This window comes from Schistocerca gregaria, chromosome 2 (genome assembly GCF_023897955.1).
Source record: "Schistocerca gregaria isolate iqSchGreg1 chromosome 2, iqSchGreg1.2, whole genome shotgun sequence".
In the NCBI taxonomy this organism is placed as follows: Eukaryota; Metazoa; Arthropoda; class Insecta; order Orthoptera; family Acrididae; genus Schistocerca; species Schistocerca gregaria.
This window is the reverse complement of record NC_064921.1, coordinates 509,219,312-509,356,794: the sequence shown is the minus strand read 5'-3', so window position 1 is coordinate 509,356,794 and position 137,483 is coordinate 509,219,312. Positions and strand designations below refer to the sequence as shown.

The following is a 137,483-nucleotide window of genomic DNA, read 5'->3' as shown; positions in this document are numbered from 1 at the left end:
TGCTATTAACAGGCGTGCACGCATTCAGTATTTATTGAAAATAATAATTTTTTATACCTTTGAAATATTAAAGCGACCCTCAGACCATCAATAATATTGTCGGTATTGCCAGTAGGGAACACAATTCTACATGTTGTATATGCCTTACACTATTACATTCTAGGGGCGAGCTATATTTACCGGAAAACAGAAGTAACACAAGTTAAACCGTCACGATCTCTTTAGCAGAGCGTTTATTCAGATTATCAGTTTTGGCAAACTATATTGCCATAATCTGATTGAATGCTCTGTTAAAGTGATGGTGGTATTTTGAAATTTGTTACTTCAATTTTTCTCATTTTATGAGGCTAATATGTCGGAACACCCAAAAAAAGCGTGTGCAGCAATTATTTTAGTTATATTTGGTAAACAAGAGAAAACAACGAAAATGGGACAATAGTCCGAGAAGGGTTGAAAAAGAAGCTACTTATCGTATATTAATTTACTGAATAAAATCTTAAGCCCAGAAACAAAAGATGCCAAACTAAATTCACATGAGTCCTTCATCTTATGACAAATTATTAATGTTGATATGATGTAAAACAGAAAAGCAAAATTCGTCATTGGGAGAGGCAATCGCAGTCGACGAGATTTCATGTAGCTGAGATTTCTGGCAACTGGTAGGTCATTCGACTGTTTGAAATTTATTGTTGTAATATCATCAAACACAATTAACAAAAATGTTATTTTAACCTGTGAAGTAATTACATCTGTACTGCAATTATATATTCAAGAAATTAATGTAAATAATGTGATGAGACTGATATGCATTTTGTAGCCAATGCATATACAGCACATGGCGAGGCATACTATGTTTCCAAATTAAAGAAGAAAACAATGGCATAGAGAGTCCTCGATTGATCATTGTAAAGCGATAAATATGGTTACTGCATAATCCTTTTAAGAGTGTTTCCTGTTAAATGACTACAACAAACATCGAATCTGAGAGATGTTATGCTCAAAGACGAACTGATAACATAAAGAGAACACTTTATAGCACTGTGTGGCTGGTTCATGAAGCTCTGCCAACACTTGAACGGCGAATAATGTCAAACTGTCAATGCTCGACCCTCACGCTCAGCACGCATTGAGACTGTTTTTGGGATCATCAATATTGCTCGTCAATATTTCTGGTATTGACAAAACGTCAATACGGGCCCTCAGGCCGTCAATATAATGACGGGTTGATAATATTTTTGAATATATAAGGCCCCCTTTTCTTAAGAGTAATGTGAAGCATTGTTGGCAGCAGCCGTTCTGGGGAGTGACGGGAAACCGAGATACTCTCTCGACAGCTGATTTTAAATGGTTAAATGCTAATATAACCACAACCTCGTGATATGCAATGTGTCCGAGGAGACGGCAGTCAGCAACTTGTGTCAGAACTGTTCATCACGCTTGCTATGTTCACAGCGATTAAAGCTAACCTCTCTGAGCAATTCAGGAGAAACATGAGTGCCAAAAGCCAATTGTAATTTCTCGCTTTCATAGGTTACTTGGAATTATCCTGACACTGGCTTCAGGAGCTGACAGGTTACACGTTATAGGCCACACAGGGATGGCACACAGAAATAGTGTACACTGTTTAAAAGTAAGGAAACTTTTTTGTGTACATTCCTCCACTGACTGCTAGCTCCAGGCAGCTGCACTGTTCAAAAGAGGGTGGATACCACTCATGTCAGAGTCACACTGGTACTTTCCGAAGTGGATGAGCAGCAGAAAAAAATAAAAAGTTCCGCAACACTGTCTTCTAGAAGATCTTCATTATTCCACACTTCGTCGGTTACTCGATTCGTGAGCATCACAACAGCACTCCAGTCCATTTCGCTGACATTTTCGAGTCCCTTAACAGTCAGTTTCTCAACTTCACCCACAATAATTTTTATTTTCCCGAGCAAAATATACTTTCACTTCCGCCCAAATAAATTCAATAGCATTAAAGCATCTGTGATAATGTGGTGATCTTATGACTCTATGTCCTTATTTGTAAGCTACGATAACATAGGTTGGCACCTATGGCTAATGAAGCGACATGAGTTGTAATAATTCTATTTTTTTTCTTCACTGAATCATCCGCAGCTAACTCTGGGTTGTCGCGACCAGTGAATGTTGTCTTCCTTTCGAAAGCACAGGGTTAGTGTCTTGCGGTATCCTTTAAAACTGAATGATATGAGGCACTGTCGATAATAACTACTGACGGATTTTCCAAACTTGGTAACAACGTATTTTCAAACCAATTTAAAAATGTTTCATGATTCATTTCGTCATGGTAATCTGATGTCTTCCAGGATCTGAAAAGCAGTTGACAGTCGGGAATAAAGCCGTGGTAGGTACCAGCATGCAAAAGAATAATTCTAGCACCTTTTCCAGTGGGGAGTGCCATATATTTCCTTTCATTTCTCTACAACCTTTCATAACAATATGACCTGCGTTCACTATGTTTCATCGATCCAAGCAATGTCCTCGAAAATAATATCTTTCATTTCACTCAAATATCTGCATCGCTACGTGGCTGTGTCCTGAAATATTTATGTATTTAAAGCTGAGACTCTGCAGAGCTAGTCACAGTGGCGATCTGCTGCTTTCAAAAAGTTCGGCATCATGTAGTGTTGTACGAAGCTTATCTAATATGGGTTAGTGATAATAACTGTATGTGTGACGCCGGATCGCGTCTTGTGCGAAAGCATGCAGATTTGTTAGGCGTTTCTTGATGCTTCTTTTCCTGACCGGCGTATGAACACAAGATGGCCCTGCTTCGCTTCTTTCATCCTCGTATTTCTTCTTGATACGAAGTACGATCGGTTCACTGACCTCAACAGCGGTTGCTGTTCGCACGACTACTTTGGAAACTGGTAAGAGAGGGCCCCCATTTTCTGCCCCTCTCTCAAAATATTCCACCACATTGAACATGAGTTGTTGAGATTGTCCTTTAAACGTAATTCGTTGCTTTTCTATTGTGTTTGCATCTCAGATCCAGGTCGGCCCCTTTGTTTCGGATTTCATCAGACCTGATAAGCCACACGAAAAATACATGCACAACGATGGTAGCGGAACATGCACGCTTGATACACAGCACTAACCAAACAATGAAAGTCAGCCGAGCATTTGTTGTGGCAGTTTGGCAATGGTGAATGGTATGGGCGTGACGTTGAGTGCTCCCATTGGAGGGAATAAACTCCAGCCAATGATGGGTCAACTATTAAGTAATTTAAAATGGACTATAGTTAGCTGGTTACATGTTCCATATAACATCTGACTGATTTTTTTTTAAATGATGTAGATGAGTCAATTTGCAGGATATGTAGTCTAGGAAAAATTATTTAAAGTTAAATATGAAACTTGCTTTGCTACCTGTCAGACATTTTATGTTATTGGGAAAATGATCAAAAATGTTTGTTGCTGAGTATTTAACTCCTTTCTGAGCGAGTGCCAGCGTTATTAATGGGTAAGAAAGGCCATTTTTCCATCTAGTATTGTAGGTATGGGCACAGCAGTTCATCTGAAACTGTGATGGATTATTTATGACGAATTTAATTAGCAAATATATGTATTGAGGTGATTCAGTTACAATATCTAGCTCCTCGAAGAGACACCTACGTGATGTCTGTGGGTGAACACTACATATTATTTTTACTGTTTTCTATTTTGTGCAATCAGTACTTTCTTTTTAAGTGATGAATTACTCCAGAAAAATATTCTATAACACGTTATTGACTGTAAATGTGCAAAATATGTTGGGAGGTTGACTCGTTTGTTTCCAGGATCAGCAATTACATGAGCAGCAGAAGTAGCTGAACTTAATTGTATGAGGACTTCAGTAATATGTTTCTTTTTGGAGCATCCTACCCTGTTGACTGACTCCTGCTCATGTGCTACATCAATTGTTAGTATCACTCTGTCTGTTGACAGAAATGAATATATTGTGTTTTTTCAAAATTTAGGGAGAGTCCATTTTCTGAGAACAATTCTATAATTCCTTGGAAAATATCATTTGCCGTCTCTTCTGTTGCTTTCACTCTAAAGGAATTTGTTTCAACACTAGTATCATCTGCAAAAAGTACCAAACCTGCTTTTCGAATGTTAAATAGAAGGTCATCCAAATATACACTGTCCACTCACAATAATCTGACCCCTTTCAAAAGTCTTTTGCAGTGCAGATCACTGTGAACCATGCAGGAAGAGATCGATGAGATGCTATAAAGCACCAACAGTGTTGTGGAGCCATCCCAACTTTAGTGCCATGGTCAGCTCTGCTAGGTTTCTCGTTTGAGGCTCCCTGGCGCAAACAGCCCAGTTGAGGTGGTTCCACAGATTCTAGATTATATTTAAATCTGGGGAGTTTGGTGGTCAGGGGGTTAGGGTAAACACATCCTGATGCTCTTCGAACCATGGACATACACTGTGAGCTGTGTGATACATTGCATTGTCCTGTTGCTAGATATCATCATTCCAAGGAAAAACAAACTGCATGTAGGGCCGGACATGGTCGCCAAGGATAGATGCACACTTGCATTTATCCACTGTGTATCCTAGAACGACCTAGGGAGTGCCTTCTGACCTGGACGATTGTTGCAGGATGTTTGCTTTCAGATGTTACACACTGTACACGACAATGGCCATCTGTTCAACAGCTTGATTCATCTGAAAAGGCGCCCTGCACTACTGAGTGGACGACCAGTTGCGATACCAGCGTGCAAATTCAAGCCTATATCGTCAATGAATAGCAGACTGCACAGGTGTGCGAACTAGGTGTCTGCTGCAGTCGGTGTCACACTTGTTGGTAGCCCGTTGGTTCATCTGATGGTCAGCTGCACGCCTATTGGTCTGTACACATCTCCACATCTATCGTTCATCCCTGTCATGTATGGCTCATGGTGAACGAATTTTGCATCAGTATCGTTTTTGGATAGCGTCCTGTTGCCATGCAAGGTTTACTTTGACCATGATGCCACATAAACAGTTTACAAACTTAGCTGTTTCGGAAATGCTTCTGCCTGTAGCCTGAAAGCTAATGATCATCTGCTTTTGGATATCAGATAAGTCACTCCATTTTCACATTACAACAATGACAGCATTATTATTAAATACCGTCCACTGCTTGAGCTGCCTCTGGCCATCTGTGAGTGGTTACTTCATGTTGACATCGAACACAGGTGGTGGTCAAGTTAATGTGACTGGACTGTGTATAAGTGTGGACCCGTAATTGAATCTCTGGGAGCCCCTTCGTGATTCCTCCCTAATCACAAAAATTTTCTATGCATCCAACATTGTTTGAATTATTCATCACAGTCTTTTGCTTTCTGTTTAAGTATAATTCAGATCAGCTGTGCATAAAGCCATCAATATCATAAAACTAGAGTTTTTCTGCAAGTGTAACATGATATACATAATCATAGATCTTGGAAACATCACAGAAAGCACCAGCTGACGATAATTTATTATTTAAGACTTGTGCTATATCATGAGTGAATGTATAAACAGCTTTTTCAGTCGAGCAACCCTTGTGGAGTTCAAACTGTGATATGCTAAGTAAACTGTTTCCATGTAGTGTAAGACTACTTTTGAGTACACTATTACTATTCCCAGTAAGGGAATCGGGCAATAATTGTTTGAGCCTGCCTTGACACCTTGTTATGAAGAGGTTTAACAGCTGCATATTTTAATCTATGTGGAAAAATTTCCTGTGCCAGTGATGAATTACATATACCACTAAGGACATTGCTCATTAAGTTGGAACAACATTTCAGAATTCTCTTTGAAATTCTATGTACATCACATGAGCTGTTGTTTTTTAGACTTTTCATAATTATTTTAATTTCAGTGAAGGATGCTGGTGGTACTTCTACCAGGTGAAGAAATAAATGTGGCTCAGAGAACAGAGATACAGGGAAAGAAGGAACACAGCAGAGGAAAGGAAATACAGTACTAGCCTGACTGTAGCAGATGTTGAAAGTCGTCACCATTCATCTCTTGGCAATTTTTGCCCTGGTCCTCAAGTTGCTGAAAGCGGATTGAAGGTCGACTGCTGGGATTGCTGCAGTTTTGTTTGAAATGTTCTGCTGTAGTTCCTGAAGAGGCAAAGAACTGCACACTGAAAGATCAGGTGACCTGTGTGTCCAGCTAGTGCCATTACCAGCTTGACCTCTGTTACCAACTCTCTCAGGCATGAATATTGTTTAAATGTGCTCCAAGGTTCACTCAGCTGTCTGGACAGTAACTCCATCCTTTTGAAAGTAAGTATAGGTCTTTTTATCCTGTGTTAATGCTGCCTCAACTTCATGTCCAATAGTCCACTCATGTGGGCCACCCTATAATTGCTTAGATTTTTGTGGAATAATATTTTGCATATATTCCCTTACTTCTTCAACTGAACTGTATACTTCTATTGTTGGTTCTACATTTAGAACCTGATCGTTGAAAGTACTTGGAGCTTGTGAATTATCAGTCACAAAACTGTCATTTGGTTTTATTGTTATTGCATCTTGTTTACTTTTGGCTGTCCTGTCCCTTGTTTGAAAATATCCAGTATAGCTTTAATCTTAACATCCACATTATTTATTTCTGTCATGATGTGCATACTTCTTGACATCTTAATGACTTTTCTTAAAATACTACAGTATTTTTTGTAGAATGCAAGTAATGTCGGATCTTGACTTACTCTGGCCTTTATAAAAATGTTGCTCTTCATCTTATGTAATTTTAATTACCTCAGTTATCCATGGCTTACTAATTCTTATATTGAATCTTCTGAGCAATTTTTAGGAAAGCAACTTTAGAATAGTGACACAAAATTACTATGGATCAAACTGAATGTGACATTAGCATTTCTTTCTATGTATACCTCATCTGAAATCACTCCTTTTAACTTACTCTTAAAAGCATTGTAATCTGGTCTCACTATAAACTTACTGTTTTGTATGAACCTGCCTCTGGGTAGTAAGGTGCCATTTTATTTATTTCCATTAACTGGGCATTATTAGCAGACAGTCAATTAGCAACTAGTGGTCCCCATGCTGGTGGTCACTACTCCTACCCTCCTGAGCTGGCACTGGTCCACCATGGAAGCAGCTCCAGTATCGAACAACTTCATGGTGGGCTTCAAAGTGCAGTCCTCATCAGCACCCCATACTGTGGCCAAGCAATACAGCCCAAGTGGTGGTGAAGCTGTGCTAATGACATAACTGATTTTAGTACAAACGGCTTTCGTATACAGAGCATGGTTCAGCGGCCCCTACTTCTGTCGTCCTACACAACCCATAACGTCATATGTGACTTTCATAAAGCACACACGAGATTTTTCATGTTGTCTCCCTTGCTATGCTCAAACTATCGGTCCTACAGAGGAAAATGGACAGGATCTTTTTGTAGCAAATATAATGTAGCTGAATTTTGTACTGGGATATGTCTCTGTCAGAGGCCACAGTTTTCGAGTTATTCAAGAAAACCTTACAAAAGTGACCTTCAAACGCACCTCCAACCCTCACGCATCCCTTACTTGCAGGATTTCTAGTAAGTTGTTCGTGACATTCATTCCTACCATTTTACAAAAATTTCAGACTCCACTGATTGTTCTTGGTCTCTATTGGTGCTAACTTTATGTCGAAAGTAATTATGTTGACAATTCGATCCAAACTTAACCCTTACAAGCACAGTAGTTTCTTAGTCAGAAGGCATGACAAATACACCATTGTCATTATTTATTTTATGCTACTAACATTCACAAAATTTACAGGAACGTCAATTTTACAATTTTTAAGTGCTGGACTAAGCCAGTGGCGCTATAAGGTCAGGTAATGAAGACCACAAGAGGTCGAATGTGGAAAATAATTCGTGCACTCGTATATTTTTGTACAGTGGATGTGCCATGAACAACATACTAGAAATTCTGACTGGTGGCAGCCTGAGTGTGTGAGTGGTGGTGCATTTGAAAGTCGCTTTTCTACTTTTTTCTCTGGCAAATCGAAAATTACTACCTCTAACCGAAACGTATCCTAACACAAAATTTTAATACATTAGATTCCCTAGAAAAAGTTCCTATTCGTTTTTTTATGTAGGACTAGTAGTTTGCACTTAGCGAGCGAGAGAAAATGTAAACCTTGCAAATGGTTTACGACGGCCAGATATAACATTGTATGTTGCATAACACGACAGCAGTAGGGGCCGCTGAATTATCCTGTATACTTTTGCACACTGCATTTGTTTGACCTGAGCTATGCTTGTAACCTCGCCTTCACTTATCGATCTTATTGACAGTGAAAAATTAAACCGCGTGTACCTAATGGAAATTTGGGAAAAGCAATCGTCACCAAAGTTAATCTGTCGGTAAAGAGGGAGGAAAGAGTTACATCTAAATGAAAGGAAAAATGCAAATGAAATTGGTGGAAATTAATTTTGAAAAGGGGTAAGTTAATAAAGAAAGTAAGTGTGCTGTCTTTACATAAACGATTAATTGGCATTAATTAGATATTTGGGATTTGGGGAAAATTACTGTCTCCAGTCCTATGGACAACTACTGTTATAACTGAAAACGAAAGATTAATACACATATACTTAGCAATAAAAACGTGGCAACTGAAGGTTGACATGTGTTGTGTGAAAACTGAATGTTTGTCAGAAGTAATGAATTTCGCTACACTGTGACTTTATTTAGCCAAAGCATTAATAAAACCGGAAAACTGAAAGTTAATTTAGTGACTGAAATTAATAGTGAACTTTGTTTCTGAAGCACTACGAAATTCAATAAAATAAGGTTAGTCTTGGGCTACCTCAACAATAATTTCAAAAGCTACTTGAATCTACACAATTTAGAAATAAGAGATTAAACTTTGAACTTGAATTAAATGATTCTGGACAATTAACAATAGTAAAATTTAGTACATACCAAGCTGAGCTGCAGTCACAGGTAAGCTAAAATATGGTAACAAAACTCGCACTCTTAATTTGTGCTTGTGTAATCTAAATATTGTAGCCAGCTATGAATACTTTAACTGAACTTTGAAATTAAAGCAGTGAGATGGAATGATATTATTTTAATGCTGGCGTATGAATTTCAATGATACTCGGGTTCATTCCAGAAAAGGAAGGGATCCTGCTTGGTAATGCAATTGGGACAATGAGTAACAAAGGTTCATGCTAAGTTGGTGTATTTTGTGATGCAACAGTTTGAAAAACTGAGGTCTGCCATACAGTTCTAAAACTTTACGTGCTTTTAGTCTTCCTTGTTGGTTGATTGAAGGTTTGCAGTCGTCGATCGGAGACGTGGCGACAGTCACTCACTGTTGGCCGTCGCTGTTGCAGAAGCTGGATGTTGGCGCGGCTTCTTCTCGACGCGCCTTCTTCTCACATCCACATAGAGGTAGACTGTAAATTGTGCACTATGTTTGAGGTGCTGGAAATATGTAGGGCCCTGTCTGGTATACGTTGATGATATATATGTTCTAGAATTAACAATAATTGGACATTCTGCACAGTCATCTATCTACATTCGCAATGATACTCGCAAAGTAGAGAATGGGCAGTTTAGCGATGGTACTGAGATTGGGGAACATGCTGTTTCATCATTGATCAGTGTTGAAATTACTGTTCACAATATCAACTATAATGCTTATTATTACAGTACATCGACGGTGTCTTTTCCATCCCATCCGTCCACTGGTACGCTGTTTGTTACCACTGACATCATTGACTGACATCATTTGTTTGAGATGGAGAAAGAGTTTTGGTGGAGGGGCAACATGTTCTGGGGAAGGCTAGCACCAAAACAGTGATCATGTACATGACTGCAATATGAGGAAGCAGTCAAAGTAGAATGCAGAGCCGTCAGCTATTCCATAACTCTGACAGATGAGTTTAAATGTAGAGGTCGTCAGTCACCTTCGGACTGTAGTCTGGAAATGGTCCACAACGCCGCCAAACTCTTCCAGTTTCCTTATGTTGTAACTGTCTTTTGTTTAAAATCACCCAGTGTGCAGCATGTTATGGTAGCAGCGAAAACAACATTGTGCAAAGTCTAGTTTTCTGTGATAGGCAATCGATCGGACCGTGTTAATGTCAGTTTATAACCTGACACAGACCCTGAAGTCGTGGCGGAAAAACAAAATGTAAGGCAGTGTACAAAGCATGTTACAGTGGCATAATATTCTGGAAAATAATGTCAAAATACATGTGTTTTTGTAATACCAGAGTCTGGAGATGGGTGTAGAAAACAAGCAAGCAATCAGGTCAGGACCAGAAACAGTAACGTCTTTGTGATGAGGAGGAACAAGCCCGACTTTGTACAACTGTTTGCAGAGTGACTTCGGTCCGCTGATGCCGCTCTGGTCATGTGTCGGAGGCAGATGACTTGTGACCGTTGGTTGCGATAGATAATAGCCCAACCTTGCGGGAAAGTATCTAGTGCTGCGAGGAGTATTCCTACACGTGCTTACATTTTCTGTCTTTGCGGTATATGTACGTTTGTCTGGCGGTTGATACCTATATGAATGACAAAAAAGGGGCGATTTTGTATGGCGCAGGATATGAATTGTATATTTACTACATCGACAAGGTACACAGTGACAAATTGTTAGGTTGGAGATCGGTTACACGCTCTAACATTCAAGCTTCCGTCCTCAGTGGAAGAGCAGTGTAATTGAGCAAGATTCTTTCCATATTTGACCATCTGTAGGCCACATTTGTAGTGTTTAACTGTCAGTGCAATAAAGTGATCTGTACAAAATAGTTTTGCCGCTGAAAGTCTCGTCTGCAGAAAGAATAAAAACGGACAGTGCTTCTACACTGGCGGCATCAGTAATTTGGTAGGTAAATTCAGTAATAGCCAATCATAATGCTCCATTCATTCACAAGACATCCTTTGTGCTGGGATATAGAAGCCTCTACATAGTAGTGAGAGCTCTGGGTTTTGGAGATGTTTGTTGAAAGCAGGACTTAACGATTTCCAGGAAAGGTAACACGTGATGGACGGGGTGTCACGTTAGGACGATCAGGAGGAACGCATTCTGCGTTATTCTGCGCTATTTTCGTAAACAGGTTCTGGTAGGACATGAATTTCCATATGGACAAGCTGAGACATCACGAAAGCTCCTACAAAAGCCACAGTTAAATATTTCTGCAGCACTTTACCAATTCCGTGAAGGGACTGAAAATTAATGAATGAGCTGTCCCATTAGGGTCGCAAAGGAGAAAGCAGTCGGTGTTATTCTGGACTACTTTTGTGAATAGGTCCACTTAGGACCAGAACTTCCATCCAGACAACCTGAGACATCACGAAAGCTCCTACAAAAGTGATCGTTAACTATTTCTGCAGCAATTTACTATATCTGAGATGTAGACTTGTTTCTTATTATATAGGCATGTGACATCAGTATAACATTGTGAACCTTTTATCTGCACCTGCACAGGTGAGCCACTGCGCAAACATCTCGCACTTGACAGTTAAGAGGCATCTCACATGTTCCGTTACGATCGCTAGGAACAATTCACCCTGTGCTATTCTGGGAAGCATTGGAACAGATTTCTATAGCCCAACCTGTGACATTAGGATAACATTGAGAACCTTTTAGCTGTGCCTGGGCGGGTGAGCCGCTATGCAAACACCTCTCTCGGCTCTGGACTGGCAGGTATGCCTCAACCACAGTGGTTAGGTGAACTCATGCGCAACCAGAGGGTGACGTGGCTCTTATTTACGTAGAATTCTGTCTGTATACCCGAAAATAGACGCGACTTTCACCTGCTGGCTGCGGGCTGCAAAGCGTCTGTGCAGTGTCGGCGGCGTCGGCATGTGCGCGCATTGTAACTGTTCACCGATAAATCTCACCCGACCATAGTTCGAAAGCGTTTTTCACGTCACTGAATATTTGTGCACAGCATTATTTTTGGCTGTTTAAGCGTTGTGAGAGTGTTTACACAGCCTTTTACATGCACTATTTTCACAATTTACGAGTTGTTTGCGTGTCTGTTGCATTATTTTGCGAGCAGGTCTGTAGACTGTGCTATGCATTATTTCAGAAATTTACGAGTAGTTTGCAGATCTTTATGCTGTGTACTGCATTATTTCGGTAATTTACGAGAAGTTTGCAGGACTGTAGACTATTTACTGTAATTCCAAGCACGTCAGAGCGAGCGTTTTTTATCAGTGTAATAACTCAACTATATGAAATCCATCGCTAAATAAATTGTTCCAAAATAAATAAAGTACATTCCTGCCGCTCTCCAGCAGCCCAGCACAGACAGTCCTTTCCCCATCAATTCCAAGGAAGAGGTGGCAGTCGGATGACTTTGGTTAGTGGAGGTAGCCCAAGTGTCCTATCTCCCCGCCATATTCTTAGGTTAGTGGAGGAAGCCCAAGTGACATTTTTTCTGCCAATATTTGAACTTCCTGCCGTATTCTGTGGGATGAAGAGAGGGGAGGGGTTTAGGTTAGTGGAGGCAGCCCAATTGACCTAAACTCCTGGAAATGGAAAAAAGAACACATTGACACCGGTGTGTCAGACCCACCATACTTGCTCCGGACACTGCGAGAGGGCTGTACAAGCAATGATCACACGCACGGCACAGCGGACACACCAGGAACCGCGGTGTTGGCCGTCGAATGGCGCTAGCTGCGCAGCATTTGTGCACCGCCGCCGTCAGTGTCAGCCAGTTTGCCGTGGCATACGGAGCTCCATCGCAGTCTTTAACACTGGTAGCATGCCGCGACAGCGTGGACGTGAACCGTATGTGCAGTTGATGGACTTTGAGCGAGGGCGTATAGTGGGCATGCGGGAGGCCGGGTGGACATACCGCCGAATTGCTCAACACGTGGGGCGTGAGGTCTCCACGGTACATCGATGTTGTCGCCAGTGGTCGGCTGAAGGTGCACGTGCCCGTCGACCTGGGACCGGACCGCAGCGACGCACGGATGCACGCCAAGACCGTAGGATCCTACGCAGTGCTGTAGGGGACCGCACCGCCACTTCCCAGCAAATTAGGGACACTGTTGCTCCTGGGGTATCGGCGAGGACCATTCGCAACCGTCTCCATGAAGCTGGGCTACGGTCCCGCACACCGTTAGGCCCTCTTCCGCTCACGCCCCAACATCGTGCAGCCCGCCTCCAGTGGTGTCGCGACGGGAGTGAATGGAGGGACGAATGGAGACGTGTCGTCTTCAGCGATGAGAGTCGCTTCTGCCTTGGTGCCAATGATGGTCGTATGCGTGTTTGGCGTCGTGCAGGTGAGCGCCACAATCAGGACTGCATACGACCGAGGCACACAGGGCCAACACCCGGCATCATGGTGTGGGGAGCGATCTCCTACACTGGCCGTACACCTCTGGTGATCGTCGAGGGGACACTGAATAGTGCACGGTACATCCAAACCGTCATCGAACCCATCGTTCTACCATTCCTAGACCGGCAAGGGAACTTGCTGTTCCAACAGGACAATGCACGTCCGCGTGTATCCCGTGCCACCCAACGTGCTCTAGAAGGTGTAAGTCAACTACCCTGGCCAGCAAGATCTCCGGATCTGTCCCCCATTGAGCATGTTTGGGACTGGATGAAGCGTCGTCTCACGCGGTCTGCACGTCCAGCACGGACGCTGGTCCAACTGAGGCGCCAGGTGGAAATGGCATGGCAAGCCGTTCCACAGGACTACATCCAGCATCTCTACGATCGTCTCCATGGGAGAATAGCAGCCTGCATTGCTGCGAAAGGTGGATATACACTGTACTAGTGCCGACATTGTGCATGCTCTGTTGCCTGTGTGTATGTGCCTGTGGTTCTGTCAGTGTGACCATGTGATGTATCTGACCCCAGGAATGTGTCAATAAAGTTTCCCCTTCCTGGGACAATGAATTCACGGTGTTCTTATTTCTATTTCCAGGAGTGTATTTTCTCGCCAAAATTTGAACTTCCCACCATGATGTCATTGCGATGATGCCATATCTACCACCACCATCATGGATCCGCCATCTTGAATCAATCTGACAACAATGCAGAGTGGGGTGACACGAACTTCGTCCCACTAGTGATATAGCCATCAGTGATACATAATTTTTTGCTCTATTTTCTGTCATTTCTTTTCAGTTCTTAGACTAAGTATTCACATCGTCGATGGGGTAGCATAGCTGGGTTTGGAAATAATGTTAAATCGTAACTATATTTTATTTCCTCTTTGCTGATGGATAAATATATTTCCTTATTATTACTTGAATATGGAGCGACTTTTGTTTATTTTATCTGCAATTGTAATATTAACTGTGGTGTGAAGAGCATGTATGTAAATCATAGTCGTGAAAGCACAGAGAGCGACATCGAAAGCACAGTTGAGCAGCTATATACAAGGAGGCAGTGTTTGGAGCAGTGCGGCTATCAGAGCAACGCTGACCAAACAAACCACTGCTGCTCCGTGCATGTTGAGAAAATGGCACCAGCATAAGTCTTTATAGCAGTTGTTTTTCCTGCATTCTGTTGGGAATCAGTTAAACAAGTATCATCACAACTGTTACGTGATGAGTTGGTAGCAGTATTAGAAACTACATTTCCCTAATCTCTTATTTCTTTCATTTAAGTAGTATAGCTGACAGCACATGAAAATATCCTTTATTATTCGATACAACGTTTTCAGAATCTTCTCATTTGGACAACTTCATTTCAAGCTCTGTTAAAGTTCTGTCTGAATGATAAGCGCCTTGTATAGAACACTCTGTTTCTACTGTATCTTGCTCATCGAAACACAAGGATCCTTCTAGGTCAATGACAGTGTTGTGGCGAACATTCTCATTTGACAAAATCATCAGCAGATACTGGAGAAATTTGTATTGACTTCCAAAATGTGTTCCAATTAGCGCACATTATTCCAAAATCACGTTCAATTAATCTTTGTGGTCTTCCCCTGGATATGAAACTACCGACTGTAAGAGCTAACGAAAAGCATCAACAGTGGATATGCCTCACCTCCAATGACACAAGAGGCAGCACACCTGATGGAGAGTCTGGAATTATATTAAACTCCCTTTCTTGCATCAGGTGAAATGCAGTAGAGGAATGGAATCTACCACCTTCTTCTCTTCCCTTCCCATACCACGTAACATAGACTATAATGAATTAACTACGAGGATCTGCAACTGCCTCTTGGATGACTAAATGAAAATATTCTGTAGTTATAAACATTGTAGCATAATTTTCTGAGTGTTTTAAACGAATGGGTTTCCTGTTAACTACCTCGATTGTATTTGGAAAGATCTGTACGTTGTATAAATCATTTATAGTATTTAGAAAATACTCTTCAGAAGACACTCGTCTTGTGACTGGAGGCAATCCCATCACACTTTAACATTTGACTCAACAGTTCCTACAATGGCTCTGAATCCAATTGTGAATGTCAGAGGCATGTATCGAAAACTTCTTGTGGTTTCCAGGGACCTGTAGCGATTCTCATTACACCAGCTATCAGTGACCCTTAAAAAATTACATTATTCCACTGAAAAAATGTAGTTAATTGTATAACACACAACATAGTCAACTCTTTACTTGTTATCATTTGCCAACATCTTGTTTCAATATTGCAGATTGTTTTTGAGATACAAGATTGTTATTAATATTTCATTCTCGTTACATCGTCTGGGTAAGTCAGCGGAAAGGAGTGCGCTATATACGGTCCATTTTCTCGAGAATGGAGTGGGTTGTAGATTCCATCTCCAGTTTAAAGAATTGTTCAATATGTTAGCTATATGTGGTATGTAGCAACATATGACATAAAGTGATACCAAATGCAAATTCGTAGCGACCTCTGTTGTTAATTGTAAAATATTCTTTACTCTTGCAGTAGATTGTTTAATTTTGAAATATCACAATAACTAAGGCCATTAACGAAGTCATAAACAGTTCATCATTAAGCTGATGAATAAAGCTATGACACACACGAGAATTTTTTTTTTCACGGATTATTTTCTTTAAAATCGTTTGAGAAAGATTGAAGATCGCTGAGCTTGGCGTCCACGCAGACACACATGATCCTGCCCGCTGCCGCGATGCTCTCTGCCCCCTGTTGATATTTTTTTAAATATCTGAATCCGATATGTTGTTGTTGTTGTGGTCTTCAGTCCTGACACTGGTTTGATGTAGCTCTCCATGCTACTCTATCCTGTGCAAGCTTTTTCATCTCCAGGTACCTACTGCAGCCTACATCCTTCTGAATCTGTTTAGTGTATTCATCTCTTGTTCTCCCTCTACGATTTTTACCCTCCACGCTGTATGTTATCAAATAGTCGCAATATTAAATATTTGCTTTGGAAACCTTTGAAACTTGTGGTAAGTTCCTATGGGACCAAACTACTGAGGCTATCGGTCCCTAAGCTTACATACTGCTTAATCTAACTTTAACATAGACTAAGGACAACACACACACCCATGCCCAAGGGAGGACTCGAATCAAGGCCGGGGAAGCCGCTCGTACCGTAACGATGCGGCTACTTAGCGCAATATTGGTGATCCCTTGATTCCTCAGAACATGTCCTACCAACCGATCCCTTCTTATAGTCAAGTTGTGCCACAAGCTCCTCTTCTCTCCAATTCTATTCAATACCTCCTCATTAGTTATGTGATCTACCCATATAATCTTCAGCATTCTTCTGTAGCACCACATTTCGAAAGCTTCTATTCTCTTCTTGTCTAAACTATTTATCGTCCATGTTTCACTTCCATACATGGCTACACTCCATACATATACTTTCAGAAACGACTTCGTGACACTTAAATCTATACACGATGTTAACAAATTTCTCTTCTTCAGAAACACTTTCCTTGCCATTGCCAGTCTACATTTTATATCCTCTCTACTTCGATCATCATCAGTTAGTTTGCTCCCTAAATAGCAAAACTCCTTTACTACTTTAAGTGTCTCATTTCCTAATCTAATTCCCTCAGCATCACCCGACTTAATTCGACTACATTTCATTATCCTCGTTTTGCTTTTGTTGATGTGCATCTTATACCCTCCTTTCAAGACACTGTCCATTCCGTTCAACTGCTCTTACAAGTCCTTTGCTGTCTCTGACAGAATTACAGTGTCATCGGCGAACCTCGAAGTTTTTATTTCTTCTCCATGGATTTTAATACTTACTCTGAATTTTTCTTTCATTTCCTTTACTGCTTGCACAATATACAGATTGAATAGCATCAGAGAGAGGATACAACCCTGTCTCACCCCCTTCCCAACCACTGCTTCCCTTTCATGTCCCTCGACTCTTATAACTGCCATCTGATTTCTGTACAAATTGTAAATAGCCTTTCGCTCCCTGAATTTTACCCCTGCCACCTTCAGAATTTGAAAGAGAGTATTCCAGTCAACATTGTCAAAAGCTTTCTCTAGGTATACAGGGATTAGTGATCATGATGTTGTCATTACGACTATGGTTACGAAAGTTAAAAAGTGGGTCAAGAAGGCTAGGAGAGTATTCTTACTAGAAAGAGCAGATAACCAGATGTTAGCATTCCACTTAGTAAATGAATCGACTTCATTTACTTCCGGTACGATGGACGTGGAAGAATTATGGGCAAATTTAAAACACATTGTAATTCACGCATTGGAAAAGTATGTGCCGAAAAAGTGGGTTACGGGCGGAAAAGACCCACCATGGTTTAACAGCGCAATTCGGAGAATGCTCAGGAAGCAAAGACAGTTGCACTCGCGGTAAAAGAAAGATCGGGAGAATCAGGACAGGCAAAAGTTAGTAGAGATCCGTGTTGCTGTAAAAAGAGCGACGCGCGAAGCATTCTACCACAACCACCGTCATTCCTTAGCAAAAGATTTTGCTGATAATCCAAGGAAATTCTGGTCTTACGTAAAATCGGTAAGCAGGTCGAAGGCTTCCATCCAGTCACTCACTGATCAGTCTGGCCTGCCAACGGAAGATCGCAAAACGAAAGCTGAAATTTTAATTTAGCATTTGAGAAATCTGTCACACAGGAAGGTCGTACAAACATACCGCCGTTTGAGTCTCGTACAGATTCCCATATGGAGGATATAGTGATAGAAATCCCTGGGGATATGAAGCAGCTGAATGGGTTGAAAATAAATAAATCGCCATGTCCTGATGGAATTCCAATTCAGTTTTACAGAGAGTACTCTACTACATTGGCTCCTTACTTAGCTTGCATTCATCGCGAATCTCTTGACCAATGTAAAGTCCCGAGCTACTGGAACAAAGCGTAGGTGACGCCTGTATATAAGAAGGGTAGAAGGACAGATCCTCAAAATTACAGACCAATATCCTTAACATCGGTTTGTTGCATGATTCTGGAACATATTCTTAGTTCGAATATAATGAATTTCCTTGAGACAGAGGAGTTGCTGTCCGTGCATCAGCACGGCTTTAGAAAGCATCGCTCCTGCGAAACGCAACTCGCCCTTTTTTCACATGACATCTTGCGAACCATGGATGAGGAGTATCAGACGGATGCCATATTCCTTGACTTCTGGAAAGCGTTTGACTCGGTGCCCCACTGCAGACTCCTAACTAAGGTACGAGCATATGTGATTGGTTCCCAAATATGTGAGTGGCTCGAAGACTTCTTAAGCAATAGAACCCAGTACGTTGTCCTCGATGGTGAGTGTTCATTGGAGGTGAGGGTATCATCTGGAGTGCCCCAAGGATGTGTGGTGGGTCCGCTATTGTTTTCTGTCTACATAAATGATCTTTTGGATAGGGTGGATAGGAATGTGCAGTTGTTTCTTGATGATGGTGTGGTGTACGAGAAGGTGTCGTCGTTGAGTGATTCTAGGAGGATACAAGATGACTTGGACAGGATTTGTGATTGGTGTAAAGAATGGCTGCTAACTGTAACTATAGATAAATGTAAATAAATGCAGATGTATAAAAAAAAGAATCCCGTAATGTTTGAATACTCCATTAGTAGTGTAGCGCTTGACACAGTCACGTCGATTAAATATTTGGGCTTAACATTGCAGAGCGATATGAAGTGGGACAAGCATGTAATAGCAGTTGTGGCGAAGGCGGATAGTCGTCTTTGGTTTACTGGTAGAATTTTGGGAAGATGTGGTTCATCTGTAAAGGAGACCGCTTATAAAACACTAATACGACCTGTTCTTGAGCACTGCTCGAGCGTTTGGGATCCCTATGAGGTCGGATTGAGGGAGGACATAGAAGCAATTCAGAGGCGGGCTGCTAGATTTGTTACTGGTAGGTTTGATCATCACGCGAGTGTAATGGAAATGCTTCAGGAACTCGGGTGGGAGTCTCTAGAGGAAAGGAGGCGTTCTTTTAGTGAATCGCTACTGAGAAAATTTAGAGAACCAGTATTTGAGGCTGAATGCAGTACAATTTTACTGCCGCCAATTTATATTTCGCGGAAAGACCACAGAGATAGGATAAGAGAGATTAGGGCTCGTACAGGGGCATATAGGCAGTCATTTTTCCCTCGTTCTGTTTGGGAGTGGAACAGGGAGAGAAGATGCTAGTTGTGGTACGAGGTACCCTCGGCCACGCACCGTATGTTGGATTGCGGAGTATGGATGTAGATGTAGACACCCAGGGAGACATAAGAGAAAGAGCATTGGAGAACTTTTTAATTATTACTCAAAGTACATGTGTTGTGTGGTTGCCCAGATGCCATCACCCATCGAATGTAAACAGTGTGTCCCCAGTCGAAATAGGAGATGCAGTCAGCACCCGGCGGTGTCTGAGTTTAAGCCGCCCACGATCGATTCTACTTCTGACCTCCGCGGATGGGAGAGCGCCTCGCAGATTGCGCAGGTTTTCTTTCTTTTTGCTTTTCCTTTTTCTCTTCTTTTTCTTAACCCAGAATTTATATATTTTTTTCTCTGTCGCCGATGTGTTCCACATAATTTCAGGATAATAGTGAATATTACAAAAACACAATGCAAATAAATAAACAAAAAAGTCCCTCCATTATCATTTTTTCTTGTCTCGTTCAATTTGAAATACCTATATCTCCTAATTATAAAACTCGTCATCATTTTTATGAAAAATGCACGTCTTCTTGTTTCTAATTACATATTGGACACGAAATTCCTGTTTCCATTTCAAATACAAATTCTTGATTATCGATGTTTTATGAAAGACTGTTCATAAAAGTTGTTTAAATTAAGAAAACATAACAATTTCACTTTTAAGGCAAAAATGAAAACCCAAATCCTCTTTATTTATACTATGTCCATCGTTTTATAACACAGAGGTAGATAAGCATCGTAGAAACAAGAAAAACAATCATTTTCACAGCATAGAGCACATCATACAAACGCTGCATTTTTACATTTGCTACTGTACCATTACAAATGGTTCAAATGGCTCTGAGCACTATGGGACCACTGAGGTCATCAGTCCCCTAGAACTTCGAACTACTTAAACCTAACTAACCTAAGGACGTCACACACATCCATCCCCGAGGCAGGATTCCAACCTGCGACCGTAGCGGTCGCGCGGTTCCAGACAGAAGCGCCTAGAACCGCTCGGTCACATCGGCCGGCGTGTACCATTACAATATGAAACGAACAGAACTGACGTGGAGCCAAGGAGTGGGACTTGGCCCGAGAAGTAACAAGACTGTTAAGCTGACAGACGTACTGGAGCTAACGCACGCTTTTTCACACGTCACTGCCGAACGCTGGCGGGTCATAGAACGGCTCTCATAAAAGAAGAGAAAATGCTGCGCCTGGTTCGTTTCGCGGATTCTGTTGTGGATAGGCTTGTTATCAACGTAGCAGGTGACAATTCGCAGCAGGTGACAATTCCAGAACTGAAATGTATTTCTCGGATCCGGATGAGGAAGGGGCTAAGAGATTACCAGATGACTGACATTAAGTAGTGCCTTCAGTGACTTCAATATTTGAGTACACGGTGAAATCCTTCAGTACTCTCCTACGTTACACACAGCCCATGCAGAAAAAATGCATTGTGGTTAAGTCAGGATTTTCCATCATTCTTGTTTTTAATTACAATAGTATGTTAGCTAAAAACGATAACGTGTTGCGGTTTTCGTCTAGTCGTCTAAGAAGAGTATTGTGGGAGATTTGCAGCGTATTATTTCATTCTGCTTAAAAATTAAGTGACATTCGAAGCAGAATGCTCCTCTGCTCGTCTATTTTTACGTATGAACTGCAGCTGGCCACGTCATTGTAGGCTAGCTGTACCAACTGACCGGCCAGTGCTGTCCAACTTAAATGTGCCGGTAAAGCTGTTGTCCCTTATTATCCCTAAGTCGCACAAAACGTACCCTTACTATCGTACTTGGCAGTACACGAGACAGCTTGGCTGCAGTCTCACGTGATATGGAAATTCAATAAGGTTCCAGCAAACGCGGAAGAATACGTAATGCAATGTTTACATCCGGTTTATTCTTATGATGAACGGATTCTAGTGGTTCAAATGGTTCAAATGAATCTGAGCGGTATGGGACTTAACTTCTGAGGTCATCAGCCCCCTAGAACTTAGAACTAATTTAACCTAACTAACCTAAGGACATCACACACATCCATGCCCGAGGCAGGATTCCAACCCGCGACCGCAGCGGTCGCGCGGTTCCAGACTGTAGCGCCTAGAACCGCTCGGCCACTCCGGCCGGCGATTGTAGTGGCTAAAGTTACCTATAAAGTACGTGGGAAAACTAAATGTTGTCATTATTCCTTAAACCACATTTAGCGGTTGAAATTTACATATGAATAATGTATGCTGCAGTAACACTAAGTGCAGTATCACTATACGCCTTTATCAGATTTTCAATGATAGTCCTCTGTTTGCTCCCATTCATAGTCTATTAGGTCCAATATTACGACTTACAGACATAAACATAACGATAGCTGACGCCCTGACAGCTACAGAATCAAGTCTGCGCCTAACAGGTAATCAGAAATCGCGCTGCAGAGAAGAGGTCGACAATGGTCTACTGTTGGATGAAACTGTGGGAAACTGTACCCTAAAATCTTTGTTAGACTCTTCGTTTCATAACCACACATATACAATATGGATAATAGCCCATTTTGAGAGATCTCTGCGTAAAGCTCCAGACAGGCCAAAATAATTATGACCACTGAGCACTGCGTTTTTGGATGCCGCCTGGTGACGTTACGGGTACGTGACGCGGTAACAAAAGTATGTAAGCGGAGCAGACACGGACGGGGGATCATCCTAGCGAAGATATGGGCTGCAAATGGGGAAATCCATTAACATAAGCGACTTTGACAAAGGTCAGATTATAATTATGCAGAGCCTGTGAACGAGTATCACGAAACGGCGAAGCTGGTCGAATGCTCACATGCTACTGTCGGTAGCATTTAAGAAAAGAGGTAGAACGGCAATGAAACTATCATTAGGCGCTAAATGATTGGCCGTCCACCACTCGACACAGAACGTGGGGTTCGGAGAATTGTCTGCTCTGTAAAGTAGGATAGACGGTGATCTACTGCATCTCTGCCTAAAGAGCACAATGCTGGTGCATGCACAAGTGTTTTGGAGCACGCCTTTCATCGTACATAAATTACCGAACTATCAGTTTAATAAGTCACGGCTGCAGAATACTAACACGAATCCTTTACAGACGAATGGAAAAACTGGTAGAAGCTGACCTCGGGGAAGATTAGTTTGAATTCCGTATAAATGTTGGAACACGTGAGGCAATACTGAGCCTACGACTTATCTTAGAAGAAAGATTAAGGAAAGGCATACCTACGTTTCTAGCATTTGTAGACTTAGAGAAAGCTTTTGACAATGTTGACTGGAATACTCTCTATCAAATTCTGAAGGTGGCAGGGGTAAAATACAGGCAGCGAAAGGCTATTTACAATTTGTACAGAAAGCAGATGGCAGTTATAAGAGTCGAGGGACATGGAAGGGAAGCAGTGGTTGGGGAGTGAGACAGGGTTGTAGCCTCTCCCCGATGCTATTCAATCTGTATATTGATCAAGCCGTTAAAGAAACACAAGAAAAGTTCGGAGTAGGCATTAAAATCCATGGAGAAGAAATAGAAACTTCGAGGTTCGCCGATGACATTGTAAGTCTGTCAGAGATAGCAAAGGACGTGTAAGAGCAGTTGAACGCCATGGATAGCGTCTTGAAAAGAGGGTATAAGATGAACATCAACAAAAACAAAACGAGGATAATGGAATGTAGTCGAATTAAGTCGGGTGATGTTGAGGGAATTAGATTAGGAAATGAGACACTTAAAGTAGTAACAGAGTTTTGCTATTTGGGGAGCAAAATAACTGATAATGGTCAAAGTAGAGAGGATATAAAATGTAGACTGGCAATGGCAAGGAAAGCGTTTCTGAAGAAGAGAAATTTGTTAACATCGAATATAGATTTATGTATCAGGAAGTCGTTTCTGAAAGTATTTGTTTGGAGTGTAGCCATGTATGGAAGTGAAACATGGACGATAAATAGTCTGGACAAGAAGAGAAATGTGGTGCTACAGAAGAATGCTGAAGATTATATGGGTAGATCACATAACTAATGAGGAGATATTGAATAGAACTGGGGAGAAGATGAGTTTGTGACCCAACTTGACTAAAAGAAGGGATCGGTTGGTAGGACATGTTCTGAGGCATCAAGGAATCACCAATTTAGTACGGGAGGGCAGCGTGGAGGGTAAAAATCGTAGAGAGAGACCAAGAGATGAATACACTAAGCAGATTCAGAAGGATGCAGGTTGCAGTAGGTACTGGGAGATGAAGAAGCTTGCACAGGATAGAGTAGCGTGGAGAGCTGCATCAAACCAGTCTCAGGACTGAAGACCACAACAACAACATCAGTTGAATACGGAGCTCCGCAGCAGGCCACCCCTCCGTGTTCACATCTCGAACCAACGACCTCGTCAGTTACGATTGAAGTGGGCACAGGACCATCGGCATTCGACCGTCGATCAATGGAAACGTGTCAGCTCTTCGGGTGAATCACATGTTTGCTTCTCTAGGCTGATGCTCGTCTCTACAAACGCCGTCATCGAGGCCAACAGCGGCTTGAAACGTGCCGCGGGCAACGGGCCAGACTGGTGAGAGCAGTACCTTGCTGTGGGAGGCATTATCTTCTGCTTGCATGAGACCTGTCGTAGTAATCGAAGACACGATGACAACTGCGAACCACCTGCATCCCATCATGTCTTCCCTGACGGCGATGTCATTCGCCATCAGTATGATCATCCGTGTCTCTGAGCCAGAATCGTGCTACAGTGGTTTGAGGAGCATTATAGTGAACTCACGTTGATATATCGGTGACGAAATTCGCCCGATGTAAATTCTGTGAAACCCACCTGGGTCGCTATCGGGCGCCATCACCGCGTACTCAGATCAGTGGCCTCATGACTTAAATGCGTAGACATCTAATGCCACATACCTTCACAAATCTACAGCCAAATTATCGGATCCCTGATACGCAGAATCAGTGATGTATTTCGTCCCAAAAACGGACAAACAAGCTGCTGAGCAGGTGGTCATAATGTTTTGGCTCATCAGTGTATGTACCACTGCAAATACAGAAGAATAACAATAAAATGTCATAAATTCGTAGTAAAAATCGTTGTATGTATGCATTATACCGTGCACGACCATTTCGTTTAGAATATTTTTAGTCATTCCCACGGTCTATGTCCTTCTTCCACCATGATGTTCACAGCCCTTCATGATTGATGCCTTCCAGCTTTATAACTGTCTGTGGTACAGGGCCCAAATCCTCCTACAGTGATTTGAAGGTGCACATAGTTCGCAGTCTAACATATACAGTTACGGAACTCCTGCTCGATTTTTGTTGCACATTATGTTATATGCTAACAGCATGCCATTGGACTTAAGCTGCAGCAGTTGTGTACAGATGGTGGTGATTAGTGGTGGTTAGTGTTTAACGTCCCGTCGACAACGAGGTCATTAGAGTCAGAGCGCAAGCTCAGATTAGGGACGGAAATCGGCCGTGATCTTTCAAAGGTACCATCCCGGCATTTGCCTGAAACGATTTAGGGAAATCACGGAAAACCTAAATCAGGATGGCTGGAGACGGGATTGAACCGTCTTCCTCCCGAATGCGAGTCCAGTGTGCTAACCACTGCGCCACCTCGCTCGGTTGTGTACAGATGAAAAAGCTTGAGAGGGATAGACTGCCGTGAAAAGTATCAAACGCCTAAAAGAATCTTTTATAACGACGAAATATGACGCATAATTCACTGATTTCGGCCCAAAATTCGCTGTATTCGGCCCAAAATTTTGCTGATTTTGGCAAAAAATTTACTGATTTCGATACGAGATTGGCTGATTTCGACCCAAAATTTACTGATTTCGTCACAAAATTAAGTGATTTTTACACAAAACTGGAAAAGTAAGTTGCAGTCCCTATTAACGTTAGAACCTGTCAAGTGAAGAAGTGACACGGGTGTTTAAATTCTGTCACATGTGCTATACTTGGAAGTAGCTTAGAGTGATATCACATCGTTATTTATGTGAGGAACTACTTAAAAATGCAACGCTACCCCAAGCACAAGATGGCTTTCTGCTCATAAGAAGGAGGAATGAAGTTTAGTGTACCATCTACATCGAGATCGTTAGTGCTTCCATTGATGACAATACAAATCAGTAAATCGGTAGTTACGTTGTTTTAGAAACGACACTGACATTCTTCAGAAATTGTTTAGAAATCCTTTGGAAACGTTGGATGTCCATCTCTGATAACGAACTTGCTATACATCTTCTGTGGCGCTGCTGAATGGTCATACAGTGCTGTCAATTATCTTCGTACAAAAACCTGCGACACTTGTTACCGTTTATCTAGTTTTCGGCAAGGTAAGGCTTTCGGCAATCAGAAACCTTACTCTACCTCTTTTACAACTACAGGGTGTACATAAAGACCGGGAACACTTTCAATCATTTATTGCACAAGAACCAAGCTATCAGCTATCGTACGTATGTCATTTTGAAGAGAAACCTTCAAAGTTTTTTTTCTCATATATACCGCCACAGCGTTGTTTGCTAATTTGCCGATAATCAGCGCTAGTCGCAAACAGTGCGAGTTCAGGTGTGGAGCGAGTTTTCTGTGTGTTGGAGTTCGACAAAAACAAGTGTGCTACAGCTATACAACAAATGTTTAGAACCAAGTACGGTAAGAAGCCACCAACAAGGAAGCCCATTTACCACTGACACAACAAATTCGTTCTGATGGGTTGCTTGTGCCTGGCAAAGAGAAGCGGACGCCCCAGTGTTAGTGAAGTGAATGTGGCGCGTGTACGAGAGACATTCATAAGGAGTCAAAGGATTTTCCTACTTGGCCATGTTACAGCAATGGCTGATGCCTCAAATGCAATTGGACTCTCCATTCATTTTTCAGCAAGATGAGGCTCCACCCCATTTTCATCGCGAAGTTCGTGGGTACCTGAACACGGAGGTGCCGCATCGATGGATCGGCTGTGCTACTGAAGGGGACAGGTGTTTCATGAAATGGCCTCCCTGGTCAACAGATCTCACTCTGAGTAACTTTTCTCTGTGGGTACACATTAAAGTTCTGGTGTATGTCCGCCTCTACGACGTGATGTAGCACAGCTCCAGGAGAGAATACGGGAAGCAACTGCCACAGTTGACGATGGCATGGCCGCGCGACAGTAGTAGTGCGGTCTAGGGCGGTGCAGTCATGGACTGTGCAGCTGGTCCCGGCGGAGGTTCGAGTCCTCCCTCGGGCGTGAGTGTGTGTGTTTGTCCTTAGGATAATTTAGGTTAAGTAGTGTGTAAGCTTAGGGACTGATGACCTTAGCAGTTAAGTCCCATAAGATTTCACACACATTTGAACGTTTTTGACGATGTCATGCTGGGACGAGTATGGCGGGAATTCGATACCGTATTGATGTCTGCCAGGTCACTCATGGTTCAAATATCGAATGGTTATAAAAAAAAAACTTGCAGGTTTTCTCTTCAAAATACAATATTTGTGACATCTGTACAATGTTTAGTTCTTGTGCAATAAATAATTGAAAGTGTTCCCGGAATTTATGTGCACCCTGCATTTGCAACACTTGCAGGTACAAGGCATTCACATTATTTGTGTCCGGCTACACTCTGCGACTATGTGGAGCAATTGAGTTATTTGGATGCAACATGTTCCAAACTGCTGGAAAACCTTTTTCTTTACTGTTGCACGGAGCTTCAAAACACACAAGTCCTATTGATGGCCCACCTCAGATGGCAGTACCATTCTCGAGACTTTGAGAGTTTCAAAAGGTGCATTCCAACTGCTCATTTAAACACCAAGGACCTGGTCTTTGACATCATAAAGCATTGGCAAGTTATAGGAGCTTGCCCCGTGCGGCCCCCTACGGGAGTGTAGGATAGATGAGCGGAGGTATGGTGGTGGAGTCCTGTTGAGCGCCAGGACGCTAGTAAGACATTCAATTAATAGACATTTGTTTCCGAGTGTTTTACAATCAATTAGTCTTCACACATTGCTGCATAGCAGTGGCTGTGCTGAACCCGCATTGCATGAAGCCACAGGGTAGCACGTTAGTGCCCAGTGAGGAATCTGCAGGCGCAGGCCCTGGCATTTCTGAGGTCAGTGTCATGGTTCCATTGTAGGAGGGTCTGTGGACTGACACGTTGCTACAACCCGAAATGGCTGTGGACATCTGTTGAGGTCTCAGCCCTCTCGTTGAGGCAAGCTGTGCTTAGGCTAAGCCCAGCGATTTGCATACCATTGTTATCGGTTGTTGAGATGATATGTAGGTGGAATACCTATCATCGGCACGAGGGACAGCTTCAAAGACAGTCCTAGCACAAAGCCAGAAATGTGGTACTTGTACTGCCCAGGAGTGGTGGCATAGGTGGCCTGCTCCTAAGCTGAACAGCTTGTCTATGAGTACATCGGTTCTTCAACCACAGAAGATTGGCCTGGCCCTCATATTCAGTCAGTCAGCTCCATTGTTACCAGCAGGAATGCAGCTCACAGAGTTAAAGTTCCCTCTACAGCTAGATGCCTGCAGAATCAGAGCATTGAACTCCTAATTGGTGGTGGCAGTACACAGTATGCTATGTTCACCAGGGCATCCTGAAACTAATAGATCTGACCTTCCTTTGGAATCAGTGATGCAGATGGAGTGGCCTAACTCTGAGAGTGAGTGAAAGGAGTGTTTTATAGCAGTCAATGACTTGATTCCCCCCCACCATTCTCGTGACCAAATGTGCTCTCGTTTCCTGGGCCTGTCAGCACTCTCGGCTCAACTGTGTTGAAATTCAGAGCTTCAAAACGTTTCTTTTTGCAAAGTTTGCGTTCTTGCGTCATACCTAGGTGAAGTTACTATACATAACCCCTTTACAGAAGAGTATTGTGTCTGTTCTGCTCTGTTGTCTAAGTGTGGAGCAGGTGCTACTGATATTTTCACTCACTCACTATGAGGTAATAAACTCCCTGTATGTTTATATTTCGATTCTTTGGAGTGCTTACATTGATTGTGCTACCGCATCCTCGGCACAAGTGTTCAACAAAATTGTTCCATGTGTCCTCACAAAATTTTATTCCTACACTCAATTACTGTTCTGCTGTGCAACAAAACTCCGCCATAGCCGCTCCCAATTCCGGTTGAGAAAGAACGAGGGGGAGGAGTAACACCTCGTTAAGAAACCTTGGTTCACCTGGCCTGGGTGATAGTACCTCTTGAGGGCCCCTTGCCAGGGATATGGTGAAGACCTCAACGGCAGCGAAGGCGGAGAAGATGGACTTCAGTACGGCGGAGCTGGCGGAAGAGGCACCTTATCTCTTTGGGTACAAAAAGAGTATAAGTAGCGACTGAACCCCAGAGGGGCGGCTACAGAGAGCGTCTGACTCATGGTGAGCGGGTGACTTTAGGCTGGGAATCCTACTGCCTATGTGGAAAGTAACGGGAAACTACCACATTACATTCCCAAGCAGTACATGGTATGTCTCACAATGTGAAAGATTCCGGAGTTAAAACTTCCCCTCATTCGGATCTCCAGGAGGAAGAACACTTTGAGAGTAGACATATTTGAAAGGAAGAAAGGGACAGTGAATGGAGGAAAGATACGGATTGGAAAATGGAATGTGAGGACACTACTACAAGCAGGAAAGCTAGAGAATGCAAAACAGGAGATGAAAAGGAACAGATTAGATAGCCTCGGTTTGTGTGAAATGAGATGGAGAGAGAATGGGGAGATAAAACGTGGAGATTATAAGCTCTTTTACTCAGGGGCTATCAAGAGTGGTGCAAAAGGAGTAGGAATATTGATAGGGCGAGAGTTGAAAAATAAGGTAATTAAGGTACAATATATTGATGGAAGACTGATGATCATATGACTGAAGGGTAGTTCAAAAGATTTGGTATTAATACAGGTATATATGCCAACTAGCCAGCATAGAGATGAGGAAGTGGAAAAATATTATGAGAAAATGCAAGAACTCATCGAGAAAGAAAATAGAAATGACTGCATTAGCATCATGGGGGACTGGAATGCACTGGTGGGTGAAGGAAGAGATGAAGATGCAGTAGGAAAATTTGGATTAAGAATACGAAATGAGAGAGGTGAACGATTGATTAGTTTCTGTGAAGAAAATTCATTAGCAGTGGGTAACACATTATTTGAAAACCACAAAAGGAGATGTTACACATGGATATCAAATTTGAATACGGACAGATATCAGTTGGACTACATCCTGATACAAAAAAAGGTTTAGGAACTATTTGAAGAATGCTAAAGCTTATCCAGGAGCGGATATAAATTGAGACCACAACCTAGTGATGCGAGAAATACAAGTGAAGTTGAAAAAAGTTTGGAGAGATAAAGCAAAGGAAAGACTAAACATAGAAAGACTCAAAGAGGTAGGAAAGGCATCAGATTTGGAGAACAGATTTATGGAAAAACGGCAAAGAGGTAGTGTTGATGAAAGTGTTAATGACAAATGGATAAAAATGAGGGAAGGACTCATGGAATCTGCCAAAAAAAAGTACTAGGAATTAGAGTATCCCAAAGCACCAGGAAAGAATGGATAACAGAGAACATGTTGAGAAAGATGGAAGAGCAGAGAAAATGGAAAAGTGTAGAAACTGAAGAAGGCAAAAAGAGGTACAGGATACAGAATAATGCATTAAGAACAGAAACTGGAGAAGCAAGAGAAAAATGGATGAAACGGAAATGCGACGAAATAGAGAAAATGAAGAGAGAGGGAAAATATGAAATGATGTACAGAGTGGCTAGTGAGATAGTTTTTGAACGTAAAAGAAAGAGGAATAACATGGAAATAGAAAGAGCGGATGGTACTCTAGCAGAAGAACAACAGGAGATTTTGAACATATTGCAAGAATATATTGAATTTTTGTATAAGGGGGATGAAATGCAAAGCGAAATTAAGGTTGAAGAGGAGCAATATGTGCCGAAAGATGGAAAGGGATTTACCATCTTGGAAGCAGAAGTAGAAAAGGCGCTGAAGGAGATGAAGAATAGGAAGAATAGGAATTGATGTTTTGCCAACAGAACTGTTGAAGAGTCTGGGAAACAAGGCAAGAAAAGAAATAATCTACGTCTGTAACGAGATATATGACAAAGAGGAGTGGCCTGAGGACATCGTTGCAACAGTTATGATACCAATAGAGAAACACAGAAACACTAAAAAATGTGAAGATCACCAGACCATCAGTCTAATTTCTCATGCCGCTAAAGTCTTGCTGAGAGTGTTGAGTAGAAGGTTATATGGCAAGCTGGATAGAGGGATTTCAGAGGAGCAGTTCGGATTTAGAAGAGGAAAAGGAACAAGAGATGCTATTGGCCTGTTAAGAACCGTAGGGGAAAGATATATGGAAAAGGGTAGAGAAATGCTTGCTGTTTTTATAGATTTAGAAAAGGCTTTGGACAGAGTTCAGTGGAACAAGCTGGTGGATATTTTGAAGAGGAAAGGAGTAGATTGGATAGTGAGACGACTGATACAGAATCTATATTTACACCAGAAAGTAAGGATAAGGATTGGAAATGAAATGTGAGAAGGAAGCAGCATTGGGCGAGGTGTTAGACAAGGTTGTTCCCTTTCCCCACTGTTGTTTAACGTATACCTTGAAGAGATGACTGCGAAAAGCTTAGATGGGAAAAGAGGAATATGTATTAGTGGAAAGAGAATAGAATGTATAAGATTTGCTGATGACATGGTATTAGTGGCAGAAAGTGAGTGCGCAGTAAGTAACATGCTGAAAGATCTGAATGAAGCTTGTGTGGAATATAAGATGCAAATAAACACAGCAAAAACAAAGAGTATGGTCATCAGTACAAGACGCAGACTGTCCAATATTAAAATAGGAAAATCTACCATTAACCAAGTAAGTGAATTTAAATATCTTGGGAGCACAATAACTGAAGACTTGAGTTGTTACCAGGAGGTGAAAACTCGAACTGCCAAAGGGAAGGAGGCATGCAACATAAAGAGGAGACTCTTATGTGGCAAATTAGATAAAGGGCTAAGGAAAAGGCTTGGCAAATGTTTTGTCTGGAGTGTGGCACTATATGGGGCAGAAACATGGCCGCTGAGACGAAAGGATGAAAAAAGGTCAGAAGCATTTGCGATGTGGATGTGGAGGAGAATGGAGAGAATAAGCTGTATGGAAAGAGTGAGTAATGAAAGAGTATTGGAAAGGGTTGGTGAGAGAAGATGTCTGTTGAAGGTTGTAAGAGAAAGGAAAAAAACTGGTTGGGTCATTCATTGAGAAGGGAGTGCTTGCTAGTAAATGCTTTGGAAGGATTGGTTTGTGGGAGAAGACTAGGAGGAAGAAAGAGATACAAGATGATAGACGACATAAAGGGAAGAGGAAATTATGCTGACCTGAAGAGGGTGGCAGAAGACCGGACAGCCTGGAGAACTACCATATGAAAACCTGCCTTTTGCAAGAACACTGATGATGTGCAACAAAATACTATGCATTGCAGGACGAACTGTGCATTTTCTGATAAATTCGTCGTTAATTAATGTCATCAGTTATGGCTTAAGAGGGATCGAACTGCACCATTCTTGTATTGTGTGTATCCGTCAACTGTAACAGGAAACGTTGTCATCAGAATATATTTCACTCAAGAAAGGCGACATATGCCCTGTCTGTTCAAAAACCACACATTTCAGTCCCTTTCTTTAGGATATGCTTATCAGAGTCAGAAGATATCTCCATTTTACTGAACTTCCAGACATTTTTTCACCCATACTGCTTCATATTCAGCACTTTGTAATCATGCACATAGTTGTTCGATTTCGTCACTTAGTGTTCACATCGTCATGTCCGAACTGATGAAGAAAATGTCTTGTCAAATAACCATACGTTTTGCGTAATGGGCGTGCCATGTAAGATCGCTCGTGATTGCTGGGTGTTGTGTGTTGTCCTTAGGTTAGTTAGGTTTAAGTAGTTCTAAGTTCTAGGGAACTGATGACCATAGATGTTAAGTCCCATACTGCTCAGAGCCATTTTTTTTTCTAAGATCGCTAAAAACATTCCAAAACGGCGTCCCTGGCAATCGCTTGCAACTCCGAAAACCTTCTGCAGTTACAGGAACATACTTCGCAGCCCTATTATTCACCAAGAAAGTGCATATTCTCAACAAATGATATATCTGTCTCTTCACTTGCGCTACTATCCATGGTATCCACCGGGAACTGTGCTCGGATATGACTGCTGAAAAAATTTCTATCACTCCAAAGCCAATCTAAAGAAAACAGTTAAAAAAAGTGTGCAGTAACTACCTCTGTCATGATACAGCAGTATTGCTGTGCAGTTGGTGCAGTAGATAGCACTGTCGAGGTCGACTGTTCGGTTCTCGGTCATGGGATATTTGTTTTTATTTGCTAAAAGTAGTCTGCGTGAAACGGTATCTGGCTGCTTAATCGTCGTACAGCGATTACAGTGGGTCTGCTACAAAACATTTTCAGTTACGAATTACGAATATGGAAATGGAAATACAATCGTTTTCATTGGTCAGCTTTTAAAGAAACCTTTTGCACATCTTGGACACGAATTGTTTCCCACCGCTGCATCTACTAGATTCCAAACTTGTTTTGTGTGTATCCTCCCCAAATGATCCCATCGATTAATACCAACTACAATTCTTGCCAGTTCAGGTCCATTACGATCAATTACGCCTTACGTCATCAGTAGGGCTAGTAACGAGTTTCAAAAATAATTTCGATGGGACCATTGGGGGAGGATACACAGAAAACAAGTCTGGAATCTAGTAGCTGCAGTGATGTGAAACAATTCGAGACCACGGCATTCAAAAAGTTCCTTTAAAAGCTGACCAATGGGAACGACTGTATTTCCATTTCTGTGTTCATAGTACGTAACTGCAAATGTTCTCTAGAAGAGCCCCTGTAATCGCTGTATGAGGATTAAGTCGCCAGATACCGTACCATGCAGACTTTTAACAAACAAAAACATATAAACCACAAACGAGAATCGAACCCACGACCTGATGCATGCTAACCCAAAAGATTAGCCACTGCACCAACTACACAGCAGTACTGCCGTCTCCTGACAGAGGTGGTTATTGTACACGTTATTACAGTGTTGCCAGATTGCTGATCTTTGACGTCCATTTGCTGCCCGAAATATGCGCAGGACGAAATTTTTTGAGAAACATTTTTGTATTGCCAGTATGTGAGGAATCGCGCTGCGAAGTCCGTGTATGCGAATTTTTTCTTCATCCTGTAGATTTTCACCTAACATGTATTTGACTATGGATTTACCTTTAAGAAATCGGTGAAAATTTGTGTAAAGAGCTCGAAAAATTCTTTTTTGAGTGTCTCACTAAAAAGTTGAATGTATGTACATTCTGTAGCTGGCTTGGTGCTGCATATTGTTACAGTTAGTCAGAGGAGTATGAAGCGGCGTAGCTTTAGCGTTGTTTCATGCTGGAATGGTAATAATGTTGCTATAAATAATGTTGCTAGAAATACATCATCGCGGGGTTAGATTCCTCTGACGCATGGTCTGAGTCACGCACCATGTGACGTCAACTGGTCTCTCTTTCACAGGCAGGCTCCGGTGGCTGCCACAGTGCAGAAGATCTAGTCTCTATGGATTTAGGAATGAGCAACATGCAATCGGCGAAACATGAGGTAGCCTTGGGGGGGGGGGGGGGGAGGGAGGGGCGCTCATCATTGTTTAAACAAATAAATAAATGTTCTTATCCTATTACACACAAAGTGACAATTGTTTAATCCAAAAGTGGGCTGGTACGTTAAACTTTGGGCAACTGGGAGTAGTGGAGCTAGGAGGTTTCTAGGACATATAATTTATTCAAACTGGCTGTGTCCCCTCCCACCTCCCCCTCATCCATCCCCATATAACGTCACACCCTTTCCACCCCACCCCCCTAAATGGCAGAAAATTTTAGTGGGAAAATTAGGGCAATTGGGCTACTTGCACTAAACCAACTCTCCCACCCCTCCCTCCACTCCTTTGGTGTCACCCACTTCCACCATCACCACGGCCCTGGAAGTGGTAGGAAATGGTCAGTCTCTGTCCAGCTGCTGAAGAGGAAGATTAGGTTAGTGTACTTTATTTATTTCTGGATGGAAACCGTCATTCTGTGCTGGAGAGGAAGGCAGGGTATTTAATTAATTTCTTTATTTATAGCTCAACCGGGGTTCCTTCAGTAACCTCACTTGGAAATGTGTGTGTGTGTTCACCTCAAGGTGCAGAGACCGACTGAGCTGGTTTGCACTACACCCACCAAAGGCTGCTGTTCGCCTCCCCCACTCTTACCTCCACTCCCATGACATCACCCACCCCCTCTATCACCCCTTCCCTTAAAATGGTACAGTCTCTGTCCAGCTGCCCAAGAGGAAGGTTAGGTTAGTGTAATTTATTTATGATTGTTTTTTGAGAGATACTGGCTGCTGGACTGTCTTCCACACTGCACCACCCTCCGCCCCCACTTTTCACTACCCGCCACCCATGCTTCTACAACTTCTGCCCCCACTTGTTTCCAATTGCTTGTATATATGTCCACTAGCAGTTTGATGACTGCTGTCCTAGTTCCTACAATACAGCCACCAGAGTGAGTTCAAACTGTTGTACAACTACCCCAACACTCCTCCACTACCTGCCCCAACTTTCTACCATCCCCACCCTCATTTTTTGCTGTTTGTGTGTGTGACTTAGGCTGCAATGTCACTTGAAATTGTTCTAGAACCACCACACTGGGGAAAAAAGCTCAGCTGTTAGTGCAAGTGTTACTACCTGTCCTAATTACATTACATTGCTATAGATTGGTGGGAAACGCTTTGTGTGCTCGCTTGAGAATCGCTTCCAAAATCTTCACACTCAGTTCATTGATTTGCAGTACTGTATCTCACCCCCTGCACTAAAACATCGTTCAAGGCACTTAGTATGAAGGGATGGAACATCAAACTATCACAGAAGTACAGGAAGAGTTGCCTCCTGCAAATCTACATATGAATAACTACTGGTGGTGAGACATATTCATAATTTCACATGTACCAACACACTCATACATTGTTCAAAGCACATGGTATGAAAGGTAGGGCCAGCAATTAACTGGCCCTCATAGTTTCAGCAGCAGAAGCACGAAATTTTCCCTGGCTTGTCAACATGTCACTGAGGAAAGAAACCCTAAAAGCTCTACCAGAAAAACTTACATAAAGTTAGCAGCCATTGTTTCAGCAGCAGAAGCAACAGAGATTTGTCCCGGCTTGTCTACGAGGGTTGACTGAACACTAGTGCCTCCACCATCGTAACTCTTCAACAGTTGGCAGCATTGGTATGTGGCAGGTACTGGCTTGTTCCGTAGCCTCTTCTCTACAGCTCCAGTCGGTGGGAAGCATTAGCACTGAACGGCTGTGTTGTTACTGTGTAAATTGTGGAACGCTGCGCAAACAGTCGATCAATGTGATTTAAGCAATGTGCAGTCTTTGAATTCTTGACAGCATAGGGTGTCATCACAAGGGAGATTCATCAGAGAATGAAAGCAGTTTTTGGTGATTGTATTGATGTGAGTACTTTGAATCATTGGACGAGTAAGTTTACAGATGTTGAGATGGGAACATCTGACCTGAATGACAAACAAAGAGTTGGACGTCCTGTGACAGCAACCATGGAGTTTCACAAGCAGAATGTTGACAGATTGATTCAGGACGATCGTCGTATCACTCAGAGAGAAATTGCAAGCACAATAGGCATTTTGCAAGATCATATGGGTCACATTATTGCTCTGCTTGGCCATCGGAATATCTGTGCACGATGGGTAACCCCACAGCAATGCTTCAGAGACTGAATCTCACCACCATACGGCATCCCCCATACAGCCCAGATTTAGCATCGTCTGATTTCCATCTGTTCCCAGTAATGAAAGACGATCTGTGGGGACATCATTATGCTTCTGATGAAGACATTGAGAGAACTGTGAGACTGTGGTTGCAGAAATGGTGTGTCGACTTCTTCCGTGACAGCTTAAGAAAACTTGTTCATCGTTGGCAGAAATGTATCCAATTGGCTGGTGATTATGTGGAAAAGTGAATATTGGTAATTAAAGATCACATTCTAAGGATTATTTCTGCGTTTGATTTATTAAAATATTCCCATCCAAACCCAATTAACTATGGTAGAGGCATAACTTTTCATTCAACCCTCGTACATGACATTGAGAAAACAAATCCTAACAGACCAACTAGAAGAACAATAATTGAAAGAATCATCAATTTAAAAATACATATAATCCAACAATTAAACACCACTCGGAAACAAACAGCCTTGATCCTTCAAATACACACATTCGCACATCATGGTAAATGCTTCACTGCTCTCAGAAAAAAACATCGAAATTAGCTCGAAAAACCATCAGTCACCCTTCCCCACTTGAAAAAAACGAGCCATAATGCCACACACATCGTAAAATGAACGAAAAAGCGTTATAGTACCGTCACACAGCTATCGGAAATAATTCCCTCATCATCATAACCATGTGTTCTCATCGGCATGTGTTAGCAGACTGAGAGTGCCAGAACCACCCCTACCTCCCTTCTCCTACCCGTCCATCCTCCATTTCTCCCACCCCTTAGACCTCTCAGAAATAGAAGTGGATTTTATAGTCTGTTCCAGAATCTATTGTCAGTTGTACATAAAGAGTTCCATCAGCTTCAGATGGAATGCTTTGTTCTGTGAATGTATTTTTCAGTCCATGGAACATGAATGAAATTCCAGAGAACTGTCCAGAACGCTTTTCTGACGTCCACTGGTTGAGAGAAGAGACTTCCACTGTCACCCACTGCCGACTGCTTTAGCTGTAAGCTGGCACCAAGGCCGGCCACGGTTGGGGACAGAATCTCTGGCGAAGCACATAGCTTGGGCAGTTAGCGCCATCATTGCAGACAAAAACTACACATACACAATAGGCCATGACTCCAGTGGGTTGCAAAACAAAGTGAGATAAATGACGACCAAGTGTTGCTTGACTACAAGTGCAGCTGCCACCGCCTAACAGAGACACGTGCTCCACGCCGCCAGCAGTCGCCCCTAAAGATTCTCGCCATTTTGAGACAAAAATTTCAGTGTAACAGTTGTATTAAGTATCAACACACCTCTTATAAGCGAGGATCTATTAAAACACAATTACGACGATAATAAAACATTATTGTCTTCACGAAAATAGGCGCAGTCCGTTTTCTTTTAGTTTTATGAGCAAAATCGGTATAGTTTGAGAGCGTTCTTTGTGTACAAGGGCAGTACACTCATTTCATTACATTATCAATACAGAACGGCATCTATACAATCATTTTTACGTTTGACTGCAGGATACATTCCATATCTCTCTCTTTCTCTCTATCTACATATCTATATCTCTCTATCTCCCTGCTTCTTGTTATTTTGTTACATCCAAAAACGTGAAAAATACTACAACACTGCTGCCAATTACAGATGAACAAACTGCAGAGGATGAAGCTCTATAGCGATACATCTGACATATATATTAACTTACCTCACATCTCCTATAGATGTCCACCCTACGTAAAATCGAAAAAACTTCCACTACTTTGCTGTGAAAACTACTAACCACTGTAGAATGTCCTCGTTATTTCAGAAACCTCATCAGGGTGAAGAAAAAGTGAAAACTTTAAACTCCAAACAAAAAAAAGACATAAATTTTAACGAAACCTCTATATTAACCGATTTCTTCCAGTTTGATGGACAAAATTACATAGTTTGAGAGCGTTCCTGGCGTTAAAATCGTTGTATGTAAATAAACTGTCATGCACGTGGGTATTACAAACATTTCAGATACTTGAAATAACGTTAATAGCCGCCCGCGGTGGCCGTGCGGTTCTAGGCGCTTCAGTCTGGAACCGCGAGACTGCTACGGTCGCAAGTTCGAATCCTGCCTCGGGCATGGATGTGTGTGATGTTCTTAGGTTAGTTAGGTTTAAGTAGTTCTAAGTTCTAGGGGACTGATGACCTCAGATATGAAGTCCCATAATGCTCTGAGCCATTTGAAACATTTTTTAACGTTAATGATACACCCTTTCACACTATCTGCTTATATGTCAGAAAAAACACATCGGCAACAACAAGCTATAATTCAAGAGGATATCGATTGTACACAATGGCTGTCCCATTTTACCAGTGCAACGTAAGAAACAAGTCGTCAGAGTACGCCTTGTAATAGAACCTTCTAACGTCACCTGTTAAAGAACCCTAGAAGATTTTACCGTTTGCGTGCTGACACTGGACATATTTTCTCCTAACTTGCCTCTACTGACCTGTATGTAAAGTTTTTGTCACCTGTACATGAAGAAGAAGGCTGTACGCAGCAGACCACCATTTGCAAGAGCAGCAGAGTCTTGAATGGTAATTTTGTAAGCAAATTGCTCATCACAGAAGGTGATGATCAACATCACTCTGGATATAATCCGTGGCCGATCCACATTTGAACACTAACTCCGGCTTACCCTAGGTCACGGGAGACATCTGTGACACACGCGTAGACACAGACGTACAGAAAATAGAGAAAATGCATTAGATTTGTAGAATTTGTGTTTGGAAATGACTGGCTGCATTTAAGTACAGTGCTACACTATACTGTTCAACTAATGTGCTGTTCTATCTCGTACATATGTATAGTACTCACAAAGGACTATCTCCCGCCACCCAACAGAAGTCTAGGACACAAAATAGTTGAATTGGGATGATCATGTGCCGTCATTATGGATCTTTAAGACTGTAAAAGGATGTGTGATAAGTGCAGCAGGACACCTTGATTTGTTGTTGTCACTGGAGAATGTAGACAATCTTGTTGCGAATATAGGTAATATAACTTGTATCGAAGATGTTATGCTCTTTAACAGGAGGAATTTAAATGTGCTTACACCCCCTACACAATTGTTATGCAAAGATATTTCCTCTTTGCAGGGCTCTAGCACTGTCGAAAATAACATACAAGTGGTTGAAATCGTGACTTCGCGATTGGTAATATGCATGCAGAACCTCTATGTGTATGTGTGTAAACCTGGCAGCAGGCGACTGTTCTGATTCGAATGTATAAATTCCTACCTGTTTGTGTATAAATGACGCTACTGGGGAGACACGCTCTGTTGGTAGGGAGAAGGGAAGATCTTATGGGCCCAGTTGCTGTTCCACCCTTTCATACTTAGTACCTTGGACGATGTGTGAGTTCAGGGGGTGTGATACAGTACAGCAAATGAATGAATTGAGGGCGAAAATCTTGGAAGTGCTCAGGTGAGAACACAGTGCCTTTCCCACCAATCTACAGCACTGTAGTTACATAATTAGGACATGTATAAATACTTGCACCAGCAACTGAAATTTTTTGTCAGTGGGGCGGCTGTAAATCAGTTTCAAGTGATATTGCTGCCTAAGTCAGACGCAATGGCCAAAAAGTGAGAACAGGTATGGTAGAAAGTTGGGGCAAGGGGTTGTGGATTGTGGGGGTGGTTGTAGAACAGTTAGAACTCACTCTGGTGGCTGATTGTGAACTAGGACAGTCAGTCTTTGATCTTCGAGTGAACATATACTCGTACACATGCAATCGGAAAAAGGTGGTGGTGGGGAGTGACAGAAAGTGAGGATGGGGGCAGGCCGCAGTGGCGTGTGGAGGAGAGTCCAGCTGTAAAAAAATTACACCAATCTAAGTTTCGTCACTGCCAACTGGACAGAGACTGACTATTTACCGCCACTTACAGGGGAGGGGTGGTGGTGGAGTTGGTGGGTGACATCGTTGGAGCAGAGGAGGCGAATCTCGTCCTCTGGTGGATATGGTGGAAACTAGCTCAGTTGGACCACGCACATTGTGGCAGACGTGTCCTGGAGTTAGGTTACTGGAGTTAGCCCAATTGAGCTATAAATAAGAAAATTAATTGAGTACCCTGTCTTCCTCTCAAATGCAGAATGACTGTTCCCCTCCAAATATAAATAAAGTACACTAACCTAACCCTCCTCTTTGGCAGCTAGACAGGAATGACCATTTCCTGCCATTTCCAGGGGCAAGATGTCATAGGATTAGGAGGTGGGTGGAGCTGGATTAGTGGAGATAACCAGTTGCCCTATTTTCCCACCATATCCAGGGATGGGGGTGTGATGTCATAGGGGTGCTGGGGAGGTGGAGGGGGCAGCCGCCATTTTGAATAAAATGTCTGTTGCAGAAAGTGCCTAGCCCCACTACTATTGGATTGGAGTAAATTATTGAAATATAGTAGGTAATAAAACCACTCCCATCCTCCTACATGCACCATGTTTCAATAAAGATGACCTACAAATGAGATATCTCACCACTTAAACATAGCCCAAGTTGGCTCTGTGATTTTATATATAGCACAATTGGTCATCTTGGACTATTTCATATGAGAGATGTGGGAAAACAGAATTTGTTAATATATTATCATTTTATATTTGGCGCAAGTCGCCTAGGTCCACCAACTTGGATTTTTGTACATCCCATCTCTTTAAAATGAAATTGTTTGAATTTATTGCAATTTTTTGAATTTCTCAGCATATTAAACAGGACAAGTGGCCAAGTTCTACCTTCGCGGATTATGATGTCAGAGGGGTGTGGGGTGGAAGGAAGTGGGGACGTAATTTGCAACACTGCATAATGTCATCAGAAATATGCCGACAATGCAAGCTGCACATGTAGCTCTATTTCCCTCTTACTGAGGACAAGTGATAAGTTTTGCAGTCATAATATTTGGACATTGCTGTCACATACACACATGCTGTCTAAACAAATGTTTCTTTGCTGGTCTGAAAGTGATGTGTGGAAGAAGAGATAGAGGGAGCATCTCACAACACTAGAGGCAACATTTGGAACGAAGTTGATGTACAGTTGGCAAGGATTGAAATGAAATCAATGTTTTATACTTTTTGGGGGGGGGGGGGGGAGGGGGTTGGGAGGGTCTTAAAGAGATAAAATGTGCGGGTGTGTAGACTATTCAATCTTGTCTTTTGTTTAACAATTGTAAATAGCAGCATATATCTGTATTATATAATGAATGATAGATATCACATAGAAATAGAGATTGTACAGTGGTCCATGATGATTAACAGTAGTTGATTTATTTATCAATTGATTACTTTGATGAGGAGACTGGGCACATCGTGGTATTATAGTTCAACGGCAAAAAGAAACCTAAGTATTATAAGCAGCCTTAGAGTCAGAACTGTTCCAAAATTTGTCCACAGTATTATAGTAACACAAAGGAAAACTTAACTCATGATGGGTACATGGGGAAAACAGTGCAATCATGTTTGGTGTATCCCAAGTGTACAACACTGTGTTGTTTGTACATTCTTGCAAATAAGATACTTCATAATGTAAAGTGATAGGGCCATAACCTTCGTTTCTCAACACTAGTCAATGCACACACTACCATTCTGGCAATAGATGTTTGGTTTCTATCTTGTCTACCAGAACTTCCCATTTAATCACCTAGTTTGTGACTGATGGAAGTAGAACTTCGTGAATTTTGACTTGGATAATGTGAGCTGTTTGGTTTCCTTCTTCATATTGCTAGTGTGAAGGTATCTGGAAGACAAAAAAAGAAAGGTTCCCCATCTTTGTTTTTTGTCTTAGTGATGGGCAGCTGGCAGAAATAAAAATTCAGTGAAGATGTTTGGAAAGAGATCGATGAACAAAGAAACCTTACAGCAACTTTCCAAAGAATGGAAACATAGGGTTTTGGACATTTATTTGGATACAATAAATTTTTAATAAATATTTAAAGGGAAAGTTTTTGGAAAGAAAACCAAGGGGAAGCCAACAAAGAAAAAAGTAGCAGATCTGCTGGTGGCAAAAAGTATCAAAATTATCAAGAAATGAAGATATAGATGAGAGGTCGCAGCAAGACGACATTGTCTTTTGAAGACTGTGATGATGATCTTCGTTTGCACATCACAGTAGTGTTTTCTGAGTGTTCTGAACATTTCATTTGCACTCTGAAAGAACTTGCAATTATTTGTGAATACTCTACAAATCATAATGTACAAGAAGACTCGTTGTCATTTTCAGTGGTCTGTAATTCTGAAATAAACTGAAGTTATGCGAGGTGTTTACAAACGCATAACAGCTTCAGATTCATAATGCTCACCCATGTGTACTAATAACCAACGAAGAGAACATATTTAAAGTTCCTTTTGTTCATGTCACTGCAGATTTCACAGTGGTATTAGCAGTTTGCAAACTAACAACTAATCAACAGAAAGTATTTTGTGTGCAACAATATGAGAAGACTGAATCCATCATTACTGTGAAGCACACAGTCTGAAGACAGTACAGAATAGAGTGTCACAATGTCTGCGTATGCTGCACAACAAATCTCATTGTTGCAGTGGAGATTGAAAGAGGTCCTCCAGAGGTGGGATATATTCAGTGCTGTTTCACGTAGCAAAATATATGGTCACTACTTTTTTCCTGGAAAAACTGTGACAAGTACACTGTCCCTACACATGCTGCAAGACTGGTTGTTTGCTAAACTGCTAGCTGCTGTCCCAAACTTCATATTCCAATAAGAGCTGCGCTTCTTTTGTGTAGAGTAGTATACTGCTATTTGAACATGGAACTTCCCAGCTGATGGACTGGGTGTTGTACTTGGGATGATTGGTCGCTCTTTAGGCTCTTGAGTTATCCTGAATTTACGGTTTGTGAGTTTTTCTTTGGGGGTACGTGAAAGACAGTGTTTGTGCACTATCTTGGCAGACAATACCAACTGAAATTCAGGGCCGTATCGCGGCTGTGCTGGCCAACTCTGACAGTGACATGGACCAAAATTGACTACAGCGTAGATATTTGCTGTGTAACACGAGAACACCATGAACATTTGTAACGATGTGTAAGGAAGTCAAAAGTGTACTTATTAACACACTGAGTCATTTACTATTTTGAATTTAACACTTTGTGAAACACTTGTGTCCAAAACGCGATGAATCATTTGTGAAGACCCTATATAATTGAAACCTATCACTCCAGTTTATGTATAAGATCATTTTTACTATGGTACTAAAGTTCTCGAAAATATAAATATTAACTGCTAATGGTTCACACACGAACAGTGAATGATATCCATTGCAACGACGAAACATTACTTCTTGCCAACGACGCCATTAAGGACAGAACGCAAGCTTGGTTTGGGCAAGTATGGAGCAAAAAATGAGCCGTGGCGATTTGGAAGGGACCATTTACCGGACCCCATGGAAAATGGAATCGTAAATCTGGATGGAGGGACGTTGAGGATTTTGAACCCTGCTCCTCCCAAATGCAACAGAGTCCTACTGTTATAGTCATCGTCATTCGTTATTGACTGTTGGCGAAAATAATGAAAATAGGAAATTTTCGCTTGAGATACGTGATCTTTGGGTTACAAATGACGTATATATCAGTATTTTGTGCTGATGTTTGCATTTAAGGAACTCACTTCAACCAACCAACGATTTCGCCACACATTTATTTATATAGATTACCAATTTTTCTCTCATGTGGGAATCATTATTCGTTTTTAAATTTGTTCACAGTTCTTTCTGTTCTGAGATAATTTACTTTTATTCCTCTCTAGATTGTAAGCCTTGTCCAACCAAATGACACTCATAAGTAACAACAACGTCAAACATCGTGGCGCGGTCATCGCCAGTGGAAAAGTTGTGTTAGGCGGGTTGTCGCAGGTCCAGGGACAGCAGAGGCGGGAGAGACAAGTCGTAGAATTTTTTAATTAAAAATGAAGTACATTCTGGTCACTGGTGGTGTAATTAGCGGTGTTGGCAAAGGTGTAATAGCTAGTTCATTTGGTACAATTCTTAAATGTTGCAACATTCCAGTTACTTCGATTAAAATTGATCCATATATTAATATCGACGCGGGTACATTTTCTCCATACGAACACGGTAAGAAATAATTTACGTTGTATTTCTTTTCCGTAAAATAACGATTGAAACATGCACAAAGCCTGAAACGCAAAACAGTATTTTCATTTGTTAGTTATTATGTTATCAGTAAATCATATTTGGAAGCTACTCGTACAGTAAAATGACAAAGCGCCATAATCCACGTGGTTTCTTTTTTTAACGACGCTGGCCATATAGTTTGTGATGACTATGATGATGTACAAAGGCGTTACACAAATGCAGCCGATTTGTGATATAACTTGAGCGACGCCATCCGCTGAATAATTTCTTTCCGCCAAAATATTATTTCATCATTGAAAGTTCACATCCTTCAAACGCCGGGAGAAAGACTAATTTGTATGCGAAAATCGTTGAGGAAATCGTGTAAAATAAAATTTCGCGTTGTATGCTCGCAGTCCTACATGATGTCCTTGACAGTCTTTCCCCCGATTAATTTCCAGGTTTCACAATGACTTACCAATCGAGCCTCATAAATTGTAACTATCATACTTGTTATATAGGTCCATTTTTCTTGTAAGAAGAATCCTCAGTTGGAATATAAAATTTTAATCGGGAGGGATTGTAGTTAAGCCTTGTCTGTAGTGGATATTTATTTTATCACTAGGAATTGCCTGTATTTGAAGTAGATGTCGAGGTAGATACTTTATATGATGACAATGTCTAACTATGATACTGGCGTTTGATAGTTTGTAAGAGAAGGAAAAAAAAGGTTACCTAAAATTGTGTCTTTTTCTTAGTCAGGTTTCCATATGAAGTTCAGGTATTTAGTTCCATGATTCTGTTTATCAGAGTGATTCAGTGGGAGCATAAATTTGGAATAGATGTTAAGTATTTATTACTAAACCAAGAAACATATGGTTAGTATGCTAGAAATCCTTTAGCTTTGCAACAATCTGATTCTCTTCTCTTCAGGTGAAGTTTATGTTTTGGACGACGGTGGAGAAGTTGACCTAGACTTGGGAAACTACGAGAGGTTTCTGGATGTTACACTTCACAGAGACAATAACATTACCACAGGAAAAATATATCAGCATGTGATTAACAAGGAGCGGCGGGGAGATTATCTAGGGAAAACTGTACAAGGTATTTAAAATAGTGAAGCTATGGATGACATTTAGTACTTGATCTTGTTCTGTAATGTAAACTTTTTGTTCTTGGATATGTGTGATGTGGGCATTTTTATATTCTGATTTGTTTTCATATATTTCTCACTAGCACATGGAAATTTCACAAGTAAAACTCCATGTTTGAATTAACAAATTAAAAATTTTCGATTGTTAAATATTCCATTTTGATTATGACAGAACAGAAAACTGAAACCGTATGTTTAGTAAAGGGAAGGAAAACTGGGTCAAGTGAAGTTCTCTGTACTGGATGCTGGCTTTGAATATGAAATGTAATTATAATAGCAATGTGTGCTGTCATATATGTGCAAGCGGAAAGAGAATAGAACGCTAGAAATATTTCTTTTGCATGTGTTTAGGTTTTTGGAATGTAGGTTTCCGTGGCAGAGTGATCTGTAGTGTAGCCTGGTTTCCAAGTAAGACAGGAAGGTGACAGTTTGGTTGTTAGTTAGTGAAGCCAACAAATGTGAATACAGTATGTTAGCTGCAGTGATGTACTTACCTATAGCATAGCCAGATGTCTTAGTAGGTGGAAACGTGACAGTTTGGTTAGTAGATGATGATGATGATGATGATGTGATATCGAATGCTTGTGCTCATCTGAAAAATTTATTCTGATTCGTATATCAGAAAATGAATTTCAGGTACTGATTTTGACACATCTAGTCTATTGGTACTTCTAAATCATATCCCATACCTACCTGTCTCTATTGCCACAGGGCTTTGTCTAATTACTTTCTTCCCTTTCACACATACTGTTCGTAAACTTTTCCTCGAGCCTTGAACTCCCAGAGTCTGAAAAGTTCTGGAAACCTTGTAAGCCACTAGCTTTTTTCCAACTTTAGTTAGTAAACAATCGAATCAGTTTTACAAGTATCTCTTTTTAATTTGTTACTGAGAGCTGAATTGATACAGTAAATACTGTTGTTGGACAACTTAATCACGTACTGTAAATTTGAAAATTTTGAAACCTTAAAAATGTGTTCATGTAAATAAAATATAAACTTCAACATGGGAAAAATATATTAAAAACAAAGATTCCAAGACTTACCAAGCGGGAAAGCGCCAGCAGACAGGCACAATGAACACAACACACACAAAACACACAAACACACACACAGAATTACTAGCTTTTGCAACCAATGGTTGCTTCTTCAGGAAGGAGAGGGAAAGACGAAAGGACGTGGGTTTTAAGGGAGAGGGTAAGGAGTCATTCCAATCCCGGGAGCGGAAAGACTTCCCTTAGGGGGGAAAAAGGGACAGGTGTACACTCGCGCGCGCCCACACACACACACACACACACACACACACACACACACACACACACACACACACACACACCCGCACATGTTCATTGTGCCTGTCTGCTGGCACTTTCCCGCTTGGTAAGTCTTGGAATCTTTGTTTTTAATATAAAAATGTGTTCATGTGTTTAGGCCTACTTCTACATCTGTAGAAGTAAAAAAAAAAAAAAAAAAAAAAAAAAAAAAAAAAAAAAAAAAAAAAAAATGAACAGTACGCTGAAGAGGGGAAATTAGAGCCTGGCCCATCTGTATCTGTCACAGCTGCATTCTGTTTACTTAGTGGCTCATATTTATTGTGATGAAGGAATTTTGAAAAAGTGTGAAAAGTACATCATACATTGTTGTTATGTTTGTTTTGTCTTGGTGCTTCAGTAGTTGTGAACACTTGAGTAGGCCTAGTTGATAAGAATCATTTGATGAGCCACAGCTAACTTTCATAGGATCTCAATTTTATTATAGCTATTCTTCTGGTCCTTCCAACTTTTTGCCATTTGCTTGTCTGTTTGGTGTATTTTTATAAAAGAAAATACTTAGGCAAGCTCTCGGAGCCAGTGGCTCTTTCTTCTGTGAGAAAGACTGAAGTGGAAGGAAGAGGGGTAAAGGGAAAGGACTGGAGAGGTTTAGGGGAAGGGGTAGGTTTTAGGAAAGTCACCCAGAATTGCAGGTGAGGGGAGACTTCCTGAGTGGGATGAGAAGAAAAGACTGATTGTTGGGGACTGCACTGAATGAGATTGGAAACCTGAGACGTTAAAGGTGGAAGACACGGTAATGTGCATCACAGATATTACAGCAAAGAACATTGTGTGCAAGTTAATAAGAGTGAAAAAGCTAACTGCATTGTACGTAACAGAGGTGGGAGCAGACAGTGAAAAATAGACAGATCAGAAAATGAAAGATGTAGGAAACTGAAACCGAGTGGAGAAAGGAGTAGTACCTGTGAAGAACTGCTGAGATGGAAGAAATTAAAATAAATTAAGGCCAGGTGCCTGGCGAGAACCAAGGACATGTGGTAGTGCTAGTTCCCACCTGTGGAGTTCGGAGAAACTGGTGTCTGGAGGAAGAATCCAGACGGTGCTTATACTGAAACAGGCTCCGCGGTCACATCTGTCATGTTGTAGAGCATGCTCTGCAACAGTTATGGGGCTGGCATAGGTGGTGGTAGGGGGATGCGTGGGGCAGGTCTTGAAGCGACGATGGTCATAGGGGTAGGACCATTAGGGTAGGGAGATGGTGTAGAAAGAGCATAGGATCTGACAAAGATTTTGTGGAGATTGGGGGGTGTCAGACCTATTCTAGATGTGGTGGGCAAAATCTCAGACAGAATGGATCTCATTTCAGGGCATGATTTTAGGAAATCATGGCCTTGTCGTTAAGACCAGGATAATACAAACTGACAAGTGATGTACTCCAAATTTGTTTTTTGGGGGAATCAGCAGTACCAGGATTGGATGTGATAGCCAGGGAAACCTGTATTTGAAAGAGGCCGGTGGGGTAATTAAGTCCAGTGAAGGCTGAGGTGAGAATACTGGTGTATTGCTAGAAGGAGTCTGTATCTGACTAAATGTGTTTGCCTTGAATGCCAAGGAATATGGGAGGGAATATCTCACACGGAAAGGATGGAAACAGTCAAAATGTAAGTACTGGTGTTAGTAGGTTTAATGTGGACAGAATTGTATGGCTGGCCTTAGGTGAGGACGAGGTCAGTATTAAGGAAAGTGTTATGGGACTCATAATAGGACCATGTGAAATTTAATTGGGAGAATGTATTTAAAGATTCTAGGAATTTAACAGGTCAGCATCACCATCAGTCCATATGGCAAAGATGTCATCAGTGTGACTGTCCCCACTGCAGGACTTGCCCTACACACCATCCTACCACTACCTATACCAGCCCTGTAACTGCCAAAATATAGACTATCAAAGGGAGAGCCACCTGTGAAATTTCACATCATATACAAACTGTTATGTAAACACTGTTTGGCCTTTTACATTGGCATGACTACTGACGAGTTATCATTTAGGGCGAATGGGCATAGGCAGAGGGTGTATACTAACAACATGCACAATCCTGTTACAGAACTTGATCTACAACATGACAGTCATGACCTCGGTGCCTGTTTTACCACATGCGCCATCTAGATTCTTCCCCCAGACGACAGTTTCTCTGAACCCTACAGGTGGGAACTAGCACTACAACATGTCCTTGGTTCTCTCCAGCCACCTGACCTTAATTTATCTTAATTTCTTCTGTCTCAGCATTTCTTCACAGTAACTACTCCTTTCTCCACTCGGTTTCAGTTTCCTACATCTTTCATTACCTGTCTATCGTGCATGATGTTTTTGCAGTAATATGTTTTGCATATTACCCTGTCTTCCACTTTTCAGCTCTCAGACTTTCAAATTGGGTCCAATGGAGTCCCCAACAGTCAGTCATTCCATCTCACACTGTCTGGCAAGCCTCCCCTGATTTACTGTTCCAGGCGACTTTTTCGAAATATACCCCTTTTCCTAAACTTCTTCAGTATATTGTAAGAGAAGCTGATAACTGTCTGGGTTGGAGATGCTTGGTTCATGTGGTCACTACACGGCGGTGGTGGTATGCTGAAACTTAAGTAACACCAAACAATGATTTTATCCATACTGGATGAGAGGTCGTGGTTGTGAACGTCAATGTTAAAAAATATATAGGCTCAGCCACTTGTTTATAGTGTAAAACACTAAGATTGACACATTTTGGAAGTCAAGCTTCCATCATCAGAATAATAAAAAGTAAAAGAACCTGTTGAAACTCGCTAAAATGGAATATGCGCCAGGCACAATAAAATTGATAATAAAATTAAAACATCGTGGCTTCTGTGTGGAGATGCACCTTGGAAGACACGGCTGCACCAAGGGAAGTAGGCAAGATGTTTTAATTTTATTATCAGTTATATTGTGCCTGGTGCATGTTCCATTTTAGCGAGTTTTAACAGGGTCTTTTACTTTTTATTATTCTGATGATGGAAGCTAGACTTCCGAAGCCCGTCAATCTTAGTGTTTTACACTATAAACAAGTGGTTGAGCTGATACATTTTTTAACATTAACATCCAACAAGTTGTAAGTGTGATTTAGAAGGAATTTGTAATGAAGAAAACTTCCACATGTAAGTCTGGGATTTTGTTTGTGATGTTCCTTATTGCTCAGTTAGTTTTTAAACGTATCTTAACAGCTTTTGCTCTTGCAGTCTCATCTGTCTAAGATAATTTAGATAGAAAGTTCTAGTGGCACTACTAGCATATTTGGGTAACCATGCTTCCCACAACAGATTCTTTGTCCATGTGTTGCAAGCCTATATAGGGTATGAAGTTTTTGGCATTGGATGGAGAGCTATTGTAAAAATGGAGATGGTAGTATATGCAGCATTGGGCTCCTGCATATTTGGCCACCACACTCATGGCAATGATTCGTGGACCAGGTATGGCCTCACTGTACCTCAGGAAATTGTTTATCAGCAGAAGAGTCTCTGAACTGTTTACTGCCAAGTGTCCTGCAACCACCACAGCACGTTGGACGTGCAAGCTGTGCCAGTAAATGGTGTGCAGGATGCTGTAAACAGTGCTGCAGTTGCAGCCACCTATTCACATCTGTGAGTTTGCATGTCCATGTTATATTGTGCCTGTATACCTCCGTTGATGGGTACCTAGGTTGCTGCTCTGCCACTTGATGAAAAATTCAGCTCTGGGCTCCAGACAGCCTATCAGCTGCCCCGGAGGCCAGCAGTCTACCAGTTGCACCCAAGCCTAATGACCTACCAGTTGCCCTCAAACCTAAGTTTAGGACCACAACTGCCACTGCCGCTACTGATACTCAACATACAGTGCCATCTCACGCCTTTGCCAGGATGACATCCACTGAACGCGGCAGCTGCTCCGGTAGACCCCACCTTTCCTTCACATGGAGTGCAGATCCCCCTGCGGGTTCGGGGGTTAGAATAGGCCCGCGGTATTCCTGCCTGTCGTAAGAGGCGACTAAAAGGAGTCTCAAACTTTTCGGCCATGTATGATGGTCCCCTGTTGGGTTTGACCTCCATCTCTCAAAATTTTCCGAAGAGTGAGCCGATTGGGGAAGGGCGCCTTACTTGGTGCATTGTGTCCATCTTGCGATCAGACCTTTCGCCAGTTTATACATAGTTGAACTGCAGTCCTGTCCGCTCTCCATCTCTTGGGCATGACTCTTTTTCTGCGTGCAGATAACACCTTGCACTGTGCAGTGCCTCTTTCTGCACCGACGGCGACCATGGAACACATGTTACCTAACATCCAGAACGGTAGCCAGTCCGTTGTGGTGGGGCCGCCATGTACCCTGTTGGTTGTAGCCCCCTGACAACACAGGGATCGCTCTACTGATGCCTGCGCCGTTATCTCCCCACGTATGCCAAGGAGTAGATGCCTATCCTCCTGGGGTATCGGGACTCCCGGCAACGTCCATCCTGCCAGGTGGCTTTTGCCGTGGCTGGGTGGCGCCCGTGGGGAGGGCCCTTGGTCGGCGTAGGTGGCATCAGGGCGGACGACCCGCAATGAAGTGTGGTACACCGTCTCTCACTGGTGGCCAGCCGCCAGCAGTCTCTAAACGTTCTCGGGCTCAGTTTAATGCTCAGAAGTATGATTCGAAAACGTTCCCCTCCCTGGCCACACCGTGGGAGGAACGTAAGTCTCAGGACGGCAGTAGCAGTTATTCGCCCTGCTTCTTAGTTTGTACGAGGGTTGATGGGGAGTCTTATCTCTCCACAAAGCCTCAGTTCTTCGTCGAGCTTTTAGATGACAAGTTTGGGGAGGTGGAGGGCTTGTCAAAAATGCGCTCTGGGTCAGTCGTGATACAAACGGCATCCTCTGCCCAGTCACGACAGTTACTCGCTTGTGACAAGTTGGGGGATGTTGCCGTTACGATCACACCCCATAAGAGTTTAAATATGGCCCAGGGAGTTATTTACCATAGGAATCTTCTTTTGCAGTCTGATGAAGAGCTGCGCGCCAATTTAGAGCGCCGAGGTGTACATTTCGTCCGGAGGTTCATCGGGGTCCGAAGGAAAATCAGATTGCTACCGGTGCCTTCATCTTGGCCTTCGAAGGGGATACATTACCGGAAAAAGTCAAGGTGATGGTCTACCGATGTGACGTTAAGCCCTATATCCCTCTCCTGATGCGGTGCTTTAAGTGCTGGAAGTTCGGCCATATGTCTTCTCGCTGCACTTCCAGCCTCACATGTCGAGATTGCGGACGCCCATCACATCCCAATACTCCATGTGCCCCGCCTCTCATCTGTGTCAACTGCGGGGAGCACCATTCACCTTGCTCGCCAGACTGCCGAATTTTCCAGAAAGAGCGTAAAATCATGGAATACAAGACCCTGGACCGACTAGCCTATACTGAGGCCAAGAGGAAATACGACCGACCCCATCCTGTGAGAATGACATCTTCCTATGCTGCTGCTACAACACCTGTTTCTCCAATTGTGGCCGGATCGACGAATAGTAAAACTCCTCCTGCCCCCACGCCAGTGGGGGGGCTCTACCCACCGGGTTGCTCCTGCGCCACCTACCTCAGGAGCAACACCATCCCACCCACCGGGGACGTCCGTCCCCACTTCTAAGCCGCAGAAGTGTCCAACTTCTTCGGCTTCTCATGCTCGAAAGGAGTCTCTTGGGTCCCTCCCTTCCCAGGTTTCCGCCAGCGAGAAGCCTGACGACCGACAATGGCATAAGTGCCCGCAATCAGCTGGTCGTAGGGCTTCACGATCCTCCTCTGTCCCGGAGACTGAATCGGTTAAGCCCTCCCAGCCGGTGCGACCCAAGGAACGGCGTGAGAAACCCAAGAAGAGCTCTCAGCCCAAGTAACTCGCGGTGGCAGCCATCCCACCGCAACCTTCCAGCTCTGCGTCTGAGGATGCGGTGGAGATTCTGGCGTCTGCTGAGGACCTCAATCTCGCCGGTTCATCAGACGCCATGGAAAGCACTATCACAGGTGCTAAATCGGAGGCAGCAGGTGACCCAGCGGTGTAATCTCCCTTCCCAGTCCCGTCACGCCTTTCTCAGCCATGGACAACACCATCCTCCAGTGGAACTGCAGCGGTTTCTTCCACTATCTAGCTGAGCTCCGCCAACTTATCAGCCTTCACCCTTTCCTCTGCATTGCTCTGCAGGAAACTTGGTTTCCGGCAATGCGAACCCCCGCCCTCCGTGGCTATCGGTGTTATTATAAGAACCGGGCAGCTTATGAAAGGGTGTCTGGTGGCGTCTGCATGTATGTCCTGAACTCTCTTCACAGCGAGTCTGTACCTCTCCACACACCTTTAGAGGCTGTCGCTGTTCGGGTGTGAACGCCACAGGCTGTTACCGTCTGCAGTCTTTACCTTCCACCGGATGGTGATGTCGCGCAGCATGTCCTGGCTGCTCTGATAGCTCAGTTGCCTCCACCTTTCCTGTTACTGGGCGGCTTAAATGCCCATAACCATCTGTGGGGTGGGTCAGTGGCAACAGGTCGAGGCGCCATCGTTGAGCATTTATTGACGCAGCTCTATCTCTCGATCTTAAATGATGGTGCCTTCACACACTTCAGTGTGGCGCATGGCACATACTCCGCCATTGACCTGTCAATCTGTAGCCCTAGCCTCTTACCGTCTGTCCAATGGAGAGTGCATGACGACCTTTGTGGTAGTGACCACTTTCCGATCTTTCTGTCACTACCACAGCGTCAGTCTTCTGGGCGCCCTAGCAGATGGGCTATGAATCAGGCTGACTGGGACTTGTTCTCCACTGCCGCTATTGAGCCTCTCTCTAACGATGCCATTGATGCAGTGGTTCAATTGGTCACCACCAGCATCGTTACTGCCACCGAATCTGCCATTGCCCGTTCTTCTGGGTCCCTTCGGTGGCGGATTGTGCCTTGGTGGTCGCCTGAGATCGCTGAAGCGATTAAAGCTCGCCGGCGGGCGCTCCAGCGTCACAAGCGACATCCCTCAATCGACCACATTATCGCCTTCAAACGGCTAAGTGCGCGAGCCCGCTGCATTATCCGCCAACGCAAGCAGGAGTGCTGGGAGTGGTATGTGTCCACCATTGGCCTCCATGTCACTCCATCGCAGGTCTGGGCCAAGATTCACCGCCTCTATGGCTATCGGACCCCTGTCAGTGTCCTTGCGCTCTCACTGAATGGAGCAGTTTGTACTGACTCCGACGTCATTGCAAACCGCTTGGCAGAGCACTTTGCTATGAATTCCGCTTCTGCCAACTACCCCTTGGGCTTCCGCTCCATTAAGGAGCGGATAGAACGTCAGAGTCTTTCTTTTCGCACTCACCATCCTGAATTGTACAGTGTTCCATTCAGTGAGTGGGAATTTTGAAGTGCCCTCGCCGCTTGTCCTGATACCGCTCCTGGGCCAGATAGCATCCACTCTCAGATGCTGAAACACCTTTCAGTGGACTGCCAGCGACGCCTCCTCGATCTTTACAACCGCATTTGGGTCGAGGGTGAGTTTCTGTTGCAATGACGGGAAAGTCTTGTTGTCCCCATTCTGAAACCAGGGAAGAACACTTTGGAGGTGGACAGCTACCGTCCCATTAGCCTCACCAACGTTCATTGCAAGTTGCTTGAACGGATGGTGAGCTGGCGCTTGAGTCTCGAGGCCTTATGGCTCCGTCTCAGGGTGGGTTCCGTAAAGGCCGCTCCGCCGCCGACAATCTGGTGAGCCTGGAGTCGGACATCCGTACTGCCTTTGCCCGCCGTCAGCGTCTGGTTGCTGTCTTTTTCGACATGCGGAAGGCGTATGATACGACGTGGCATCATCACATCCTTTCTACGCTTCATGGATGGGGTCTTCTGGGCCCTCTGCCGATCTATATCCGCAATTTTCTGTCGTATCGTACCTTCCGCGAGCACGTCGCGGCCTCATATAGCTCCTTCCAAGTCCAGGAGAATGATGTGCCACAGGGTTCTGTTCTCAGTGTGTGTCTGTTTTTAATAGCTATTAACGGGCTCGCTGCGGCCGTGGGAAATACTGTCTCCGCTTCCCTGTATGCTGACGACTTCTGCCTTTACTACAGCTCTATTGGCATTGCAGCTGCTGAACGTCAGCTACAGGGCGCAATCCGCAAGGCGCAGTCTTGGGCTGTAGCGCATGGTTTTCAGTTTTCCGCAGCCAAGACCTGCGTTATGCATTTCTGCCGGCGACGCACTGTTCACCCGGAGCCGCGGCTTTATCTTGACGGCGAGCTTCTTAAAGTGGTGGAGTCACATAGGTTTTTGGGGATGGTTTTTGATGCCCGGTTGACTTGGCTGCCTCATATTCGGCAGCTTAACAGGCGTGTTGGCGGCATCTAAATGCTATGCGATGCCTGAGCCACACCAGGTGGGGCACCGACCGATCTACTCTCCTACGGCTTTACCAGGCGTTAATCCAGTCCCGTCTGGACTACGGGTGTCTGGCTTATGGCTCAGCATCCCCATCTGCATTGCGGGTGCTGGACCCAATCCTCCACAGTGGGATACGCCTTGCTACTGGTGCCTTCCGAACCAGCCCTGTGGACAGCATACTTGTGGAGGCAGGTATCTCCACTGCGGTTACGACGCCAACAATTACTGGCTGCTTATGCTGCCCATGTTTTTAGCTTGCTCGGTCATCCAAATTTTCATGTCCTCTTCCCGCAGTCAGTCGTTCATCTGGCAGAACGTCGGCCCCGGTTGGGTTGTCCGATCGCCTTACGTGTCAAACAGCTTCTTTCCTGGCTTGGGTGTTTCCTGTTCCACCTCCTTTCCGGGCCCCTCTGCGTACACCCCTGTGGTGTGTGCCTCGCCCTTGCCTTCGGCTCGACTTGGCACAGGGCCCGAAGGACTTAGTCCCTCCGGAGGCTTTCCGACGCCACTTTTATTCCATCCTGGCCACGTATCAGGTCTCTGGCTTTGTCTACACTGACGGTTCGATGGTTGCTGGTCGTGTCGGTTATGCACAAACTCTAGGGGACCATTCTGAACAACGTTCATTGCCGGCTGGCTGCAGTGTTTACACTGCTGAGCTGGTCGCCATCTTTCGTGCCTTAGAGTATATCCGCGCCTGCTCAGGTGAGTCCTTAGTTATCTGTAGCGATTCCCTGAGCGGTTTACGAGCTCTCGACCAGTTTTTCCCTCGTTCTCGTCTGGTGATGGCTATCCAGCAGTCCCTGCATACTCTCGCCCGTAGCGGTAGGTCTGTGGTCTTTGTTTGGACCCCAGGCCATGTTGGTATACCCGGCAATGAAACTGTTGACCGCCTGGCGAAAGAGGCCATCAGTGCGCAATCTCTGGAGATTGGCCTCCTGGCGGCTGATTTGCGAGCAGTCTTACGCTGCACAGTTCTCTCGTTTTGGGATGCTGAATGGCGCAGTCTGACCACCCTAACAAACTCCGTGCCGTCAAGGACACGACTGTGTGGCGGTCATCCATGCGAGCCAACCGCAGGGACTGAGTCGTCCTTTGTCGGCTCCGCATTGGCCACACCCGACTCACGCACAGTTATTTACTGTGTCGTGAGTATCCCCCTCTTTGTCATTGTGGGGCGTCCTTGATGGTGGTCAATATACTGTCGGAGTGCGCCCTTTTAACCGTGCTCAGGCAGACTTTTGCAATGCCTGACACGCTCTCTGCTCTTTTATCAGATGACTCTGCCATGGTGGACTTGGTTTTGTGTTTTATTTGGGCAGGGGGTTTTTATCCTTTAATCTGAGTGGTTTTTTTAAGTGTTGATTCTGGCTTTTAGCCTCTGATTTTAAACTGAGTTTTTAAAGTGTTCTTGGTGGTTGGCTTTTCCTCTTTTTCTCTACGGTCGGCCAACCACCGTCACACTGTGTGTTTTAATTTGTTTTGTCTGGTCTCTGTCAGAGTATTTCATGTCCTGTTTCGTCTGCTGTCTTTCCTGTTGTTCGTTTTTTATTCTCTTCGGGTGGTTTTAGTTTTTATGGAACAAGGGGCCGATGACCATAGTAGTCTGGTCCCTTTAATCCCACAAACCAACCAACCAACCAACCATGGAGTGCAGACACTGTACTCCAAACAGCTGGTCTGGAAGGCCCCTCACCACTGACTTGCTCTTAGACTGCGCTTGATCTCACAACTTCATGGGGTCATGTTGCCATGCATCCACAACAGCTCCATACTCATCACCACTACAGTTGTGACTCCAGTTGCAATCCAGTGCACGAGATTCCAGGAGAGAACACTTGATTTCTTTGTCACTGAGCCAGATTATTGTAGAAAGGTGCTGTGCATCTACTTGTGAAAGTTTCACGAATTTGCTGTAGATTTTGCATTAAAAGAAGAATTAATTATGGATGAGAATGTAGTTAGTCAAGCAGATTTGGGCGGAGGTGGTGTATCTGGTGCTAGGGTAGCCATGGCAACAGTTGTGCTCCAAGACAGCTTTCAGTTTAACTAGATTAGATTAGTTTAGATTAGATTAATACTTGTTCCATAGATCATGAATACGACACTTCGTAATGATGTGGAACGTGTCAGGTTAATGAAAGATGTCTGTACAAGATATTACATTACACAAAATATTGCATGACACTAATGCTTAAGTTAGTTTTTTCCCTCCCTTAATTTATATCAAAAAATTCAGCCAATGAGTAGATGGAATTGTCATCTAGAAATTCTTTTAATTTATTTTTAAATGTTGGTTGACTATCTGTCAGGCTTATGATGCTGTTTGGTAGGTGACCAAAGTCTTTTGTGGCAGCATAATTTACCCCCTTCTGTGCCAAAGTCGGATTTAACCCTGCATAGTGAAGATCATCCTTTCTCCTGGTGTTTAGCTATGCACACTGCTATTACTTTTGAACTGGGCTGGATTATTAACAACAAATTTCATAAGTGAATATATATATACTGTGAGGTTACTGTGAGGATCCCTAGATCCTTAAATATATGTCTGCAAGATGACCGTGGGTGGGCTCCAGCAATGTTGTGGATTATCACTGCTCATATAAGATGCATCTGTTATGGGGTCCCGGCAGGTGCACCACTGTTTCATTTTGTGGTGTAAGTGCTGCAGGATCACAAAGTATATCTTGCAGATGATTCTAAACACAAGTTCATGTACATTAAAGCGCATCTATATTTCAGCTTCATAAGCATTTCTGGTAAAACTTTACAAAGGGCTGTTGGTGCTCTTACCTAGAAGTGTATGGTGGTAATGCCTGCTGCGACTGGTGGTAGGCACCGTAATATGGCGGAAAAGCTGATTTGTATAGCCAATAAGAACGATGTTTTGGTTTCAGTCGTGGATGAAACAAACATTGCATTTCAACGTAGCATCCTTCAGTGTAATATATATCTTGGTATGATGGAACAGAAATGTATCAGAAAAACATGGACATACAGAAACACATAATAAACAGTTTAACGCAAATGTTAGCACCAGTATATTCTTGCAGATGGGGCCTGTTTATGCAACAAAATAAGACTTTATTTTTGTGGTACACAGGTTGTGGCTCTTTGTATTTATGGGATGCTATGGATTACAAGACACTAATGATGCTTTGTAAGTAAAAGGAAGCAAAACATGGGCGACATAAAAAGAAGTGCCCTTTTATTTATTTTCATAGAAGGAGACTTATCTTCAAGAAAATAATAATGTAGAAATAGTTAATAAATTCCAGAATACATAAAAATGACATCAGGATTTTATTGGAATGAAAATCACTCTACGGCTTGTACACAGTTGCTGTGGTCATTATGAAGTGCTTTAAATCCTTCTTTTCACAATGTGCACCACACGTATTCAAACAGATAACTATCAAATAGTTTTTGGACTGTATTGTCATATTAAGAGATCTCATTATGTCTGATCAGGTGCATTCAGCTCTATTTGTGTCCATCTGTTTCAGGTTCCTTAAATGTCACTTTATGGTTAAGGGGGGGGTAGGACATCAAACGGGTTGACTTTGAGCAGGAGGGGCACTGCAGAACATTTTAATTTCCACTGTCTGTATTTTGACAAATCTAGATTTAATTAATTTATGAAAAAATGAATGAGCTGTTACATTTTAAAATTCATATTTAGAAAAAACTTAACTAACTATAAAATTTCTCAATTTTTACCACAGTTTTTAATAGATTTGGAAAAGTCTAAAGTTTCATAAACCTGTAAGTATGTTTTGTATGCTGTGCAAAATTCATCAAAGAATCTCTCTTACTTATGAAGAAAAGTGTACGTAAAGAAACAAATGCAGCCAACTGTAAGTGGAAAAAATGATGAAATTTCAAATTAAAAAAAATAATTATTTTGTTATATTTTTAAACTTCCACTGCTATGAGTGTAAATCCTGAATTCTTCCTGGTCTTGCTGACAGTTTTATGAATTTATTTGTAAAAGTGTAGACAGTGGAAATTAAAATGTCCTATGGTGCCTCTACTGCTCCAACTTGGCACATTTGATGTCCTACCTCCCTTAATTGTAAAGTACTTCAACCTTTCATCATTCAAACATTTGTATGGCATAAAGCAGTCAGAAATTATGGTTGTTCCTGAAAAAGTGTACTGTTTGATGATACTGTGCAGCACCTTCTTTATATAACAACTTTGGAAAAAAAAGAAAAAAAAAAAAAAAACCCAACATTCATGTCGTTTTGTTCCCGCTGCCAATTTTCTTCTTCTGAACATAGCCATATTGATTTCCACAGTGACTCCATCTCAACCAGGTTTCTCACATTCTTTGTAATACATTTCAGTACACACTTTTATGTAGGAACTTTTCCAATCTGCTACTTCTCGGGTCACTGCAGTTCATTGGTAATGAAAAAATTTCTTCACTTTCCCACCCAGAGACAAGTTAGTTGTAGAATTTTTGCAATACTTAACTTGCTTCCCTCAAATCAATAATATTTTGAATTCTGCAACTAACTCAGTGATTGCTCTTTTTGCAGCTCCACTGCACACCATCTGTACCTTTTGAACAAGAAATAAGGCCCATATCTCCACCACACTTTGGACACTTTCTGCAACTGGCTATGAAACCATGTGACACACATAAGTTAACTACATTGCCTTTGTGTTCCATAAAGACAAGGTCCCTGTAGCGAATTCGTTTGGAGACCGAGGTTGAAAGTACAATGAAGTGAAATCAAATTCTGTCTTCAAAATGCCTTCTAAGGTAATTAGAGACTAACAAACTCAGACCAGAAAATTAAAAGGTAATGTCTGTGAAAATATATACACTTCTGTAAAATTTTTCAATGAAAGTAACAGGTTTTTCAAAATGTAATGTAACTGGATAGATAAAAAGCTACTCTCCAAGCAAGCCACAGCAAGAGAATACACATATAAAGGAATGGTATTTAAATTTGTAAGCTGTCAGAGCCTGTGGCTCCCGCTTCTAGCAGAAAGGTTGAAAGTGAAGTAAGAGTGTGAAGGAAAAGTTCTGGTGAGATATAGGAAATGGGGCAGAGTTGGGAAAAGTTGCCAACAACTCTGGATCAGGAGATCCCTACTGGGTGGGATGAGAAGAAAAGACTGATTGTTGGGAACTGCACGGGATGAGCTTTGAAAAGACTTCAGTCTCAGAATTTCTTCACAGTATTTACTCCTTCCTTCCCTTCTGTTTGATTTTCTAGATCTTTCGTTTTCCGACCTGTCTACCCCCCTCCCCTCCCCCCCACTCTCTCCCCCCAAAAAAATAAAAAATCAGATAGAATGCACTTTGTGCACTTAGCTTTCCACTTGCATTAACTTGTGCACAGTATTTTAGCAGTAATATCTCTCTTGTGTATTACTCAACCTTCCACCTTTAAACTTTCAGGTTTTCAGATCTCATCTTGTGCAGACCCTCAACAATAAGTCTTAACATATGATCCATAAATGTGAGTCTCCCCTGACTTGGGGTTGTGGACTTTTCCAAACTGCCCTCATCTCCTAAACCTCACAAGTCCTTTTCCTTCTCCCTTCTTCCATCCCCTCCAACGCATCTGCCAGGAGGAGGAGGAGCCACTGGCTCCAAAAAACTTGCAAATTGAATGTGTGTGCTCTCCTGGTGCCACTTGTGAGTAGATTTTTTTTATCTAACCAATTGCATTATATTTTCAGTAAAATTTTTGTTTGGCTTGGGGTGATATAACACCTATTACACAGCCCCACTCCTTTTTGATATTGTCAGATCAGGAAAATCTGTGCAGCATATAAGAAGGATGTTACTGGAACTTGTGTGCTACAACCTATTTTTCACTGCCAATATCTCTTTCATAGACCTCGGGCTATGCTCCCGGTCAGTCTTGTCACCACAAGTTTCTTCGCTTTTATATTCATTGGCTTCCCAAACTCTCAACCAAACTGTTGCCTTCTGACCTAACCAAGGCTTTGGGCTACCCTAGAGATCAGGCTGTCTTCGTAACTAGGTTCTTTGCTTTCGCATTCATTACCTTGGCCTTCTTGCAACTCAAGTGTCGCCTTTCCCCTTAATCTAGACATTACTAGGCTACATGCCATAATACAGATAATAGGATGCAGTAACAGCAGAAAGTAAAGATAACGCTGCCTACACAATGCGTGTAATTTCTCTTATTGGGACAAAAAATCACTATTGTTTACAAATTACCTCTGATCAGACAATCAGAAAACAAAAGTTTCCATAATTATACAGATCCCATAATAACGGTTCCAACATTTAAAAATTGCCTATAGCAATTGATAACAGAAATACAGAGTTGCAGCAAAAGTAGAAAATTAATAAAGGGCCATCCTTAAAACAAGAATAATTCATACCTGTCCGTCGCCAACTCAACGTTCCAAATTTCAGAATAAATTGTTAATAATATTTCACCATGCAAATTGCCAGAGATATTAACAATAGAAACAGGAATGTACTGCAATATTAAAATCTGAAGGGAGGGCCATCTACACAACATGAGTAATTTGTTTGAGCCCATCACTGCAAGTAAAATTATGTATTTTGATCTTTATTTACATCGTAAGTTTCAATATCTGACAAAAAATATATTTTTGCAGAAATAACGTGAGTAATTCGTATTTTCTCATTTCCCAACTAACAGCTTGTCATTTTATCTACGAATGCGTCACCAATTGGTTGCCACCAGTCATACAAGTGCAAGGGTTGCCAACATTTGTGTTGTACTGTGAAAAAAACCAGGATGTGGATAGCCCATAGCAAAGTTTAGTTGTCTTTTCTCTTGCTTTCTTAGCCACCCATGACTCAGCTGCCCTCTTGTGACAATGGGCAATGTTGAAGCATGATCTAAGTCCCAACACAGTTTGCACTTCTGTTACTGTCTTTAAAAATTCATATAGAAGGAAACCAGAGCATTTGAGATGGTGTGCTGTAGTAGGCTGTTGAGAATTATGAGGACTAATGATGAAAGAAGTGAGATTCTCTGCAGAATTTTGCTGTGTGCAGAGACAAATTAAGTTTTTTCAATAGTCTCGCTGAGATGTTCTAGTGTTGTTCTGATTTTCAAGAGTAATTGATTAACTAGAACATCTCATAAACTAGCAGCTGATGGTAATTTCCTGGGGACAGCAGATGTGACATCAGGCATCTGCTGCTGATAATTGAGAAATGGCTATAATTTGTCAGGTGTACCAACTACTTTTGGGACAAGATGTAGTTACTGTGACAGTGCACTCTTGCGTTTCAGGAATAGTTTTTACCTTGTGACACTGTGTTTGATAAAAATTTTGAAGCTTTCCATGTGGCAGTGACAGTAAATTACAGAACAATGAACATTGTGTTATATTGCCTTGTTGAAACTAAAACTTAATCTTTATGGTGCATGTGTGCAATTACTTGTTTCCCTCTTTTTGTGAGTCTAGGTGTTGCATATCAACTGCTAATGAACTGAGGAGTATGTATTTACATTTGCAACTCGGTTTGAATACTAATGTCCTTTCTTCTAGTTGTGCCACACATCACAGATGCAATTCAAGAATGGGTTGAAAGAGTTGCACACCAGTCAGTCAGTGATGATGGAACTGTACCACAGGCAAGTGAAACTCTTAGAGACTAGAAAATGGAAATTTACATCAATGGAAATGCCAGAAATAATATAAATTTATAGCCTATAAAGCTAGATCACACATGGACTTGTTCAAAATTTAAACAGTTTACTGTTGTTTCTAAGTGTCTATTCAGACACTCTTCTATTAGGTGAGTAGCATCCCAATTTTTTTTTTTTTTTCCAGTGGTGTACATATTCACAGTAGGCTGAGCAGATACATCAGACGTATTCAAATACTTAAAAAAAAGCCTGCATAATAAATGTTCCAATGTAAATGAACACATCATAACTTACCATCTGTTGTTATGCAAACTTACACTTTACATCTTTTTCATAGTTCTGGATAACCACGTAAATCATCTTGGTCATAGTCTGTTCTTTTGCGATGAATTGGTTAAGGGAGATGTCTTGTCAGGACAAAAAACTACCATTATTATTTACCTCTTTCATTTTTGTCTGTGTTGATTATAAATTTTAATTTTTTTAAATATTTAGTATGTTCCTGACATGCTTTGTATTTCTATAAGTGTTCTGTGTGGGCATTTTCATTCAAAGTCACAGTGGTTTCCAGAAAGTTATCTCCCAATGCAGTGAGATTTCTTGTCATTGAAACCACCGTGTCCTAGTTTGAAGTCAATATTTTCAGCTCAAAGTGTAAACAAATTCAGTAAATGCCGTAGCAATGTGCAGAATGTTGTGTTTAGTTGTGTGTGATACTCACTTGCAGTGCAATGTCATTTCCCATTATGTCAGCTTGATTGTTTGATGAATGCACTTATTTTCAATGTTGGAGTCACATTTCCCATAGGGGTTTTCTTGAGTGATTGTGTGTCCTTCATGAAGCAGTTCCTGCAACTGAGATACTTGAAGCTTTTCTACTGCTTATTGCCTTTTGTCAACATCTTTTTAGACTCAGGCAGCAGTACCTCTAATCATTTAAGTGTTTTCGCACAGTTCAGTAGGTGACAGTGAAATTTGAACATGAGCAGTCACTGCCATTATTATGGCATCAATTGATTGACATGGCAATCACATAGTACTTCTCGTTGTTCTACAGTGGAAAAGCCAGGATGGAGTAATGGCAATATTATGAAAAGTATAGATTGCTACTTACTGTAAAGCAGAGATGTTGAGTCACACAGGCATCTTTTAAAGACTACCAAACACGTAAGCTTTTGGCCAGAAGGCCTTCTTCTGAAACACACACACACACACACACACACACACACACACACACTCTCTCTCTCTCTCTCTCTCTCTCTGTCTGTGGCTGCTGGGGTCAGGCACAGTCTGCTGCGGCAACGAGCGACAGTGGTCGTGTGTGTGAGCTGCATTTGTCTCCCTCTGTGTGTGTGTGTGTGTGTGTGTGTGTGTGTGTGTGTGTGTGTGTGTGGTGTCTATTTTGGAAGAAGCCCTTCTGCCCGAAACGTGTGTTTAGTAGTGTTGTTGTGCCTGCTTGTGACTCAACATCTCTTCTATATGGAAGTAATGACATCCTTTTCATAATACTGTCATCACTCCACAAGGTTTTTAAGTGGTTCCATTTTGATTATGGGTGCATGTTTATGGGTCATCAGGGGCTTCAGGCTTCAGCATTGACATTGTTTAGCATGAGGAGACAAAGCTGGCAACTGGAGTGTTTCTGACTAATTGTGTGCCTAGCTCTAGGTGAGCCACCACTTCACCATTTGATAGCAGCTCCTGGTAGTGTAAAAAAAAAATGTAATACTGTCCCGTGCCTTACTGTGGGATACATCTGCTCATAAGCAATGAGATCATGTGTTATCCCTGTGAAGCATTACTTTGTGCTGTCCAAAATTTCTCCCTCCAAACTCATTGTGAAGAAAAAAATTGCTTGTCTACACTAAAAATCAGTTAATTTTTAGCACTAAGAGTGGCTGGGCACTTATTATTCTAATAGAAATTTCTTGAGTTTCTTGCAGGTATGTTTTCAGAAAAAGGTTAATACTTTTGCCAGTTGTCAAAGATTTTGTCTTTAGCCTTCTACTATTGATACAGATAAAAAATGAAGTGCATGCTCCAGGATCAAGAAAGTTACTTCTATTGGAAAGAAAGTATTGATCAGTCTCTACTGTGGCCATTCACAATGTTGGTGCTGTTTCGTGTGTGTGTGTGTGTGTGTGTGTGTGTGTGTGTGTGTGTGTGTTTTAGTTAGGTGCACTCAGGACATTTTGTAGCCAGTATGAGATTTCATGCAGAACTCCAGTATCACGGCTGCCAATAATTTTGATTCTGATGCTGTATCTATCACACTACTCTGGAAACTTCTGAGTGCAGTATGCTTGTCATCTTACAAGTGAGCAAATATCCCTCAGTTGTATTATGCAATAAATGATTTCCAGAGTGAATTTTTACTCTGGAGTGGAGTATGTGCTGATGAGAAACTTCCTGGCAGATTAAAACTCTGCCAGGCTGGGATTTGAACCTGGGTCCTTTGCCTTGCACAAGCAAGCTGTGTCTCCGCAACATCCTTTTTTCCAGGAGTGTTGGTCCTGCAAGTTATGCAAGAGATCTATGTGAAATCTGCAAAGCAGGAGATGAGGTACTGGCAGAGATAAAGCAGGGACGACAGACTGAGTTGTGCTTGGGCAGCTCAGTGGTGAGTGTCCCAGAGTAGAGTCCCTGTCTGTCAGGAAGTTTCAGTTTAAGTGGTTTGTCCTTGTACGGAAGATGACTCCCTGTTGTTTACCCATTGTATTGAAGCCCGCTGTCTCATTGAATGCTATGAACAGCCGGTACACTTTTCTTCAGCATCCTTTGTTTAGAATTGATGCAAACTTGAAACAGTCCCTTTGGGCTTAGAAATGGTAAATTTAAGTGTACAAATAATAGTTTGGAGTGCACTGTTTGCTTATATCAGTTTGTATTTTCTCTGCTGATTTTTGTTTCCATGGTTCGGATTGACATATTCTTTCTAAAATTTTGTGTTATTGGTTTCTACTGGGTGCATGGTGCTGAGACAATAACCATGTGAAAATTTCTGTGCAGAGAATATTTCAGTTTACTGGTCTTTGTTCAGTAGAAGAGGACTTGATGAAAGACATGCGTTGTTCATCTGCAACCTCCAAATCATTCTGAGAACAATGGAAAAACAGCACTGTCCAACATTCAGAATGTTTTGGTTGTATGTAACATTATGAATCCAAATATGACAGAAGCCGACAAAATCATCTTACATGATGAAAGATGTTGCAGAATGTGGCCGGACTGAGACTCGAACTCGGGACCTTTGGCAGAAGTAGGGTTGTGAGCACGGGGCGTGAGTCGTGCTTGGGTAGCTAAGTCGGTAGAGCACTTTCCCCCGAGAGGCAAAGGTCCCGAGTTAGAGTCAGTCCGGCACACAGTTTTAATCTGCCAGGAAGTTTCAAATCAGCGCACACTCCGCTGTAGAGTGAAAATTTCATTCTACGTTCTTAGCTGTCCTCCTCTACTTCTCATCAAGAAGAGAAAAGTGCAGACACATTGTCCATGTCCTCCATCTAAAGCTTTACTACAGTCAGAGGCACAAATCAATGTTGGGACTTTCCGTTGAAGGAAACTGAAGACCTGCTTGACAATCACAAAACTTCAGCGGGAGATGTCACCTCCAATCCTCATCACGGTGAAAAGGATGTAACGACTTGATCAGAATGAGAGAATCTGCAAATGCAGCCATGCAGAGGACGTTTGATAAGGTCGGGGCCCAGGTACTGTAGTAGGCTACAGTGGAACTTCCAAATCATCTGGTTGCTGTCTTGGATAGGGGGCAATGCAGTGAGCTGTGGTGCACGCAGTGTGGTTTAGTGGTTAGCATGCTATGGATCACCAGTTCAAATCTGACCACCAGCCATTATTGGTGTTTGCTATCAATAATTCTTGGAAGGTTCTTGAAATTTCTTGTGTTTGTAATATTTGTATGTTGGTATCTTCGATGTTTGTATAAATGGCAGCACTCCCTGTCCAGGAATTCAGTTCTGTTCTGTCTGTATACTGGTGTTAGTAACAAATGTACTTACCGTGCTAAGTATTGTACTTCGTTGAAGACTGTGCTTTCAGATGTAGACTTAGATGTGGTTACAATTTGGCAATAACACCTACAAAATATTTAATATGTCCGGGTGGAGTGTTGAATACATGTGTTTATCCACGTGTCTTCCACCTTCTCTGAGAGTACTGTTTGTTTGTTTCGAGTGCCAGTGTGTACAAGTCCTGTTTTGATTTGACTGTGGTATAAACCCTTCACCCTTGTCACCTTCCAATACATACATTACTTCTATTTTTTGTATGGGTATATCCATATCAGTTACTGTAATGTATGTGTGAAACACCTCTTGTAATGTTATAGGTGTGTATTGTTGAGCTTGGTGGCACGATTGGTGATATTGAGGGTATGCCGTTTGTTGAAGCTTTCCGCCAGTTCCAATTCAGAGTCAAAAAAGAGAACTTTTGCTGTGCACACGTGTCCCTGGTGCCTCAAGTAAGTATAGCATTCCCACTTTGTGTAATGGCACGATTTAGACAGATTTTTTTTCATCAAGTCATAAAATATTGTAAGAGTACAATGAGAGATATCTTTAGATAACTAAAATGTGTCATGAATCTATCAGCCCCGCTCAACTGGAGAACCGAAGACAAAGCCAACACAGTCAAGTGTCAGAGAACTTAGAGGACTTGGGTTGTCGCCTGACCTGATTGTCTGCCGCAGTGAGAATCCCATTGGGCAGGCTGTCAAAGAGAAGATATCAAACTTCTGCCATGTGGCACCTGAACAGGTATTCTTCGTTTCATTTTTTGTTTTGAAATTTGTCATGTATTTTGTGTGGTGTGTACTGTTATATGTAGAAAAAGTCTCTTTCTCACCCTTAGAATTCTTCTTAAAAGTCTGCTATCATTAAGAGGTAGCAAGTACTGAGTGGCAGTTGTTGGAAGATAAAGTTACCTTTAATGCTTGACTTACCTTCATCGCAGCCCACTTACCTCAGTGACCACCTTTAGTATTCTTGCTCTCATCTTAATAACCATTCCACATTCCAGACCGTTGCTAATCAAATTCACATTTTGGTGGAAGAGGTGTGTGAAGTGCCTTTCAGCAAACATAGAAAAATAAAATTCTTTGAATTACCTGCTACAGTCAAGCCGCTGAAAGAAGTTACGTGACAGCTGGTGGCTACCTTGCCAATGCTACTGCAACATTCATTGTTGTTATGCTGTATCACTCACCCATCTGCGAATGTCACAATTGAAAAATTTGTGGCTGCTGCAATGCTGTACTACTGAAGTGTTAAAAACACTGATAATGTTGGGGGATTGAAAACACTCTCTTCGTAATTAAAAAGAGAATGTTTGGAAATAAGTCAAGATAAAATAAAGATTATGATGATTCACTATTTTATTGGATAGAAGCATTTCTTACCTGCATTTTAAGGAAGAGGTAGGCTTCACAACATTGATAGTGTGTGTTAGGAGTATCCACATCTCCTATGTCACTGTCACTACCTTTACCATTGCTGCTGCTATTTCTGTCATCCCCTGATCTTATTATTAACTCTTCCACCCTCTCCTCCAGTTCACCTTCTCGCTTCCACACCTCTTCCAAGGTGTGCCATGTGTATTTGTCAGTATTTTTCTGCTTTGTGGGAGTAGCCTTGCTCAGTGCGTCCTGCACTCATAATTCAACATCTTTTAACTTAAAACTTTTACTTCTGTCTGAGCCCACACAAGCTCCATTGCATTAAAATGGCAATAATGTGGTGGAAGGCACAACACCATATGACCATTTTCCTCTTAAATTTTATCAATATCATAAATGATCTTATGTTCTTTGTGCTCTTTGGTGATATCCAGCAGTTTTCCTTTTTTCATTTCCCCATCAAATGTATCTGTGCTGTTCTTTTCTAGTCAGTTCACTACATCAGTCTGCTACTTGTAGGGATTTGCTTAAAGTGAACATAGTACCATGTTGCATTATCCAATGTTATAGTGGAGTTCTTTTCTCTCTTTGGATGCAAAGAGTGTACAAACAATAATTTAAATTTCAATGTTATCACGTCCTTGTGATAGTCACTAGAATTATTTGATGTAAACAGCAACAAAGCTTTTGGTACAACCATACAGATTGTTCTAGCATGCAACAGAACAATGGAAAGACTGGTTTTCACTGGAAAATAACTCGCAGTGAGAGAAGCACCTTCTTCTGGGTTGGATATTCTTTCCATCTGTTAAGTCATGTATACGTCTCTGAATTGCGTCCTCTTGAAAAGTATCCAGTCCTGTCATTTTAGCACAACACTATCTGATATTCCCTGGGGTTGGAAGAGCAGCAGTTGACTCTTGTGAATCTTCAGCACATTTCTCTCTGTTTTGTAGTAGTTGTTAGAATTTTCAAAACAGCAATTACTTGTTAAACGACTTTTGAAAATGGTATAAAACGCCAGCTGCTATCCCTTTGTTCCTCAAAATAGTGTCGTACATTATATACAAGATCATGAGATTGTCTCATTAAGGTAATGCCCCTGCCTACTTTTCTGTAAGAAGAGGAATAGGTCATATCATGTACATTTGAAATTGTCACTTTGCACCGCACTGTTAACATGAATGGACTTGGTCCCTCACAATCTGTGACAAACAATGAACACACAACCGATGCTTTGCAGCCACTAAGAAAGCATGGCACCATGTGTGACGTGGGGTGATGAGTGGTAGAGGCACAACCCAGCACCATCGACGTGGCAACATCTGCGGATTCCAAAACACGGATTGGCGCTAGATTATCTCCTCCATACGATGTGGTCCACATGCGTGGTCAGGGACTTGCTTTTAACTGCCTAACTAACCATTACATTGATATTGTAACATGTGCTGCTCCCTCTCTGGAGGAAAGAGAAAGAAAGAGAGAGTTTATATTGATACCAGTGATCCACAATCGGAACATTAACAGAAGACGTCAAGAATTTTTGCGCATTATATGAGTCGTGAGAATGACTTTAAATGACAGTACTTAACTGAGTTTCATATACATTGATGAAGCTTAATAAATGAAAACATGGTTGGTAAACATACTTATTTTGAATAATTGTGTGGAAATATGTGGCATAAATAACTTCAAGGTTTGCTGGTGATGTGTTAGTAACAAAACTGTGAGAATTCAGTTAGTGTGTCTCGTTTCTTTGAAATTCTGTTCAAAATTTGCCACTTCAAATTACTAGGATATTTGAAAATTACTGTACCAATAGCATAGGTAAGTTTTGCTTAGGGTACGTTGACTGTTCATGAACTTAACGACTTCCCCTCCATGTATATCTCACCTAACAGGTGTCTTTATGTAAGATTGTTTTCTTCACATTATAGTAATTCAGGCACATTTCTACATCTACATCCATACTCCACAAGCCACCTGACATTGACATTGACCTGTCCACAAAAGTTATCACTCATATCTTAGCTGGACATAAGGAACAGTAAAATATCCGTTATGATCAAAGAGATTGAGCCATGTTACAAAGCATTCACTTCAGTGCCGTGAACTACTATTGTCATGTTCCACTTAGCCATTCTATAGCTGGTTTGAAAACAATTGTGTTCATATTTAAGTTTTGTAAGCAACATTTTGATGAATGTTACATCATTTGTTTTTGAAATTGTGGCTGCTGTGTACTCACCATGTAATGACATCCACATAGGAGCAATGAATATTGATCGTTGCACCCCACAGATTTTTTGGGGTATTTCTGTGCTCTCGAGTTCGACTGTCTTTAAATGACGGTATAACCACTGTGAACTTGGTGGCAATTAGAAACATCTAATTATTAATGCCCCCCATGAACCATGGACCTTGCTGTTGGTGGGGAGGCTTGCGTGCCTCAGCGATACAGATAGCTGTACCATAGGTGCAACCACAACGGAGGGGTATCTGTTGAGAGGCCAGACAAACATGTGGTTCCTGAAGAGGGGCAGCAGCCTTGTCAGTAGCTGCAAGGGCAACAGTCTGGATGATTGACTGATCTGGCCTTGTAACACTAACCAAAACGGCCTTGCTGTAGTGGTGCTGCGGACGGCTGAAAGCAAGGGGAAACTGTCTGTAATTTTTCCCAAGGGCATGCAGCTTTACTGTATGGTTAAATAATGATGGCATCCTCTTGGGTAAAATATTCCTGAGGTAAAATAGTCCCCCATTCGGATCTCCGGGCGCGGACTACACAAGAGGATGTCGTTATCAGGAGAAAGAAAACTGGCGTTCTAAGGATCGGAGCGTGAAATGTCAGATCCCTTAATCGGGCAGGTAGGTTAGAAAATTTAAAAGGGAAATGGATAGGTTAAAGTTTGATATAGTGGGATTAGTGAAGTTCGGTGGAAGGAGGAACAAGACTTCTGGTCAGGTGACTACAGGGTTATAAACACAAAATCAAATAGGGGTAATGCAGGAGTAGGTTTAATAATGAATAGAATAATACGAATGCGGGTAAGCTACTACAAACAGCATAGTGAACGCATTATTGTGGCCAAGATAGATACGAAGCCCACGCCTACTACAGTAGTACAAGTTTATATGCCAACTAGCTCTGCAGATGACTAAGAAATTGAAGAAATATATGATGAAATAAAAGAAATTATTCAGATTGTGAAGGGAGACGAAAATTTAAGTCATGGGTGACTGGAATTCGGCAGTAGGAAAAGAGAGAGCAGGAAACATAGTAGGTGAATATGGATTGGGGGTAAGAAATGAAAGAGGAAGCCGCCTGGTAGAATTTTGCACAGAGCACAATTTAATCAGAGCTAACACTTGGTTCAAGAATCATGAAAGAAGGTTGTCTACAGTGAAGAAGCCTGGAGACACTAAAAGGTTTCGGATAGATTATATAATGGTAAGACAGAGATTTAGGAGCCAGGTTTTAAATTGTAAGACATTTCCAGGGGCAGATGTGGATTCTGACCACAATCTAGTGGTTATGACCTATAGATTAAAATTGAAGAAACTGCAAAAAGGTGGGAATTTAAGGGGATGGGATCTGAATAAACTGAAAGAACCAGAGGTTGTACAGAGTTTCAGGGAGAGCATAAGGGGACAATTGACAAGAATGGGGGAAAGAAATACAGAAAAAGAAGAATGGGTAACTCTGAGGGATGAAGTAGTGAAGGCAGCAGAGGATCAAGTAGGTAAAAAGACGAGGGCTAATAGAAATCCTTGGGTGACAGAAGAAATACTGAATTTAATTGATGAAAGGACAAAATATAAAAATGCAGCAAATGAAGGAGGCAAAGAGGAATACAAACATCTCAAAAATGAGATTGACAGGAAGTGCAAAATGGCTAAGCAGGCATGGCTAGAGGACAAATGTAAGGATGTAGAGGCTTATCTCACTAGGGGTAAGATAGATACAGCCTACAGACGGATGGAAAAACTAGTAGAAGCCGACCTCGGGGAAGATCAGTTTGGATTCCGTAGAAATATCGGAACACGTGAGGTAATACTGACCCTACGACTTATCTTAGAAGAAAGATTAAGGAAAGGCAAACCTACGTTTCTAGCATTTGTAGACTTGGAGAAAGCCTTCGACAACGTTGACTGGAATACGCTCTTTCAAATTCTGAAGGTGGCAGGGGTAAAATACAGGGAGCGAAAGGCTATTTACAATTTGTACAGAAACCAGATGGCGGTTATAAGAGTCGAGGTACATGAAAGGTAAGCAGTGGTTGGGACGGGAGTGAGACATGGTTGTAGTCTCTCCCCGATGTTATTCGATCTGTATATTGAGCAAGCAGTGCAGGAAACAAAAGAAATTCCGAGTAGGTATTAAAATCCATGGAGAAAAAATAAAAACTTCGAGGTTCACTGATGACATTGTAATTCTGTCAGACAGCAAAGGACTTGGAAGAACAGTTGAATGGAATGGATAGTGTCTTGAAAGGAGGGTATAAGATGAACATCAACAAAAGCAAAACGAGGATAATGGAATGTAGTCGAATTAAGTCAGGTGATGCTGAGGGAATTAGATTAGGAAATGAGACACTTAAAGTAGTAAAGGAATTTTGCTATTTGGGGAGCAAAATGACTGATGATGGTTGAAGTTGGGAGGATTTAAAATGTAGACTGGCAATGGCAAGGAAAGCGTTTCTGAAGAAGAGAAATTGGTTAACATCGAGTATAGATTAAAGTGTCAGGAAGTCGTTTCTGAAAGTATTTGTGTGGAGTGTAGTCTTGTATGGAAGCGTAACATTGACGATAAATAGTTTGGACAAGAAGAGAATAAAAGCTTTTGAAATGTGGTGCTACAGAAGAATGCTGAAGATTAGATGGGTAGATCACATAACTAATGAGGAGGTATTGAATAGAATTGGGAAGAAGAGAAGTTTGTGGCCCAACTTCACAAGAAGAAGGGATCGGTTGGTAGGACATGTTCTGTGGCATCAAGGGATCACCAATTTAGTATTGGAGGGCAGTGTGGAGGGTAAAAATCGTAGAGGGAGACCAAGAGATGAATACACTAAGCAAATTCAGAAGGATGTAGGTTGCAGTAGGTACTGGGAGATGAAGAAGCTTGCACAGGATAGAGTAGCATGGAGAGCTGCATCAAACCAGTCTCAAGACTGAAAACAACAACAATTATTAATGTAGGTCTACCAAGTCCATTTACTCTTGCCCATATTAATTTACAGTCACTGAAAAGAAAGTAAGTCAACCAGACCACAGCTAATGATTCTGTTTATGAACTCAGTGCAGTGTAAGGATTTAGAAATTAAGGAACTGAGGGACAAGACTTAACTTTTAAGTAAACTAAATGCACAGAAAGAGACAGCAGTAAAGAGATATGATGGGAATGAAGTTTTTCGCGATGGCACTCATATGTAAAACATTCTTGGTATTCTTGCCACATCATTTCTGGTTAAAATCTTGAGCTTTCGTAGATTACCTCTATCATCATCGTCAGGAGCTGACTGTCTTCAGTGCCGCTGTGGCAGGCTTATTTATAGCCCGTGGAAGGCTTTTGATTGGTTGGCTAATGATTGGTCGGCGATTACGTACTGCTGTCGCAGACATTATCACTGTGGGCGCCGGTGGCGCCACCGTTTCCGTTGGAACGTAAACCGTGGAAGGGACATCTCTGCTGCTTTTCTGCATCAAGCGTTCGTTTCCATTCACAGCTCAGATGGTATCTGCTATCGCGGTTAAAGTTGTTTTGGCTCATTCTTATTTCAACAGCCTCCTTAATAACATAATCCCAGTACATGGAGGCATGGGACAGAATTTTTGTTTCATCGAAAAAAATTTTATGTTTGGTTATGAGGCTGTGCTCCGCAATTGCTGATTTCTCCAGTTCTCTATTTTTAATATGGCGTTGGTGTTCTGCGCAGCGGTTGGAAACAGTACAAATCGTCTAACCTATATTATTACTTCCACACTCACAGGGTATATTATATACTTCAGGGATCCTGAGGCCGAGATTGTCCTTAACAGGGCGCATAATCTCAATTTTCTTAGGACGACGAAAAATCGGCCTTATACCTCGTCTATGCAGGACTCTTCCTATTTTGCTGGAAATCGTGCCACAAAAAGGAAGAACCACAATTTTTGAGGACCTTAAGTAGTCCTTGTCAGAAACAGTCTTGTCCCTCAGTTCCTTACTTTCTTAATCCTTACACTGCACTGAGTTCATAAACAGAATCATTAGCTGTGGTCTGGTTGACTTACTTTCTTTTCGGTGACAGTTTTTTAAGCCACCTAAGCTCGTTTTTGCAAACTTCTTGCTTCACAGCATTTTGCGTGACTTCCAGATCTCTGAGAAAAGTTAACTTTTATTATTATTGGAATTATTTACTTACTACTATACAACTACACTATTTTTTCATTATTAATCAGTTAAATGCTACGCAGAAGTGATATTTTATCATTGACATTGATGCCACAATAGCGTACTTCAGCAAAATTTAAAGATAAAAATTCACTAACTCACAACCTTCAATCTGTCGGAGACCTTAAAAGTTAAGTTACGCAGACATTGCAACTTATATTGTTGCTATTAAGTCCTTAGATCAGCATGCAAAAAGCAAGTATGCGATTTCAGTCATAAGATGTACTGTATTCTTACATTGAATTAGTTAACACATCTTGTAGAAAAAAAAGACTATTTTCATAAGAAATTAAACTTTAGTATCCAGGAGCAAAACTAATAAACCTGAGCAATACAACTTATTTATTTCGTACACAATATACTGAATCATTCACTGTCATAGAGTAATCCAGTACCACGTGAAAAAGTATTAAATTTATGTGAATTAATTTATTTTAAGGCAATTTTCTAGTTAAAACTATTTTCAGTGTTATTTATGTACTGACTTCTTATCTTTCCACTCACATACTTGAGTTCTGTAATTCCTTTCCCATTCCAGTTCGAATGTTTACGCTGGGTATTACTGTGGGTAGTAGTTTCTTTATTGAAGGTAACACTAAAGTTTGTTTCTCAAATCTCATTGATACTCTTTGGACCGAAAATCAGTTGAACACACAAGCAGTTTTCATATTCACTTTGTCTGTTCATTTGTATTGAACTATCCATTCACGTTGCAAGTTCTAGTTTTTTTGGAAAACCATAAAAAATAATGTTTGTGGTATTTTGAGCGATATTAATGAATTGTAAAGAAAAAAAAAGTTCAAATGGCTCTGAGCATTATGGGACTTCTGAGGTCATCAGTCCCCTAGAATTTTGAACTACTTCAACCTAACTAACCTAATCACACACATCCATGCCTGAGGCTGGATTCGAACCTGCGACTGTAGCGCCTAGAACTGCGCGGCCACACTGGCCGGCCCGTGAATTGTACCACAGTGTAATTATAGTGGCTTTTTTCATGATTGACACACAGTAAGTTACTTGCTTTGGATGCCCACCATGGCTTCTGTGTTGTGCTGAATGCACAGCCATGTGAATCCTCAAAGTGAAGTCAAGGCATGCAACCATATCTGGGAATTTTTTAATCACCATGAGCCAATTGGTCTTTTATTTATAATAGAAACATTGAGTTAAATATTTGGTTCAGAGTTGAGTTAATTGACTTTTCTTGTAGTGTACTGTAGATAAATTGAGTTTAAGATGTCGTAAAGACTCACACTTCATTTGTTTGAAGCTCTTGTCTTTTGCATTTCCTTTTCGGGTGTTTTTTATTTAGGCAAGTTACTTCATGTTACCATTGCTTATGTGAGCATTGAAGATCATATTGCTTCTACTCAAACATTAGTAGCGTTGTTTTTACTGGCAAATAAGTTTTTGTCTTGTTCCTCTGTTTCCATTCTGACCTAGACAGTATGAAATTGTTCCCCAAATTACTCTCCATTGTACTGAATGTTTGTGGTCAGCTCAATTTTTAAGAGCCAGGTAAAATATTCAAAGGACCAGTATTGGATCCTTATTGATTGAAGAAGTTTTTTGTCACTCCACGCTACTTTCACCTCTGGCAATGTTTGTTGTGAAAAATGACAATTTGTACCACAGTTTGAAGTCCATTTTAAACTGTGGTTTTTATGCAACTCTCTGGGTATGTTAACTTTAAAGGTGGGTGTAAGGTAAGGGCATACCAACGTTACTATGATGATGAAACCACCCTTTCAGGTTGATCGTATCTGTAGCTTTTTTTTACTTTAAGTATTGTAACAGGATCAAACAATGGAAAATCCAGGAAGGAATGTAACAGTATTATGAAAAGGATAGTTGCTATTCACCTTATAGCAAAGATGCTCACAGATAGGCACAACAAAAAGTGAGCTTTCTTCCGGCAAGACCATCATCGAAGATACAACCCCCCCCCCCCCCCCCCCCCCCACACACACACACAATGACCGCAGTCTCTAGGTGCTGTGGCCTGGGTCGGGCCTCAGCAGCCAGAGACTGTGGTCATGTGTCAGAGTTAGTTAGTTAGTGTGTGTGTGTGTGTGTGTGTGTGTGTGTGTGTGTGTGTGTGTGTGTGTGTGTGTGTGTGTGTTCAACGAAGACCTTGTTGGAAGAGGCTCACTTTCTGACAGCGCTTGTAATATAGTTCTCTCCATTTTTATTAGTAATTAATAACATTTTCTTTGAACTATCTCTTTACAGACAGAAGAATGAAAAATAAACAAAATGTGCTGTAAAATTAATAAAAAATGTGGAAAGTAGGATATGTAACATTGGCTTTACCCAATAATTATTACAAAACAGTAGTTTTCCATGAAAATATGGAATGCCATTCTGCTACTCTTTAGTGGATCGTTCTGTGAACATGTGCGGTAAATATTCTGTGTCATATCTTGACCATTAAGTTTCCTTAAACCCTTTTAACTGTGTCAATGGCTATGATGGTAGATCAATTTGGCGAACTGCTCAGCCAAAATTTCTGAATTGCTAAAGTGACTGGGTAATAAACTCTTGCATCCAGAGTACACCTGCAAAACGATTGTGCTGTGGAAATGGATGACTGCATACAACAATGGGGCCAGTGGAATACTCTGCAGTTGCACATAGGGTGCCTCAGGCAGGCAACATTCTGCTATAACTATGCATTTAAATTGTTAAATTCATCATAAGTCAATGTGAGTACACTTCCATTTGTTATCAAACTGATTTTTATTCCCTGTTTCTTTTAGGTTATATGCATCCATGATTTGAGTTCCATCTATCGTGTACCATTGTTAATGGAATCGCAGGGCATTGTAGAATTCTTCAGCGACAGGCTTCAGTTGAACATACCAGTACCAAGGCCCCGACGCTTTATGCAGAAGTGGAAGAATCTTGCCGAAAGGTATTGTGCCATACATTTATAAATACAACATGTAAATAATGTAGGATTAAAGACCACTCACCGAAAAGCAGAAGCATTGAGTTTGTCGATAGACACAAACAAATGAAAGAAATGTACTAGCTTTCGAAGCTGTCCTTGGATGAACTGCAAGTGCGGGTGCATGTATGCCTTTACATGACGCAGGCTAGATTAACTGTCTTTCCTTCGAGAACAAGAGTGAAAATTGGTTGAAAGCACTTTGTTTACACACTTTGCGCTCTTTGTTGAGCATCATGCAGGGGAGGGGAGATGGAGACCACTTCCATGTTGCCAAGCCTAGAGCCTGCTGCATACAACAGGCATATCTCTTCAGGTATGCAGAGTCAGTTTCATGCAAGGTGCCAAAATGTAACGGCTGCAATTTTGGTTCAATAGAATGTCCATTGGGATTTCAGTTTTTGGAACAGTTAATTTGTGTAGCAGTTAGTTATGTTTATGGGTTCAGTTAATTCATTGAGGTGCATGCCAGTCTGATTACTTAAAGCCAATTAAAACACGCAACAACGTGAATAAACACCTGAAAGAGAGAGTGTAGAATTGTGTGAAACATAAATTTCATTTTGTCTCACCTTTGGAGCATCTGTGGTCTCTCACAAAGTCCCATTCGTGGCCATGGCCAGAACTCGTGCACTCTTAGCGATATGTAGTGCACAATAAAAATTGTGTGTCATATTGCTTGGCAGATTACTCTTGTTGGTGGACCAGAGTTAATCACCTGCACGGTTAAACTACTAAACCAATCTAAGAAAGATTTACCAGGATGACTTAGGCATAGGGACAAGAGTTAAAAATTGTAACTACTTAGATACCACTAAGAAATATAACTGCTCACAGAAAGACTCCCAAATCAGTCCCCTAGGTTGTAAATATACATCACAAACAGTCTCTATTCTACTTCTAGCCAGTTTCTAGTAACTCTTGCTGATAATCTCCTTCAAAACAAAACAGTATAACATTTAAAAGTCAAAAAGGGAAAACGACACTCACAAACACCACACTTCAAATGTCTGTGGCAACAAATGAAATTTATTGGCTTCAATTAGGTCTTGTCCAACCTATCTTGTTTATTATATGCTACTGTCCTGCTAACTGATGGCCCTGTACACTGCTATGAGACATCTGCTTACTGGACATGTGTACAGTCAATCAGCTACTGAAGTGCCACACTGCAGGGTTTGAGGACTCCCAACCCTTTCTGCCAGCTGTCTTATAATATGCTATCCTTCCCTATTAACTGCTGTTGCAGAACTGAGTTGTATGGAATGCTTGCACTGTTGGTTGGTATCAAATCACATGCAAATTGAATCGCCCACATGTTATATCACTTCACTCTAATGACTGGTGCTACAAAAGCAAGCACCACAGAAGATCTATATGTACAGGGTGAACATTAATAAAACCGACAAATTGTGGGGACAGATTCTTGACTGGAAATGGAGGAAAAAGAGGTCCTATGTTCATATGTCAGAAATTGACAGTGTATGTTAAATGACAACAAATCACCCCAGAACACAGTACAGAGCTGTATCACATCCATGTCACGACATATGTTCAAAGTGGCCTCCATGGGTTGCAGTGTGCACAAAGTACATGTAATCGTACTTTGGCTTTCACAATGTTGGCGGGTCACTTGTCTGGAGCTTGCTTTAGGATTTGTATCAGTATCCTGTAAAATCTGGTTTTCCTAATGTGGTGTACACCTCCATGTCCACACCCAAAAAGGGCTTGAAATGCTGTGTGTTGTGGTTGGTGTCTGTGAGGATACTTGTTTTGGTATAGCCATGCTGCCTCTCAACCATTTCCATCTGCTTGGCTGTACACAATCATCATCACGTCTTGTTCCTGATGTGAATACCGGACAATTCTTCTACTTACAGTACAGTTTATCAACCCCACAGCCTGCAACACAAAAGGTACACATGGCACATTGTCAGAGGAACTTTCATTTGTCAGTGCCATCTACCATGGCAAAGATATATTTCTTGACACATGTTCATGGTACTTTTTCCCCTCCATTTTCAGCCAGGAATCAGTCCCTGCAGTTTGTCAGTTTTATTACGTACATCAGGAAAATAACAAATGTTGTATCTGGTTTTCATCAGTTTATCATCAATCATCTGCTTAAAGAAAATCATGTTTCACATCTTCACAATGCTTTGTCTGTTGCTTCTTGGCTATAGAGACAGACTGCGACTGACAATAAATGCAGCACACTTGGTACAATGTTGTGAAGCTGTGAAATATGGTCTTTCCTTCTTAGATGGTTGCCTGATGATTTGGTTGTTGAAAAAGGATACAAAATTTCTCACTTTAGCTATTTCAATTGTATAGTAATACGCAAGTGCTGTTCCTTCTTGAACAATGTGCCCAAAATTACAGAAATGTCACACATAATAAGTATATTTTTACAAACATCTTAGGGTACAGATTCTTTCTATAAAGGCTAACAAGTTTTCATGTACCATTTATGCAGATCATATTTTGAAAAACTACAACATAAAATGTTTGATTTAAGAAATTTTAAGAACCATGAACTACTACCACCTTAGTTTGTACTTCAATTTATATATTATAATTCCATCATGATTGTGTCTGTCTCAACCATGTGCCTACAAATTTATAATTTTTTTTTTGTTAACACTTTGTGTTCTGAGCTGTAACACTTAAGCATAAGCTAAGTAAAAAGACTGTTTTACCCTATTTATAGCTATAGTAATTATCAGAAAATTAGTATAACAACAAAAACATTAATGCGAATCAAAAATTTATAAATTTTGATTTTAAGTGGTGCATAAAACCTTTTTCTCACATTAACATGTATTTCCATAAAGCAATTTTTATAACATTGTTTTGAAAAGAGGAAAAAATGAGCAAGTAACCCATGCAAAGCATTTTTAAAAGTAGTGTTTAGCAATAAAGCATAAAGTATTTTTATGCACAGTAAATACAATTGAGAACCTTTCATGAAACAATACTCTTCCTTTTATGACAAATTTTGAAGTACAGTAATTTATAAAGCATGACTTTGCAGTCATTATACTGCTAGCATGTATCTTAGCATCATACTTTTCCATATGTTTCTTACCTCTCTGAGAGCATAGTACTCATTTCTGTGAACAAAACTATCTTCCATTTTGATAGTGTGCAGGCGAAAGATGAGAATTTGTGCTCTGTAACTTCCTCACACTGTTTGGGTTACACATTAGTTTTTTATTTTTGGGAAGAAAGAAGCCTCCGCAGATGTGGTGCTCACATATAAACTTGTATTGCACTGTTAAGATTGTCCTGAAAATACAGCACTATGTAAAATATCAATTTTGCTCATAATAAGCACTCACCCTTGGTTTTATGGGCTCTTAGAGAGTTTTAACCAGGGGAATAATGCCAGTACTTACCTTTGGGTAACTTAGTCAGCCATTCACTTCTAATTCACTGCAGAAAGTTATTTGAAAATAAAACCATGTTGGATTAATGAGTGGGAGAAAATTCAAAGTATTTTGTTTTGAATACTCTCTACCGGAACTCTCTGAAATGTTTTGTAGGAAAAAAAAGGGGGTGTAACCTTTGGCATTTCCATCACTGATAAAACTGCGGTTTGTCATTTTGGCACAAGTAAAAGTGTGCACTGACCATAAGAAAGACACATCTACAGAATGACCCCCACACCATCTAAAGAACAATAATCTAGTTGAGGTTTCTATTGAGGTGCCCAGTTGCTTGGAAAGCACAATGATGTGCACAGGACTGAAAGGTGACATTGAGGAAATGTCTTCAAAACAGTGGTGGCATACTTTCAGGCAGGCCCACTGCACCTTTATAATTACAGGTGTCAAACACCAAGTGATAAAGGCTTGTATTCAACTTCAGTTCCCTCTAGGTTTTGTAGATGAAGCTTTTCCGTGTGCTACACACTCTGCCCACACTGAAGTGGTATCTGTTATCTTCATTTGTGTGTAGTTAACCTTTCCTCCAAACCTCTATCCCAATCCGAAGCCTCTGTCCTATCCAAAGGCCTCACCTTCAGCCCCACTCCCAGATTCAACCAAACTGCCCTTGTCAAAGATTTACTGTCCTACACTCATAGTCTCTGCTGGAAATATCACTTTGCCACGAAGAAAAATAATCCTGATCCCACTCCTAATGATCCAACTCCCCAAGACACTATCCAAATTGAACCCTGCCTGGAACAGTTCCGTTCTCCATCACAGCGGGACTCACCTCCTCTTCCTCAAAATCACCCTCTCCAAACCTTCCAGGAATTTCACACTTCCAGCCTTGCCTCTCAGTCTTTCTTGAAAAACCTTAATCCTACTCCCAACATCACCACAGCCGAAGCCCAGGCTATCCGTGATCTGAAAACTGACCGATCCATCATCATTCTTCCGGCGGACAAGGGTTCCACGACCCTGGTACTTGATCGTCGGGAGTGTATGGCTGAGGGACTACGTCAGCTTTCAGACAACTCTACATACAAAGTTTGCCAAGGTAATCCTATTCCTGATGTCCAGGTGGAGCTTCAGGGAATCCTCAGAACCTTAGGCCCCCTATAAAACCTTTCACCTGACTCCGTCAAACTCCTGACCCCACAGACACCTCGCACTCCTACCTTCTACCTACTTCCTAAAATTCACAAACCCAAACATCCCGGCCGCCCCATTGTAGCTGGTTACCAAGCCCCCACAGAACGTATCTCTGCGTACGTAGATAAACACCTTCAACCCATTACATGCAGTCTCCCATCCTTCATCAAAGACACCAACCACTTTCTCAAACGCCTGGAATCCTTACCTAGTCTGTTACCCCCGGAAACCATCCTTGTAACCATTGATGCCACTTCCCTATACACAAATATCCCGCATGTCCTGGGCCTCGCTGCAATGAAGCACTTCCTTTCACGCCGATCACCTGCCACCCTACCTAAAACCTCTTTCCTAATCACCTTAGCCAGCTTCAGTCTGACCCACAACTTCTTCACTTTTGAAGGCCAGACATACCAACAATTAAAGGGAACAGCTATGGGTACCAGGATGGCCCCCTTGTATGCCAACCTATATATGGATCGCTTAGAGGAAGCCTTCTTGGTTACCCAAGCCTGCCAACCCAAAGTTTGGTACAGATTTATTTATGACATCTTCATGATCTGGACTCACAGTGAAGAAAAACTCCAGAATTTCCTCTCCAACCTCAACTCCTTTGGTTCCATCAGATTCACCTGGTCCTACTCCAAATCCTATGCCACTTTCCTTGACATTGACCTCCATCTGTCCAATAGCCAGCTTCACACGTCCGTCCACATCAAACCCACCAACAAGCAACAGTACCTCCATTATGACAGCTGCCACCTATTCCATATCAAACGGTCCCTTCCCTACAGCCTAGTCCTTCGTGGCAAACGAATCTGCTCCAGTCCTGAATCCCTGAACCATTACACCAACAACCTGAAAACAGCTTTCGCATCCCGACTTCCTAAAATCCGGCCCCGAAATGAGATCCATCCTTCATGAAATCCTCCCCACTCCACCAAGAGTGTCTTTTTGCCGTCCACCTAACCTTCGTAACCTCTTGGTTCATCCCTATGAAATCCCCAAACCACCTTCCCTACCCTCTGGCTCCTACCCTAGTAACCGCCCCCGATGTAAAACCTGTCCCATGCACCCTCCCACCACCACCTACTCCAGTTCTGTAACCCGGAAGGTGTACACGATCAAAGGCAGAGCCATGTGTGAATGCACCCACGTGATTTACCAACTGACCTGCCTACACTGTGACTCTTTCTATGTGGGAATGACCAGCAACAAACTGTCCATTTGCATGAATGGACACAGGCAGACAGTGTTTGTTGGTAATGAGGATCACCCTGTGGCTAAACATGACTTGGTGCACTGCCAGCACATCTTGGCACAGTGTTACACCGTCCGGGTTATCTGGATACTTCCCACCAACACCAATCTATCCGAACTCCGGAGATGGGAACTTGCCCTTCAATATATCCTCTCTTCTCGTTATCCACCAGGCCTCAATCTCCGCTAATTTCAAGTTGCTGCCACTCATACCTCATCTGTCATTCAACATCATCTTTGCCTCTGCACTTCCGCCTCGACTGACATCTCTGACATCTGTGTGTGTGTGTGTGTGTGTGTGTGTGTGTGTGTGTGTGTGTGTGTGCCCACACACACACACACACACACACACACACACACACATACACACACACACAAGCAGACATATTTAAAGGCAAAGAGTTTGGGCAGAGATGTCAGTCGAGGCGAAAGTGCAGAGGCAAAGATGATGTTGAATGACAGATGAGGTATGAGTGGCAGCAACTTGAAATTAGCGGAGATTGAGGCCTGGTGGATAACGAGAAGAGAGGATATATTGAAGGGCAAGTTCCCATCTCCGGAGTTCGGATAGGTTGGTGTTGGTGGGAAGTATCCAGATAACCCGGACGGTGTAACACTGTGCCAAGATGTGCTGGCAGTGCACTAAGTCATGTTTAGCCACAGGGTGATCCTCATTACCAACAAACACTGTCTGCCTGTGTCCATTCATGCGAATGGACAGTTTGTTGCCGGTCATTCCCACATAGAAAGCGTCTCAGTGTAGGCAGGTCAGTTGGTAAATCACGTGGGTGCTTTCACACATGGCTCTGCCTCTGAACAAAGAGATAGATACAGCTGTAGCAAGATCCAGATTCCAGAGGAAGATTCACAAATTAGACAAAAAGGCGCTTCAACCATTTATTAGCTTGATGTTACTTTGGTCAACCAGAACAAAACTGATTTAATTAATTATAAAGATACTTCCACATGGGAAAAATATATTAAAAACAAAGATTCCAAGACTTACCAAGCGGGAAAGCACCGGTAGACAGGTACAATAAAATAACACACAAACACACACACAAAATTTCTAGCTTTCGCAACCAACAGTTGCTTCTTCAGCGCGCGCGCGAGTATATACGTATCCTTTTTTCCCTCTAAGGTAAGTCTCTCCGCTCCCGGGATTGGAATGACTCCTTACCCTCTCCCTTAAAACCCACATCCTTTTGTCTTTCCCTCTCCTTCCCCCTTTCCTGAAGAAGCAACTGTTGGTTGCGAAAGCTAGAAATTTTGTGTGTGTGTGTGTGTGTGTGTGTGTTATTTTATTGTGCCTGTCTACCGGTGCTTTCCCGCTTGGTAAGTCTTGGAATCTTTGTTTTTAATACATTTTTCCCATGTGGAAGTATCTTTATAATTAATTAAATCAGTTTTGTTCTAGTTGACCAAAGTAACATTGAGGTAATAAATGGTTGAAGCGCCTTTTTGCCTAATTTGTGAATCTTCCTCTGGAATCTGGATCTTGCTACGGCTGTATCTATCTCTTTGTTCCATTACAGATTTTCTTCCATCCTTACTTTTGAAGTATTTACGATCAGTGTCTTTTTAAAATTCTTTGCATTCATAAAGCATTTTCTTTGATGCCAATTTTCTCATGATTATGTGATGTCGGATACTCATCATTTGTATACATTTCAAATATTGTGTGCATTAAAAGTAGGTTGTTCCAGCTCGTGTGCCCACACGTGTGCAGTTGGGTGGTCTGTGGGCACAGGTCTGCAAACAGCTGACTGTGGGCTCTCAGGCGGCTGGGCTGTAGTGCACGTGATGTTACTGGTCTGCTCTGGAAGTTGTGAGCAGGGGTAGTCAGGTGGCTAGCATATACACAGAATACGTACATTAGAGCTGCATGGTGGTTAGCCTACCCAGCCTGCAACTGCCTTCGTGTGAGCTGATGGGTGCCCCACAGTGCCCAGGCCTATGCATCGGTGTTGAAACAGCCTTCCTTAAACCCTCTTTGTTTTCAATCATCCAGTAGTATTGTTAAAGTGTTTCTTGTGATTTGAGTGCTACTCATGCAACATAAAAGTGAAGTACAGATTACGACTTAACACGCAGAGAAATCGTTGCGACACAGATAGGCTAAACTTTGAAGCTATCAGATAAAAAAAAAGGCCTTCTTCTGAAACAGTTTGTTCTCTTATTGGCACTACATGTGTCTGCTGTCAGTTATTGTGCTTTCAAAATATCAACTGCTTCATGTTTAAAAAAAGTTATCTTTTGACCTCCTCAGTTGCTTGATAAGTGCTTCACTTTTAGTCTCTTATTCCCCAGTATCATGTCACCTACAAAGCAGTGTCACCATGATTTATGGTAAGCCTTTGTTAATAATACATTGTGTTTTTGGACACATGACATTTTCATTGAGGCCTACAGGGTGTCCAGAGGCACTAAATCGCATTAAATCTGTCGCGTCCTGTTGCATACTCTTATGTCTGCTTTAATTTGTGCCAGGTATTGACTAACAGAAGAGGAGAAATAAAACTGTATTAAAGCACTTCTGGATACAGCACAGAGCCATGTCTGCTTAGTTGAGAATACTCAGGGTCTAAATTCTTCTGGAAAATGTGGAATTATTGGAAATTAAATTTTACGTGGAAAAATCGAGGACATCACAAGGAACTTCAGGAATTTAAAAAAATCTCACGGAATTGCGCATTTTTAACCTTGTATTAAAATTGACTTTTATGTTGAGTTTTATAAATCACAAACTTTAAAATACTTCATATTTTAAAGTTTGTTAATTATATGAATAATATTCAGTGTAAGTTATTGGTTGAAGTACATTGGTTAATCCCTTAATTACCCCCCCCCCCCCCCCTCTCTCTCTCTCTCTCTCTCTCTCTCTCTCTCTCTCTCTCTCTCTCTCTCTCTCTCTCTCTCCAAATTGTGTTCCAAAAAATAATATGTTTTTATTATTGGAAAATCCTATAATGAATGACAACATAACATAAAAACATATAAAACTGCTTTTAAAGCTCAAAATAATGAGCTACAATAATTTTGAAATCCAATAATAAAATCCCGAGTGTACTTGACTAAAATATCCTGAAACTTGAAATCATTTTTTAGTTTGTGTGTAGCTGTGAAGTCTAACAATCCATTTCACAAGTTTCCTGCGAACATAAATCTTGAAGGAGCTGGCTGGAGCACAATGGATGTATTTATCTCGTGCCACTGGTGATAACTTGTCACTCGTCTGACAGTCAGTCATCACTTTCTCTCTAATGAAGTAACATCATACTCTTCTTCATTTTCTGAGCTGCTAATTTCAGTATCAAACTCAGGATCATTATAGTAATTGTCTTTACAAAGCACTGCCTAAACAGCAATATAGGAGAGAGTCAGAAAGTGTGTGTTTTTTGTTTAGTTTACAAAGCTGCACACAGTAAATATGATATCTGTTGGGAACCACCTCAACCAAAACACCACAGCCAAGCCACAAATCTCGTACCAGGTACTATCTAGTGGTCGAACAGGTAACTATCAATGATAAAAAACAGTATCCCACTTATATCCATTTCAAGTTTCCTGAGTATACTAAGGATTTTAAACTTGAGTCAAAATAATAAAAACAAGATAACACAGGGTTTTATATTAAATGTTTAAACTACAGCTTGTGGCTAGGATGCGTCAACTGAAAGGAAAGAAATGTCATTATTGCTGTATGCTGTCCACACCTGCTGACTATTAATTTGTCATTATCTTCTGACACCATCTTCCTCCCCCACACCTGGAATTCTTAGGGATTTTTCTTTTTTTCTGGTTTGAGTAGCCACACTGATACTTGTTAACACACACTTTTAGTTCATGGCAACTAATTTAAGTTGCAAGGGAGGTGATCAATACTAGAGTGATAAAGTACACCTTGAAAGATCAAAGCTGTTGGTAGCATTATCTGGATATATACAAAAAATAATACATTTTGTGGGCAGAAAATTTTGTGTCAAATCTTTAGCTTTTGATAGGTATCTTATCCCAGGATGATACAGAATCATCTTAAAGACTTATAATCAGACAATAAATCTTATTAACTTACAGGGTAGACACACTCCGTAAAGATGTAACTATTGCTCTTGTTGGCAAATACACGAAGTTGGAGGACTCATATGCATCAGTAACTAAGGCCCTACAGCATGCAGCTGTTTGTGCTGGATATCATCTCAGAGTGAAAGTAAGTAAATTTTTGAAAATGAAATTTGTATGTAAGACTTTGGTATGAGAAAGCAACATTAAAATTTTGAATTTGACGGGAGAAAATATAATATTTCACAGTTGCTTGAGTGAATTTAGTCTGTAAGGGCAAATGAAACTGCTGAGAAAGGAATGAGTTAAAACCGTATTTGTCTTGAAGATTTTGCCCTTTGGAAACTAAATTTACTGGGGAACAAAGAAACTTGTTAGAAAATTTATGGAATCAAATGCTAAATGATTAGTCATGTATAGAATATGTAATATGTAGTTACAGTAAAAAGTCGAATTACAGGGATGTTATTTAAACACTTGCAGGAGAGTGGTGACTTGTTATTGTGTAATATCCTGAAGTGAGGGGTCAAAAATATTTTTGAGGCTGGACTGAAGAAAAAAAAAATGGTTGTGTGGTGTAACAAGATCAATGAAATATGTGCGCTAGTAATAGATGAGTTTGAAGAAACCAGTTAGAACAAGGCAGTGGCAGTAAGAAAATTGGCAGAAAGCATAGAATTAACTAAGAATGATCAGTAATTAGCACTGAAAATAAATGAAGCGCTGTGGAAAGAGAATGACCTGAGGACATAGAATTATTGCCGAGTACATTGCCTATATCTAAGTAGAAATTAAAAAAAAAAAAATCTCTAATAGTATTTATGTACGGTTAAAAAGTAAACACACAGTTTAGTTCCATTACATAATGCATTTAATTGGGGATATAGTTTCACAATAGATATTCTGTTATTACTCTTGTGTAATAGTTTCTAAACTTCATCAAATTCCTGGCAAACATTGTTATTTTAAGGAGATGGTGATGTACATCTTTTAAATGTGTTTGAATAATCACAATTTGACTATATATCTGTATATGTCACTTTCTTGAAACTACAAATTTCATACAAACAGCACCCCATTGTCAAATATCCGTATGCTATGAAAAAGACTGTAATTCGGCACAGTGAGCACATATAACATCAATAGCATAACCTGTTCTTACAGAATAGGCTTGACACTTCTTGTGATACAAGAGACTCATCTTTATGCTACATCCTGTTAACAAGTTGCATGATACAGAGTACTTTAGTGCTGTGCACAATTTTGATATGGATAATATTCTTATTAACATTGAGGAAGATGCAAAAGGTGATAAGTGGATGCATGTCCTGTAATTACTGTCTTTGTCCATTAATACAGGTAAATGTGACAAATGTTTTGTGGGTAATGATTATTGTTTTAGGTTTGTGATCATTGTGCATAATTATGGTCTTTTTGTGGCTTACAGATACCAGAGGATGGTCTGTCGTTTGACTGAAAATAGTAGTTTTGATGATATGCCATAATGCCAAATAATGATTTTTCAAAAACAATATTAAACTTCCCTGCCCCATAAGAGTGTGTGTCACATGACGTCAGAATTTACTCTCATCTACCTGAGCTTTACTGAAACTGTGGATAAAAAGAAGAGTACAATAGAGGATTATATCACTAAGATTTTGTTGGCTGTAAGCCGTATTAAACTTTTCAAAATGTGACTCATTACATATATTGTTCATAATGGCCAAGAGCTTATATGCGTGTAACATAATCCAGTTTTGTAAATGGTGTTTTGGTTAATTTTGGACTTAATTAACATTGTAAATAAATATTACCCTTCATTTACCATTCATGCATTTTAATGAACTGCTGAAGGAAGGAAATGAATGAAAGTGAAGTTGAATGCTTGTACCTGTGCTTTCGTAAATTTGTCATCATCATATCACCATCAGTTATTGACATAAAACATGACAATATAAAAAAGTAGAAAATTGTAATTGCATTAATTTCTCTTTAAAGCATGAGAATCATATTTTTGCAACTTCTTTTTCAGTACATTGAAGCAGCAAATTTAGAAGAAGCTACTAAAGCCAGTGAGCCAGCAAAGTATCATGAATCGTGGCACCAATTGTGTGAGAGCGAGTAAGTCCTTGCCTTAAAGAACAGTACGGAACAGCATTAAGTATATAGTAAAATTACTGGAATGTGCCGTTTATTGGTAGTTTTGTGGTCTGTTAATTGAGACAGTATTATTTAATTTTAAAAGATTGTTTCACATTGAATAATTGTTCTAATAATCTGAGTATATATTGTTGCAAACAATATTTGGGAGGATGGGGCAGGGGATACTGAACTTCAGATTACCTTTATCAGGAGCATGTGAAGGGTTTCCTTGTAACTACCCAGGCATAAGGAAAAGTGAACTTTAATTTTCAGCTTAGGAATTTAGTGCATGTAATGTTAGTACTCTGTCCAGTCATATTAATGTAACCACCTGTCAAAAGCCTGAATAACCACTTTTTGCTGCATGGGCTGCTGTGAGACATGCAAGAAGAGTGTCAGTGAGGTTCTGGAAGGTAGTGACAGGGTTGTAATGCCATGCTGACGCCAGTGTCGTGGCCATTTGCACCTGGTTTCTCAGGTGGTCCATGGCGCAATGGCATTTTCGAGGGGGTCCCACAGATTCCCAATTGGTTTTAAATGTGGACAGTATGGTAAACTCATGCTGGTACTCTTCCAACCACGTGCATACGCTGTGAGCATTTTGCATTGTCCTGCTGGTAGATGCCATTGTGTTGAGGAAGCACAAACTGCATGTGGAGGTGGACATGATCCCCGAAGATAGGTTCATTCATGTGTTGATCCATTGTACCTTTGAGAATGATGAGATCACTCATATAATGCCACAAAAACATGATGCCCAGATCATAACACTCTCTCCTCTGACCTGAACCCTTCTGACAATTGTTGCAGTGTGTTTGCTTCCAGATGTTTCATGCCAGACATGCCAACTGTCATCTTTCTGATGGGGCATAAAGTGTGATTAATCTGAAAAGGCCACCTACCACCCATCAGTGGATGTCAAGTTACGGCTTTGACATGCAAATTCTAGGCTCTGTTGCTGATGAACGGCAGTCGGTAAGGGTGCGTGAACCAGGTGCCTGCAGCAGATGCCAATATGCAGCAACTGTTGCTGGATGTTTGTTGAAGAGACATTGTTGGTGGTCTCTTGGTTAATATGGGTGGTCAGTTGCTCAACTGGTGCATGTCTATTTGTCTATACACATTTTCACATCTATTGTTCACCTGTCATCTATTGCCTGTGATGCACAATAGTTGCCTTGGTAACGGTTTTTGGTAGTGCCATTTTGCCATGTACGGTATACTTTAACGACAGCAGCATGCAAACAGATTACAAACTTGGCTGTTTCAGAAATATTTCCAACTGTGGCCTGAAAACCAGTGGTTATGCCCTTCTGGACATCAGATAAATTGCTCCAGTTCTGCATTGTGACAATGACTGCAGTGTTCACCTCACCCCCACCTCCTTCTCCCTCCTCCCTCCTACCTAATCCCACACACACTTTATATACTCTCCAATGCTGCCGCTGCCACCTACCATCCGTGAGTGGTTGTTGAACGTTTACATCCAACATAGGTGACGGTTTCATTAATGTATCTGGACTGTTGGAGTATAGGTTTAGCATATCTTGTTATTTAATGTTTGTATGGATCTTTGCTAGTTGGGCAGAAAAAAGGTCTTATTTTATTTTTCAGTTTTTATGTTTATTTTTATGCATATGTATGTACTTTTTACAGAATAGTGAGGCAACTATAGTCTGATTAAAATTACTTGTTAGTTGACATTTCACACATTGAAGCTGGTTTACTCCAATCAGAGTGCTCATCGTCGTCCTCGAACTGTTCAACATAGCCAGACTGTGACAACAAATTGTCTGTTCACTTTCAGCTGGCCTATTTCATCAGACATGGTAACCACGCCAGTAACAACATAGGCACAATGGCTGTAACATTTCATACACAACCTAGCCAAACTGCTGGATCCTTCTGCACAATATGTGATTTGGTGTTCATATATTCAGTTATCATCATTACAGAGATCGGCGTACAGTAGATAAGCTTCACACAACATTGTGTGAGGCCAAATATTTTGAAGGTACCTAAATGTCATTGCAACTGGTTTCTCTTCCTATCATTCTTTTTTTCGTTTGGAGTATGTTTGTCGCCTGAAACTTGTAACAAAGGCCAACCAGAGTGCTTAGGCGTTTGTAGCACATGTAGCGAGCGGAGGATAACTAATGAAAGCTAGAAACTACAGTTCTCTCTTAGTACTGAAACTGACATTTTTGTGGCTCGAGTTTGCTGATAGTTAGTGAATGAAGTTAGTGTGAATAATGGTTCTGCAACAGGTTGTTGACTGTCAATTCCTGGATACACTGCACATCAGGAGGTGGTGGTTAGGCTAGGACACAAGTGTAAATTCAGGGCTACAAGACACGTCTGCCTCAATTCACTCGTTGGTCACTAAAAATCAGCTGTGAACAGAGCACCTAGCTTTACCCTCATAGCTGATTGCAGTGGCTTCAAACATTATTCCATATTGTATGTAACGGCACTTTAGCACTGACCCCACTGTATTTGAATATCACCTTTAACCAGGCAGCAGCTGATGTGGCAATATTGTAGTGGCAAGTGACAGATGTCAACTACCAAGTAGTGTTAATCAGATTACAGTAACTGTGTTCATGAATGGGTCTTGTATTGATTGTTCCCATTGTTGTTACCAATAATTCTATTACTGATTTCTCTAAGGCAAGAGGAAGTGCTGCCAAATTTGAATGGTAGGAAGAAGGCTGTGTGCTTGCCCACCTATGTTTTCAGTGCACATACATTAAAAGTTGAATTATTTCATATATTTCCACAGAACACAATTTATTTCAGTTGCCTGATTGGAAGTGTCTCCAAGAAGCTTTACAAAAATAATCTACCTGTTTGTCAAAGTATTTGGAGATGCCAACCACTATAAAAATTACATAAAAGACTGCTTAATTTATTTGATATTTCATGTCAGTAAAATAATTTAAGTGCTATGCCATTTTTGTTGAGCTGGGTTGGCACAGATTTTTAATTAAATTCAAATATACATCAGTATTATGCATAGGTTAAAGTTAGATAGAGTGGGAATTAGTGAAGTTTGGTGGCAGGAGGAACAAGACTTCTGGTCAGGTGACTACAAGGTTATAAACACAAAATCAAATAGGGGTAATGCAGGAGTAGGTTTAATAATGAATAGGTAAATAGGAATGCGGGTAAGCCACTACAAACAGCATAGTGAACACATTATTGTGGCCAAAATATATACGAAGCCCACACCTACTACAGTAGTACAAGTAGGTAAAAAGACGAGGGCCAGTAGAAATCCTTGGGTAACAGAAGAAATATTGAATTTAATTGATGAAAGGAGAAAATATAAAAATGCAGTAAATGAAGCAGGCAAAAAGGAACACAAACGTCTCAAAAATGAGATCGACAGGAAGTGCAAAATGGCTAAGCAGGGGTGGCTAGAGGACAAATGTAAGGATTTAGAGGCTTATCTCACTAGGGGTAAGATAGATACTGCCTACAGGAAAATTAAAGAGACCGTTGGAGAGAAGAGAACTACGTGTATGAATATCAAGAGCTCAGATGGCAACCCAGTTCTAAGCAAAGAAGGGAAGGCAGAAAGGTGGAAGGAGTATATAGAGGGTCTATACAAGGGCGATGTACTTGAGGACAATATTATGGAAATGGAAGAGGATGTAGATGAAGATGAAATAGGAGATGTTATTCAATCTGTATATTGAGCAAGCAGTAAAGGAAACAAAAGAAAAATTCGGAGTAGGTATTAAAATCCTTGGAGAAGAAATAAAAACTTTGAGGTTCGCCAATGACATTGTAATTCTGTCAGAGACAGCAAAGGACTTGGAACAGCAGTTGAATGGAATGGACAGTGTCTTGAAAGGAGGGTATAAGATGAACATCAACAAAAGCAAAACGAGGATAATGGAATGTAGTCGAATTAAGTCGGGTGATGCTGAGGGAATTAGATTAAGAAATGAGAGACTTAAAGTAGTAAATGAGTTTTGCTATTTAGGGAGCAAAATAACTGATGGTGGTCGAAGTAGAGAGGATATAAAATGTAGACTGGCAATGGCAAGGAAAGTGCTTCTGAAGAAGAGAAATTTGTTAACATCGAGTATAGATTAAAGTGTCAGTAAGTAATTTCTAACAGTATTTGTATGGTGTGTAGCCATGTATGGAAGTGAAACGTGGACGATAACTAGTTTGGACAAGAAGAGAATAGAAGCTTTTGAAATGTGGTGCTACAGAAGAATGCTGAAGATTAGATTGGTAGAGCAAGTAACTAATGAGGAAGTATTGAATAGGATTGGGGAGAAGAGAAGTTTGTGGCACAACTTTACCAGAAGAAGGGATTGTTTGGTAGGACATGGTCTGAGGCATCAAGGGATCACCAATTTAGTATTGGAGGGTAACGTGGAGGGTAAAAATCGTAGAGGGAGACAAAGAGATGAGTACACTAAGCAGATTCAGAAGGATGTAGGTTGCAATAGGTACTGGGAGATGAAGAAGCTTGCGCAGGATAGAGTAGCATGGAGAGCTGCATCAAACCAGTCTCAGGACTGAAGACCACAACAACAACTGTCAAAAAGTGTAAATTTAGAATTTCATAGAGCTTAAAAAGGCAGACATTTCATAATGATGAAAAACAGTATTGAAGACTAAACCATCCATAATTTTGTAATAAGGTTCCTGAAAGAACCAACTTTGAAAAATTTTTCTTTCAGTCCAGTGTTGGAAATTAATAATGGAAGGAGCTAAGGTAAGAACTCACTGTTTTGCTGAGGCTTTGAGTGATTGATTGGTACACAAACAAGACCAAAACTGTGGCTAAGCTTCCAGATACTTCCTTTCTGCCCCCCTCTCCCCACACAACCCGCACAACAATAAGATGGGACGGAAAGACAGAAAACGTGTGGAATAAGAGAGTGGGCTTAACTACCGAACTGTGGTATCTCAGTGAACGGCCAACTCCATCACTAGATGGGCAATCATCACGCTCTTCAGCACAGTTTGAACACACTGTGAACACAACATATTTCACTTGAGTGGCTATTTCACAACTCATATCATTTGCATCCTTGCCACAAACATCAGCTGTTCTGAATTACAGAGATGGGAAATATACTTGCAACCAAAAGGTATTGTTGTCTTATGGTGACATCTTTTCCCTCGTGCAATCTTTGAGTAGCAGTCAAATAGTGGCTAGCACGCCGAATGATTGTTGCAGCTGGAGTGCCAGATATAATAAAACGGTCTGGAAGTATACGAATAGTCAGAATGTTGAAGTGTTTGTATTTATATTGTGATAAAGAGCAAGTTATGTTATTACAAATAGTGTTTTGATGCAAGTGTAGCACATGAAGAATTATTTAATTCCTTCGAATGATTGGTATATTTTCTGACTTCGTGTTTATTATGCTGGTGTTTATTGTTCCCTCAACAATTAGAGCCTTAAAAGTGCTTGCCATGACCGGGCAGTTCTCAGTGAGGAACAAAGTTGGTAGGATAAACTGAGATAGTCGTTAAAATTGGCATCATACAAGTGCTGGAGGCATGTGCCTACAACAGGCGAGTGGATCCCCATTATCATGTGGAGGGGAAGGTGTTGCAGGCCACACAGCTGGAATGGGGCAGTGTTTAACAAATGGTGAACTGAATAAATGAATTGTTTTCACATGATTCAAACGATGGAAGAAACATGAGATTGTGATTGAGCAGCCTTCAGCATCAAAGGGGAGGAAACAACAACAACAACAGCAGAAGCAGTTAAAGATTACAAGAAGTAAGTTCATAGGAAACAAAATTGCAGTTTTACTAAGAAGTATTGGAATAAAACGTTTGATTGAAACTGTATTATTTGTGGTCTGTGAAATACAGGTGACGATCCAGAGTGAACTTTGTTCAGCTGTGTTAGAACTGCACTTTAGGTGTTTATTGAAATTGTTGAGGTGAACTATTTTGAAACTACTTATTGCGGCTGGAACAAGCAAAAAGTGCAGTGAACTCAGTTTTGAAGAATGGTGGCAGAAATTTTGGCAAGAATGGGAATGTAAAGAGAAGAAAGAGAAGGAAAGGCAGTGGATAAGAAAAGATTTATAAAATGAAAAGGCAGCATCGTAGGTAAGAAAAGAGGAAGAAACTTTAGAAGAGCAATGGAGAAAATTTAAAAAAGAATGTAGATCATTTTTATGGCCATCATCTCACGAATTGGGAAAAGAAAAGAGGATTTAGAAGCTGATGATTAAGTAGGAACTCTGAAATTGGTCTTTTTTTTTTCATAAGCCTGGGTCCAAACTGAAGCAACTACAGGTATGAGTGAAAAAATCGGAGTGAATACTGATCTAGGCAAAGTAAAGGCCAAAAAGAGAGAGAGAGAGAGAGAGAGAGAGAGAGAGAGAGAGAGAGAGAGAGAGAAATGTACAGCTAATGGATGAAAGTGTAGCTGAAATAAAAGGATAAAGGTATATTATGGAGAGTTTAGTAGCGCCATGTTTGTATGTTTTGCATATCAGAAGCAGATGGAATGACTGAACACCAAGTGGAGGTTAACTATAGGGAAGATGCCATGAAGACGTGGATGCCATGAAGACATGGAAGGGTGAAAGGGAGCAAATGATTACATCTAAAAAGAAACTGATAGAGAATACGGAAGCATTTATATGAAGTGCAGCAGGCAGATTCCATGTTTTTAGATTTCTAGAAAGTGTTTGACATGGTGCTCCACTGCAGACTGTTAATGAAGGTACAAGCATGTGGAATAGGTTCCCAGATATGTGAATGGCTCGAAAATTTCTTAAGTAATAGAACCTAGTATGTTGTTCTCGGTGGCGAGTGTTCATCAGACGAGATGATGGTGGTGTCTGGAGAGCTCAAAGGAAATATGATAAGACAACTTATTCTCTATGCACATAAGGACTGATCTTGTTCTCTATATACATAAATGAGCTGACAGATATGGTGAGCAGCAATCTGCCACTCTTGGCTGACGGTGCTGTTGTGTGTGGGAATTGAGTGGCTGTAGGGAGATTCTAGATAACTGCCATTATTTCTAATTGTTGTGAAGAACAGCAACTTTCTTTAAGTGTAGAAAAATGTAAGTTTGTGCAGATGAGTAAGAAAAACATTCTTATGTATGATGTTCAATTGCAGCATTGGTAGTGTGCTGCTTAATATTGTCACATCAGTGAAATGTGTAGTGTAATGTTACAAAACGATATGAAGTGGAAAGAGCAGGAAAGGCAGTAGTAGGGAAGATCATCAACTTTGGTTGGGAGAAATGATGGGCAAACGTACCAGTAACAAATCCAGCAGTGAACTGCTTTGATGTCTTCTTATAACCAGACATAGTGGAGGTCTTAAACACTTGAACAGTACTCAAGAATGTTTCTTATGTAAAGGAGACCGAGTGTAGAACACTAGTGCAACCCATTCTTGAGTATTGCTCAAGTGTTTAGGACACCCACAAGGTCAGATTACACAAAGACATCAAAGCATTTCACTGGCGGGCTGCTAGATTTGTTACTAGTAGGTTTGCTCATAATGCAACTGTTATGATGATGCTTCACGAACTCAAATCGAAATCCATGGAGAGAAAACCAACCTTCTTTTCGGAATACAGTATTAAGAAAATTTAAAGAACCAGCATTTGAAGCTGAGTGCAGAATGTTTCTGATGCAGCCAGTGTACATTTTGCGTAAGGACCATGAACATACGAGAAATTAGGGCTTCTGTGGAGGCATATAGAGTAATTTTTTCCTTGCTCCAGTTCCACACGGAATAAGAAAGTAAATTACTAGTAGTAGTGCAAGGTACCCTCTACCAAGCACCATACGATAGCTTGCTTAGTATGTGTGTTGAAATAGATATACTTCTGTATGGTAGAAGAAGACTGTGGGGAGCAGGTGCAAATAGATTATGCAACATTAAAGAAGAGGAAACTGTCCGGAATATCACAGAAAAGTTACCAAAACTGAAGCAAACTGACAAAAATACCATTAAAGGAAAGTGCACAGAGAAAGGGTACGGCGAAGAATGGAGGAGAAATCATGGATGAGACAGGAAAACCAAATGACACAGAGGACTCAAAACTGTTTTTAAATCATCATGTATGCCTGGAAAAAAGAGAGGAACGTATTTTACAGTGATTAATGGATTGGCAGAAAGGACAGACTGCGAGCCTCATTATGTTGTAGCAACAGCTAGAATACTGAATAGAGATGTGTTCATAAAGACTTTAAAAGTGTGCATGACCTTGTTATGAAAGGTCACTTGGGCCCAGTTTGTTTTACTTCAAGTTGACAACACATAAAAACCAACAAGATCCAGAGGGCACTGCAGAGGCACTCCCTTCCACTCAGCAGCGAACTCAGCCAAGTTCACAAGGCAACACTGTGCAGGTGCTGGGCCAGGCCTCCTGACTGACTGCAGAAGCCACAGGTGGGGTCAGCTGGGCACGTCTCTGCACATGTGGGGAATGCCGCTACCAACAGCTCTCAGGTCAAGCACAGCGAGTGGTAATGCCAAACTCCAACACGCGTGTCATGCCAACAGCTGCTATTTGTCAAGACTACATGGGCTACCTCATGAGTCCTGTGACCTGCCCATCTTGGTATCGTAACTGAAAAAGCCAAAATTATAAAAACATGAAATAAGAAGAACCAAAATCAAACAACAAAGAAAATGAGAGAGTATTAGCAAAATCATAAACCCTGAACAGGGTCTTGTTAGTACTATGCAATAAGAGCTGTCTGTGACCATGCTAGTGTAAAGTGCTTGTGAAATAAGTTAATTTATAGTACTTGTTTATGATTATAATTTTGTTATCTGCAGGAGGTAACCTTACCTTATGGTATATTATCTTTGCTTTGTTGTTATCTTGGAGTAGTAGTAGAGTAGTTGCTAGCTTTTTGAATGGTTATTGTGATTGGAGTGCAAACATATAATGGAATAATTTGCAAGTACACAGACAGCCGGAGTGCTAAAGGATTTGTATTTATGTTGTGAAAAAAAAAGGACAAGGTGCAGTGTAATAAATAGTGTTTTGATTACAGTTTCTGTGTGTGAAGAACTGTTTAATTCCTCCTGAAGATCTGCCTGTCTGTCTTTGTGCTTATCTGATAGATATTCACTCTTTCGCACTCTGATTACAGCCTTGTACAACACGTCCTTTGGCCCTCCAAACCTCCTGGCCTTAATCTCCCCTAGACCGATCCAGCTGCTAGCTCCATCCATGTTGCCAAGGCCCTTGCTTGATTCATTCTACACTTAAACCATCCTTCCGACAGTATCCCTCATCCTCTACCTAAGCACTCCCCTCATCATTGTGTGTGGTGTGCAATTCGCCCCCTCTGCCCCTGTGTCACAGGGAGTTTACTGGTGCTGCATTCCTTCCCCCGTGCATGAGCTGCCTCACTCTCTCCACTGTCAGCCATCCCTATCTTCAACCTTCCTTCCTGCCTCCTTCCCCTTGTTCCCACTCCACATGAAACCACATTTCATCATTTTCAGTCTTGTTTATATGCCTGAAAATCACTCCACATCTCATTTATAGAGTGAAGTTTTACCTTAGCTTCTTCCATTGCATATATTCATATAAGGACTCGCCATTACAATCTTTGGAATTAAAAAAATGTTCACTCTCATATTGACAGGTACGTAAACTCAGTGCATTTTGTTTCTGACATGTATCTTCCAATTTACAGTAATGATGTTAAAATTATAAGTTTGAAAAACTATCTGTGCATCATTTTCAGTGGTGTGATAGTGCCTGGAGGTTTTGGCAAACGTGGAATGGAAGGCAAGATTGCAGCATGTAAGTGGTGTCGTGAAAGTGCAAAACCTTTCCTTGGCATCTGCTTGGGCCTGCAGGCAGCAGTCATTGAATTTGCAAGGTACCATGTTTTTTTTCTTTCTTTGTTGTAATCTTTATTTATCTGTTTAGCATTCTCTTTTTAAGTATTCTCTTTGTGTTACGGAACATATACTACTTCCAATTTCTTGGAGAAGTACCCAAGACCTTTAGTATGCATTTAGTATCTTTTTCTTTTTGTGTACTGTTTAGGTTGGTACCTAGCAATATTCAAAGTACAGGGTGCCTGTAATTAAAGTTCCAGTTTCAAAACACCGTAGACAGAGAATCAATCCTCGCAATGAGGTCAAATTTTAATTACTAGCATATTATTGATGTAGGTGGAAATGCAATATTTAAAAAAAAAAAAAAAAAAAAAAAAAAACACTTACTAGTTGATGGCGGTGCTAGTGTCTTAATGTAAGTAGGTTTGGCTACAAATGGTATATGGCTATGGTTTGAGTTTCCACATTACACTAACTGTATTTTTCAGTGCGCCTGATATTACAATTTCTGCAGTCGGCAGCTGTGGCACTGTTGGTTTGGTAAGCCCATCCCATGTGGTTGTACCACGTCAGTTGGGAAAAATTGGTTTTTAATTATCCTCAAGCCAAAAAGTGCCTAAAAAGTAAAGTGACATAGGTCTTTAATTGTCCTGCTACCAAAAACTGCATAAAAGCAAAATGACATCGCTTTCTGATTGTTGAGAGACTGATGCAAGACATTTTCAACATGCTGTCCACCATTTTCTGCCAGAAGTTGAAATAGAGAAACATGTTCTACAACAGATCGGAGGGTTTCGGGGATCACATTCAGAATGCATTGCACAGAGCACATCTTCAGTTCAGCTGTGTTCGTAAGTGGAGGCATGAACACACATTTCAGACAGCCCCATAGCCAGAAGCCACACAGAATAAGATCAGGTTAACTGAATGACAAGGCTGTAGAGAAATGATGGCTGACAAGGCTGTAGAGAAATGATGGCTGATATTCTAACATTTCTGAAATGCCACTTCACTGGCTGTGCAATTTGTGGAGTAGTGCCATCTTGCATATAAATGATCCTACGCAGACATTGGCACTGTTGAAGAGAAGGAATGATGTTGGTGTGCATAAGACTCTCATAGTGTTAACTGGTTGTGGTACAGGTAACAGGACCCGCAGAACTGATCTATTCAAAACAGTACATCCCTATGAAAATCAGTGCAGTCAACTTGCACCAGACAGTCACCTTCGCAGAAGAAGTGGTACCGGTTGATGAGCTTGTGGATTTTCCATTGCCCATGTTCTAGAATTCTGCATGTTGACATGTTGGAGATGGAAATGGCCATTCATTGTCCATTTCCAAGTGAGCAAGAAATTCCAAAGTGAATGTTTTTTTTGCTGCCAGGTCAACAGAAAGCAACATCTGAAAATGGCTAATTTTGTGTGGATAGCAATGCAGGACATTCCATGCACAGAGCTCACCAGCATGTCCTATGTTCAGGCAATTCCCCATGCACTACATGTTTCCAAACTGCCGCACAAGCCCTCTTGCAATGCTGTGGCCACTTCCACAGACGTCAGATCAACTGCTTTAGTCCCTCTGCCACATTGCACTTCAAAAGAAGCTGTCTACAAATTTTGTTATTTTCTACAGACTATAAGACATCAGACAAATGCCTTTTTTCACACACTTGATGTCTGGAACTTCTACTGGGCCACTAGTGCACAGTCACTTCCCTTCTAAAAGAGCTTTAGAGTGTGTGTTGAATAATGTGCACAGTAGATGCAAAATCGGTAGGGCATGTGTGCAGAGGGCGGTAACAGTGAGATGGCAGGCAGGCGGTTTACGGGAAATGCTGAACACTGGAGGGAAAGTACCATTTTAAACTGAAGCCTATATTCAAATTTTTTGTAAATATTTGGTGGAACTCGTACACACGTATATTTACTTGATGACCATTCAAACGGATCCACAGTCACCTCTGCTTTGGCTCTTATCTAAAGTGAGTTCCGCTGAAAATATAACAACAATAGCTATTTATTTTTGCGTGCCTTGATAACCATTTATAACTTTCAGAGAAGTGTCGTGAGTCATGAATTTTGAGTACAACCTAGATTTCTCTTGTTGGCATGTTAGAATTTGCTACTTCTGCCAAAACACAGTGGAGTTTACACAGTGTCACCTCACTAATATGTTGATCAGAAGACAATTGCAAGAGAATTCTGAAACAGTGATGTATTAAGCTTATTAAGTGAGGACCTGAGGACAAGTAAGGTCAACAGCCGATGAAAAAGCGCATCCTCGGTACAAAAATAAATGTGTAATTCCTTCACGTATGTTGTTTCAAAACCCACAGCATTTCTCATTTCTCAACCTATTGATGACTCTTAAAACTACATTCTTTCATCAAAACAGTTTGTAGTTGGTGGAATAACAGAGTAGATAGTGAAGCTCCGCATAATAGCCATATGATTAAATACTCTTCTCTTTGCATGCTATCATTTGCCAAAATCGTGTTTCAGTATCTCATTTCATTCATGAAATATGAGGAATATTATGGATATTTCATTCTGGCTTTATTGCTGTTGCACATGGTCGCAAATGAGTGTGCTACATAAGACCAATTTTCTCGAGATTTAGGTTAGAGACCTCCACCTAAATCTAAAGAAAAATTCAGTATGTTAGCTAAATTTCATACACAGCAACATATTTTGTAATTTGCACCAAATGCAAAATCATAATGACTATGACCGAAGTGGTGGGGATGTCATTAAGAAGCGGACATATAAAGGTGCAAGTAATGCATATAGTTTCTGCTAAATCATTTGAGAAATATTACAGCGCGAGCACCTCGATTCTGTTGTCTCCGACTGGCCAAAAGTCTGCAGAACTATATCAGCCCCCCTTCTGAGCAAAAGAATTAACTTTCAAAGTGCTTTGGATGAAAATTGTTCACAGTGCATCGGCCACTGTATCCTGCACGGATTCTACCAGCTTCATGGGATCCTTCATGGAGACAGTCACATTGGACATCTCGGATGCTAACTGAGGAACACTCATGCACTGGGCATCTGTGGTGTGCATATTCTGAGGCATCATCTGTTGGTCAAATTTTCATTAAATTTGTTTTGTTACATGATATTTCCCCCTCTGTCAAATATATGATGTTCATATTTGGTGTCGTTCTGAGCTGTGGTTCTTTTTCTACAGTGTTTTGAAACTGGAACTCTAATTATGGACACCCTGTACCTTTTGGGTACAAGCATTAGTAAAGTTACTTTTTAGAGTATTGATGAAATCAGCATTTTCGTTTTAGAAAATGTAATGGAAAGATAAATTGGTGTATAGCTCATATAACTAAAATTAATTTCTCCGCTGAGATCACTGTATTAACTGCAAATATTTCTTTAGAATCAGAGGTACAGACTGTTGGATCGTTTAATGCATTTGATATGCTGTGTTTAGTTCAGCAAAACCAATAATGCAAATTTATTTTTAAAGTTATGGACACGTTTGCTTCATGAACACTCCTTTACCCAGCAACAAACTCAGACAATGAAATCCAGTAGAAAAGGCACAATGTAGATGTGCTGCTAAGGACTGTATGTAAATCCCTTCATGGAAAGATAAATGTGTTGCTTAATTTTCAGGATTCACAGAATAGAAATAAAGAATTTGATGGTGGGTAGCTTTATGTGAGAGTAACATATTTGAGATAGTTTAAACATATTTGCGCCTATGAATTCATAGAAAAGTATGGAAGTAACTTGACAAACAGGCTCCATCACTCTAGACTCTTGTACACCATTTCATTGGCTCATGCCATTGCCAGGCTATAAATCCAAAGCTCATATGTTCAATATTCAGTAATTCCTTGAATTTTAATCTGTCATTGATCACTTCTTTCTCTTCTGACGATGTTCGTCAAAGTGAACAGTATAAAGAATCATCATCGGCGTTCACATTAAATTGTAGCTTCCCATGTGACTGACTGGGTAAGCAAGAGTAAGGCAGAGGTGTACCATCTCAGAGAGGACCTTGCCCATTAAAACACTGTAGTGTTCAAACCAATCTTCAGTTCGACGACAGCTTTACTTTTTTTTTACAGCTCTGGAATGTTGTGGAATGGAGGTTTGTACTCTTGGATTGTCATCAGAGGAGTCTTTTTACGGTTTCTAAAGCAGTGCTTCATTCAGTACCAACCATAATGAGGAGAATCTGTACTGGATCATATGCTTTCATTCATTTATTTATTTATTTTAGTGGAAGGTTTCATTCGTTTCTACTTCAGAAGAGTAGCTACAAAAAATGTGTAGTATTTTTTCTTTTTTATGAGTTCTCCAAAATGTTCAAGAAATAGTACAGGAGGATGAATTTAAGAACAGTACAGAAAACATAGTATCCTACTTACCTTGTAGAGAAGAAATTGAGTCAGTGACAGGCACAATGAAAAAGAATGCTAATTTGTATAAGCTATTGGACAAAAAAGGAAAACAAACACGCACACAATTCAAATACACCAGGTCGGTGTCTTGGGCTCTGTGGGTCGTCTGCGACTGACATGAACAGTAAGGATACAATACGGCTTACTGTAGTGTTTCAGTGACTTTCATGATACTTCTAATTTCTGCACAGGTGTAAAAATCCGTATCAAGTCTGTCTGTCTACTTCACTTGCTGCTCGGCATTATAGCACACTCTGTTTTTCTCCTGGGCATCCAGGGACTGTGTGCGAGTCCATTCAGATGTGGGTGATAAGCAGTTAACGTCCTGTGAGATGTCACAAAGATTACTGCTGATGGAATGGCATTGCTTCACGTAAAATTGGTATCAAATGTACTGGAGACAATTGTGGCACTTATGTCACTGGCATTCCTTACAGTGGGTCATGTGGCCAGTGATACATGCTTCTGATTCTTTCTAGAGCCTTCACCAATCCTAAGTGATAAGATGTGGGAGCACCATGGTAATATTACAGGATAGCTGGCCATAGATGAGCTAGGATGGTGAGCTACCATTTCTGCCCCACTGGATCATAATTTCTTGTACGCTATGTTCTGTTTCTCCTTTGCTTCTTTCTTCCTCCCTTCTTCAAGGCTTCTATGGTTTTGCAGCAGTGCTCGATCTTCCCTCTGTTCAGCAGCAGTGTCATTAAGTGCAGCGATGAGATTTCATCCGTGCTGCTGTGTTCCAACAAAGCATTCCTCGAAAGGCAGTTGGCTTCTTGCAGTGGTATGCGCTTTTGTATACTATTGGGATTTTGTATTCCTTAAGTCTCAGTGCCATTCTTGCAAGTTGATCTGACCGATCCTTGATGCTAGACAGCTGGCCTAGAGAATGGTACTCCATCATAATGAACTGTATGCCAAATGAATACAGCCAAGACTTGTTGATGGCCTGGACAACTGCGAGGCACTCTTTCTCTATTGTAGAACAGTTCATCTTGGTGTTGGAGAGTACTCTGGAGGCAGAAGCTGTTATCTTTCCGGGACCTTCCTGAATCTGCACAACTGTACATATCCCATAAATGCTAGCATTCATGTGAAGTTCTTTCTCATCATTCTTGTCATACAGTGTGACTGAAGATGATGATACACCTCTTTAAGGGCAAGGAAAGATGTTCCTTGAATGAATCCCTGCAGTAATTATTGGAAGGGACATGGCGTGGTATAGAAGTCCTGTATGAATAGCCATTGGTACAGGTACATTCTGAGAAGAATTCTCAGATCATAGATATGCTGAGGAGTCGGTGTATGTGTGATGCCCTTATTTTCTTTTTCTCAGTGTGTATTTCCATCATTCTCAGATCATAGATACGCTGAGGAGTCGGTGTATGTGTGATGCCCTTATTTTCTTTTTATCAGTGTGTACATGGACCTTGCCGTTGGTGGGGAGGCTTGCGTGCCTCAGCGATACAGATAGCCATACCGCAGGTGCAACCACAACGGAGGGGTATCTGTTGAGAGGCCAGAAAAATGCATGGTTCCTGAAGAGGGACAGCAGCCTTTTCAGTAGTTGCAGGGGCAACAGTCTGGATGATTGACTGATCTGGCCTTGTAACACTAACCAAAACAGCCTCGCTGTGCTGGTACTGCAAACGGTTGAAAGCAAGGGGGAAACTACAGCCGTTAATTTTCCTGAGGGCATGCAGCTTTACTGTTTGGTTAATAATGATGGCGTCCTCTTGGGTAAAATATTCCTGAGGTAAAATAGTCCCCCATTCGGATCTCCGGGCGGGGACTACTCAGGAGGACGTCGTCATCAGGAGAAAGAAAACTGGCGTTCTACGGATCGGAGCGTGGAATGTCAGATCCCTTAATCGGGCAGGTAGGTTAGAAAATTTAAAAAGGGAAATGGGTAGGTTAGAGTTAGATATAGCGGGAATTAGTGAAGTTCGGTGGCAGGAGGAACAAGACATTTGGCCAGGCGAATACAGGGTTATAAATACAAGGACAAATAGGGGTAATGCAGGAGTAGGTTTAATAATGAATAAAAAAAATAGGAATGCGGGTAAGCTACTACCAACAGCATAGTGAACGCATTATTGTGGCCAAGATAGACACGAAGCCCACGCCAGCTGCAATAGTACAAGTTTATGTGTCAACTAGCTCTGCAGATGACTAAGAAATTGAAGAAATGATGAAATAAAAGAAATTATTCAGATTGTGAAGGGAGACGAAAATTTAATAGTCATGGGTGACTGGAATTCGGCATTAGGAAACGGAAGAGAAAGAAATGTAGTAGGTAAATATGGATTGGGGCTAAGAAATGAAAGAGGAAGCCGCCTGGTAGAATTTTGCACCACTTAACACTTGGTTCAAGAATCATGAAAGAAGGTTGTATACATGGAAGAACCCTGGAGATACTAAAAGGTTTCTGATAGATTATATAATGGTAAGACAGAGATTTAGGAGCCAGGTTTTAAATTGTAAGACATTTCCAGGGGCAGATGTGGACTCTGACCACAATCTATTGGTTATGAACCGTAGATTAAAACTGAAGAAACTGCAAAAAGGTGGGAATTTAAGGAGATGGGGCCTGAATAAACTGAACGAACCAGAGGTTGTACAGAGTTTCAGGGAGAGCATAAGGGGACAATTGACAGGAATGGGGGAAAGAAATACAGTAGAAGAAGAATGGGTTGCTTTGAGAGATGAAGTAGTGAAAATAGCAGAGGATCAAGTAGGTAAAAAGATGAGGGCTAGTAGAAATCCTTGGATAACAGAAGAAATATTGAATTTAATTGATGAAAGGAGAAAATATAAAAATGCATTAAATGAAGCAGGCAAAAAGGAATACAAACGTCTCAAAAACGAGATCGACAGGAAGTGCAAAACGGCTAAGCAGGGATGGCTAGAGGACAAATGTAAGGATGTAGAGGGTTATCTCACTAGGGGTAAGATAGATACAGCCTACAGAAAAATTAAAGAGACCTTTGGAGATAAGAGAACCACAATATCAAGAGCTCAGATGGAAACCCAGTTCTACACAAAGAAGGGAAAGCAGAAAGGTGGAAGGAGTATATAGAGGGTCTATATAAGGGCGATGTACTTCAGGACAATATTATGGAAATGGAAGAGGATGTAGATGAATATGAAATGGGAGATACAATACAGCGTGAAGAGTTTGATAGAGCACTGAAAGACCTGAATTGAAAAAAGGCCCCCGGAGTAGACAACATTCCATTAGAACTACTGACGACCTTGGGAGAGCCAGTCCTGACAAAACTCTACCATCTGGTGAGCAAGATGTATGAGACAGGCGAAATACCCTCAGACTTCAAGAAGAATATAATAATTCCAATCGCAAAGAAAGCAAGTGTTGACAGATGTGAAAATTACCGAACTATCAGTTTAATAAGTCACAGCTGCAAAATACTAACACGAATTCTTTACAGATGAATGGAAAAACTAGTAGAAGCCGATCTTAGGGAAGATCAGTTTGGATTCCGTAGAAATATTGGAACACGAGAGGCAATACTCACCCTATGACTTATCTTAGAAGAAAGATTAAGGAAAGGTAAACCTACGTTGCCAGCATTTGTATACCTAGAGAAAGCTTTTGACAATGTTGACTGGAATACTCCCTATCAAATTCTGAAGGTGTCAGGGGTAAAATACAGGCAGCGAAAGGCTATTTACAATTTGTTTAGAAACCAAATGGCAGTTATAAGAGTTGAGGGGCATGAAAGGGAAGCAGTGGTTGGGAAGGAAGTGAGACAGGGTTGTAGCCTCTCCCCGATGTTATTCAATCTTTATATTGAGCAAGCAGTAAAGGAAACAAAAGAAAAATTCGGAGTAGGTATTTAAATCCGTGGAGAAGAAATAAAAACTTTGAGGTTCGCCGGTGACATTGTAATTCTGTCAGAGACAGCGAAGGACTTGGAAGAGCAGTTGAACGGAATGGATAGTGTCTTGAAACGAGGATATGAGATGAACATCAACAAAAGCAAAACGAGGATAATGGAATGTAGTCGAATTAAGTCGGGTGATGCTGAGGGAATTAGATTAGGAAATGAGACACTTAAAGTAGTAAAGGAGTTTTGCTATTTGGGGAGCAAAATAACTGATGATGGTCTAAGTAGGGAGGATATCAAATGTAGACTGGCAATAGCCGGGAACGCATTTCTGAAGAAGAGAAATTTGTTAACATCAAGTATAGATTAAAGTGTCAGGAAGTTATTTCTAAAAGTATTTGTATGGAGTGTAGCCATGTATGGAAGTGAAACATGGACAATAAATAGTTTGGACAAGAAGAGAATAGAAGCTTTCGAAATGTGGTGTTACAGAAGAATGCTGAAGATTGGATGGGTAGAGCAAGTAACTAATGAGGAAGTATTGAATACAGTTGGGGAGAAGAGGAGGTTGTGGCACAACTTGACTAGAAGAAGGGATTGGTTGGTAGGACATGTTCTGAGGCATCAAGGGATCACCAATTTAGTATTGGAGCGCAGCGTAGAGGGTAAAAATTGTAGAGGGAGACCAAGAGATGAATACACCAAGCAGATTCAGAAGGATGTAGGTTGTAGTAGGTACTGGGAGATGAACAAGCTTGCACAGGATAGAGTAGCATGGAGAGCTGCATCAAACCAGTCTCAGGACTGAAGACCACAACAACAACATTCCATCACCATTAACTAGGTGCCCAAAGGTTTTATTTCTTGGTTGACAAAGAGTCATTTTTTGGATTGAGGCAGAAACCTGCACTTTGAACACACTTAAACATGGTTGTCAGGCAATTTAAATGGTCTTCAAATGTCTGCAAAGACACTTCTATCATTTAAGGTGTTGAATCAGTGTCACATCCCAGCTCAGACTCTATCACCAGCTTTGGGTGAAGGTGTGGCCTGCATGGCACAATCAGAACATTGGCAACAATGCAAGCTGAAGTCTTAGCACAGGTGATTTAGGAACAGAGAGGAGAAACTGTTGGCTTTGTCAAAAGTGAATAAAGGTATAAACAGTTGAGATTCAGTGTAACAACAGTCTGTTTTCCAATTTCGAGGTATGTCTTACAGTGGATGTGAATTTTTCCGCATCAACAATTACACTGTAACACTCTATATGTTAGTTCTTTCCAGCAACTGCTGGTTCCTGAATTCTACGTTTTGGACAGGTGTGTACACACACACACACACACACACACACACACACACACACACACACACACACACACACACACAGATATATCCATCCGCACATACACAGACACAAGCAGACATTTGTAAAGGCAAAGAGTTTGCGCAGAGATGTCAGTCGAGGCGGAAGTACAGAGGCAAAGAAGTTGTTGAAAGACAGGTGAGGTATGAGCGGCGGCAACTTGAAATTAGCAGATGTTGAGGCCTGGCGGATATCGAGAAGAGAGGATTTCAAGTTGCCGCCGCTCATACCTCACCTGTCCTTCAACAACTTCTTTGCCTCTGTACTTCCGCCTCGACTGACATCTCTCCCCAAACTCTTCGCCTTTACAAATGTCTGTTTGTGTCTGTGTATGTGCGGATGGATATATCTAAGGTAAGTCTTTCCGCTCTGGGATTGGAATGACTCCTTACCCTCTCCCTTAAAACCCACATCCTTTCGTCTTTCCCTCTCCTTCCCTCTTTCCTGAAGAAGCAGCCGTTGGTTGCGAAAGCTTGAATTTTGTGTGTATGTTTGTGTGTCTATCGACCTGCCAGCGCTTTTGTTTGGTAAGTCACATCATCTTTGTTTTTAGATATGTTAAATAATTTAGTTAGATGTGAATGTGTTGAGGTGAACTTCTTTAGTCAGAAAATTTCCATTTTATCTTTTCCATGGGCTTTACAATTGTGAGTAGAATTAATTGCTTGGGTGACTTTATGTAGCAAAATTATCACTTCAGGCATTTGTGGTATCATCTTGTATGTGTTTGTGTTGAACGTTTGGTTTTGTTTCCTTCTATTTTCACTTTTTTTGTATCTTCTAAGTCGTTTGGCCAATGCTTGTAATTTCTGCTTCTTTTCATCTAATTGCTCTGTCGCTTCTTGTTGTGAGATTTTACCTAACCTTTTTCATTTTTTCTGACATTTCATTTCTTATAAATTGTGTTAGCTGTCTGATGTATTTTCTCAGTTTTTCTATTCTGTGTTGCCATGCTGGTTTTGTGGGTTTCTTCTGTGTGTTGGTTGGTTCTGATCTCTGCCTAGTGTGTGTATTTAGTTTAGTGAGTGCTCCTATATAAACCAGTAGTTATAACTCTTCCATAGTTGTGTTTTCATTTATTTTGTTGTGTATGAATGTTTTGATAGTTTTTATTGTTGTTTCGACTTGTGGGTTATTTGGCGGTCTATGCAAGAATGGTCTAATGTCTGTATTTGTGTCTTTGTATTCTGTGTTTGTCAGCTGAAATTTTTCTTCTTCTTCTTCATATTATTATTATTATTATTATTATTATTATTTCGTCATCATCATTATTACTTGCTTTTTAAATTTTAAGTTAAACAGAGCAAAAATGAAATTTAGAAAATAGTGTGTACAAATTGCGAGATTCTGCTATCTTTATACATATTCTTTATTAAAATGTATTTTAAATTGGCCAGTTGTTGTTACATAATATTCAAATTGCAGCTTCACTTACATATTACTATTATATTCCTAAGTTTAGATTTAGCAAAATTGCAGTGATTATTTTAGAATCATAAACAGCCTATTCTTATCTAGTATTAAAGGAGTCATTTGTAAAATTGTATTTTTCTTCTTTATGCCTAAATGGTTATCAGAATACAGTTCTTGTCACTGACGAATAACTTGTCTCTGCTGGATGTCCTGATTAATTCATGTAACTGCAGATTCATCTCTCCTATGGTTATACTAAAAGATATGTACATTTGTTCACCATCTCTTAGGCACAATCTCCAACTTCAGGAAGCTAATTCCACCGAAATCGATCCAGAGACTCCACATCCTGTTGTGATTGATATGCCAGAACACAATACTGGACAAATGGGAGGAACAATGAGGCTTGGGAAACGTATTACTGTCCTTGCACAAACCAATTCAGTTATCAGTGAGTATAAGATTTTCGCAGCTATTTTCCCTGGCTTAATGCAAGGCAAACTACTTTCCAGTTCCTGAGGTTTCCTTACTGTTCTTACTTTTTCTCTGCTTGATGAAAATTTTTGGAAGTAACATGCAGTTTCTTAACTTAAGTGACAGGAACTTCTACAGAGCTTTAGTTTCCAAATTTTACTCTGAAGTAGTAGTTCATTATTATTTTATGTTGAGTTCTACATACAAATATCATAGTTACATCTTCAAATTATTAGTTATATGTATCGAAGAATCTACACATCTTAATTAAATGCCATGCACCCAGACTTTAATATTAGGAAAAAGTTTATGGAAAAAAAGAAAAGGTCATTAATACATATGATGCATCATATGTTACGTTGTATTCCATTGCTTGCAAATGCACGAAGAAATGTGAAAAAGCAACAACGTATTTGGTGTGCCCCATTTTGTAGCCAAAAAATTCGCAAATTCTAAGAAAGTTAATAAATCTGTATGAAAGGTCAATAGAGAAAAGCTGGGTCAAAAGTCACCAAGTGCATTCAAAAGGAAGAGGAGGGGAGAAAGTAATTTTAATATAGAATGAGGACTTGCAAGGGACAATTTTCATAATGAATAGGATTATTATATAAAAAACCTGTAAAAATTTGAAAATCGTACATCATATCTGAAAAGTCACTCTATCAAGTCAGTAATGAGATATTGTTAAGAGGTGGAAAGAATAATTGGTGGGCATCCTCTGGGACGTACACCTCACCCCCGTTGCACAAAGATTCCTCAGAAAAGTGTGGGTCTGACTTGAGTTGAATGTTTTTCCGCATTGTTTTGGGAATGTTTTGAGCTCATCTAATTTGTGGTGAAGCCTTTAAGTAGTTCTAAAGTTTGCCAAGGAAGATAAGGTCCACTACTACTGAACACTCACTTGCTCAAATAAGACAAGTAATGATAGAACAGGGATCACTCACACGAAAGTCGCTCTTTTTGTAAAGAGAGATGATGATGCTGTGTAAAAGACTTGATCTCTGTACCTCCGCCGGCCGAGGTGGCCGAGCGGTTCTAGGCGCTACTGTTTGGAACCGCTCGGCCGCTACGGTCGCAGGCTCAAATCCTGCCTTGGGCATGGATGTGTGTGATGTCCTTAGGTTTAGGTAGTTCTAAGTTCTAGGGGACTGATGACCTTAGAAGTTAAATCCCATAGTGCTCAGAGCGATCTGAACCATCTGTACCTCCAAAATGTGTAGTATGGAACTGAAGAAACTCTTGAGTGGGTGAGATGACTCGGCAGTTGGACAGTGCTAATTTAGACTGTTTCGTCACCCTACCCTGATTCAGAATGCCAAGCTCCTGGATGAGTTACCAAATGTGACAGAGCTACAGAAAAGTGCATGAGACATGTAAATAAGTAATGAATATAGATACTACCATGTGAAAGGAGAATGGGGTGGTTGATGGTGTGCTTGTTGAATGAGTCATCAGGGGGAAAATGTTAATGGTAAATTACAGCAGATGGCAGCATTGTCAGTTTTCAGTGTTTTATCAATTCCTGAATGCATAAGTTTAGACAGTCCTAGTCCTTCAAGAGTTTGAAGTCAGAATTTCAAACACAATAAGTCGGTATGTAAAAACAAAGCTCTATGTGTGAATATTGTATCAAACTTTAGCCGAATGTCATTTGATTATTTGCATTGTAACCAATTGAACATTTATTTTTAAGAGAGTTGATAACAGTGATAACTTTTTTGGAATGGTTTTCTTAGAAACTGAGCTATTGCAATGTTAAAAAAATGAAGTCCTTATGACAGAAGAAAGTAGTTAAGAGTTTAAAGTTTTGGTATTTTGTCAGTTCATTATGTACTTACTAAGAAATATCCCATTCCCCTGCCTAGTGTTTTTCAGTGTCCCATATAGGTCTTATCTTGTTCCTAGAGGAAATTGTGTATATCATATGTACACCTTAATACTAAACAAAGTCCTCTGTTGGTTTTGGTGCACTGTAATTAAAATATATTCCAATATATTTTAATGGAGGTAGACGCATAAGCAGCAATGACCACTGTTTAATCATTTATCGTGGTTGTGGACTTGTGGTCCAGGGAAAAACAGAAGGAAAAGGGTAGTTAATTGGCTTTTTGCTTTCTTGTTGACTGAAAGTCTGTTCAGGATGCTTATTGAGGAACATCAGGCACCTTTGTCTGTTTTACAAGAAGCAAAATTTATACTCTCTGGTGATCATATGCTAATCTTCATAAATAGGAATATAGCAGACAAAGAAGCCTCCAAGGAACACAGCTTGATACAATGCCATTTGAGAGCAGGTTGTCTTTTTACTTTTTTAAGTAGTGTCCGTACTTCATTGGAGGGGGGGGGGGGGGGGCGGAGTAGTGGTTGGAAGTGCTGGAAATATCCAGTTGTTTACGCAAACTGCCACTGGCTTACCTCCTCCTGCCCATGTAACAGGATAGTGTCATCCTGACCCATTTATACACAGGTCATTATTTACTTACTTGTGGTGTGTTGCGAGAGCAACAAAACTCCTACATTTGTAGTGAGTGTAGTGCACAAGTCACTATACCATATTTTTAACACAGTGCTTTTTGTATTCTAGTCCTGAAGATAACTATTATTTTAAATTTTGCCTGCCCCTTTATTTTGTCTTACAATGAGACAGCTGTACTAAATGATGAAAAATTTCACATTTTGTATTGCTTCCAATCACCATGTGATTGCTTTACGAATGAGCTACTATGTTAAATATTTGACATTAAGCATGTGAGTGCGAGAAAGTTTAGAAAAGGTTTGAAATCGTGTTCAAAGTTTGTTTGGAGTCTCGGAGTGCTCTCATTTTCAAATACTGGCTGAATAAAGTCAGGGTATTTATATACACTCACTCATATTGTCTCAAGGTACACACAATTTCTAATTGTAATACTCTTCACTAGTAGATTATGACAGCATTATATATATATATATATATATATATATATATATATATATATATATATATATTTATTTAGGCAGTACTTATGTGAAATGCTAAGAACCAAATTTTTGTAGCTCACAGAAGCTGGTAGACAGGCAATTTGCAACCTGTTCTGGGATAGCTGTGTAGTAATACAGATAACTGAGATACGTAAATATTGGTACTTGTACATGTTTGTTTTTAGAATAGGTCTATGTAGTGCATTTGCATAAAAGTCATTGAAACGTAATAATGCAAACTTTGTTTGCTGTTTAACTGTTCCTTTTTTGTGTGTGTAGCAGCTTTATTGAGAACTTAGCAAAATTTATGTTATGAAGTTAGGGGGTGTATTTATTAGCAAATCATATTAAAGTGGTATTGGAAAGACAAATTGATTAAATAAACAGCAAAGAGAGAGAGGGAGAGGGGCGGAGGGGGGGGGGGGGAGGAGAGAGAGAGAGAGAGAGAGAGAGAGAGAGAGAGAGAGAGAGAGAGAGAGAGAGAACATATATATGTAGTCTCATCAAGAACAATTGTGTAAAGAATGGAGTAAGTTGGTTTTCTAGTAAAGTTCTTCACTAACCCATTTTGGCTCACACATTTTAAGCAGGAAGCAAGGCTATGGGTCTACAAATGAATAGTGAATGACTACTTATTGTTTCTCAAAGTGATTCATTTATTTAGATTCCAGAGTTTGATATATGCTGCATGATAGTTGAATGTGACATTTCAATATGTGAAATGAATTGTTATTACATGTACATGACAACTGTCTAGCACATTCGGAGGTGTTGATGAGCCTTCATGATGTTGGCTTAGTTTCTTATGTACTTTACCTTTTTCGTTAAACTTGTTCTTTTTGTGACAGTTTCAGTATACATTAGGCAGTAGTTGCAAGATGGAATTAACTGACTTTGTGCATTTCAAAGGAATGAGACTGTTACTTTTTACTTCAAATGTTATTGCAGGGCAACTGTATGGCAAGAAAGATCACATTCAAGAAAGGCACAGGCATCGATATGAAGTAAACCCTAAGTATGTTGCTGACTTAGAGTCTGCTGGAATGAAGTTTGTGGGTGAGTCAGTAAAATATTTGTTGTTTTTGATGATTTCTCAAATACTCTCATATTGTGTGAAACAATAACAGATTAAAGTTCTTCTTAGGGGCATAACAAGTGAATCTCAGGAAGTCAGTCTGATACTATCATTATTTTACTGAGTGAAAGTAGTATTAAGCAATTTGTTGTGTAGAAATGATCAAATAGGAAGATGACACGTGTGTACAGCACTAATAATTTCCCAAGTGTCAGGTGCTGAGTGCAGCTCAAGAGCACCATTGAGAGAGCACTTGCATTGCATGTTGCTGTTTGCAGTCTTGACATTACTGCAGTAGGATAACTTCACTGTGATGATAGAAACATTGTTGATTTCATTTTCCAGTGCTTATGTGCTCTGCACTTAGGTTGGGGCTTTGAGATTGCATGCTTTGGACTGTGTGGCTTTTGCTGCTAGTTTGTATCATTGAAGTGAAGTGATTCTTGTTGCGTTATGAATATGCAAAAGAGGAAGTTATGGAACTGGAAATGTATCACAGAGAAAACCTAACATCGACAGTCCCCACTACATCTGTATCTGTACCCCACAGGCAATCTGATGGTGTGGGGCAAAGGACACTTGTGGTACTAACATATAGTGTCTCTCTCCCCTGTTCCAATCACAGATAGAACATGAAAAGAATGACTGTTAGTAATCCTCTGTGTGACATCAAATTTATCTGATTTCTCATCGTGGTCATTTAACAGTGAGTATGTGTGAGGGTTGCCCATTGGAATATGCTGTCTCAGAATTTTAACTGTAACATCTCCATGATGCAGAAACCCCTGTTGTAGCATCTGCCACCAGAATTTGTTAAAGATTTCGGTAAAGCACTCAATGTTATTTGATGAACAGGTGATGAAACATGTTCTTTGCCCTATCTTCTCTCCCTTGTATTAATCGAATGTGACGAGTCCCAGACTGATGAGAATATTCAGAAATCAGTTGAACAAGTAGTTTATAAGCAGTGTCTTGCAAGAATGAATTAAGTTATTCTAGGATTCTTCCAATGAATCAGGCTGTTGTCACTTTTATCAACAACTAAATTTATACAGTCTGGTCCATTGATAGTGACTGGACCAAATATCTCGCGAAATAAGCATCAAATGAAAAAATAGAACAAAACTTGTCTAGCTTGAAGGGGGAAACCAGATGGCGCTATGGTTGGCCTGCTAGATGGTGCTGCCATAGGTCAAACGGATATCAACTGTGTTTCTTTAAAAAATAGGAACCCCCATTTTTTATTACATATTCATCTAGTACTTGAAGAAATAGGAATGTTTTAGTTGGACCACTTTTTTTGCTTTGTGATAGATAGTGCTGTAATAGTTCATCTCATGGATGAACAGAGCATGTGTAGATTCTCGAAATTTCTGTTTGCTGAATAACAGCTCTTTTTTTTTTCTTTTTTTTTTTTCTCCCCCCCCCCCTCCCCCCTCCTCAATAGTGAATTACCTTCTCCAAAAAGGTTGTAATGTGTGAGCCTAAAATGTGTCATATAACTGCAACAGAGTGACATCAGCAAATATAATCCTACAATTATGTGCATCTGTCTGACAACATTTTCTGAAAATAGGTATGACTTGCACTTTTCCTCTCCAATCACTTAATAGCTGATGTTGTTCCAGCAGCCTATGATGAACTGTTGCTAGATGAGGAGCAAGTTTTTTGTATATTGTGTAGAATGTCACAGGAATTTCATAAGGTCCAAAGCCTTTCCACCATTAAGTGGTTTTAGTTGATTTTTTGTTCTGAAATCACATTTCACAGTACCTACCATTTCCGCATTCATACGATGATTGAAGGGAACAATTTTATTATCGTCTTCTACAGTGAAGCAGTTTTGATAGGTCAAATTTAGTATTTCGACCTTTTATTTGTCTCCCATTTTGTTGCTGATACGATCACTTGGGTGACGGAATAGATTGATTTTATATAAGGCAGGAACTTCTTAATTAGTTGGCAATAGTTTTGCTTTTAAATTGATTTCGTGCTACATGCAACACTGTAATTATAATAATTTTGCTTACATTCTGAAGTATTCAGATTGGCATATCCTGTGCTTGTGAAGACAAATGCTTCAAAATTCACATGCAATTAACAGGCGCTCTTTAGTCAGGGTGTATTTGCCCCAGGACATCTGGGAGATCCGGGAAAAACCTTTGAACTTTTTAGTATTCCGGGAATTTTTCTTTGTTTTAGTTTTCAGTTAAATTTTTGTAATTTTTACTGGTAAGAAAACAAAGGATATTACTGTATCCTGCTGCTGCAGAATAATACTTCAACAATAAAACGTAAACAAGAGAAACAATGAAAATAGCTTAAATTGCGAAGGAAATGCGCTATATACGACGACACACACAGTGCTCATGCAAGCGTATGCCAACAGCAAAATGTGTCAGAGGCTTTAAGAAGACTATGCAATGGTTCATAACAACAAATTGCCTCCAATGAGCATGAAGTCCTAAATGTTTACATTAAATTCATTTTAGAGTTAAGAGTGGGCTCATGCGCATGCACAATTGAGTCGAGTTTGAGTTGTAGATTTTTCCGCTTCTGGCTACAGGAATGTGGCTGTTGGCTGTGCAAGCAGTTGTAGCAAGCAGCTAGATGTTACCGGGAAAAGTGGGCCCCAAATTCATATTCTTCAGGTAAAGAACTTGTTTCACAGAGTGCCTAGCATCCAGTGCACGTTTGTCTATCGATTATTCATATGATTTTGAAACGCTTCCCAGTTGGTTTTTGAACATTTTTGAACACATTTTAACCCCTTAGTGACCAGTGGGAACTATAGTTCCCACTTATTTGTTTTCGCTGTAAGTTCAGTGGTAATCCATGTTCCCACTTCTAACTTGTGCTACCATCTCTGTTAGAGTGTGCTAACTATGTGTAGACTGTCAACGGTTAGGCGAAAGCTGTTGTATTTCTACCTTGTGAGTCAATCAGTGCAGAAGCACAGTTCCTGCGTGAAAACGAGCCACTGTTTCAACCGCTGCAGCGTTGCTTGGATAGTGTGCTTTCCTTTTGTGTGTGAAGTGACTTGTGTTGTATTTATCTACTTTTATATTTATGAGGGAGATAGTATTCGTGTATATTTGCTGGATTTGACTGAAAATTACATAAATATTAAAAGATGAGTTAGTGGAAGCAGAAGTAAAGTGTTCTGTCCATTGGCTGTGGCAGAGTATAATAAAATAATGGGAGGAGTGGATAGATTTGATCAGCTGCGTGAATGATATGCTGTACCCTGTCGTTCATGGAAGTGGTGGCAAAAACTTTTTCTTGTGGATTTGGCAGTCGTCAATTCCTACGTTATGTGGAAGCCACAGAAGACAGAAGAAGCAGACCAGCTAACATTTAAATTGCACTTGGCAAGGCAACTTATCTCTGGCTTCTCAAGTCGTAAGAGAAGAGGAAGGCTTTCTTTTTCAAACACCAAAAAGGGTTGTATCTAGAGTACCAGATGAAGTATGTCTGAAAAAAGTTGGAACTCATTTACCTACAAAAGGTACAACAAACAGAAGATGCCGCCAAGAACAAAGAAAGAGAAATGTGTAGCAACTGTCATGTACCTTTGTGTGTAGCACCATGCTTCTCTAAGTTTTGTAGTACATCACCTTAGTGAACTCAAAGGACACTATGAACCAATACAAATATAAATGTAATGTTTTAACATGTTTTTGTACTAAAAAATAAAGGAAATACATTTTTTTTTAAATCAGTGTGTGAAGTTACACCAGAATTTGGTGGGAACAATAGTTCCCACAAATTTTTTTATACTTGTAGGCTAAACTCTCACTTTCAAGATTTAAACTATGATTTTATGAACGGTTTCTTAGCACAGTCAAGTGTTCATAAAAAGTCTACAACTTCCGGAAATAATTTGCTCACTAAAGTGTTAAGTTGATTTCTGAATGAATCATAAGTTGATTTTTGAATGCGTGATGTCTGTCAGGAGAATCCTCGTCACATCTAGAAATAAACTTTCCGCAGACAAAAGGGGATGGGGCTATACAAGCTGAGCGGAGTAAAGCCAAACAGATGAATGCCAATCGCTATCTGATTATGTGCTTGATTGGGTTTGTGAATGATGAACTTCGTTTTAATTACTAGCGAAAACTGTAGATTCAGACTACCAGAATGGAAATAAACCACTGACAGGAATAACAAGTGAGAAAAATTACGTATTATCTTCTTGGTGTACCCAAGAAAATAAAATTTTGACAGAAAATTTATCGCCAGATCGCTACTAGTAAGCCGCTTAAGTTCTATTTTGGAAGTAATGCAGAAAACGTGTTGTATGAACATGTAATAGCACCTAACCGGAATATAATCGCAGGATAACTAAACAGGTGATTCTGGCATGGTCAGTGAAGTTAATCGGCGAACAATTTTTGACAATGGCAGGAATAGCTACAGAATTGTTGATGACAAGATTGTTCGTTAGAACGAGGAAGGAGAAGAAAAGGGGCATCACACAAATTGTGGAAGAATAAGACAGTTCCAAATTTATATAAAAATTTCATAATATTTCTTTTCAGTCTCATGCTTGAGAAACCGATGTGTGTGAATGAAATGTGAAACTATTTCCCAATGTAAAGCTTTTTGCTTGTTGTAGGCCTAATAGGCATTTGATATTGGTACTTCATGAATTATATTCTGTCTTGTTATAAAAATGGCCATTTGTGCCAAAACAGTCTCGTTTATTTGGTATGTGTCACAAAATTGCTGCAATATTAGAAAGGCCTATTTTGTTTTATCTAGCAGACAATGACAAAATACATGTAATCAGATCGAGAAATCACACCAGTCTTCGGTATTATGTGTGTTAACAGCTTTTTCAGTATTAGATAACGACATTTCGATTTTTCATGTAACAAAACGTTTGACAAACTTTGATGAGGTAATAGATTCTTTCGCAGAAAGGAAAGCACTCCATGTGAAACTGTAGCAAGATTAGAGAGGAAAAAAATGCTAGGGGCTAAGGATTGAAGAAATATGTAATTTCTTGCCTATCTCTTGTCTTTATTGGTTTTATGTATCATATATTTAATTTTATATCACACAAAACAGCAAGTTATTAGCTAATAGGCAATGAAGAATGCGAATTTTCTGAAGAGTTCTTGTTCTCTCGATTACAAATACCTCCATCCGCTATTAATTGAGAGATTTTTTTTAAAGAGGGGCAGGCTGTCAAACCGGCCAACTGGAAGCAGGAGAGGCACGCAGGACATTTCAATTTCCACTGTCCTGAATATAGTTTGATGGCATCCATTACAAAATACATGTTTCAATTCCACAGAGCGAAATACAGTGACGTGCGATAGAAGAATGCTTTATGAAGAGGTATGGCACTGCACTTTGGCGCACTTCAGACCAAATAATAAGTCTTAACATTTCCTCGAACACATGTGTTGTGTTTTTTATGTTTCAGACTTTTCAGAAAGATATGTGCTACAAGATGAACAAATATTATTATTATTATTATTATTATTATTATTTTATTTATTTATTTATTTATTTATTTTTTTTAATTGACTCCGTTCGCAAATATCGTAGATTTGGGGCTGATGTGCAGAGCAGTCTAATAGTGGGTAGTCTCCACGTGACCCATGTTTACATTTAGTGATTTTGCTGTTTCCCCCTCGTTTACTCTCTCGTCAAATGAAAACAATGGGTATCTGTGGCCGGGAGCTATCAAGTGAATTAAAATGCATTCACATAATTATGCAAGGCTAACATTTGTCATTAGTTCCGGATTTTATTTTATGTCCACTTTTCTGACAGTCAAGCATTAATCGCCTTGCAGAACAATGAAGTTATTTTTGGCTGTTTACTAAAGAAATGTGACTTTTATAAACTTTTTCCGCAGAGGCAGTCAGTGTATTTTAAACGAAATGTTTAATTCCACAGTACTGGCTAGTTTCAACTGTTCACTGCATTTCAAGTGCACCTTTTGATCTTCTAGCACATACGACATTTTGCCGTAATAAAAAACCAAACATGATATAATACAGTACTGGGGCTCCAAGAAAATTTACATCCCGAAAAACACACTGAAAAGCTTAATATCAGGTAAAGGTCTACTTCATTAGGAATCTGGACATACAAATGTGCACTTTAAGTATGCACATTTTAGTATGGTTCACGAAATTCCAATGCTCTTGGAGTATCCACTAATGTCTTGTTTCTTTTATGACATAATGTATGATCTTTTAATATTTCGCACGTACGTACATATGGGCTTCCTACATCATGATAGCACAGTGTCACCTGTTATCTGCACACTCTGACAAGTGCTGAAATGAACCTATTTCTAACAGTTTGCGGGAAAATATTGCGAATGGTAGTTTGAAAAGCGTTAATTTCAAAGTAAATATCCTTTTACGTAAGTTGAACTATTTGCGAGAATGTACTGTGAATTTATTAAATCACAGAGCATTTGACTCGCATTTAAAAATCAAATTTTTGATGATGAGCCATTTAGAAGAATTTCGAACCCTGAAGATCAGACATTTATGTCATTATTACAAATTTTACTGGCACATTTGTGTGATATATCTTAAGTGTAACAAGTGCAAAAAAGATCAACATTATATGTGAAAGCTTAGCTTCTCTTGCAGCTTATTAACTTTGGAGACCAATATTATATGTGAAAGCTTTGTTTTTATTGTAGCAACACTGTGTATATTAATTTAAATTATTAACTTTCCCTGTTTGTGTGTTCATGCTACTTACCAGTGATGTTGCTGTTGGCTGACTACATCATATGTCCTAGGCTCTGAATATCCGCTGCCATCAGCTGGTGAGATCACGTGACATGAGCTACGACTGGCTTACAAATGTGCATCGCAATCTCGATTTCAATGATTAGGAAAGTAACGTGTGGTGTTTGGTGGAATTCCAATGTATACTTTCATAATACGAAAATACATAGTGTACATGTTGCTGCACATCAAACATATTTCCAAAACGTGTCTTTTTTCCCTGTGTTTAGTTTTCTAAGGTGCCGGGAAATTCTACGCCCAAGTATAAAACTATAACCATTGAAAGGACTGGTAAGGGAAAATATACTGTCACTTAACACGGAAAACGCACGTTTTCACCCGGGAGAAAGTGTATTTTTAACCGGGAAATCCAGGAATTTATTTTTCCTTGTCTGCATGTACACCCTGTTAGTGTCCACACATTGTGTTCTTATAAACAAGCTTCACTGTCAGATTTGGTATTCTGCTTGAAAAACTAATTATGCATATATCTAGGGCAGTAATGTTACATGTGATACAATTTCTATAGATTGTATAATGCTTTGTACATGGAAACTGATGATTCGTGTCCACCTTTGAGCTCCTAATTTCTTGTCTGAAAATAAAATACTTGTGTAATTGCTCCTGAAAGTATGGGATACTTGAAGGAGGTTAACTTGTTCTAGTACATTCCTTCTGTAATGACTCGTTTCAAAATTTTGTTTTCAGATACAAAGATATAATTGAATAACATACCTTATTAGCTTATATGGTATTTGGAATTGTTCTCAAGTTTTTAAAACCCTGACATTTTGAACACACAAAAGAATAAAAAAGAAAGTGTCGCCACTGTCATGTATTTTATGTCCATGATATTTAAGTGCTTGTACGCATAAGGGTGTGCATGCGCATGAAGACCAGTGATCCCTTTAATGCAGAAGCGCTTCGGGCTCATACTCTTACGGGAATGGGCGAAATGCTGTGAGTAGTGAGGATAACGGGCAAGGAGCATTATGTTAGTAGTGTGTGGATAAGTTGGAAATTTAGGTCTGACGGGAGGCATGCTAGGGTAGTCTGTGCAGTTGCAATGACCACTGTGTCCGGATGGCTTAGTGGTCAAACATCTGTTCCTAATAAGTAGGAGACCCAGGTTCGAATCTTGGTTTGGCACAAATTTTTCACTTTCCTCATTGATTTCAGTCTATATCCACTCGCAGTCAATGTCTGTAATTTCTGTTTGTCTTAAATAAAATGCCAGCCTGCATGAGCTTTTCAGTTTATTACATTTCAAATTTATTATTTTGTGGGCTGTTAAATCATTTTATCTCCTATTTTTATTAAGGTAATCCTATGAATTGGACTCTTGCGAGTCTAGTGTGCTTTTTTGTCAGTAGTTATCTTGGTCAGAAGCATTCAACAAAATACTAAATACAAATGCAGTTTGTAAACAAACTGACTCTTCTCGACCATTGTTCAAGGCACTGGGACAGATGACATCTCATCAAATCAGTAACATTCTCATCTGCTCTGAGTTCTTGTGTGCCCTTCTAGCATTGTAGCAAATGTACCTAGCAAAGAAAGTGATACAATACAGGACAAAGTGTCCCTTCTTCAAAACGAAGGAAGCATGAATGATTCTTCAGGGTATTAGGGCATGTAGCAGTTTGGGGAAATGAGCAAGCAAGACCAAACAGCTGTGGAGGCCTGCAGGGAACACAGTGACACAGTATGCTATTTGCCTTCATTCTGTCATCTCAGAGCCTGAGAACCATGCAGCTACGGGAGGAAGAGCAGCTGTCAGTGAGAGACAATGAGCTGCAGTTAATGAAGCCAACAATCCAGCTGTGTACTTACATACATTCTCCTCAAGCTTTCCCACCTTACAGTAGGTCGCAGTCCAGTGGTTCATGGCTTCATGTTCCAGTGAGGTACTCCCAGTCTCTGGATGCCTGTGACTTACAAAGCACCAGGCACTAAATTTTAAATGAGTGCATTTCATACTTTGGTGAAAGGTTAGAACCAGATGTAAGTTGGGACCAACCCTCAGTTTCAACTAAAATCACGATGAAAGTACTACTAAAATTTAATGTCCTTGCAAAAGGCTTTACAGGTACATTATATACATTATAGTGAGTGAGTTAGATTATTGATATGTGTCTGTCTATTACAGTTTAATGCAGTGTTTAACCATGCGTATGTTCTATAATGATGAACTGATGCTTTACAGATGTTTGTGATGATTTTTGTCACCTCACACCTGATAATTATCTTTTTTGTTAATTATGCTTAACCAGGTGTATATATCAGATTAGCAATTTTCATTTGTTTGTGGACAGGCCACGATGAGGAGAAAGTTCGAATGGAAGTGTTGGAGTTGGAAGGGCACCCATATTACGTTGCAACACAATATCACCCTGAATATATCTCCCGGCCACTTACACCTTCACCACCATTCCTTGGTCTTATATTAGCATCCGTCAGCCGCCTCCAAGCTTACTTAGCTCGTGGGTGTCGCCTCTCTCCGCAGCAGCTATCTGATGAATCAGGTAATTTGTGGCAGGCTATTTGCTTTATCTACACTTTTTTTTCTGAAACCTTATCTTTGATGTTTAGACATGTATAATATCATAAAACATAAATTAAACTCTACAGGAAAAGAAGTAGAATCAGTGAAGTAGCAGTATCAGTAAAAGTATTAAATTTAGAATATAAACTGTTTTCCAGAGATTTTTGTGAAGTACTCATGTTATTGGACATATGTGGAAAAATATGTTACTAGCAAACTTTCCCAGTTCAGTGTCCTGATATATTCAGCATTTTACAGCAGAGGCAACTGTTGGTCAGTTTTGTTTAAAAGTTATATATTTGGTTTAAATTATTCTTACTTGAAGACATTAAAACCACACTCACTCACATATTATTGTAAATAATAAAGAAATATTGTCCACATCAATGCACAGTGTGAGACCTCTCTCAGAAGGTGTGATTCGTAAATTGAAAAGTGAGGAGTCTGAAGGTGGAGAATAAGAAAGGTAATGGAGGAAGAATTTATGGATCTTAAAAAAATGGTTTCTCAAATAGTTAGAATTAATTCTGATTTCATAAGTTTAGTATTCACTTGTGTGTGTGTGTGTGTGTGTGTGTGTGTGCGTGTGCGCGCGCGCGCACGTGTGTGTGGGTGGAGGGGGCAGGGGGATAACTTAAGATTTGAAACTTCCTGGCAGATTAAAACTGTGTGCCCGACCGAGACTCGAACTCGGGACCTTTGCCTTTCGCGGGCAAGTGCTCTACCAACTGAGCTACCGAAGCACGATTCACGCCCGGTACTCACAGCTTCACTTCTGCCAGTATCCGTCTCCTACCTTCCAAACTTTACAGAAGCTCTTCTGCGAACCTTGCAGAACTAGCACTCCTGAAAGAAAGGATACTGCGGAGACATGGCTTAGCCACTGCTAGTTCTGCAAGGTTCGCAGAAGAGCTTCTGTAAAGTTTGGAAGGTAGGAGACGGATACTGGCAGAAGTGAAGCTGTGAGTACCGGGCGTGAGTCGTGCTTCGGTAGCTCAGTTGGTAGAGCACTTGCCCGCGAAAGGCAAAGGTCCCGAGTTCGAGTCTCGGTCGGGCACACAGTTTTAATCTGCCAGGAAGTTTCATATCAGCGCACACTCCGCTGCAGAGTGAAAATCTCATTCTGGGAACTTAAGATTTGTCCGCGAGATGTCTAGTTAAGATCTAGTGAGGAACTGTATAACATCAGCTAAAGAAAACTGCACTGATGCTTTGAACTTCAGCGTGTTTGACAAATATTGGCCGTGTGTTTAAAGATTGAATGGCTGCCAGTATGTAAAACTGCCTTTTTTTGTCTTATTCAATAATGTTTCATGATCTTTGCCTCCCCCCCCCCCCCCCTCTACCTCTACTACAAATTCTTGTAGTGTAGGATTGTGTGTGTGTGTGTGTGTGTGTGTGTGTGTGACTTATCTTTATGGCCACTCTTCCCAAATTTCAAATGCAAATGCTGTTTCATCTTATGTTGTTCTCTTTTTCTTTTATTTCAGATGAGGAAACTGAAATATTATTAGAAGAAAGCCTTGTCCTTAATGGCCCAGTGGAAAACAATGTACCACCAAGTAGTTAGTGAAATTAATTGGTTTTTTATATTTTATTTGTCTAGAAATGTACTGTCTAAGACGAAGGAAATATTTCCTTGAAGATCTGTAATTTCAACATAGAACAGTATTATTTTTCGTATTTCATATTTTGAAATATTTTTCAGATAAAGGCTATATTGAAAGTGAAGGTACTTAGGACAAGGAAACTGAAAAAAATTGTAAGCAGTAAGGAATTTGTAAAAATTCTGTTCTCATCAGTAACTGTATCAGTTAGTGAATTGAAGGAATTCTTTGTATTTCTTGGATTGTCAGGAGCAAAGTTATCTTCTGAATGTAGCTGAGGGAGGGTGGTGAGAGGGAGGGTGGTGACAGTGAGAATGTTAATTGAAGGTCAGTGGTTAGAGTTCTTACCAACATTATTTATCAATCATTCATAATAATTTTTATGACGTCACTATGATACAGTTGCAGGATAGTTTTCCCAAATATTAAATCATTCTCCTACTGACCCTCTCCAACATACGCACTCCTTCTCTGCGCTTCTTATTGTTCCAGTTTTTTATGGAACACTATTTTCTTACTTTTTATGGTAAGTGATACTCTTCAGTGGGAGTTGTGCTTATTGAGTCTCAGTGACATTATTGTACTTTTGCATTGATGCATACATAGGTTTATTATAAAATGAAATATTTAATTGAAAATATAGTTCTTGGTGCATTAATTCTGAAATTTTTCTCATTTTATTAGCAAAATCAAACAATGGAAACTCCAGGTTGAAATATCAACAATATTTGAAAAATGATTGATTGTTACTCTCTGTAAAGAAGACACATTGAGTTGCAGACATGCAAAATGAAAATACTGGAACACATTTAACTTTTGGCCAACGCCTTCTTCCGAAATGAAAATTTGCACACATTCACACAGGCAAACACACATCACACACACAACTGCTATCTCCAGCAGCTTCGGAATGTCTGTCTGCAACTCAACATGTCATCTTTACGATGATTACCAATCTATTCTTTTCCTACTAGAGCTGTCCGCAGATCGTGGTCTAGTGGCTAGCATTGCCGCCTCTGGATCACGGTGTCCTGGGTTAGATTCCCAGCTGGGTTGAGGATTTTCTCCGCCCGGGCACTTAGTGTTCGTCATCATTATTTCATCCTCATCATCATCATTTGTGACAGTAGCTTGATTGGATTGTGTAAAAAATAGTGGACTGTGTAAAAATTGAGACTTCGTACTGGTGCTGATAAACGTGCAGTTTATGGGACTTCGTACGGGCGCTGATGATCGCGCAGTTTAGTGGCCCCCCCCCCCACCCAACCCATCATCATCATCATCATACTAGTGCTCATTTTGTTATTGCTTTGTCAAGATTTAATGCCACTTGTCAGAGGTAATATTCTACTAGCTGGGCAATGGTTTGAAGTACCATACACATTATCTTATGAAATATGTGTAAGAAGGCTGCATAGGTACACAAAACATAGGACCAAGTGAGAGTGATATCATATGCAAGTATAGCACAAACTGGGAATTAGCTTGAACTTCTTGTTAGAAAACAGAACTAATACCCAGCATTTTTTGTTTTTTGCCTGCATTATTTGGTTTTCATCTCTTTGTAATAATTGTTCTTGCCCACTTGGAAAGTTCATGTATACGTTTATCTGTTTTGACTATGTGCCATTTATGTTAATTTAAATAAATGATAATGAAATATTTGTTAGAAATTATAATTTAGTTGGAGTAGAAGGGAAGCGATGTGGTAAATGTATATTTTCTGCTGTGAAACAAGTTGTTGTGTGTGTTAATGTGAATGTAAAATTATGTGGTCAGTGTAAAGTAACAAAAATGCACAAAAGTTCATACTGAAATCCTCCTTTTAGTGATCTTATTTTGTACAATGCCAGTATTTACTTCATACTAATAATAATTAGAAATGACAGTTGCTTGTGAGAGTCAAGTTGTGTCACGTGAGCTGTAGAAAGAGAAAAATAATGGCCAGCTGATAATACAGATGATGAAAGTTATGTGGCAGAAGACATGGATAAGTATGCAGTTACTCATTGCTCTCAATTTTAAGCAAGTACTTGGGTTGGAGCTGTGCACTTTGTGTCTAAAAATTCATTTGTCTGAACTTTGTATATTTGTTTGCCATACTTTTCATAACTTTTTATGGTTGTTTTGAGACAGTACAGGGTTTGTAAACACAAATTTTAGCATGGAAGGTGGTATGTAGATATCATGGATCATTGTTACAATTATCATTGTTACAAATACAACATAAAATTATTCTTTTGTGTACCAATTAGGATATCATGTAAAAAATTTTAGTGGCGTGAAACTGTTTGATTCTCTGTACCATGACGTATAGAATGAATCATGGTCTTCAGTGAGAGCCCAAATTGCTGCAAATTTATTTTTATGGAATTTTTCCTCATGTGCACTATGCATTATCATACCACTTGGTGTTCATGTAGATTTGCCATAGATGAAGACCCTCAGTTTTCTTCTTTCATCACACTCCAGTTGTGATTTCATGGAGTCACCACTTTTTCTTTTTTTCCCCTCAGATGCACAACCACACTGCACCCCTTTGCTTGAAATTTGGTTTGATACATTCATTACACATGGTCAGTTTTTTTCTGTTAGGTTTCTTTTGAATAAGGTCACAATTTTTCTACTAAATATCTAAGAAGACATTCTTCAGAAGATATTATCATTGTGGTCGAAATAGACCTTACATAATTTTCAGCAGTTTGCTTTTACTCATTGTCTTTGTGCCACACTGTGTAAGTTGTGTGTATGGTACCTACTTATTTGTGCAATTAATAGTAATAATTTGTATTATATTTAATACATAAAGCAAGATTTTCTTTGTTTTTAAACAAATTATAAGACAAATCCATGTCAGAAAGTAAAGTTCTGCATCTTATGGTTTGCAGATACTGTTCCTGAAAGTGAGTTATGTAGTAAAATATACACATTGTGAATTCTGTGATTGTAAGTCAGTGGCATTACAATAACCCACTCATTTAATCATATGGTTGTACCTCAGCACAAAATATTTTGCTGTGCATAAAACAGTAAAAGAGAGAGCGTGAAATTAAATTCCAATAAAATAATTAATATGTGACACAATGTGTACATGTTCCAGTGCACAAACTTCGATGCATTACCAAAGGATTTAGCCAGATCATTGTATGTCCACAATGTGTCTGTTTTACTGTGAGTGATTATTAAACAAAGGACTGTATTGAATAAAGAATATTTATTGAATAAAATATACTTCCTACATTTAAGATGTCTAGACTATCGTGTTAAAATATGAAATAGCCATTTGTGCATGAAATGTTACTACTATTCCATTTGTGGGTCAATTCTTTCCATTCCATGTACAGAAGCAACTTGAAATAAAACAATTTTATTATAAATCTTGTTGGGTATATGTCAGTCTCATAAACTGAATTATTTTTTCCTCTTGTCCAGTTGTGAAAGAGCCTTGCTCCTGTTGCCACTGTTTTTGTAACATGCTGTTCAGAAGGAAGGTGTTGCTGATAAACATTCCGGATGTAAGGTGAAATTGAAGTCAATTATGGCAGAATTTGCACCATATATTTGTTCTGAATCTGTATGCGTGTGATACTGTGTGCTGCCTAATATTTTCCAAAATGCTGTGCATAAAAAGTGGATTTTTCTGGGCTTTTACCCCAGGTTCTATTGGTGATAGAAAAATAGTCAAGTGTTTCTGGTAGCCTGTGGGCTGGTGACCACTTGTAAACCCAACAGAGAGATTGTTTTATTGTAACTGTCGTGCAGTACAAGGTCAAAGTTTGAATATTACACACTTCCTCCTGTTTAGGCAAATGGTAAGAGTCGATTGGTTCCTTCGCATTACATATGGTATATGACTTGCCTTAAGGGGCCTACAGAGGCACCATTTAGCTCAAACCTGAAATATATTGCTTTCAGGTACCAAAACTGAGCTACGAATTCCAAGATGGCTAGGCACAGCAAATGGCTGAAATTTTTAGAGTATGTTCCTAAGATCCCGATCTTGAAAAACTATGAAAATTTTCTAGCTGTTTTCATCCATTTCTGAGGAAAAGAGGTTGTGTTACCATACTTGTACACACAAAAGACACCCATAACATCCAGTCTGAGATAAAAAACGAAGTTTATAAGTCATGTAGCATGGAGAAATATGCTGCAAAGTGTCGCCCTTATCATTGGAAGGGTTCTGAGACCCCGTGTTGTATTACTGTAACACAAGCAAAATTTGTGTGTGTGTAAAATGTGTTAAGAGGTGTAAAATTAGTTTTGCTTTATTTCAACCTTCTGCAAGACAACTGTCAGAATCTTACTGTCCCATAAAGTTTGTTTCATATGAGTGACATGCTCTGCTGTACCAAGGACAAGAAGGGAACCAGCAGAAAAATGTTCTTATCAGAGCACGAAAAAGATTAATATGCTCCTGTTTTAAAAGACTCTTGACTGAAAAGTCTGGTATCAGCTGCCCCAGTCTACCTTCCTCACCACATTTAAAATTTTTCCCAAAAATTTTGGATTAACAGGGCTAGGATAAGAATGGGGACAGTGCCAGTGGGAGAGGAATAAAGAGAAGTAGAAATTGAAAATGGCTGAGAGCTGGTGATAATGAGACAGTCTATGACAACAATAGTGAGGAAGAGAGAGATAGTGACAGTGAGAAGAGACAGTAGTAGTAGTAGTAGTAGTAGTAGTAGTAGTAGTACGTAATGGAGGAGACTGTGGTTCTTAGTAATGAAACAGTGACAGTTAAAGAGGCTCAAAGAGGTAATAACTATGAGTGAGACTGAATGAATGAGTGGATGAAAGTGGGAAACTGAGAGTGGATGGGTTTGAGCAGACTTGCAGTGAGGGATTAATGGGTGTTAGTTGATTACAGTTGTAGCAGCTTGGCAATTGAGATGTGAGTTGCATGTTAAAAATGACGTGAATATGTTCACATGACAAAATTTTTTAAGTGTTGATAAAAATTGAATGAGGCAGCTGCCATCTGTCTTAAGTCTTTTAAAACAGCAGCATATTAGCCTTGTTCATGCTCCAGTAGAAGCATTTTTCCTCTTGTATGTTTGTGTCCCCACTTTAGTATGTTCATACTTTCATTACTGAGATTTAAATTTTTTTTTGTGAGGAACTGTCAGTGCTTGAATAAGAGGGGTATCTTAAGGAATTCGCTGGTGAACTCTTGTGCGCGCACATGCACACACGCACACGATTATGATAGCCTGCTGTAAAACACTGAAAATAAATGTCATCTTGGTGACCACAAATTGCAACATAGTCGCAGCAATTTTTTCGAAAGATATAAAAAGATATTTATATATTTATTTCAGTTACAGTTCACAGAAGCTTTAATACATCACCAAGGTGGTGGTTCTTCTAGAATACCTGGAATTCTCAGGGAGTTACATTTTATATCGAAAAATCTCCAGGAATTTCAGGAATGTCATAAAATCGCATGGAACTTTGTGCTTTAACCTACAATCTGACTTTAATTTGAGTCTTATAAACCGCAAATTTTAAAACACTTAATAAATCAAGGTGTGTTAATTACATGAATATTTTTACATATAAATTAATAAATTATCGATGTTTTGAAAACTGTGGCAAACTAGCCTACTGTTTATGGCATTTATACCTTAGTGACTAGAGGAACAGAAGCCTTATTGTGAGCTGCTGCATCCCCCCCCCCCCCCTTCCCCTCCCAATAGTTCTATCTTAATTTATCAATCCGGGACTTCTTATTACGCCATATTTCTCCCCATACCTATAATTCTCAGGATCCCACCCCACTCTTGAGTAGCCACACAAAAAGCATCAGGAATCAGTTTCTAAGTGTAATGTAACTGTCATAAATCGAAGTACACTTTCTTATTTAATTGGATAGTTAAAGTCTCACCAAGTGATGGCAGCAGAACACACACACACAAGACGGTTGTAATTGGCAAGCTTTTGGAGCTATTGGCTCCTTCATTGGGCAGAAGGGTTGAAGGGGATTGAAGAGGGGTGAAGGAAAATGGGTTACGGGAAAGTCACCGAGAACTGCGTTTCAGGGAAGACTTACCGTACAGGATGAGAAGGAAAGACTGACTGTTGGGTACTGCATCGGTTGAGATTTAAAAACCTTGCTTGCCTGTTACGACCGTCTGTTATGGGTGCGGTCTGCTGCCGCTTGGTGTGTAGATTTTTTTATCTAGCGAATTAAATAATTTTGTCAATAATTGATTACTTTCGCTGTTATATTAGCCCATGTGGCCATCATTCCTTGTTGTGTAACCCTCTTGTCAGTGTGTGTTGTCATCGGTCTTGTTCAAACTGTCATCAGTTTTCTACTTTATGTTGCAATCCATTTGTTTATTTACCTGTATCACAAAGATTTATCAGCATTTTACACCTTTTATTGCCATCTTTTACATCACTTTGATTGCCAAGCTAAGTAGTTTACATTTTTTCTTATGACTTTTGCTCTCTGTTTACCCAGTTTTTACAATTTAATCTGTTTTCCAGATTTTCATAGTAGATTTTTTCCTTTTTTCTTTTCCAGTCAATTTTTTGTATCATGTAGAAGAGGACGACCTATGACCACCTGGCTCCAAAATTTACAGCACACAATGAGGAGAATGGGAGCAGAACAACACACACAAGATCAAAACACCTGAAGGAATATTTTGAAAATTTATTTTAATAATGTTTATTGTTTGTGTTGTAATTTCCAAGTAAATTATTATAATAAGCCCCTGTAATGAGGAAAAGCTCAAAATAATAATAATAAAAAAAGATTGTCCACTCATTACCTCTAGCTAACAATTTTTGTACAAATTTTTCTGAATTTTTTTCTTGCTTTTCGTCCATTTTTCTCTCTCTTCCACCCCTGTATTTGTTTATTTTTTTGCCACTCCCATGATTTCTAACTCTCCAAACTGGAGAAAACATGCCTTTGCACTATCAAAACTAAGGTCCCACATTCTGTTTTTTTGAAATCTGCTTGTCTTGTGGAGTTACTCCAAAAGGCCCAACATTGAAAGTCCTTGTTTCTGGATGGAATCCTGCCGTACATCAGGCTCTTTTACAGTTTCAAATACAGCACTCTCTTGCACGTACCCCGCTAATCTGTGACCTATATGCCCTATCAGCCAAGTTCCACTCTACAAGACTTCTCTCCTTATACAAAATCCCGCAGTTGTTTGCCCCCTCATATGTCCTTGAATGATATCATCCACCAAGCCAACTTCAAACTGCAACAACATGCCAGACTTCACCTCAAAAAGCTATCCCACCTTCTCCTAAACTATGTGCACACTGGTGTTTCCCGTCCTGTCTCTCTACAGCTCCCTAAACAGCCACACCATCAACCACCACTCCTCTCCTACAAATAGAGCTTGGCCAACCTTCTTAACATCCCACAGGCTTAACCACTACCTCCCAGACCAAGAATAACCTATAATTGCAAGAACCAGTCGCAACAGTACAGTGTCATTAACCTCTCATCTGAAGCACTCCCCCCTCCTGAATTATCCATTTTGTCTAAGGGCCTCACTTTCAGCCCTAAACCTGTGTTTGATCATGCTGCTTTGGTAAAGGACCCACTTTCCTTCACACGTAATATCCATTGGAAATATCAATTTGCAACCCAATCCCCAAAACCTGTCCAACAGCAAACCTGACATTTAACCCTGCCTTGAACAGCTCAGACCATGACTCCCAACTTCGATCCACCACCACTACTTCAGAATCATCCTTTCAAGCCTTCCAAGAATTTCTCACATCCAGCATTGCTTCACAACCCTTCCTCACGTCCCGACAACAGGACCCTAACCTGTCCTCTGCAGAACTCCAGGCTCTATGTTCCTTAAAAAGCTGATGACTCCATCATTATCTTTCCAGCAGACAAAGGATCTATTAGTATACTACCTGACCGAAAGGAGTATGATAGTGAAAGTCTACACCAGCTGTCTGATACCTCTACATACAGCATCTGCGATCAAGATCCCATCCCTGTGATTCAAACTGACCTGCAGTCCCTCCTTAAAACCTCAGGCCCCTCTCAAGGACTAACACCTAAATCCATAGAACTGCTCACCCCCACCCAAACCATGCACCCCCACCTTTTACCTTCTTTTTTAGATCCTTAGATCCAAAAGCACAATAATCCCGGCCATCCTATAGATGCTGGCTTCAAAGCACCCACTGAATTTATATGTGCCTTAGTTGATCAACACCTGCAATCCATAACATGAAGACTCCGGTGCTACATCAAAGATATCAACCATTTCCTAGACCGTCTGAAATTTGTGCCTGACCCACTCCCACCACACGCCTTGTTTGTCACCATTGATGCCACCTCCCTCTGCCGACCGGTGTGGCCGAGGGATTCTAGGCGCTACAGTCTGGAACCGCGCAACCGCTACGGTCGCAGGTTCGAATCCTATCTTGGGAATGGATGTGTGTGGTGTCTTTAGGTTGGTTGGGTTTAAGTAGTTCTAAGTTCTAGGGGACTTACGACCTCAGAAGTTAAGTCCCATAGTGCTCAGAGCCATTTTGAACCACCTCTCTCTATATCAACATCCGCCACGTACATGGTCTGTCTGCTGCTACACATTTTCGCAGTCAGTGCCCACCTGACTCCAAACCTACGACATCCTTCGTACTCACCTTAATCGACTTTATACTTAGCAACAACTATTTCACCTTTGAGGGGCAGACATACAAACAGATCAGGGGTATGCCAGCCTTTTCATGGGTCACTTGGAGGGATGTTCCTGGGGTACATAAGTCTTCAACTCTGGGTTTGGTTTAGATACATTGATGACATCTTCACCATATGGATTCAGGGTGAGGCTGATGTGGTAAAATTCCTGGAATCTCTGAATACCTTCTCCCAATTAAATTTCACATGGTCCTATTCCGAATCCAGTGCCACTTAATGCTGATATCATCCTCACCGAAGATAAGCTAAACACTTCCGCCCACATTAAACCTACCAACAAACAACAGTATTTACATTTTATCTGTTGCCATCCTTTCCATGTCAAACGTTCCCTCCCATACAGCCTGGGCATCCGAGGAAGACGTATTTGTACAGATGCAGACTCGTTTTGGCAATATGCCACCATTCTCACCTCAGCCTTCACTGCATGTAATGACACCACCAGCCTAGTTAAAGAAGCAGATTTCCTGGGCCATCACATCCAGTCCTAGTACTGCTGATTCCTCCAAAAAACAACTTTGGAGCACACCACTTGTCACTCAGTGTTATCTTAGTCTGGAACATGTTAATCGGCTACTTCAACAGGGCCGTGACTTTCAAAAATCATGTTCTGTATGACAGTACTGGGCACTACCTACTGTAATTGAATAGTTTGGCTTGAGCCCCCATGAAAATATTTATATTTGTTACACTCAGCTTAATTGAGTGGCCCAGAGATGTGGCTGGTCTCAATGTTTGGTTACTTTTTTTGTCATAGGGTGCCAACTCTTACCTGTCGTAAACTCAGTTTTTAAGCTGAAACAAAATGTAACAAAACAATGCAGGCAGGTATCACGGTGAAATTTAAAATATTGAGTCAATCTATAATTTGAACAAGTAGTTTATTTTTCTTCAATATATTCACTAAACACTTAAAATACAGTCTGAGGGGCTTTTACGTAAGGGTGGCTGTTAATAACTGATGCTATAACACTTCACTATAAAATTCATGTGTTGTGATCACGGCGCTCGACAGTCTGTTTACAAAATACACTCTTGTCTGCTGTCCTAAACTATTATATTGTGCTCCACTTTATCGATTTTAAACATCACTACATACATACTTCTCCCTGAACATGGCTACCTCAACCAATACTACACCAGACGGGCGGCACGTCCAGCTCTAGCCTCTCTCAAACTCAACTCCCCTGTCATTAAAGATGGCCATGTTATGCACCCTTGAAACAACTGCCTAACTCAAAACAATGTTCGACAAAAAGAATTACGAATATTCTAAAACTAAACACAAAAAACATTTGGAAAATTTCCGGGCAATAACAATTTAAGGTCCAGTTTTCTGTATCTGCAACCGTTTTTTCACAAATAATGTTCATGTGGCATGCTATTGCTTTTCCCAGATTTTTGATACGTAACATAAACAAACAAATAAAAATACATACTTAATTACTCATTTACCTCTTTAAACTTTAGAATGCTTCCGCTAGTGTCATCTCCTTAAATTTATTTGTGACCAAAAACACAGTTTCTCTCATTCGAATCCCATATTCCAACATCTTATTCAAAAATGGTGCATATTCAGCTAAATCTTCTATGTTTGCTTGATGCAGCTCTACTAGCTGCATCTGTAAACACTTTGTTCGCATTAATCGGCCAAAGCATTGCCGAGATATTATCTTTTGAATTTTCATAAATTTACAGTTTTTAAGACGACAATAACTTTTAAACTATTATGTATTTTTGTGGCACTTCTAGACAGTTTAGTTTTACATATTTTTCTGTCCATGAATGCCAACTTGCACCTCTGTGTCACTCTTAGTTTTTTCTATGGAATATAAATTCCTCCAAATGTGAAAACACGGCCTTATGTTCTCAGGTTTTTCCAAGGCCGCATAAACGCTAGCCGCACACCACGGCCCCGTAGCAACCGCCAGCAGCCACATACTCTGCTGTGGGAAACCGCCATTATAATCTCCAGTCACAGCTTGTATGCTCAAAGCTGAAGTGAGATCCAGTTTTCACCCCTCCCCCCCCCCCCCTCCCCCACTTCTGTTACATACAATGCACTTAGCTTTCACTCTTAACTCACGCATGGTGTTTAAGCAGTAATCTCTGTCTGCATATAATCCTGTCCTCCACCTTTAAGCTCTCAGGTTTTCAAATCTCATCCGATGCAGTCCCCAACAGTCAGCCTTTCCTTCTAGTCCTGTACGGTAAGTCTCCCCTGACCCGCAGTTCTGGGTTACTTTACCAAAATCTACCCCTTCTCCTAGACCTCTCCAGTCATTTTCTTTCACCCCTGTTCCTTTCCCTTCAACTCTTCTGCCTGAAGAAGGAGCGACTGGCTCCGAAAGCTTGGCAATTACAACTGTCTTTTATGTGTGTGTTCTGCCGCTGTTTGGTCAGTAGATTTTTTATCTATCCAATTAAATAATTTTTTCAAGTACACTTTCTCTTACTTTATAGTCAGCTTATGTGAAATTGGTTCACTCAGTGGTGAGCCAAATAAGCTGTGTCAAATTTAAGTATCATATGCACAGTTGTGATAGACATGAAGGTAGACTATGAAGAAACACATCAAAGTGCTGTGCAGCAATGACTGACATCTCTGTGGTATGGCATGCTAGGTGTTGCTATTGCACAGCAGTTCACATGACTTTTATATTAAGTTTGTTTAATAAACATATGACCAAAATAGTTGTAGTTACCTTAATATAAGTGTCCTTTTCAGAGTGCTAGGATACTATATTATAATTATAAAGAGAAGGGAAGCTGTATTTA

The 137,483-nt window shown here is 40.6% G+C and overlaps 1 protein-coding gene across 3 annotated transcripts; it reads left to right on the top strand.

Annotated features, from left to right (window-relative positions):
• Window positions 1-43,944: 43,944 nt before the first annotated feature.
• On the top strand, window positions 43,945-132,774 carry LOC126329083 (CTP synthase). 3 transcript variants are annotated; one of them, XM_049996114.1, is made up of 15 exons: window positions 44,127-44,393; window positions 45,327-45,497; window positions 62,755-62,840; window positions 67,201-67,332; window positions 67,463-67,627; window positions 77,464-77,618; window positions 87,575-87,707; window positions 89,592-89,680; window positions 99,433-99,570; window positions 110,875-111,035; window positions 114,965-115,072; window positions 124,174-124,383; window positions 125,894-125,968; window positions 129,443-129,530; window positions 132,543-132,774. In XM_049996114.1, exons 1-15 carry the CDS (start codon window positions 44,228-44,230, stop codon window positions 132,655-132,657), a joined length of 1,992 nt encoding a protein of 663 aa, XP_049852071.1. In that variant the 5' UTR covers window positions 44,127-44,227; the 3' UTR covers window positions 132,658-132,774. The 3 variants fall into 3 exon arrangements, with proteins under 3 accessions (XP_049852082.1, XP_049852071.1, XP_049852079.1); XM_049996122.1 differs by lacking the exon at window positions 129,443-129,530 and having other exon boundaries at window positions 44,167-44,393; window positions 132,543-132,672; XM_049996125.1 differs by lacking the exons at window positions 129,443-129,530; window positions 132,543-132,774 and having other exon boundaries at window positions 43,945-44,393; window positions 125,894-129,387.
• Window positions 132,775-137,483: the final 4,709 nt, after the last annotated feature.

What these genes read in the sequence shown, in the direction of transcription:
- LOC126329083 (XM_049996114.1), top strand. Translation starts at nt 44,228, where the DNA reads ATGAAGTACATTCTGGTCACTGGTGGTGTAATTAGCGGTGTTGGCAAA. An exon ending in TGCTGGAATGAAGTTTGTGG is followed by an intron (nt 115,073 to 124,173) that starts GTGAGTCAGTAA and finishes GTTTGTGGACAG; the next exon opens with GCCACGATGAGGAGAAAGTT. An exon ending in ATAAACATTCCGGATGTAAG is followed by an intron (nt 129,531 to 132,542) that starts GTGAAATTGAAG and finishes TTTCTTTTCCAG; the next exon opens with TCAATTTTTTGTATCATGTA.